A 104,219-nucleotide genomic window follows, 5' to 3' on the forward strand; every position below is an offset into this window, starting at 1 on the left:
TCAACATCATGAGGCCATGAAAAGCTGACGCCCATAATTTATATTCAACGTAGCGCAGGCCGTCACATCTCGAGGCTGCGCCGTTGATGCTACTATGAGGATGAGATCTTTTGAGGCAGTGCACGTTTTTGGTGAAGGTCACTCGGAAAATACCTAACCGTGAAAACGAGACGCGAGAGCCAAATGCCAAGTTGAAACGCAAAACTGCTACGACTGTGAGGAAGCAATACACAGCGTCACCGCCTCAGCAGGGTCCACTCGTGGGTGACGGTGATTGACTGGCGTAAGCGATCACGTGACCATAGCGACAACCAAGGGCGTCCTTCTGGGAAGTGGCGGTATGAGCTTCGAGACGTAAACCACTGCACCGAGATTTACCGGTCCAAAAACGTATTCCTCGTATGACAATCTTGTGAGGTCGATGGTAAAGCTTCGCACTGAAGCTTTTTCCCCGCTCTATTATTTCTTAAAAATAGAAAAAAACATTGTTATTACGATGATGATCAAACATCTGTCCCTCTTTCACTTTCTTGCTTAACACTAACCACAATACAAAACAAGAAACAGCAATGTAGTGATCTGTTTGTGTCTTTAAGTGTATTCATTATTTCCTCGTTCTTTAACCCTCGAACAACTGGTTGAAAACGGAATGTCTGAAACTATTGAAGGAATGAAATAGATGAATACTGACATCTGTCCGACTTCAGAACGAAATATGCCAATGAAGACAAAACAAGAAACTTGACGGCGAAAACTTACTGTTTATGTTCACTCGTTCTGTTTGTGTTTCAAGGAGAATCTAGTGTTTTAATTATTGAATGTCGAAGAGCCTCTCTTTTTACGAACGTTTGTTTTCTTTCTTAGATAGCGCAACTCAATTAATCAATGAGAAAAAAAAACTTGTTACTGAAGTCGTGTTGACAGTAAATGTTTTTGTTTCTTTTTTCTTTAAAATTAAAATGAAGGCACAAAAAACTCGAAAAAAAACAAGGGTAAAAAAAATTATGTTATTGTCCTTGTGTTTCTTTTTTTTTTTTTTTTTTTTGGTATGGGGGATCGATGGCCGATTGCGCTAGTCCCACAGCAGCTCGGAACACGGGGAGCGAAAGCTCGCGCTGCAAGACCCAGGGATCGCGGGTTCAATCCCCACCCCTGCCCGCTTCGTTTTGGATCAGCATCGTACCGGCATCTGGTGGTTTAACCAGTACTGCGTGATGCATGTTAAAGACCCCAGGTTAGGAGTGGTACAGCACTGGCTGAATGTGTCATCTACAGCGGGGACACCGAACGCCCACTATGGCTAACTTCCCGTTCTCTAAACGAACATGCTACACATTTTTTTTTAATGTGAAAGCTATTTCTTGGAGCGGAGCCAGTGGCGTCTATAACCGCAAAAAAAAAAGAGAAAGAAATGCCTATTATACTATTGGCTGAGCAAAACGGCTCCTAGATAGCCATTGGCGGCCACTTGACACAGCGCGCGCTCGGCCGCCGCTCTCGCGGCAGGCGTTGCCGGAGGGCTGCGGCCGCGCCACGAGAGCGTGCGCTCGGTCGCCGCTCTTGTGGCAGGCGTTGCCGGAGGAGTGTGTGTGTGTGTGGGGGGGGGGGGGGGGGGGGCTGCGGCCGCTTCACGATCACGCGCACTCGGCCGCCGCTCTTATGGAAGGCGTTGCCAGAGAGGGAGGCTGCGGCCGCTTCACGAGAGAGCGCGCTGGCCGCCGGCCTCAACCTCGGCAGTAGTGAAACGTGGCTAGGGTATTAGGAAGCTACGCTTAGGGTGCCGGCACTCCGTTTCCGGATCTGCTAGTGGGCGCCGCCATCTTACTGCTTAGTGCAGAACAGACGCAACTGTCAATTGTCACAATTCAAAAATGCGACTTCCTTAGCTTTAGATGCGGTATTAGGAAGCTCCGGTCATATCGTCTAGCATTGTTGCTAACTGTCTGAACATTTCTGGAGGACGAAAAAGCGTTTCCTGCGATATCAGATAAAGCATCAGATAACTGGCAACCATGATTTTAAGCACTAAGATGGCTGAAGTGTAGTTTCTATAAAGCGTAGCTTGTTTAGTGGCTCTACTCACAACTATATGTTTACTGACAAGAAAAGAAAGAAGAGGAAGGAATGATCCACCCAAGACACGGGCATCTACCACCAGCAACGTGAATGACAGTGGCTCGTTCATCCACGCTCGTGCGGGGCCTTCACTGTCTTGTGTAAAAATTCTCTTTCCTTCTTTATAGCGTCACTAATTCTACTCTATCAAACAAGGAAAGAGAATTCCTACACCGGACATTGAAGGCACCCTCACAAGCCTGGATGAAAGGGCGACTGTCATTCACGGGGCTGGTAATAGATGAACGTGTTCGGGGTGGATCATTCCTTCCTCTTCTTTATTTTCTTGTTAGTAAACCTATATAGTTGTGAGTAGCGCTCTTCTCTGCCCTGTTCTTCATCTCATCTCTGCTGTGTGCGCTAAATACCTCGACATGTTACCAATAAAGGTATGCGTCCCCGTATAACTTTTGCACAAATTAACGTGGAATTCTTCTCGCTCGAGTCGGTTGCACATATCGTGATAATCACGTAGAAGAATGTGCGAGATACATTGTCTGCATAGAATATATACGTAAGGTCGGCTCATCCCTGAGTGTGCTCAGGGCGGATCCGCGTTTTAATCGGGTTAAGTAGCGCTAGGTGGGATAATTGGACCTCTCGCCCGTGAAATTATAATTGCAACGCGGGTGAGCTCGGATAAGAGGCGACATTCCGCTCGCGCGTTCCTCTAGGGTGAGGATGGGTCAAAACATTAACGATGGCGGGATATAGAGTTGGCTGCACGGCGCATTTGTAAATGAAAACGTTGCGAGTTTTTAGACAGCCGGAAGATAGTCAGCCCCAGTGTGGGCGTTTGGTGTCTCACCTGCAGATGGAAAATTTAACCGTTGCAATACCACTGCTAGTCTTTAGCATGCATCAGGCAGTAGTGATACACGACCGCACGCCGCTGCTTATCCAGATCAAAATGGGCAGGGGTGGGGACTGAACCAATACCAAAGACAACGCCTACTCGCATGAAATCATCGTTTGTGGATCATCGACCCGGTTTAAGCGGCAAACATGCGTCGAATTTCGAACCTTCTGCCGCAACAACGACTTTTTTTACGGCGTCTTTCGACACCGAAAGAGTCGTCCGCAAAATATACATTCGATTCTGATCCGGCATAGGTAGTATAGAGTACGTGAGATCCCTTACTCGTGAAGAGTTGCGTGGACTTTGGCGAACCAGGCGCTGCGTTTACCTTCGAGCACGGTGTATGTCGCTACTACGTGTGCTTTTGACTTCCTTTGTTTGTGTTTTCCGTAAGTTGCGCACACGGGGATGGCATCTTACGCAATTCCTTTTGGCAGTGTCTTGGTGGTTTTAGAGCAGGGCCTAGAAACCGGGCTCCTAAAGTGTCGAATATCTGGCGCTGTATATTTCCTGCTATCTTTTTATCGTCTACACACGCAAGCCGCGTGTAGAAAAGGATAAATGTATGTTTGGTTTCAGACTGGATGTATCGCGATATACATGACAATGGCGACGAGGGGAACCAGCGGACAGGCGACTCCACGGCCAAACAAAACATGGATCTCGCCGAAAAAAAAAAAAAAAAAAAGTTTAGTTGATAAGAATGTTAGAGAACAAATCGAAAAATACAAAAATAGTGCAAGATATCTTCGAAGGGCCTGATAGGGAACAATGTGGACATTGATTTGTGAACACTAAAACAAAATTCAAAATGGCGTTTTTTTTTGTTTTTTTTTTATTTTAAAATGTTGCAAATTTAGTAATTTGCCTCCATCTGAGTTATTTTTCGGGAAATATAAGAGCTTTCAATTTGAATGAAAACCTGTTCGGTTATTGTACACATGCCTCCCAATACCATCGAATAATCTTAAGTTTCCGGAATTTTTAGGTGCATTTTAGGAAAGCTTCGAATTCGGACAGTTTTGCAATATGCGTCATGTTTCCGATCTTTTATTACGATATAACGACTCTTTGTAAACAATAAGGAATATCGTACTCGCTTAATTGTTATTGTATATGCAGTCACTGCACAAACAATATTAACCCCACAGCGACAATAGTTTATGTTTTATAGCTATCCAGAATGCCGACTTCGCGCAAGTCGCAAAACGCGCACGTGACCGACAGCAAGTTTGTAATTTTTATAACGGAATTTTTTTTCCGAAACGCGTTTTAGGTGCATAAACAGCAATATATATATATATTCCTTTGTAAAAATTAAAAATTTAAGCCAGACACGATTGTTCGATCTTTTCTGAAAACGTCCTCGACACAGGCTGTTGTCTAATTCAAGAAATGCATGCTTGGCCAGCCAACCCTTTTCACTTTTATGTGGTGTGCCAATTTTTGTGTACTCTGCGCTCCAGAACATACGCGTTAGGCACTGCCTGAAATTTTGCACCACCTTTTTTTTTTTTTTTTTTTGGGGGGGGGGGGGGGGGGGGGGGGGGGGCAACCCTCGAAGAAGACTTCGAAGCTCACGAGCGGATTCAACGAGAATGGGGATTCAACTGTAGTAAGGTGATTAAGGTGGACGAGTTGGTGATCTTTGTGAGCCAGAGCCTGTTTGCCGTATGTTCCTTCTTTTTGCCCTGTCTTTTCTGGGCTGCAAATCCCTTTCTTTTTTTCTTTTTTTTTTTTTTTCTTTTACTATGCATAAGGATATCGTTGTTGACGCATAGATCTGAACCTGTCTTGAACTTTTTTCGGTCCGAATTTCACTCCGCTGACAGGAACCTCCAAACTAGAGCGACAAATAAGCAAACAACCACCGCCAAAACTGTTCGTCCCCGTGTTTTTTTTTTTTTTTTTTTTTCACAACGTGCTGGCGGTGTTTATTGACACTTATTTTGTTAATAAAACTGCTTCTGAAACAGGACAAAGAGATGTGTGGTATCGACCGAGAGCTGTCCCGTGGGAGCTTTTCCCGTGGAAGAACAACATATTTTCTTTTTGTTCTGTCGTCGAATTCGCCACTCGTTTTCAGTCGGTACATTCTCTCTTCTTTACGACAACACCATCTATCACCTATACTTCGTTGCAGGATAATAGAAGCAGGACACGCTCTCCTCGCAACGCCTTCCACATTTTCCCACCTTAGCAGAGCAAACACTGGATAGGATAAACGACATAACAATTCCTGGAGATGGGGAACAAGGGGGACTTGTGCGTGCTGAAAAAAGTCCGCCGGGTTCCGGTATCGAACCAGGGACCTCTCCATTTCTAGTGGCGAGGTCGATTTCCGTTGTTTGGTCTGCTAAAATGGAAAGAGTGGAGTGTTTTGCTTTGCATGCCCACCTTTTCGTATCCTGCAATCGGGAATAAATAGCTATCGAAGATGTGTTGTAACATCCCCCTTTTCCCTTTTTCTTTTTTGCCTGGCGCGGAACAACAGGTTTGTATTGTTATCCTGAGATCACGGTGGATACTTCAACATCCAATCAAAAAAGGTAAACCATGTTGTTGTTGTTTTTTTTTTTTTTTTTTTTTTTTTTAGAGCGCAGCGCTCAGCCGCTTGTTTCCGGGTTGAGCGGCGTCGGCGTAACGTGACGTCAGGTGTGACGTCACGAGGGTAAAAATTTCCCGCTAAATTTGGCGAGAATTTTTTCCCATGAGGAAAGAAAGGCTCTAAGAGGGAACAATTTGCCGCTAAATTAATTTTCCCGCCACATTTGTCCGCTAAACTTGGCTGGAGATTTTCACGCTAAATTTAGCAGAAAACTTTGCCGCAAAATTCAGCGGGAAAATGTCACTCTCGTAACGTCTCACGTGACGTCACGTGAATGAATGTGACTTCACGTGAAATTTAGCGGAAAATGCTACCGCTAAATTTAACGGAAATGTTCCCGCTAAATCTAGCGGGGAAATTTTCGCTTAATTTAGCGGTAAATTTAGCGAAACTTTCCCGGTAAATGGGAGGGGAGCAAGAGAGGAGGGGCGGAGGGGCACACCCTCCCCTCCTCCTCAAGAGTTGATTGATTGATTGATTGATTGATTGGGGGTTTATGGCGCATCAGCATCTAAAGCTATATCGCGCCAAGCTTAGACTATTGCAATTCGGGTTTAAGAGGAAAGAGCTATAGTAGCGGAGTATATGATAAAACCATGAACATGAATGTGTATAAGTGTAAACAATATGATAATGAATCTAGGATAGAAAGTAAAATCACAGTCGGTGTAGAAGGCCGATATCTGTGAGGAAATTAAAAACACAACTGTATGGAATGAGCGGTTCGTCACCTAGTAGTAGGGCAAGGTGTAGTGGAATGTGTTCTTTATAAAGCAGTAAGAAGTGCTTATACCGGCATTGGTCATACATAGAGCATTCAACGAGTATGTGCATAATACTTAGAGGTAGGTAACAGTGCACACATTCAAGGGCATCCTCTCCGCTCAAGAGGTGTCCATGTGTGAGTCAAATATGACCGATTCGTAACCTACATAGTATGACTTCATAAAAGCGCTCCCGATGTCGGGCACTCTCCCACTTACTTAGAAAAGACTTGATTGCGTGTAGTTTGTTGCCGGTTTCGCTGTTCCACTGGAGCTGCCACTTTGCTTTGACGCAACGTCTCAGAGAGCTGTGGTAATCTTTGCAGGGTATTTGGTGTCTGTCAATTTCTCTATCATTAGCAGAGCTGGCTGCACAATTAGCTGTTTCATTTCCAGGAATGCCAACATGGATAGGAACCCAGCATAAGACTATGTCAAGATTTTTCTTTGCAGCCAGGATAATCTTGTGCTTTAACTCGGAAACCAGTGGGTTTTTTACACGGTTCATTGATGCGACTGCCCTCAGAGAGCTTAAAGAGTCGGTGTAGATTACAGCCTGAGAAAGGCGTTTTTGATTATGTAATCAACAGCCAGCAGCAAACCATAAAGCTCTGCTGTTAATATAGAGGCTTTTGAATTTATTATCTTCACCTGATATACCGATGGTCCCACCATAGCACAGCCCACTACAGAGTCTTTTTTTTTTGTCCCGTCTGTATAAAAACTGGCATACTCGTGGTATCCAGTCTGAAGCTCAAAGAAGTCCTGTGTTATGACCTCCTGTGGGATATCTTTTTTTGTTATACTTGGTCAATGTAAGGTCGCAATGTATGTGGCAGTTGTTCCATGGAGCTATATCTGGTGGGTATTGGACTAATTGAGGCTTTACAACCATCCCAACAGATTGTGCTGCAGTATCATTCCTCATAGAAATAGGGGGGACTATGGCAGGTTTGTTTTCAAATGTGCGTCGGAACTTGATGGTCTCAATATTATCTCGAACGGGGTGCTCCGCGACAGAGCGCACCCTGACAGAGTACATAAAACCCAGGGAAAACCTCCTATACTAAAGGGACAGTTCGTTTGCTTCCGCGTAAAGGCTAAGCACTGCGGAGGTACGAAATGCACCAGTAGCCAATCGCAGTCCTTGATGATGAATAGGATCTAACATCTTTAGAACTGATGCCCGAGCAGAGTTATAGACAATACAACCATAATCAAGCTGAGAGCAAATACGCAACAGACACAGTCGGTCAGAGCCCCATGATACATGTGACAAGACCTTAAGGATGTTCAGAGATTTAAGGCACTTTAGTTTTAAGCTCTTAATGTGTGGAACGAAAGTCAACTAAAAAAAAAAAACTTGTGTTCATTTTTTACAACAATAGGACGGTTCCTCAAGAGCACCACGTCGACAAGAAAAGCTGACAAAAGCTGTTTTTTCGGCAGAAAATTTAAAACCATTCGTATTGGCCCATCTGACCAAATTATTGACCGCAAGTTGAACGCGACGTTCACAAATTGAGGAATTACAGGATGAAACGGAAATCTGGAAATCATCAACATATAAAGAATATTGCACCGAAGGAGGAATTGCACGGCCAATGGAATTAAGTTTGACGATAAAAAGTGTGACACTCAGCACATCCCCCCGAGGGACTCCATTCTCCTGTAAAAACTCCTTAGAGAGAGTTTTTCCCAGCCTCACGCGGAAAGTACGGTGCTGCAGGTAGCTCTGTATAGCACTCAACATTCGGCCACGGAAACCAAGATCGAATAAATCTTGCAGTATGCCGTAACGCCAGACCGTGTCGTATGCCTTTTCCAAATCAAAGAAGACGGAAAGACACTGTTGCCTGTTGACAAACGCCTCACGTACGAAGGTCTCAAAGTGGACCGTGCTGAACGAAAGCCACACTAGAACTTATCAAGGCACTTGTTTCGTTCTAGAAAAAACATGAGTCTCTTGTTAATCATCCTTTCTAATGTCTTGGAAAGACAGCTAGTTAGGGCTATTGGTCTGTAGCTACATGCACAAGAGGGATCTTTGCCGGGCTTCAGCACTGGTACAACCACAGCGATCTTCCAGGAGGATGGAAAGCGGCCCTTTAGCCAAACTCTATTAAAAAGGTACAAAATTACCTCCATAGTGGATGGATGAAGATGTTCGAGCATTTTATAATGAATACCATATCTGGTCCAGGGACAGTTTGTTTGGAACAAAGAAGTGCCATTTGAAGTTCGTATAATGTAAATAGAGTATTATAGGGGATCTTCGCCAAGATGGCGAATGCGGAGGACGTGTGTGCCGACTGCTCCGGGAAAATCTTCGGCAGGCAGCAGTATCTCGAGTGCTGCGGCGACTGTGGCCAACGGTTTCATTGTAAATGTATCAACGTAAACGCGGAAGATTACGATGTGCTTATGGCAAGCGGACGGAGCAAATATAAATGCAAAACTTGCACTCGGCGGCGAATATCGATAAGCGACACGCCCCCTTCTACGAAAGAAGTTGGCGCCAAGGAACCAGCGGTAGCAGCGGTGGCTTACAACGCGGATACCGAGAACAAGCTTCTCGGCCTCTTGGAATTGCTGCTCGCAAGAGTAGACAAGCTGTCAGCGGTGGTGTCGTCTCAGGGGCAAGTGATTGCTGCGCTCCGAGATCAAAATGGAGAGCTACGAGCCAAGGCGAGCGAGACGTTGGACGCCGTGAATCAACTTCGTGCTGTGCTCGAAAATCCCCCCACCGTGACCCCACCTGAGAAACAACGGGCTACGTTCGCCGGCGCTCTGCAAAAATCGGCAGAACCGGGCAAGTTGGCCAGCACTGCGCAACGCACCGCGACGCAAGGAAGCGGTACGTTGACAGCTTTGAATACTACATCCCACAACAAGAAGGGCCGACAGAGCGACATCAACAATGCTACGACAGATGAAGCCAACGATGGATTCCAAGAGGTTAGACGGAAGAAGAGCACCATGAGAGCCGGCAAATGCAAGTCGTCGAGCATCTCAAGTGCTCGTCGCCCGCGGAAGTCTCTGTTTGTAACACGCCTTCACCCGGATACATCGTCTGAAAATGTTTGTGAACTGTTGGCGTCAGTTACTGAGGTCACCTGCTTTGTGTGCACCAGGCTGCGAAGTAAGTTTGACACTTATTCATCCTTCCACATTGCTGTAGACGATGACAAGTTGGACGTCATCAGCGACGCTGAACTGTGGCCTGAGGGTTGTCTATTCCGTCCGTTTTACGGTCCGCTAAAGGACAGCATGCGTTTTGACCAAACGAGCAACCAACCCAGGAACGGCGATGAATAATGCACGCAAACTATCTTTGTATTACCAGAATACACGTAGCATACGTGGAAAGGCTACGAAGTTCATGGAAAATTGTATCGCTTCTGAATATGATATATACTGTATAACTGAGACATGGTTGCGGGAGGATATTCCTAGTACCGAGTATTTTCCGTCCCAGTTTTCAGTCTATCGTGGGGACAGAGATTACGAAATGTGCAATCAAATTCACGGGGGCGGTGCTCTGATAGCAGTCCGAAGCAATTTAGAATCCTATCGCAGACCTGATATGGAAATTTACGAGGAATCAGTGTGGATCGAAATTAATCTTCACGGACAACAGAATATTCTTCTGGGGAATTACTATTTCCCTCCGCAATGCGACTTTTCCACCTTTAGTTCTTGTATTAATCACGCTTTGAGCATGATAGACTTCGCAAAATACCGTGTTTTTATTACGGGCGATTTTAACCTGCCTGGTGTGAATTGGGACACTGGTATCATAAACTCGTCCAACTCAGAGGTGCGAAGAAAAGCGAATGATTTATCTCAGCTCGTGAACTACTTGGAACTATACCAAAAAAATTTTCTTGTCAACTACAAAGGCAACGTGTTGGATTTGTTCCTTACAAATGATAACGAATGTATACTACAACAAGCTAGCGCCCCACTTGTCCCTGTTGACACCTGGCATGTCCCGTTTGAAGTAGATTTAAGTATAGCTGATAACCAAGGTACAGCATGTCCGCAAGCGACTGCTTTTTCTTATGTAAAGGGGAATTACCTGGAGCTTTACGAGTTTCTTGCGAACACAGATTGGTCAGTCATTAAATCAGGTAAAGATGACGTAGATAAACAAGTACTAATGCTTACAGACCTAGTGACATCAGCTATGAAGATGTTCATTCCGGCTTACGTACATGGTGTCACAGATCACTACCCTTTTTGGTTTTCCCACGAATTGAAACATACAATGAGGAAAAAGCTACGTTATCACAGACATTACAAGCTGACTAATAATCTGTTCTGGTACGAAAAGTTCAAGTCGGAGCGAGCTTTAGCGAAGCGTCTTTATCGTCGGGACCTCCGAAGCCACACTCAAAGTGTTGAATCAAGCCTAAAGCAAAATCCGCAAAGTCTTTGGAAGTATACCAGGAACTTCTCGAATAAAAAGAAAACGGCACAGAAGATAACACTATCTAACGGTTCGGAACATATCAGCAGTCCGAGCGACGTCTGTCAAGCGTTTGCAGATTTCTTTTCTGGTGTTTTTGATTCCACGGGAAATACGTCTCAAACTTGCACACTGCCAGACCAGGAAAACGCATACTTATCAATTCCCGAGCTCAGCATTGACGACGTTTTTGCGGCGATTCGGGCGTTACCACCTAAGAAATCGGCTGGAGCCGACGGAATTCCTTTGTTTATAGTGAAAGGGTGCGGTGACGTGTTAGCTCCGATTTTAACTTTTGTATTTAATCGGTCGTTGAAAGATAGGCTTTTTCCAACTGCATGGAAGTACTCTCTAGTTGTGCCAATATTCAAAGATGGGTCGGCACTAACTGTCACTAATTATCGTCCAATTTCACTGATCTGTTCGTTTGCCAAGGTGTTCGAAAAGGCCATGCATTGTCATATCATGCATTTTTTTTCCAGACGTTTAAACGTGCAACAACATGGTTTTATGCCAAATCGTTCTGTGGAAACAAACTTAATAGCGTTTACGGAATTTGTGGGTGCCAAACTAGGGTCGAAGCAGCAGGTGGACGCAATTTACTTTGATTTTAAAAAAGCATTTGACCTAGTGAGCCATTCACTGCTAGTTAAGAAACTTGCGTCCTATGGTATCTCCATACCACTTTGCGAATGGATTCAGAGCTATCTGCATGACAGATGGAATTCTGTTTCATACGGTGGTGCACAATCAACCGCGTACCTCTCCAGATCGGGAGTCCCGCAGGGTTCTAGCCTATCGCCTCTGCTTTTCAACATCTTCGTGAACGATATTTGCTCATGCATAAATCACTCGGAGATGTTACAATTTGCCGATGACGTTAAGCTTTTCCGAGCTATTGTGGACATTTCTGAGTGCAATAAGCTACAGCAAGATATTACAGCATTGGCAGACTGGTGCAAGGACAACAAGTTGGTTCTCAACCCTGCTAAAACAAAAGTCATATCTTTTTCGAGAAAACATTTCTTTAACACCTTTGACTACACTTTGAACAAGTGCTCGATTGAGCGCGTCTCAGTTGTACGTGATCTAGGAGTTTTCTTGGACAGCGAATTTAAATTCTCTGTTCATGTGGCATACTTGAGCAATACATGTTACCGTACTTTGGGCGCAATTACCAGAATGACTCGAAACTTTAGAGGATATTCTTGCTTTTTGCATTTGTACCGATCCCTCATCCTGTCTAAACTGGATTTCTCTAGCGTTGTTTGGAATCGTTTAAACCAGACAAACTCTAATGAACTTGAAAATGTACCGAAGAAGTTTGTTCGACTACTTTACGATCGTTATTTTAACAGGCGAATTTATTTCAGCCATGAGCGATTGTTGAAGATTTTAAACCTGCATTGCCTCTCCGAAAGGAGGCAGGCACGAGACTTTTTATTTTTACACAGATGTCTTCACGGTTTCATAGATTGCCCCAAGCTAACCTCATCCGTACTCATTGCTGTACCTGGCAGGTCTCTTCGCTCCCATCGTGTTTTCGGTTCCTCTGAACCAAAAAGCTTAAGACCCATTGAGCGTATTCAGTATAATTTTAACATGTCAAATGTCGCAAACACGCCCGAAGTAGACATCTTTTTGCGGGAAAGTTTTAGTTTGCGGTCTCTGCTAGTGCTTTTATAATGTGACGCCCTCTTGTATCAGTTTTTTTGGCAAACAGTGTTGTTTTCAACTTTATGCACTTTTCTCATTTACATTTATATTTCACGTTTTTGTTTGTTCAAATTATGAATGCGTTTGCGTGCATCTTTTTTATGCAAAACTGCATGTAGGTGTCAACGGTGCACCCTTATGTAGGCCTATGGGCTGTTTAGGGGCACCGGAAAAGTACAATAAATAAATAGGGTTCGTGCGTGCCACCTGATGTGATAACAGCTTTTTTTTTTCTGCATTGATCTCGTGTCGCTGGAACGTTTGGGTGTAATGTTCGGAACTGGAGACATACTCCAAGTGCTCACCGAGGATGTTGGCCTGTTCCTCGAGGCTTGCAGGACAAACTCCGTTCCGACTGAGAGCGGGACAGTGAATGCCCGGTAGGAGCCGTCAGTTTTATGTACGCGATCCCAGACTTCCTTTGCAGATACAGTGCTGGTAATTGAAGAAGCATATCGTCTAAAACTTTTTTTCTTAGCCTGCCTTCGGATCCACCTTGCCTGGGACCTTTTTAATTTAAATTCAATAAGATTGTGTGTTATAGGGTAGCGCCTAAATATACCCCACGCTCGATTTTGTTCTTTTTGGCCAAACGGCAATCTTTGTTCCACCAGGGCTTTGGTCTCCTGGGTAGATGCGAGGACGTCATGGGGATGGAGAGAATGGCAGCTTGTAAAATGTGCTGAGTGATATGTTCAGTGGCTCTATGGATATCGAGATCGTCGAGTGATGTGCATGCAAAAAGAGATGATTCTTTGAAAGTAGGACAGTTGGCATTTTCGAATTTCCAACGAGGAGAGCGTGTTGGGACTGTCATGGGAAGATGTTTACATTCTAAGATGATGGGAAAGTGGTCACTTCCGTGAAGATTCGGGATGACCTTCCATGAAAGCAATGGGAATAATGATGGGTGACAAATAGATAGGTTAATGGAAGTGAAAGTGTGAGTTACTAAGCTAAAATATGTAGATTCATTTGTGTTTAGCAGGCACAATCCCGCAGAAAGCAAAAAACGTTCAACAAGTGTCCTCTAGAATCCCGTCTGTCACTACCCCACAGGGAATTGTGTGCATTAAAATCTCATAAAAGTAAAAAAGGTGAAGGAAGTTGATTAACAAGGTCTTCTAGCTCCTCCATATGTGACTAATAATCGGGAGGTACATACAAAGAACAGACGGTAATTATTCGATCTAACATAATGCGTGTATCCACTACCTCCAGTGAAGTCTGCAGGGCTACAGAAGGAGCTAAAAGTTGCACAACCACCGCAACACCTCCAGCTGCGTGAGCTGCATGTGTACGGTACTATACAAAACACCTGAAAGTGTTTTAAAACATTAGTGTGGGTGGTTTTTAGGTGCGTTTCCTGTAAGCAACATGCAATGGGCCAGTGATCCTCTAAAAGATAGCTCACATCATCGTAGTTAGGCAGGAGGCCTGTACAGCTCCACTGAAGGAAGAAAGACATTTATCTTCAATAAAGGAAACGCCTCAATAAGTGTGTTATACAAAAATTATGAAATGGAGTTTATGTGTCTTTTGGTGCCACAATCCGTGGGATGGTTTTCTTTTTTGCAGTGTCCTTAGGCCGTCCTCCAGCCTCGCAGGAGGCCGATGAAACAGACCTTGATCTAGAGAGAGGAAGGTCCTCATCGGAGAGCGGGATGCTCACATCTATTTTCTCATCCAATGAGACCTTGGTTCCTTTGGGCGGCAGAGGTGAATCTGACCGCCCAGGCTTTGAAGAGCTGCCAGAGGCACGGGGAGGCATCCCCCGACCCCGGTCAGAAGGGCCAGCTGATGCGGGTGACGGCACGTCTGGCTCCTTGGAGGGTGTAGCACCCTCCTTATAGAGGGCACCACAACCTCATTGGAGCATGAAGGCGGTGGGTTGCCCACCGTCTTCGGACGTATGTAAGAGGACCCTTGTGGAGATGTCAGGTCTTCCGGTGAGGTCTGCGTCTCCACGGATGCCATAGACAGTGGGGGTCCCCTTCGCACTGCCTCGGCATATGAACCCCTTGCTTTGAAGGCAAGCTGTTCTCTAGCGTCTTGGTAGCTGAGATTGTGTTTGACCTTAAATGTAATTATCTCTTTTTCTTCCTTCCATTTCGGACATGTGCGTGAAAATGCGGGGTGTGGTCAACCACAGTTTATGCATTTATGGTTGTTTTCACATATATCAGTGACGTGGTCAGTGGCACTACATTTCGCACAAGTTTCTCGGCCGGGGCAGTTTCAGGAGCCATGCCCAAAACGAAAGGACGAACTCTGCAGTTTATATACCCTGCCTTCACGGTGGAAGGCAGAGAGTGGAGTTCAAAAGTCAGGACTAGGTGTCGGGTTGGTATCTCCTGTCCGTCTCGTCGTAGGGTGATTCGCCGCACGGCTACAACAGCACTCCGCGACGCAGCCCTTCAAGCATTTCCTCTTCAGTACACTGAAGGAGGTCATCCTTAGAGATGACGCCGCGGACAGTAATCAAAGTGCGGTGCGGGGTTACACAAACTTGGTGTTCGCCTAAGCTTGTCAACTTGAGTAATGCTGTGCTTTGAGTTTTATTTTCTACCTCAACGAGGAGGTCCCCAGCAAGTTTTTTTTGCCTTGTAATTCTTTCCAATCGTCTGCTCGAGGACTTAGAGACAAGGAAAGGTGACGTCTTTGCCAACGGAAAACTGTCGTTTCCAGCATGAAGTACAAGAAAACGTGAAAAGGTGTCGGGTTCGTTGGCTTTTGCAAAAGTAGGGGGAGCGAAGCGAACCCTTTTGGGGGGTCGCTCTGCTCGGGGTTTGGAAGAGAGGGGCACCATAAAAAGGCAAAGGGGGTTCGGAATCTGTGGCACGCCACCCACCACGGAGCCCAACGGGGGAATAGGTAACACCTCATAACAAATACGGCTTTGCTGGAAGCATTACTCTATTTGAGCTACCCAGAAACTATAACCAAGTGTGGATCTGGACGAGAGTATCTGTCACCACCCAAGGTTAGCCCTTGCCGCCAAAGGAGTTGAAAAGGAAAGAAGGGAAATGAGAAGAGTGAAAAGAAGAAGACAAAGGTGAAAGAAGGGAGGGGATAGTAGAAGGAGTGGCGACTAGACTGAATCATCCTGGCCGGGCCTTACCAGGACTACCGTATACGAGAAGCGGGGGCCGAAGTGGTGTATTGCCTCGCCCGGGGGGCCCCGAAGGGTCCAAACCTACCCCGGGCTCGACTCAACCACCAGGATGCCCTTTTCCCCAGACACGGGAAAGCCACGCACAGCCAGATGTGTGCGGTTGAACCCGCGTGGCTCGGGGTCCGTGGTGACGCCACTCACCAAACACCTGCTTTCACAGGTGCCCCCTGCGGGGTCCTCCTCAAGAGCTGCGCTCTAATTCGGTATTACAAAAAATTGTAAACGTCTTTCTTTTTTTTTTTTTTTCTTTTTTTGAGGGGGGCGGGGGAGGGAAGGTATGGTATAAATAAACTACGCATTGCAAAAAGCCGAAGCTTCGTGTAAATGTGCAGCTTGGTGCAGCTAGCAGGTGGCGATTGTATGCGGAAGTTTTTCTGTGTGTTTGTTTGCTCTACTTTTTTTTTTCTCTGGGGGTTTGGGGGGTGGCGGGGGGAACGTGATTTTACTTGGGTCAGAAGGTAAGAGACAGAAACCAAATGTCTCTATGTGAACCGACGTCCTAGATTTGTCAAACCTAAGAAAGGAAATTGTGGGCGCCCTGTAGCAGACAAGCTTTGTTTGTTTTCTTAGGCGCAAGCGCCTCTTCCCAACAACACGTGTAGTTCCTCGACGTAAGGCGGCGCTTATCGTGTTCGTGCTTCTTCGCGATTGGTTGTCCGGCGTTCTTGTTGGCGAACGCTGTAATCTCATTGGCTCTTGAGAAATAATGAGATGTGCGGGGCCCCGCACACGTTCTGTGTAACTATGAGACGATGTATTCGGCACGTCTGCGAGAACTGTATGTTCGTATGTAGTTCGCGGATCTATCAAATAGCGTTAAATATATATATATATATATATATATATATATATATATATATATATATATATATATATATATATATATACCTCTAAAATTCAGGCTGTTTATTTTTTTTTTTTTTTTAGTAGGAAAACTTATTTCGGCTTTTAAAGGGGTACGGGAACCAAATTCTAGAGCCCATCTCTTTGCTTGAACATAAAGAGGGTTAAAATAGGACTTCACCAATACCAATATTCCTTAGTATAACGCGAGAAAACGAATTTTAAACTGAATAAAACGATAACCAAAAACCACCTGGTGGATGTTTGTGAAGCTTCAATGGAATGTCGTGACGACAACATGCCCGTAAGAGCAGCGCCACAACGGGAAGTACGGTCACTCATAGGCATTACTTAGGCCTGAACGTAGTACCGAGGCGCTTTGGTGAAGAAAGCAACAGCAGAGTTGGCCACCGTTCGTTTAGTATCGGGTGGTCTTTCCGGCAACGCTTCTTTGGGGTGGTTTGGAGATTGTGTACGTGTGATGTAATATTCACGCTACTAAATGTCTGTTTAAACGGGCCCATATGCCCACCTTTCCTGATCACAAGCCGCCTTCGTCGACCGCAACTGATAACGAACTCGATCGCTAAGAAGTCAACACAGTATACCATCGTTGCTGAAAGGAGACGGCCCGTACGGCTCTGCAAAGCGGCGCGCATGTAAACAAATCCCTGCGGCGCTTTCTGGGGATGCGGGAGAGACCCAACGTCCAGGAAGATACGTTTGAAGTAAAAGAGTGTCACAAGATCCACGTAAATACCTGTTCGCACTGGGAGCAGAACCGCACTGGCATTGCGTTCTTGGTAACCGCTTCGGGAATGGTCTTTTACGACCGATTTTATGAACCGCTGGGCCTCCTCTAGACAATCGCAACTCGATGCTGACGAGACGCTCGGCAGAGAAAGATTGAACCGGCATTGAGTCACTCCCAAAAACTGCTCTAACTCGACATGTGTTGGCGTATCATGTCGAAATAAAATAGACATCTAAAAAAAGTGTACGTAACCAAGTTGCGAAGGCAATCCATATGGCGTTTATTTGAGCTCTATAACACACACACACAAAAAAAAGGAGATTGAATCGAGGAGAGTGCCCCCTCTCGACGGGATCGTTCGTCACCGCTGCATCTGAAAACAAGCTATGGTACGACGAGGGGAAAGGCTGGCCTTCTTACCCCAAAATTAGAGGTCAGAGTTCAAACTATTCATTCGAAGAGGGTCCACAGAGGTCGCGTGGGCGTATTCCATTCATCAAGCCAGCCGATCGTGTGCAGATGGTCTTGCCCCGGATCGTCGAAGTGTTTTGTTAAGCCTAGCGTCTTTGGTGGTCGTTTGGTCGGTGGGTCCTTGTCGTTGTAGCTTTTTCAGGTATCCGTGGTTCTAGCGTTTGTATCCGCCGCGGCGTTCAGTTTTAATTACTTTTATTTGTCTTCTTTTCTCTCGTTGGGACACGCACAGAGAGCACATAGAAATGCACGTTGGTCGTCGCGACGACGTAAGCGAGCGATGTTGCCGGCGATGTCAATTTGATCATAAAAGTGCGTAAAGCTCTGTAGCTGTCGTAGGCGTGGTCGTAGGATCTGATCGTGCGAAAAACTTGCGATAATTTCGCTTCGTGAATACGGCCCTTTTTTTAGGTTTTGCTGTAAGATCGTTTTGTGAATAAGCTCTGTTACCTGTTGCGGACGACGAAGACAAGACAGACGGGTCGTACAAATACGACTCTAGGCAGAATCGCTTCTCGGCCATCATGGCCTGGTGATGTAGCGGCGTGGCGGCATCTTCGTCCTCTTTAATGTCATCTACCCACCGCTCTCGTCGCGTTGGTCGGCGACCATTCACTCGAAGCCGCTCCACCGGCTCCCCAATATGCTACTACAGCCCTCGGGTACTTCGACTATGCGATATTGTAACACGCTGACGCCACCAAGTGGCAAGACTCGTAACTACGGTACGCTTGGCCCTCCGAGGCATGATGACGTCAAGACCGCGCCGCATCTCCCGAGATGCACCGCGCCCTTCGACGGCTGATTTCGAAGCGCTCGCCGAAATCCAGGCATTTAGAACGAAAAATACGGCCATCCGCTTGAAATATGACTATGCGATTATCAATTACATGTTTATCTGATTCCATTTGACTTATCTCTAGGTGTTTTCTGTATATTTTAAGTTTCGATTCAGTATCCCTTTAATGCAGTCAAGGTTCACCAATAGTCACCGTTTTTTACCGTCCGTTTTAAACGGATGGCTGAAACTTGCACCTATAGACCTTTTCTGCAAGTGCGCCGCCATCTTGAATTGACGTCACTTCCAGTATGGGCGAAAACATTGTTTTGCCTTTGCCACGCCAATAGAAGGCAATTAGGGTATAAGCGTAACCTTCACACTTTCTCGTTTTGTCTCCCCTTTATTTTTTTACTATTTGCAGGTTGAAACGTTTGATTATTTTTTCGTCGCCCATACCGGATACGCCTATTAGGTGGCTGGGAACGAGAGTACACAGAAAAGGTCTATATTTGAAAAGAAATTAAAAAAGAACACCAAAAACATTTTAGAAAAAAAAGTTCTCCGACAGCAAAAAAAAAAAAAATCTTTTTCGTAAAAAAAAAAACTTTTTTTTTTTTTTGTTGCTTTTCGCAAAGAGCGTTTCCAGGGCCGCCGCATAAATCTCCCTTTCTTGGAGAAAAGTTAAGGAGAAAGAGAAAAAATAACCGGGAGATATAATGAAGGTAGGGGGAAAAAAGGGGGCGAGCTGGTGAATAATATTCATAGAAAACCCGAGACAAAGAAATAAATAAAAAACAACAGACACAACAACGAAGTCTTAACCACAGAAGAACGCAGACGGTCAAAAGAGACGGATATGGCAACTGAGAAGAGCTCCGGGTATAAATTGAGGACGACTGGCTTCTACGGGGGTTTGCATAAGCTTTTCGGGTGTAAAAAAAAAAAAGTATAAATGAATTATTGATTCGAATGAATTTAAGTTGTTCCCAAAAATATCTTTAGGTCGTGTATTTTTCATCTCGAAATTTCAGGTGTAAAAGTCTCAGGAAAAAAATAATTAAACCTAAAAAGTTTTTTATTCTTCCCCAGGTAGGAAAACGGTTAAAGAAAAGCTTGTTGACGCTGCTAATCACAGGCTAGTCACAGCCTAATCACAGGCTAATCACACACGCTGGGATCTGCAGGATGTCTAAAAAAAGCTTTCACATTTCTGCTTTGCGTTGTACCATCTGTCGGTAGCAGCGTCAAAACACATACGTTGTTTGTTTTTTTTTACAATTTTTTTTTTCGGGAAATACACACAAAAAAAACTACTTTTAGGCTTAAAGTTTTTTCTGCCTACCTGCACTCGTGAAATATGAGTACGATCAGTGCATCATCCTAGAGACACCTTTGTAAAAAGTTTCATTGCGCGCAGTTCATTGGTTTATTTATACAAATTTTATCACCCCAAACTAGCGATGAATGGATGGATGTTACTGGCTTATACCTAGGGTACTGAGTTTTCGGTTTAAACCGATAAAAACCGATAAAAGTACGCCAGATCCATTTTCAAAAATTCGGCTTTTAACCGAAAAAGGTTAGTTTGCAGGTTCGGCGTTTTCAGTTTAAACCGGAAAAAGGTCAGTTTTTTAGGGCGGCGTCGAGGTGGGTGGGGAGGGGGAAAGAGAGAGAGGGCTTTGCAAGGTTCAACATTGTGTGACGTCTTCGTGATTGCCCCCTTCCAAGGTTCAACATGCAACAAAATAGGTCTTGGAATGGCCGTCGCGGGACATCTGTGTCGTTTCTGTGTTTGGTGGGAACAGCGAAATAAAAGACGTAGGACGAGGTCGACGAAACACACAGACAGGGCGCTGACTTACAACTGAAGGTTTATTGCTCTGCAAAAAGAGAAATAAACGCTGAAAGGAGGAAGGGGAAAGAACAAACAAATCAAACCAATAACATACGGCATCACCCACGCCCACGCGCCGTCACACGAACCCGCCACACTTTCTTACAAAATCTGCCTCGTCATTTGCAAAAGCAACAGAAGGAGCGCTCACACACTTGTCAGCTCCGATAGACGCCATAAAATACGCTTCGTCTATTACCCTCGCAGTCTTGTTTTTGTGACGAGACAAAATCTTTATATCACGAAATGACTGTCACCCAAAAAAAGTTTGAATGTCGGCTAGTATAAGGTTTTTTTTTGTTTTTTTTTTTTTTTTATTTCTTGCACTTCAGAGGACATCGAGGAAAGCTGCTAATACCTTTCTTAACACCCTCTTTCAAACTTCCCTGTAATTGAGAACATAAATGCAATGGATATTTTTTCCCCATTCCGCTGGTTCTTGTACGGTCATCACCTCAGACGGTCACGTCGTCAGAATGGGAAAGAAAAAGAAGCGCGCTGAAGATTACGCCACGAATTCCGCAATTTTGAGGTGTGTCCCGACGGAAGTAGTAGCGAAGACCACGTTATGTATATGTGCCGTTATTCTTTGAGGGATCACAATTATCACAGCTACAAGGATAATCTGATCCGGTGTCCGATGGTGTTTCTTTCATATTCACCGAAAAAAACGGTAACCTTTTTTTGAATGAATATATCCCGAAAAAAACCGAAACTTGAATTTTAAAATAAACATCGAAAAAAGTATGCCGAATTTCGAAAAACTAAAAACCGAAAACGTGGAACTCTACTTGTACCCTTTGTAGCGGGCGGTATCTTGCGCCACCTAGCCTAATTCTAAGAAAGACAAACATTTGATTCCTCCCGTCCTTCTAAGCCGATTTTCTCTCCCTAAAATTTTTGTTTGCTGAGACGCTGGTTCAGACTAGACTCTGGCAAACAGCCTCGGGTTCTGTGTGCTCTGCTGCCGGTTTCTCTCGCTATTTCCGGGAAGGAGTTCTTCCGCAATAGGACGCGAAAATGTCATTTGTCTCGTCCTATACTCGATCATATTATCCTCCCCTCTCGAAGCGCTGCTCTACTATACCCTATTTCTGGGCACAGCGCGAAACTATTAGCACGAACAAGCTGTCGCCGGTTTTTCCTGGCTTTCTCCTATGAGTGGGTTGATCGATTCCCCCCGATGACAGCAAGACAGAGATGTTAACCTTGATGTTTTTCACTGCCGACAAAAGTACGTACGTGATAAAAGTGTTGTGGAGAGTGCCTCATACTGGTCTTAGCAAACAGTTATAGCAAACAGTTAGTCTTAACATTCTTACGGGTTGTGCTTTCGCTGTGACTCGCGGTCAACCCCCTGTGGCAATGCAGTCGAGGCTGCGAGCGCACGTGCTTGCGCACTTTGAGCGCCCATTAAAGCTGCGTGCGTGCACCCTTCACTTGTTCTGATCAAAGCCACTGGATCCTGGGAAAGTAGAGCGCCAAGCTCCTCGTATGGTCGCCACGTTGGTCCATGAAATGAACAATTTCTCCTTGACCCCTCCGTTCTTGGTGAGTCGATCTACACTCGCTGGTGACGGGTAACTTTAAAGGAGACGTTTCTTGTATATACCGGGAGTTTGCTACCCACCCACCGGCTAAACAAGCAAACATCTTCACAACTTGGAGGCGCTGAAAAATAAGTTTACTGTTTTAAAATACGCGAGAAGAATAGTATAATAGTAAGAGATACGTGGAGATGGGCATGATTGATACGTTGATTGCACGCACAGTGCCAAAGACGCTTATACTGGGGAGAAACGCTTCTAGTACGATGATGCTCCATGGCGATCTTGGCGCGACTGGTTTAAAATGACCCTCTGGAAGCTTCGAAGATCTGAATAAACCAAGGTAGCGATTCCCATGGCAACGTAGACAGATTAGCCAATCACCTTGCGAGGTTTTGGTCGTCTGTATGTTAGTATATTTGTGTCCGGCTAGCAGGTAGGGAAGGCAATGGCGCTACTTTCCTAGGATCCAGCGACTTCAGTACTGATATGACCCAGAGAGTTGTCCGCGAGTAATACGCTCCTCCAACCTAACCTCTCCTAACCTTACAAAAGCTATAATCCACAGACCAAAGGAAATTAGAATTTCTCTCAGCAGCGCAGCTGCAGTGCTAGAGTCACTGTAGCCCGCCAAAGCGGACATTATCCAGTCATAAAATTAGACGATTGTTGTGCAAACAATGGTAAGGGCTGCGCAAACAATGCAGTGATGTGATTGGCCTAAGCCGTTTCGGAGCACCTTTCGGAGCTGCCAAAACAGTGTTTTGGAGCAGAAAAAGTGCACTTTGGAGCAGATATTCTTAGAAAAATAAAAATATTCGTTTCAAGTGCTGGACAAACGAAGGACACTTTTGTCGCCGCAGTAAACATATTATAGTCAAGTTAAACCACCTGGGAGTCTTTCAACATGTAACTGAAATGCCAATCACATGAAACATAATTCAATGCTTCAGTAAAATGGTACATATATATGTACCTGCTATAGGTAACTAAAAACCAAACTGCATCTATTAAAATTTATTTTAAAGTGACCATGCAGCTTAGTATTAAATATCGCAGCATTAGGTTGACTAGTTATATAATAAATAGAAGCAGTCTCTAACTGTGGATCCACGTTACCACTGCAGTGCAATGCGAAATTGTCACGCAAGCGGAGATAGCTCTTCGATCCGCTCCGCTCCGTCGCCAACTGGTTGCCAAAATTGTACACAAAATGTAACTGTCCAGCATACGACAAAAAACAGCCCAGCCGCACGTACTTGCCAGAGCGGCTGGCGAGGTATAAGCTAAACATACAAAAAAAAAGAGAACCTGAGCACATCGATGCAAGATATCACGAGCCAGGGTCAGAAAGTTCTTGGAGCACTTTGTGCAACGACTGAACTCGAGACAAACAAGCGCGCTGTGCGAGTTCAGCGTAACAGACGTTGCCTTCTTTGCTTTAGCTCACTTCTCTTCACCAACTCTCTCGCGGCAGATTTTTCATGTACCGGCGACCCCTCGAAAAAAAGCTTACCGAGAGAAACCCAGGCAAAACTTCGACACAGCAATCTTTGATCTAGAAGAATTTTTGTAGTAGCGCATTAAACAAGAATAAGAATGTTGGTGAAGATTAAGGCGGTCCTTACGTTTCAGTTTAGAAAGCGCCATATCTGCAGCGACGTGGCGACGGCAACACTCGACGTCGCGCGACCACGGCGACTGGCAGGCAGGTACCAAATGTAGTTTTCCCACGGCCATTGCTTTCAGGAGCAAGTGCTTCAGCTCACAAAGTAACTCCCGCCGCGCAAAAACGTGGTATCGTTTCACAGCATGATGACATGGCTGGTACCCACGCTGGTGTCGGAGCGTGCGCAGACACCCGCGTCTATCGTTGAAAAATTTTTGAAAAAACGCGAGACAATGAGAGGACGAGAGCGTGAAACGAGAGACGGCGGGAAAAACCATGCAAGACCGGATGAACGAGTGATGCAAGGTACCTTGTGTCGGGTGCCTGCTTGCGCCACCTAGCTCACGTGTGCTCATTACAGTACTCAGATTAGATACAGTTTTGAAAGGCGAGCAAAATTGGTTCTTTGGCGCAAGCTTGGCGCAGATTACCCATATTTCGGCAAAATGTATCAGGATGTAGCAGGGTTAGCCCCTTGGCGCAGTTTGGCGCAATTGGCGCAGCAATCACATCACTGAACAATGTCAAGGCTTCCACAATCCACTCAAATGCACATGCGAGTTCATTTAGAATGCAGCTTGTCGGTCGCTTGAATTGGAAATGTGATGAATAGCTCTCGTCTGGAGCTCAAGACTGACGTCATAAGCTATATCAGTGTGGGACACGCCAGTGCCAAACAACGATGCCGTTTATTTATACCTTTCCTGCAGGTTGAGTCTATTGCTGCGATCGGCATCTTACCCCTGTTTGAGACGTTTCCTCGATGCTGCATCGTGCGATCTGGATCACTTATGTTTAAGTACACGCGCTTTTTTTTCCTTTCCCATATCACTAGAAACTAGATATGAAATTGAAACTAGGTGCGGCGAAAGCGCCGAACAGCATATTTTTGTCTTTATCGTCCAAAGGTTGAAATGTTTGCCTCATTTTGAACGTTGAGAGAAATTTGCGGGTTTTCTGAAAAGCCCGTGTTGATTCTAATCAATTCCTCAAATTGTCGGCACTCTTTTAGATGCCGAGAAACATCAGCCCTGTTTCCAGTTTAGTAACCTAACCTAGACGGCAAACCGGAAACCGTCAAAAAAAAAAATAGTGAGGTTCGGTTTTCGAGTCGATTTCAAAAACTGTAGAGTCCCAACACCCCTCCGCAACCAATGATATCGAGGCATCGGCCAACAAGGACGAAAGACGAAGCAAGATGTGTGGTCGTAATGACAATAGCCTTATTTTAGCATATATTTTTGTAGCCTGAACCTTCTCGCGAACAAAGAAGCGCTAAACGCTAATGTCATCTTTGTAAAACCAAAAGCAGAACAAAACAACTATCTATATCGTGCGAGTTAGTTCCGTCGAGAATTTCGTCATTCAAGGACCATTGAAACGATATGCATATCATCATCAGCAACGCGGCATTTGTATGTTCACAATAACAAAAAAAAAGGTCCTTCCGGGATTACGAAAAGGTCACCACCAGTCCTGGACATCATCTCGCGACCGCGAAAGTGGTTCTTCTATACATAGCATGTCCGCACTGTTTGAAGGCGTACACATTGCCGCGCGCAGGGCCGAGCAAGCAACGCTCGGTCAAGGACTTCTTCGAAGGTTCACGTTTATTCTCACTCGGGACGTAACTTTTATCATTTCCTCCTGCTTTCTTCTTCTTGAAAGTGCCTGTTCATTCTCACCTCGAACGCGCGACGCTCGAACCTACTCAAAAGCGATTTTTTTCGAAATTCATAGACGCATATTAGATAAGGAGCTGCGCAGGACCTTGTATATAAGGTCAGTCTCGCTCTCGTTTGCACTTACGCCGCCAAATCGCCGCCCGCTTTTCTGCTGTCTCGACGCTCGACCTTTATTTCGTTTCGCGTGAGTTCGCCGATTAACCCTTTATTCCAAGTTCACTGTTCATCCTCTCATCGCCTTCAATCCGTGACGATATTTACGTCGACAGGACGTCTCCTAAACTCGAGAAGCCCTTAAAGCCACACTGTCACATCGCTCGTGCACCGTCACAAAAGACGCGGCGTTCGCTCCAGACATGACGACATGGCAACATGATTATCTGCGGACAGGCCTCGAAGCATGTTTTCTTCGTACGTATGCATGTTTCCAAAATGTCAGCAGACCGTTTTTGTGTGACCAACGTTACGGAACCGTCATACGAGGAACAAACGCGCTTCGGACAGCCTCCGCAGACTGTCTTTTGTATGACGCATTCGCAGTGCGAGCGCGGCTTTAAAAGAACAGGATAGATGCGGAGATGGTAGTCGGCACGTGTCGAAATAACGCAAAAACACTAAAGCCAGACGACTGACAAGTGAGCGACGTCTGGTCAGCGAAAAGAAGGATCGCAGCTTTCGCTGTGTCTCGCGTTGCCCCCGAGCCAGCTTGCGCAGCCAGACCCCCAGTACTGGCGTCGGTGGCAACAAGTCGCTTTTGGCACCGATGATGGCCATTAGGATGTCCGCCGCTGCGCTGGCACTCTTGATAGTGATACTATGCGTCGTCGTTCAAGGCCGGAATAAGCTCCCCGCACCGTCGTTTTTCCGTGAGTATATACTATAGATCGGATTACTGCGCGCGTGTCGAGCTCGGAATAGAATCATCGTGACATTTTGTAACACAATGTTTCTTTCATTTTTTTTTTTCCTTTTCAAAGAACAGGATAGATACGGAGATGGTAATCGGCGCGTGTCGAAATAACACAAAAACACTAAAGCCAGACGGCTGACAAGTGAGCGACGTCTGGTCAGCGAAAAGAAGGATCGCAGCTTTCGCTGTGTATCGCTCAATGCCAACGCTTAAAGTGCGTCTCTTGGTCGATCTCTTATATGGCTTTATCCATTTTGTTCTAAGCTCTTTCCTCGTATTGCTACCATGACCGCGTACTGTCTTCGTCGTATTCCACTGTACAAAGAAGGGCATTACGCCGAGAACAACAGCAAAGTACTATATTAGACTAGCCTCTTCGCTCTCGATTGCTATATATCATAGAGTAAAACCTCCCAAATACACCTCATGAACTTGGACAGCCTCACTGACCTTGTCCCAATGCATCGACGTTGTAAGCTCATGCGATAGTGTCAAAACACTCTTGTAACCGGGCGCCTTCAGGACAGTTTAATACCCCATTCACACAATCATAAAGATGCCTTTGTACTTCGTCTCACCTTACCATTGTTTAACGGCAAAGTCTGAGCAAGTGCGAGCGGCTAGCCTTGGCAAATTTTGTTGTATGGGCGTCTATAGACCGATGCGAGGCTGTGACGTCACGTCGATGTGGTGGCGCTACTGTCGGCACGGCGCATGCGCAGACCGTTCACCTCGCAAGCGAAAAGATGCTGACGTCACCAATTCATGTTTCTGACGTCACGCCAAGGCTGTAACTCTAGGAGCGGAAGTTCCCGCGCGCAGAAACCATATTCCGGTGAGGTGGAGCCTTTGCGCATGCGCGGCGCGCCGTGCCGACAGGAGCGCCACCGCACGGCGTGACGTCGGAGCCAGAATGTGGTGCAGCAAGTGGTTCTGATTGAGATATATAACTGAGGCGGAGCTCATTGCTAAATGTATTTGTGAATTTTATTGCAGCGCGGAACAAGACTGCTGTCGAAAAGTTCCACAGTAAGCCTAAGTCGTGCTTATACTGTCCTGCAGAAAACGCCCGCGTTTTTTTTTCGTTTTTTTTTTTTTTTTTTTTAATGTATATGTTGTCATAGAGCTTAACTAAAATCAATACTCCGCCTTTCCGCGCGGATAGCTTGCCTCCCCCAGATCTTGTAATCCTGCAGTCCTTTCCTCAGATCCAGGGTTTCGCCCAATAGGATCTAATCTTCACAAGCTTCCGCGCGCACTTGCATTTTGTTTGTAGAATGGTACTCGTCCCACACATAGTGCGTAAAATATGTAGTTTCACAGTCCCGAAATAAATGTTAGCTGCAAGAACACGGAAAGAAAGTGCCGAACAAGGCCAAATGCTACGCAGCCAAAAAACAAACGAAAAATAGCCACGTGCCAAGGTGATCGCATTCCGATTGAGTCTGGCGAAACACCGTCAATGGGATTTCGTTTTGTTTTTTTACCAGAGGAAAGAAAGGCTTGTCGCCATTAAAGAGGGAATCCGTTGCATCAAGCTGCTTAGGTCCCGCGTTAAAAAACCAATATAAAAAAGTTATGAAACAATGTTGTTTTCTTGTGTTTTTTTTTTTCAGTTTGTAAGGGTCTTTCGCATGGAACAGCAGAAGCATTGATGACATTGCCCGGAAGTTTGCACGCGCGAGACTGTGACATAGATGTCACAACATGCGACGTTCGTTTTACTGGGAGAACAAACACCACTCAACTTAAATTAGGGTGAGGAATATAAATTAATTAAAAATATCAAACCTTTATCGATACTGCCTGGGAAGGCACAACCGATTTAAAGCCAATTTTGCAGAAGTTCCGATCACAAAAACCAGCATTTCGCTAAGGATCGAAAATAAAACGGACGCGTTTCAGTTACAAATAAAAAGTCACGAACTTTTTTTTTTTTTTTTTTTTATGTGTATTGCTGCGCGCATGGCCGAGCAAGCAGTGCTTGTCTCGGAATTCTATAAGGATTCGCGTTCATTCTTACTGGGGGCGTAACTTTTATAATTTCGTCCCAGTTTCTTGTTCTCGAAAGTACCTGTTCATTCTCACCCCGAAATCTCCATACTCGAACCTTCTGACACGAGTCTTTGCGCTCAGATAACCGTCGTTCGTTAGCGCTGATGTCTCCTTCATAATATTTCACTATGAAAAATACTGTTTTTTTTTTTTTTTGTTTTTTTATTAAAGCTTGCAAAGGAACTTTTTTGATTTGAGACAAATGTATTTTCAAGAACAAGAAGTAATTTTCTCTAAATTACTGCCTGAAGGTAATTCATGGCATCATAAATTGCCAGCTCCAAAAGAAGTAATGCGTTACATTACTAATTACAACAAAAATAATTTAACTATTGTAATTTCACTATACTAATGTCATTACTCCCATCTCTGCTTCACACATGTTGATAGACAATGACTGAGTTGTTTACCGCTATTTGTGTTTCTTCCCATAAAAAGTATCAGTCGAAAGTCAGCGCTATTCCAGTGTCCTATATTTTTTTTTTTCGTCATTTGCGCGCTGCGTTCCATTTTTCGTAGAGTAGACAGTAGTTAGTTTTAGTATTGCGTGTCCGAGCGAACGCAAGCCCTGTGCGTTTGCGTTAGCGTCGCGTGTTACACACTGTGCGTGCGCGGAGCCCAAACTGCGATCTTAGACTGGCGCATGGCCACTTCGCGCATGCGCAGCGTGGAAAATGCAACGCTAGTACAAACAGGGGCGGATCCAAGGGGGCGGGGGGGGGGGGGGGGAAGCGACGGGAGCGGCCGCCCCCCCTCACCCCTTCTCGGAGGGCAATTTGACATGGGTAAACCCCGGGGCACAAGAAAGAATGGGAGAATAGCTCTTACCAATTTTTCCGCCCCCCCCCCCCCCAAAAAAAAAAAACAACAAAAAAACAAACGGGGTTCTGGATTTGCCCCTGAGTGCAAACGCACATCGCTTGCGTTTGCTCGTATACGCAATACTAAAACTCTAATAGCGTTGCTGGCTCTTACGTACGCAATACGCAATAGTATAGCGTACGCTAAAAACGACCCGCTCGGACCGATTTTAGTTGTGCGTCACGTTGCCGAGTGAACATCTCGCATGATCTTTTTGATTCAATTCGGCAGAGGCGTTGAAAATGAAAACGTTTCCAATCATTTTATTTCAAATTAAACCAAGCCGCAGCTGCTTGGTCAAGCACCATTTATCAATGCTATCGCGGGAACAAATTCATCAACTTCGGCGATTTCTTCAAAGGTCGTGCGTCCGTCGGCGATGGACTGCGCGAAGGGGCTTATAGCGTTGAGCAGATCGCAGCGTTCACGCATAGTGCGAGCGGCGCACATTTTCACGATGCACTCCTTCAGCTGCACGGTGATCTGATTCGACCGCGGTAGATCCCCGAAAGAATTACCGAGCTGAACGCCACGCAATTTCGCGTAACAGTGAACTCCGTGAACACCATTTCGCTCTTGGTGCTCCAGTCGAGGTAACCGCCATCTTGATTCTTGAAGCTGATGCTCTCGCTGGGCCCGCCGAAATCTCTCAAGAAATTCCCGCGAAGCTCGCTTACCCGCAACGCGAAATCCCCAGCGTTGCGTGGGTACGCTAGCCCTTCTATTGCGTTCTGCGCATTCGCACTAAACTGTTGGAAGTTTACCATGATTATTTTAACCCGAGACTGGGCAGGAGAAAATATTCTTTTACGCTTGGAGGGAAAGTAACAGGGACAGACGTCTCTGTGACGCTGTCTGTCCCTGCTACTTTTTTCTTCAACTGTAAAAAAAAAAAAAAAAAAAATGTCTTAATTTTGTTTGTTTTTGGTTAAAGTAATCACGCTAATCTCTATCCCTGCTTGTGAGCCATGCGGCGATGCAGCTAGCCTTGTGCAGCCGTCGCAGTGGATAGCCGTTTCGTAGTTTCGTTGTTTAGTTTCTAACGGTGTTACCGGTGTTGTGTTGACGTCTTGACAAAGTCATGCGTTACGTGCATAAGAACGTTCAGTCCTAGTTGGCAGTGGAGATGTCTTATTCAGCGTGTGTGTATGATATGGTGACATGTTTTCGAATTTCTTCCGTACTGCGAGTGTCTCTTCAATGAAATCTAATCTTAACTTGCCCGATCTTTCATTGCGTCGTAAAATATCTCGTCTTTGTCTCTTTCACAAGATTTATCATTTTTACTCTCCCCTCAGTGATTCTCTCTTTCTGCCACCATCGTATATTTCCTCCCGCAGCGACCACCAGTACAAGGTTGGCGTGCCAAGCAGCCGCACTAATTTACATTTCTACTCCTTCATCCCCCAAACTTGCGTCGACTGGAACCACCTCCCCGCCTCCATCGCCCTGATCACCGACACCGTCCGCTTCAAATCTGCCATCTGCAACCATTTTTTGTAACCCCTCTGTTGTGATTATGTTGACGTTTATTATTATCTTTTGTGTTTCTTTCGCCCACCCCTCTCTGTAATGCTTCGGCCTTGAGAGTAAATAAATGAAATGAAATGAAAGTCTCGCGGGACTGTTCCGCATTGAGGGCTTCTGTCCCGCGTCCAGCGACAAATTACAAAATCTTCAAAATGTCCCGCATTTCACATTTTCGTAAAATTCACTCTGCAACTCATGGTGCTGCCGAACAACGGGGCACGGGGAAGCGCGGAGGTCACTGGTAATCGTGTGAACAGCAATGGCACGCCATTTTTTATTCAAGCATTGCGGGAAGCGACCGTCTTTCTTGCAGGAGACCCGACACGCATGGGCCGTTGCCTCTCCGTTTGGTGGCAAACTATTGCAAGAAACATTGCTCGCCAAAAGCTTAAATATGAAATATTGTATTTATTTTCAAATTGCTGTTTCAATGCAAAAGGACTGCTGTAATTTTTTTGTGTGTGTGAAGATTTGCAACGGTTGAAAAAGAACATAATGTTAAAAGTTTGTGTAGGTCCATGTTGATAAAAGTAAGCGTTGACAGGAAAGAATAACCCGAAAAAGATTTACTGTTTCTTATTTCCATTTGACGCATTGAGTCTGATACAGTCGATTTTTACGTTTTCAAATTCGACACATTTAATAACATGTTTGGCATTAAAAAAAGATGCATCACTGGGAGTGGAAATTATTTGAGCTTAATTGCTGCGACACAATTAGCAGGTGTATAAACAGTACAGGATCATAAATGTGTTAACACAGCCTCGGTTCGTTGTGTGCGTGTTAATAAATTGACGAGCAAGGACGTCATGAAGGAGGTTATTTTTTGCTTGTTTTTGTCATTTTAATTTGCCTATAACTTTTAAAATAAAGCGAAATTCGAGAAAAGAAAAGTTTCATTAAGTTACTACGGTCAGTGCGCTCAGGTTCGGTGCAAATTAAAAACCAGCAAGCCAGCGGTCGGCAGACCACTGGCAAGGGAAGATAGCGTAGAGTTCTGGCTTTAATTTCGTTTTGGCATTTTTGTTTTGTTTTGTTTTCTTGGGGGGGGGGGGGGGGGGGGGGGGGGGGGGTTTGTATAACATGGTTTGAGGTAGATAGGCGCAATGCTTCGTCGTGGAAAACCCCGCAAAAGTGTGACGACCTAGTAATTTTGGTGAGTGCATGCGGCGGGTGCATCTATTCCGTTGTAGTGGTCACAGTGTCGAACCGGAACCGAACTGAAGCGAAAACCGGAACTGAACCGTTATTTTTAACCGAACCTGAACTGACCCGAACTGGAATTTTCTCCGCTATCTTAGAACTGAATTGGAAAAAGATATAACGGTAACTGGTTCAAAACGATTCACATTGTTTTTTTGTTTTTTAATGACACAAAATGAATATTTGAGAATAAAAAATTGGCAGAGCTTTGTATTTCCATCTACTGATCATATCGTCCTATACAGAATTGATATGAGAAATTGGGGGTTTTCGTGGCGCTTTTGTATTAACACTATGATTAATCATGTGTCACGTCATACTGTCAAATATTGTCACGTCACGTGGCCCCATAATCCAAGCAGTGGATTATGGGGCCACGTGACGCAGTGACTCACTCCGTCAAGTCGATTGAAATTGAGAACATCAGTAGATTCATAAGCGTTGTTGACATCGTGACGTCACATGACGTCACGACTTCGCATTGCGACGGTGATATTCCAGCAGTGTGGTTCTTTGTTCTCTTCTCTCCGTCGCTTTTCCTAACGTTCAGCTGGTATTCAAGTAAACACCGTGACGTGCTCGATTGTCATGAGCCCGAGTCGAGTGCTCGGGTTTATGACAATCAAACTCTGCAAAAATTCGGGTAATGGCTCGAGTTCAATTAAAGATGAAAACAGCCGATCTCCTCTAACAATGTCTGAAGCTCAGCTCATTCTCTATGCTTGGCCAACCACAGTGCATGACTATGATTAGCACCGACGGTATATAATTCACATCAGATCACGTGGCCGTTTGTTCTAATTGCGAGTTGAGGAGGGGAAGGCTGTTTATTTCCTTTATCTTTTTCTGCATCTGCCACAGCGCGAAGAGGAAAATTAATGGGTGTTTTTGCAAGTTATCAACGTCAGGGATTAGTTCTTAACGGCATTGCAAGTTATCAACGTCAGGGTTAGTTCTTAACGGCATTTACTGAAAATACTTTAAAAAAATGTTGCACGACCCATTTTACATGACACAGACTGACCGTCAGAAAGTGACCAATTAAGTAGCCATGTCGAAATACTAATTTGTTCTATTCAACGAAAAATCACCAATTAGCAACGGTGATGCTTATTTGCATATTGAATTGACTGTAATCTTGTCAAGATCAAACCTCAACAGCCAGGCTAGGACAGTTCAGGCCGTATAAGGAAATATAAACAAGGTACGCACTTGTTTAGGCCACGTTCGATCTGAGTATGAATGTGCGTATGGATTAGAGCGGGTCCATATCACAAGAGCGAATGACATTTTAGCGAACGGCGACATTTGAGCGAATGGTCGTTTTAGCGAATAACGGGGGCGCGCGTTAACCCATCCGTCGCGCTGCGCTTTACGCCGCTTCGCGGCGACAGTCTGCGGCAACTCATTACAAAAATATGAACTCACTTGGCCCACCCGAGAATGCCGCTTCGCGGCGTCCGACTATTCGCTAAAGTGTCATTCGATGAAACGTGGGCGTTCGCTAAAACGTCATTCGATCAAGTGAGTGCCTCCCGATTAGAGCGAACAATTTTGATCAATCTTCTGCATGATTTTTCGTCTGCATCGCGGTGCTGAGTGTAAACAATGTTGGTTAGGAAAACAAGCATTGAGATTGCCACTCTATTTCGTGACAAATCAAAAAATGGTTTTAGCTCAGTTGCGTCATCATATATATTGTGAAACGTATTTCGTAAATTATATTTTACAATATATGTGATGGCGAGGGCCCATTTCATGATTTTATCAAGCGCAGTTAATTCCTTTGTTCAAGTGCACAACTACGATTCAACTTTTAGTGCTGCGACGCAAAGCTGTACCAATGAAGGGTATTTAAAACGGTGTATCACGCTTCACGAACAAATGGACGCCGAGCCGTATAAATATAATGTTTTGTATATTAATCCAGATTTTCTTTTACTGTAATCTTTTTTTTTTTGGAATATAAAAATAAAAGTGGATGAACGACAAAAAAGAAACAATACAATTACTCATTTTACGGCAAAAATAGTGCCAATTTAAAAAAAAAAAAAATGCGGAAAATATAATATCAATTTAGCGGTTTAAACCGGTTGGAACTGTTATTTCTGCTCCCTGGAACTGAACTGGAACCGAACCCGAATCGAGCCGATTAAAAATTACGGTTCGACACTATGGTAGCGATGCGTGGGCTGTGATGCGTTCGTGTAGTTATAACGATGGATGTGGTTCACTCCACGAGTGGTATGAATGTGGTTCTTTCCACCAATGATATAGATGACCATACCCAAGGGCGGCGACATACTCTGACAGGCAGAGTACAGAAAAGGGTGAAAAAAATTGCGGTGGCTTACTTCGGCTATGCCAGGATATACGCAGCGTGAGCTTATACGCACAAAATGAGGTGCTATCAAGCGGCTCCGGGCCAGCGTCAGACTTGGCTACTGCGCAACGGAGGCGCACAGCTGGGCACGCGGCGGCGCCAGTGCATCTGCCGCGGCTATGACGTCACTCCTTTGGAATGCGCAGACCGGCGAGGCGCGCGCGGTGGCGGCGGCGGCTCCGGCGCGCCGTGTGACGTCAGTGCTCCTCGAGCATGCGTAGACCGGCGAGGCGCGCGCGGCGGTGGCGTCTCCGGCGCCGCGCCAGCTGTGCGCCGTGTGACGTCACTGCTCCTCGCGCTTGCGCAGCACGGAGCACAGCTCATTATGCGAGCCACGCGAAACTGCTCAATCTCGGCCAGTGTAGCTCACGCTACGAAAATTGCAGGAAGATCCATTGGTGGATTCTTAGGGAATCCGTTAGCATGACCCTTCGAGAAACGCCACGCACGTCTCTCTTTGAGAAAAGCTAACACTGACCACGTAATGAATCTAAAAAGATGCAGAGAAAAATAAAGGAAGCAAACGAGAAAGCCAGAACAGAAAAAAAGTAAAGGGGTCAGCGTTAACGATTCCCAAAGAGACATGTGTCACACTTCCCAAAGGTCATGCTAATGCATTCCCTAAGAATCCACCAATAGATCTTTTTTTTTTTTTTAGTGTTTATTTTTAAAGGTTTGAAGCGCAAACGACAAAAGAGCTCGGGTTTACGGTCGTCTTTCGGTTGCGGCCGTTAAGGAGCACGCACTTTCATTATGCCTATGTTAGCAGCGAACAGAAGTTTATTTTGCACGACAGTAAAATGCTGTTTAGCAAGTGCCCCAAGCAGGAAAACAACTAGTGTTTCTTTGCTGTGGCCATGCTAGATACGCGCTGAAAAATTTATATTTTCTGGCATTTATTTTTGCTTTTTAAATTTAGGTGTCGTCGCCCATCCCACTCTTTTTACAAATTTCACGTGGCGGGAGGGTGGGCGTTGAGTGGAGATATTACTAGGGCTGGGCAATTATCGATTGGCCTACCGGTTAATCAATTAATGCTTTAATCGTGATCAATTTTAACCGGTTAATCGGTGTCGTTTTGACAAACCAAAAAGAAAAATACTTTCACGACGCAAACATGGACGAGTACACATATACGAAGGGCAAACTTGGGTGACATTTTAACCTCAACTGTAAGTGCGATATATGTAGCTCCATGAAAGTGCAGGTTTCACGTGTCCAGACCACGTTGCTCCAGTGTCCGTTTAGCACAGCTAGAACTATTGTGAACGATCAAAGGAGACTGTTCTTGCAGGAGATTATCAATGAACCTCTTTGCTTCATCCAGCTGAAGTAATAATCTGCACGTAACTTGGAACATATTCCTACCCTCCCCCCCCCCCCCCCCAAATATCTAATCTTGACTTTAAAATTATGCATTAAAATGAACGAAACTGATTAACCGATTAATTGATCTATTAAAGGGTTGTGATTAACTGGTTTAAAAATTTTAATTAATGCCCAGCCCTAGAGATTACGGTATGTTGTTTTTTATGTATTAGCCCACTCCACTCTGGGCCTTTTAGCCCCGAGAAAATATATAAATAAAAAATAGTGTATCACACATAATGCATAGATATGAAGTCGTCGACTGGTACTCTTGCTTTTTTGCTGCGGGCAAGCACGATGCGTGCTATGCTACGGTACGAAGTACCGTGGAAAAAAAACTAAAAAAACACCTGCTTGTGAGGAGTGGGGGATCACCAAAGCTTCAGTTTCAATCAGTGATAACTGCGAACCATACACTTTACACATTCCTGAACGCACCGGAAAGTGTCAAGGAAACAACCCAATAGGCTATAACATCTATAACAACCCAATAGGCTATAACAAAGAAGGTTCTAGGACACCAAAAGTTAAACAGGCATAACTTACTAGGTGCACCAATGCTGAGCACCGTTTATTGAACTCTCTCAAACAGGTGAACAAAATGCTTTATAGAATGTAAGAAAATATATAGCTCTTGTAATAACACTCCTGGTGACCAAAATAGTTGCGCTTCAACTTCACCCAATGCTCGTCACTCACTCGATCAGCTCGTTGAGGCACACCCCGTTGGCAAACAAAGACACCTTCGGTGGGTGGCACGAGCCGTCTACCACTTCAACCGACACTTTGGCACCAGTCAGCTCTTCCGCATACTCTTTCCCCACCGACTTCACGCCGTGTAGAAGGACGCAGTTCGCAAACGAAGATGTGTTCTGAAACCTCTCCGGCAGGGCTCTGACGTCCGCCCGTACAACATTCTCGGTGTTCCCAAAGTCCACAAAATGAACCTTCAAGGACGCGTTGGAGTCGTCCGAAAGGCCAACCAGGGTGGCACGGTACCAGAGTCCGTCTGCTGCGTACCGCGCACAAAGGACGTCTCCGACCGATAGTGCAGACGGCGATATTGCCGGTGCTCTCGCAACGCTGGCGTCCAGTTCTTTCGTGAGAGTCGCGAGTGAAGAGGCTGTGCTCAACTGCTGGAGGTAGAAACGTCCGTTGGCAGTCGAGACGTGGGTGATAGTTGCCGGACTGCGGCCTGGTGGGAGTGGACGTTCTTCGAACGCTTTCTTTGAGGTCTTTGAGGGCTCCTGTTTAGACGAGACAAGTTGAATAAAGTCGGCGATTGGTGCATTTTTTTTTTTCCCGCAAGTTTCAATTTCTAAGTCCTAAAAAGAGCAAAAGGTGGGTGCACAAAGTAAAGGGCAACGACAACTTATACTCCGTTTCACGATAACCTGGCGAATGGTGGAGGCTACGGCCCCTGTGACCCAATAAGGCGTCGGAGCGAGGCACGTGCCACAACGTCACAGGAGCGTGCGTGTCACTGTGCCAAATGCGAGACCCGGAGAAACCGGCTCTCGTCTGCTGGTGAAGTGTTGTCTGCTGCGAAACCAACCAACTTCGGATGAACGTCCACCGCCGCAACATTGTCATCCACTAGAATGGCGAGCTCCTTACAAACAGTTCATGAGACAACCTCAATTTACCCGTAAATCTGTGGCGGCTGCTAATGTTAGGGCCCAGCCTCCACAGTTCACCAAGTAATTGTGAAACAGAGTACAGATAAATGTAAATCATGAAAGTCTCCACATGGCTTTCTGTCGTTTATGCCCATCCAATACATCATAAGGCATTTTGTTTTCTGGCCTATCTCAAATGCTCAAAAGCTGCTTTCACTTTGAAAGTATGAAGAAACACAAGATGGGTGCTTCGTAAACAGACAGTGGATCATGTAGATTGGCCAAAACACGGCAACAGATCTGTACTAGTGATGCAGTAACAAAATCGACTTAAACTTTTAATCGGGAAAAACAACTCCGGTCCAGTTTTTGCAACTCAACTAGAATAATCGGTACATTCACTTGCCTCAACAACAAAAGCTTTTACAGGTGAAATGAAGACGAAATGTGTTGTGTGAGCCTTGCGTATAAAAGTGTTTCAAGGTGTTTTAAAAATGATGTCCACGTTCAAACGACTCCAGACTCTCAGTTTGTCCTATCGTTACGTAAGCATTTTACTGTATTACTTCCCAACTTAAAAGCAACACAATAACATCCAGACATTTTTTTCTACAAATAAAAAAAGAGGTCTGCGTGCTACATTAGAACATTGTTATACTAAGGTCGTTGTTTCCAGCCATAATCTTCACTTTATCAGTATCTACACCATATCATTCTCCCAAATGTCCGAATCAGCATCACACAAGTAGTCACGCGCAAATAAGGGATTTTGAGTTTGAAGTGAATGCTTAAACAAAAACCCATCTGAACTTGTGTAGGTTGTTCCCATGCTTCCCCTTGTCCATTCATAAGCTAATTTTAATAGACTATTATGTATATGGACCGACAGCTGAGAAAGTTGAATGCCCTGAAACGGCAAGTACATAACGAATTTGACATAAAATTAAACCCATAGAGATGCCCAGCTACACTCTAATTGAGTGGATTTACAAATCTCGCTATATGCAAATATTACTTTCCTAAAACTCCAGTTTGAAAAAAAAAAGCAAATAAAAAGAATCATGAATGCAGGCTCTCAGGGCGTTTCTGTCTAACATGTCTTGTGTGCGTATACAGCCTGCGCTTAGCCTGCCTCAACGGGCGACTTGTCCCTCAACTATAGATGAGCAATTTAGCCAGTGCAGTACAACCGTTAGCCTGCTGTCTTTTAACGTGCACCATGCAGTAGTGGCACACCACCGCACGCCGGTACGATGCTCATCCAGGTAGAAACGGGCGAGGATGGGGATTGAAGACAGGATCCCTGGGTTCTGCGGCATAACATACACTGTTGCCTAATAGCAACAGTTTAATTTTGAACATTTTACGCCAATGCAGATATCATCATTCACAAAGTTTCGCTTCAATTTTTGATACACCAGGCGTGCCCCATACTGTCCGGAAGTGTGCGTTTCTCCCGAGTACGCAGTTGCGATATTCATGCTTTTTCTAACCGTCGATCGCGCCGTCTACTCCGTTGAGTACGCTTCTTACCGAGCACCGGTGCACTGCAGAGAAGCAACACCCGTGGAAACAAGCTCCGCGGGTGTTGCTTCTCCACGGCGCACCGACGCTCGGTAAGAGGCGCGGCCAAAGGGGCAAGCCTTTCCGTGATGAAAACTGTAAAAAATATGAGTATCGTAGTTCATCTTGAAGCGAATATCAAATAGTGTAATATTCAAAACTAATATTCAAAATTTCGAATATCTTCACAACACTAATCACAGCCATACATTAACTGCCACATCAGTCCTTGTATATAGAGAAGTGAGGTGCTCACCAAACTTGTACAAAACACGCGAGCAGAGTCTCGTCCTATGGACATGCTATCCCCAAGGCAGCCAAAGAACCGCTCCATGTTGCAGCGCTCAGTAGAACAGCCCAGGCAGGGGGGCCGCACGCTCGGTGCCTAAATTGCAGGCAAACGGGGACAGCGCCAACCCCCCACCCACTACAATGCATAGGTGGCTGCCGAAAATGCGCCGTCTACGGTCCAGCTGCAATTTCGAAAACGAGCGAGCAGCCACCCTACGCTCTGGCTGTTCAACTACTACGTCGCGAAGCGGTTCTTTGGCTGTTGCCAGGATAAAATGCAGTCGGCGTGTTCCGTACAAGCTCGGCGAGCCCCATGCACGAACACAAGTAGAGTTCCTCGCCTTAGCCCCAGCCGTCGCAGAGAGGAGGTCCCCAATGCAGGAGCCGTCCTTGCGCACCAGCTGCACCAGGGGCACTTCTCCGTCAGACCCAACCTCTACGGCGGCAAAGGGCCTTTCGGTCAGGACCTCTTCCAGGCGGGGGTGGGCAAGGTCCACCCCTCGTGGCACCACGGCCACCGCAAACACCGGCCACTCGGCGAAACGAGGTGGCAGAGGTCGCAGGGACGCTGCCGGCACCGTCTCGCTGTTGCCGTAGTCGACGAACGACACCGCGTAGGCGCCTTCCTCGGACCGCTCGCTCAGGACCTGCGTGCCCGTGAAAACATAAGCGTGAACCAAATGGCTGGAGAATGACTGGAACGACGATGGGAGCTTAATTAAAATCCTTTCGTCACAATTCGGATCGCTATGCAGCAAGGCGCCTGTCTTTATGGTGGAGTCTGCGCTAGCAAACAGACAAATAGGGCAAAGAAATTGCAGCGTCTCATTTGCGAGCGCTCGTGCGAGTCACTTTGACGGCACTGCAGAAACAGTGCTGTGCTAGACGATGTAGCGGAGCAAATCGTTGCTGAAATCACTGCGCAGATTGCCACTGAAATGCAACAGCAGTTTGCACCGGCTTGTACTGCGGTGGCATTCCTTTATTAGACTACTTAGGAACTGCTGTGAAAATACTAGGAAAATTTTTCGTCGACACACACAGTCTTTTATCACATTTAACGCCAATTCGCATAGTTTTCTGATCTAACCACATACTTTCCGCGGACAAGCCTGCCGCGACCAAACCAACGACTTTGGTTGTAGCGATACTGCACTTCCAAACACTTGACTCTTACTATAGGGATACAAACATATGTATTTAGACACAACATCCTTGGTAACTGTTTGGTCATTCAGAAGCTAACGTACTGTATCACATATGTTGGGCGGATCACCCTCCGCATGCATAATTAAAGTAGGTCAATAACGGATGCATGCCGCCCACTTTGTTGGTTACAAACTGTCCAATGGACATGAAAGTGCTTAGGGTTCACTCATACATTCTATCACATTTAAAAAGTTGATGAGCAGCATAGGGGATATTCGTGCATGTTCACGGACGCAATGAGCGTGGCAAGCTGCAGTACGCGAACGCAACAGACCTGTCCCCTGTACCACGTCTTGTCGCCGCTGTATAGAGCGCACACATAGTCTCCCACAGAGAGTGGGTCGGGCGTGTGGTGGGGGGTCCTCTGCACCCAGGAGTTGAGCTCCGCCATCATGGCCTGCAGGTCGCGCTGCAGGTCGCACCGCTGAAGGTAGAGCAGCTTCTCCGTCTTCCAGGTGGGAATCATGGGACGCTTGGTCGGTGGAATCTTGCATTGGTGCAAGCAGAGCACCCTGGCTTCCGAGCGGGGGGAAACCGACGAGGCAACGACGAGTTTTTTCGTCTGTGGAGATACAGAGAGAGAAATGGGGGGGGGCACAAGGTGAAGCCATCTGTGACGTGGTGAGACCGATCGGCCTTCTGTTAAATTACCCGAGCGCCAAGAAGTGTGCAAGAGTGTGGTTACACGTGTGGCATGTGCTGGCATCCGCAGCAGTAACCGTTCAAAAGCAAAACCCAGTAACAAATGGCAGTATGCATGCGTTCATCGACACCTGATTTCAGTTATTTAGTATAGATCTTTCATACAGATAGGGCAAGCACGTGTAGTGCTTATGCCTACATTCCCAACGATCTCCTGGCTGCTTGGGTAATTTGCAAAAAGGTGTATTCACGGTCATCCAATCCACCATTTTAAAAATATCTGGTGCTACATGGCAGAAAAACTGGATTCAAGGATTCCCAGGATGAAACAATGAGTGCCATTAAAAAGGAGAGGAAAAAAAATCATGAGCCATTCCACCCTATGAAGGTGGATGACCAGCGTTTAGCACACGACACGGACTTGACACAGAATTTTAAACAAAGGTGTATTGTGACGAAAGATACGCACACACATTTCTTGTAATATTTCGCATGGACGACCATTGCCACCCCGAGGAGCTGGAGGAAACTAGACATGCGCGACGGGACCGCCACCCCGGGAGAGCGAAAGGAAAGAACTAGGCATGCAAGCGCTTAGAACGACGACAAAGAGAGGGCGGTGCGAACGTAGACATGGCCGTCGCGGGTCGCACGGTGGCAAATTTTTGAGAAACCTTTATTATCTACCTGAGAGTTGTGGGGATCCGTCCGGCTACCCCACCCTGGAGTCTTGTCTTTCCCGCATTTCCCTCGCCCCTTCGCCTGTTCTTCCCGCGCCCTGCCAGGGCCGAACAGCCCATTTCCTGCTCACCCGGATCCTTGGACGGGGGAGAGTCACCATACGGCGCATCATCCCCCCTCGGGGATCGTCCGGGGACTGTGGTAGGGGCGTGCGTGTACACGTGAACGGGTCGTGGTGGGCGCGTGATCGGTGGGGGGCGAGGATATAAAAAGGGAAGCGGGACAAGGGGAGTCCCTTCTTAACCTGCGGACCGGACAGCGTGTGTGACGACGACAACGACCGGACGCTCACCACCGACGCACGAGTTGAAGTAAACTGTTCTAAAAAACGCACACTGTGTGAGTGACTTCTTGGGGAGTGAGCGAGGCACATCCCGATTGGGCGTCAATTAGGTAGCGATCCACAGAGCCTACTCGTACCTGCCAACCTGCGGACTTTCAAACTGGTAAAACTCCCGCGGCCGTGGGGGGGGTTTGGTTGTAAGAGGCAGGCACTTATCCCTGGTGCTTACGCGAAACGATGTGCAGCTTAATGTCAGCCTTGCCACCGTGCGAAACGCTTACATCACACGTGCACTTGCGACAGAATCCAAACATCTCTCCCTTCTTGGACGGCACGAAGCACAGGAATTCCAATGTGTAGGTTTTCAGGAGCACCTGAAAGTACCTCTTTCAAAGTTTGGAGTTCGCCATTGCACCGCGAAGCAACCGCGACTAGGGAAATGCTATGATTATATGTGCACCAAACACAGACACCGCTCTGCTTGCCATGAAACTGGCCGAAACAGCGAGGCCCGACATGCCAAACCAACATGCACCACTGAACAGATGAACTTTGGGCTTTGGATTGGTTTTGGATTTGTGGCCACTGGATAGACGAACAGTAAAAACCACGACCCTGCCGTGGACGGTACCTATCGCCCTCTTGTGGCGGTGCAGGGTACCGCCAACAGCGGTTTTACGAAAAGAATGTAAAAAAAATTACAAAAAAAAGATTCTTTTTTTTTCGTAAAATTTGAAGCAAGATTCATAAAATCGTAAAATTAGTCCCAATTCATACATTTTACGAAAAAATCGGTAGAGTTGACAGGTATGGTCTGCTGATCATGAAAATAGTGCCTATTGATAACTAATCTAGAATAGACCTTTTGCTAAACTACCCAAGCATCAAGGAGAATGCAGGCAATGGTGTTCCACACAGCGCACATGCCAGTGTCTTCAGCACTAACTGTTCTATAGCAAAAGCCTAAAACAAATGGCATTTTGCACACGCGTTTTTCAAACGCTTTATTTTGGTTATTTACTTAGAATCCTTTATATGAAAAAGGCGTGCGCGTGCGGCAGTACAAGTGTAGCTTTTGTTGATGCACATGAAAAATCCACGGAACCCTAGCCATAAACAGCTTCGCTGTAAAAAGTACCTATAAACAAACTTGGGGGCAAAAGATAGAACAGGCACAAAAGAGACATCGGAGGAGCTTTAATGTAGCCCACTGCAGATCAATGGAGCCAGCAAGGTCTAGACTCTACGATCTAGGGAATGCCCAAGCTCACTTGAGCAAGTACTTACGCATTTTCATACTAGTACCTCCTGAACTGGCAATTTCTGAAAATAGTGGACTGTGACTGCATTTGCGCGATTGTCTGACAAGTTTATCAGCGAATCATTCGTCACATAAATAGTTAGTAACTAATTTTGCGTGTACGACTAATTATCCAATCTTTCCATTTATGAGTTGATTGATCAGTTTCTCGATGCCTAAATTTCCCAAAGGCTGTTAATGTGACTGCAACAAATATTTGCATAAGGGAGCATGGCCTGTGGCACCAATGTAAAGACACAATGAGTGAAAACAAAATTATCCTGTTTGCAGTTGATTCACAAGAAAGATAAAAACTAGAGGTGTGTGGATACCGGTTCGAATCAAGCAGTGCACTGTCATCCCTAGCTTTAACACTGTCAAGAGCACCGGTTGTCGTGGCTTTTTCCTTCACTGTGAAGGTTACGAATGATGCAGTGTTATTCGGTTCGAACGGCAATTTGCACATCCTTAACAAAAACCAAGATGCGAAGCAATGTTCGACATTTCTCTGCAAGCCTTGCATTGCGTACCACAAAAGTGCTCGAATCTAGCTCTCACCCATCTATCATGTGGCAGCTTTAGCCCCATCTGAGGCATAATTATAAAAATAGCTTAGAAGGTACAGAACACTCACAGGAGCAACTTCCACAGCCAACTTGGCATCCGTCTTTGTCACACGCTTGACCGCCGGATCGGCTCCTTCCGACTTGCCAGCCATGGATCCAGCCGAAGTTGGGGATCCGACCCGAGCCGCAGTCCCAACTGCAGCCGCAGCCAGTCCGCAGTCCCAAGGAGACAGTGTTGCGGATCCGAGCAACCTTCGACCGTCATCGCAGACCAGCTTTCCACAAAGCACGCCGCCGCCAGCAGACGACTCAACCACAAAGGTCAGGGAAGAACCTAAGGAAGGACCGGTACAATCTCCGACTTCGAGACGTGCAGACATCGCTGCCACCTTGAGGTGTTTCTCGTCGAGAGGAACCACGCTGGTGTTGAGTTCGTCGTTTCCGTAGTCTATGTACCGGACCCAGCGGCACGCTGGGTTGGTGCTTGTCACGTGAGCACGGTACCAACGCCCGTCTTCTAGCGACTTGGATGCCACGTAGTCCCCACTGGCGAACCTGCAGTTGTTAACACATGCAACACATACGCCGTTCGTTTTACAGCAGAGCGATACCCTGCCCACCCAAAACTAACCCACATAACCAATTATTTGCAGTGTCCCTATAGCATTACCATTATTAAATGTCTGCTTGTTCTTCATACAGAGATCTCTCGTATTATTTTATTTTTACCAATGGTGCATTTATGTTTAGTGTGTTCTCAAACTGGCTGAGTAAAACAAAGTGGCAATGTCACCGTACCATGCACCGGGTCAACCCCAAGGGGAAAAGCTGCAAGTTTTTTCAAAAAATAAATTTTGAGTCGATAGCCAGCGCTTGGTCTTGTTAATATTGCCCATCATCTATCCATTCGTAAAAAGATAGGCAAAACAGCTGACCGTCGACAATTCAGTTGATAGTCAGCGCATGGTGACGCCTATATTTCCATTCTCTGACTTTAGCTTCATGCCTTATTACGTACGACACGGTTACTTTTTCGTATAACAGTGTTTCAGCGTTTGGTGGCCGTTTCCAGCACTGCCCCTGCAACACACGACGTGCCAGACGTACGCACTGCAAACTAGACTCACGTGTACGAGGAACCCCGGGCCATCTTGGGACACTGTTCGTTCAGCTCCTGTTCAAGACTTGCAAGCTCCAGCGCTCCCTCTGGGTGCATGACCAACACCCACACCTCGTTGTTCCTCGACACCATCACCTGCAACGTCAACTCCTCGCCAGGCTTGACAAGTTCTAGGATCGAAGAAACGCGAAACCGTCGGTTCGACTGTGGCTTCGGCTGTGGATCGGGCTGCGGCTGCTGCTTCGACTTAGCCTGCGGATTCAGTACGGCTTGTAGCCGCACGGGATCCAGTCCCCTGGTGCGCGGAGCTACCGCCGGAGAAATGGTGCTCTCTGCCAAGCCTTTGGACACCAGGATCCCCGCAAAATCTTGTCCACCTAAGAGGACAAACGACGACGACAATTTTACATTAATTGCTTCATTAAAGAACGCCAAGGAAGGGGTGGTGGCGGTAACCACAGCCAAGAAAGGGCATGAACCGTCTCCACAGTTTATTCCCATTGTCTGATTGCATCGGCGTTTCTGCTCAGCGTAACAAACGTCACTTAGCCGTGTCGGGGGGGGGGGGGAATACTACGGACCTGCATTTCTCAGGGCATCTGCTCCAAGTTTCAGAAATCTAGGCCCCCAATGGAAAGCACGATAGTCACAGACAAGGTGACGACGGCAGGGAGGAGCTCCAGCTGTCGCACCCCCAATGCAAGCTTCCTATGTTCGACAACGCTTCAGCGTCTTGCGCACCTCGCGTGCGCAAGCGTAGTCGAAACAGAATGAGGAACGCCCCGACGTCCTCATTCAGTCAGCGACTGTGCGCCGAGGAGCTGAGGAAGATTAGGAGACGAGAGTACACGGGGACGTCGGAACGCCGAGCTCTGGTTGGCACGATTAGTGAGTAGACCTAAAGCTACCTGCCTTTGCCTCCGCTGCACTCGGCGAACGCGTTCGAATGCGAGAGCCAAACGCCAGACGCCACCGTTTTGCGTTCAAACACGTTCAATGAGTGCAGTGGAGCATGGGCAGCTAGTTTTGGGTCTACCCCCTAATCATTCGAACCAGAGCTCGGCATTCCGACGCCGCCACATGCTCTCGTCTCCTGCTCTTTCTCAGTTTCTCGGCGCATAAAACGTGGGACATCAGTCAAAAGGTATTGTGAACCAATGCGTACATACCAATTTCAATCACAGTGAAAAAAAAAAAAAAAAGCATGGGGCAACCAAATTATTTAGAGACTATCACATACCATATTAACCCGCAAAATGAACGGTCATCAATATTAGGACTCTTTTTTTTTTTCCCGCGCATAATGACTTGTATTTTCCATTTTTGGCTCCGCAAACCTCAAACTGCATCCAACTCGGCTAGCCACTGAGCCAATTTTCTTTTGGTGCCGAGCGGTCAAGCCAAGTTGGGCCAAGCCAAGCATGGCAGTGCATGCACGCGTAACGGCTGCAACTTGCGGAAGTGGTCGACGGTAAAACCGAGCGGTGCGCGCACTAACAAAATTGCACAGTCCCGAGAGAGATGTGTCCTCCATCGGATGCATTGATGTCAACAAACACGGCGTCGTCTGCGGTCCGCTTTCAGACAGTAAAATCATGTAAGTGGTTAGGCCTAGCAATGGTCACGTCACTCTCCGTGCTGAGCGAGTTTCATAGGGCACTTTCTCTTCAACAAAGAGAATGCTGAAGGTGCCCTAAAACATGCCTGCAACTTATAGAGCACGGTTACTGCAGCACACCCACGACCAGCTGTGGATGCACCTTCGTCGGTGAAGACATGCCACGGTACCCTGCCGTGTCAGATCGGCACTTGAAACGTGATTTGTGCAAAGTTTGTAAGTGCACAAAACTTTAACCCGCATAACGTATGCACCTTTCAAGTATGCATCAATTTTTCGGGAAAGAAAGTCTGTTCATTATTCGAGTAAATACGCTACAATAAAATTGCCACAGTTTACCACGGGTGCAACTAGAACCGCAAGTTCCTTTTCAGTGCCAGACCACGAAGACCACCACAGTGCCGTAATATGGTCACCTACCATTTCTGCGAAGCTCCACCTTGTGAACGCCGTCACTGAGCTCAACTGCCTTGGCCAGCAGACGACCCGTAAGCATCGTTGCAAGCTCCAAAATTGCACCGTCACTCCAGGTGCCACCTCCACTGGCCGGAGGCTTGAGACCGTGCAGCCCGCACCGAACTGCCTGCTCCGCCAGAAGCGTACACCCCGCGGGGAGTGGACGGGTGTTTGACGCCGTCACAGTGGCGCTGTTACCGTAGTCTACAAAGTACACCGTAAAGTACACCGTGCACTGGGCACTGTGACAAGCAGTCACGCGTGCACGGTACCACTGGTTGTCTTCTGGAAACAGCGCAGCGCAGACTGCGCCCTCGTTGAGATCTTGGTCGGCGTCGCCGGTGCCACAGCGTTTCTGGAGCTCGGCTTGGAGGTGTTCTAAAGCGGTTTGCGAGGAAGTTTGCTGGAGGAAGAGTTCTAGTGGGTTTGTGGCGTGGCTGACGATAACCTGCGTAAATGTGAATGACGAAAGCAGTCTCGACAGATTGACCACATGCCACATAACAAATTTACACAGAATAGATTTAGGGGCCGGGACGTCCAAAAAAAATGTGACGCGGTGCCATGAGAAACTGCTACCTGTCGCATTTAGCAGACAGTGTTCACATGGTGTCACGTGGGTCGCGTGACCCATGTGGCGCCAACCATGTGACTTTGTCAAGTAACGTGACGTCAAGTCGTGTGACGCCACGGTTCCAGGTCGCGGCGTCCCGTGACGCTGTTTCACATGACACTCTAATGTCAGGGCGTCGCGCGACTTGACCTCGTCTGAGGCACCTAAGTTGGGCACGCGAATTTTGCGTCCACATCAGTGCAGCTAAAAATTCTTTGCACATTCTTTGCCACCCAGTTTTGTTGGTAGGATCGGACGCGTTCTTTTTTACTTTTCTAACTCGTCTGCAAAACAAACACTCCTTGTTCGTCAAGCATCGAAAAGGCATCAGTTTGCGTTGATGTGCACTGCATTTTGCTGACAGAAAAATGCATTCACGGGGTCCAAGTTCTTTCTTCTTCATTACAGCTGACTGGGCAGACCCAGCTCTTTTAAAGAAATATGAGGAAAGTAACAAAATAATTTTGATAAAAAGAAAACCGTAGACAGAGTTCCTAGAAACCTTGCCCACTGTTTTCTGTATTTTCATTAATGTCAGCTAGCATATGTCGTGATGTTTTGGTCACCCCTTTCCTCCCTTCTTATATAAGGTCCACTGTGAGCAAAAACAAACTAGGGGTAAGCAAATATTCAAAACTTTGAATACTTTGCGAATAATGCTTGCTATTCAATTCAATTCAATTCGACTCGCTACACACTTTCGCTGTTTGAAGTATTTGAGTTCTTCAAGTACTTTGAAAATTATGAATTATGCGGAACTCGCTGATTAGTGTTAACTCGCGGTCGAGTTCCGTTTTGTTTTTGTACTGCACAGTATGGTTTCGAGCTTGGCAAACCCAAAAAAGCCACCCTATGTACTTTTTTTCTTTATTGTATGAAGCACTGGAAAGTTATTTGCATGCGGTAGTGCGATCTGTCCTTTGCTTGCCACGATGTCTGGATTATGGAGTTGGCAAAGTGGTCGTGGCGCTAACATTGCGATAGATCTGATGAAGATCTATGACTTGCAACGGCACGTGCATCGTCGTAACACAAAACCGACGGACCACACTCGCTTCAGTCCTCCCTACAGTCACTACACTAGCCAAGGTGCTATGGATTCGGATATGGATTTACGGCTGACCTCGGCTACCGGCAATACCTGGTTCGTGTTATTTTCTGCTTGATTTTCCGATTCATCAGTTTGCCAGTATTTCTTTTGTTAATTATTTCTACCTGTTTTCACTGGTAAGTGAGACATGCTCTTTTCAGAAATAAACAGCGCGAAGGTCAAGTACACCTGACGGAATAAGTGCTTGTTTCTTCAGTGTGCACTTGACCTTTGCACTATTTATTTCTGAAATGCATATCCAATTAGCCCACCTTAATGTTTGAGACTAGCTCCCTCTGCCAAAAAAACAATGAATTCTTAATTTATTGCTTTTTTTTGGCACTCTCTACCGGCAGAACTACTGCACACGGAAAGAGATCGTGCAAAGTCAGTGCGGCTGTGCGATGCGATCGCACCATCTCCAACTCTGCTGTGGCCTGCCGACCCACCTCAGCTTGTGTACAGTGGCCCAAGTTTTTAATAATATCACGCGAGCGTCGACCGCCGGGCTGGCCAGCGCCGTGCCGTGGAGCGCTGCAGCGATACGTGAGAGATTAAGCGTGTGCGCGCAAAGATCTTTCCGGTGCAAGCGTTGTCTGCTAGGCTATTCCGTTTACCGCACACAACCCCTGCTCCTTATTTGCTGGGAGAGCTAACTGCCTTTAAAAAGATCTGAACAGCGCTTGCTTATCACTCGCTTTTTTTTTTTCAGGCACACAAATTAGCAATTGGCTGCAAATTCAAACACGAAACAACACAACCAGACCGCAGAGTAAAGCTATCGTCATTGCGGCACTGTTTATGCCGCTCAAGACGAGTACCACGCCAGCGCTTGCTCTTCAGACATTTTGCTCCACCGACAAGCAGAGAGAGAGGGGGAAGTGGGCTTAGGATAAACAATTAAATCAATCAGCACCTTGCGCTCCTTTGCTACGAGCAGAGGCTGTGTGCGGTCAGCGGAATAGCCTTGCAGATGACGCTTGCACCGGAAAGAGCTTTGTGCGCACGCGCCTAATCTCTCCCGTATCGCTGCACCCCTCCGTGGCACGGCACTGACCGGCCCGGCACTGACCGGCCCAGCGGTCAACGCTCGCTTGATATTATTAAAAACTGGGGCCAGTGTACTTCTCTTTTTTTTTGTCCACGTGGTTGCGTTCACCCGCGTAAAAAGAGACTGCAGAAAGTCGCTGCAACTGCGCAACGCAATCTTCAACTTTGTATTGTGGCTTGCCGACCCGCCGCCACTTGCATACTTTCATTTACGTTTTGTAGCTTCACTCCTTGAATGGCGTTTATCTGACTGATATTTTATTTTGTCTGTTTTTTATCAGTCACATGTGTGACATTTTTCTTATTGCAATAAAAGTAACCTTTTCATAAATGTTTGTTCAAAAAAAAAAAAGTTCCAGTTGTGTTTTGATTGAGCATTCTTGTTTAATTCACATCAAATAGAAAAAATTGCTGTCAAAAATGTTCCTACAACTACTATTCATATTTGAAAATATTCTATTTGATTTTATTCATAACCTTTATTATTCAATTTTATTTCTTTCGAAAGATTTTGATATTTGCACACCTCGAAAGAAAACAATAGATGAAATTAAAATGAAATGAAACAATGCACTAACCTCTACTTGTTCTCCGAGTGGCAAGGTGGCTGGTTCCAGGTGCACCGGTTTTGACGCTTCTGGCTCAGTGGTTGGCTGCAATGCCAAGCAACTTATTAAGTGCGCAATAAAGCTTTGTTTGCAGCACTTTTACGAAATTCGCACTCGGGAAGGTAGGAAATATTTTTTTTAGTCTAAAGACACACAAATCTGATGTGGAAAGGTGAACGATTTCTGCCTACTAGTTTCATGTTGGATACATAAGTGCTACAGAAATGTGCAGGGAAGCATAGCATTGCTCAATGTAACGCCTCATATTTCAGTTTATATTTTTTTACACCTACTACGGGACGAAATGTAGCAATTTCCAAGGTTTGAATGTACTGCCCAGTTAACTAATGCTTGGTTCAACTTTTTGATGCATTAGTTCTGCAAAACGATCAGACTCAAGCCAGAGCTGATTCAGCATTTGGACAAGTACCGGACTAATGTTATCTGGTGAGTATTAAGGTTATAGAGATCGAAGTCTGGTCTAAATGTATTACTCCAGTGCATCATCCGTGTCAGAAATAAAAAGCACCTTGATTTTAACACATTCTTACCGACACCCATCCCATCAAAACCAAGACAGTGATGACAGACAAACCCACTCAAATGACTGGCTACCTGCAATAACTCAAGTAAGTCCTTTTCCACAATAATAAACAAAGCCAGCAACGACTCTTTAAGCGTGACCTACAATTCCCAAATGCATGCCGTGAAAGGATGACCCACAAAACTGGCATGTCCTCCGATAGCAAACAACAACTGCCAATTCCCGTAGCTAAGGCATTGGACAACCGTAACTTTCATTTCTAGAAACCGTAACACGAGCTCACTTTGATTCCGGTGCTTGTCTCAAACCCTGGTGACGCATCTGCTCCGACCCTCGCTTGCGTCTGGTCACTTGGATGTGAACGCGACACCAGGATCCCGTCACTCGCTTCGGCCACCGTCAGCTGCTGTGAAGAACTGCGTCGAGCGCGAGACACGAGAATGAACCGCAGGTACTACCCTAGCCGACAAGCTGCGCACCGATTGGTCGGGGATACCGTTTGTTTTAAGGGGTGGGTGGCACTTTGAATAGTCATATATTGCAAAAAAGATTAATTCTGCAAAACCCTGTCATGCGCCCATGCGTCCAAACCCATCAACCAAGTGTCAACGTCCAAGCCAGTTGAGATGTGTATAGATATCCGTTTTGATAGATGTCCTGTCCAAGTGAGAGTAATGATAAACTAAATATTTTATTTTTTATTTTTTTAATTATTATTAGTGTCATTTTTTATACCTTAGGGTTTGAGGCACTGCCTAGCGGGAATGTCCAGAATGTTATCTTTGTGTGTCGGCAATAAACTTATTAGTTTTGTATTGAAAAGGTTTACCTAGCGATGTCATTCGTTTTGCTCATAATTTCTTTGTGGTAATGTAATTAAAAATATCAGAGAAAGGAAAACAAAGGATCTCGTGTAATTAAGTTGAGTTACAAATGGAATATCTGGACATATCTAGGCTACGGTACATTTCCATATTTTCAGATGCCTTAACAGGAATGAAATTAGCATCAACGGCTAAAGAGAACTTTTGACAACACAGCCATATCTGCTTTGTTGCAGTCGAGGAGAAGGCTTATTTGAATGTAGCCACGTCTTTAACAAGCTCTAGGTACAATGTAGATATATCTATAACCTAATAGCATACTTGGGGTCAACAACGGAAAAGAGACATGCTTTTACTCATTTCACTTCAGGCAATTGTGCATTCAGGTTTTCATTAAACCAGCATATTTTCTGTGCTCTGGGGATCGTAAGAACTTTGCGCTGTGGATTTTATTAATTCTATTAAATGAAGACGTGCCTCAGATGTTCACTACTCCTCAAGGACTACATATGACAGCACATTTCCAGACTTACTCTATCATGCACATTTGCAGAAGAGCTGCTTTGTTCAATGGTGGAAACTACCTTCCACAAACGAGAATAAAGTTATCAGTCGGCAATATGTTTGCATGATTAATCCTTCGCACTTGTTTTCTAGTTGTAAAGTCGCCAAGAAGCATGTTGTTTAGAGCATTCCGAGTTTGGTGTATTCCTTTCACTAGGCTAATAAATAAAAAAAAGAGTATGGGGAGAGAGAGAGGGGGAGGGGGGAAGGCACCCAGTGGCAAAGTACCAGTCAAGAAATGTTTATAAAAGTGGTGATAACCAGTTACACCGTTACAAAAGTAAAAAATCTGTGATCAAGATCCAGCTACCGTAAAATACTGGGCAAGTGCCCACTCGAGATTTAGAGATAATCGCAAAAAAATGGGGGATGGGCACTTGTCCGGTCATCAATTTTACATTTAAATGTACGGTGCATATTTTTTTCAGATCTTACAACATTCGGGAATGGGCGCTTAGTGCGGCATGGGCGGATGCGTGGTATTCTACGGTATATAGATACGTAGGCACGCAGAAATTGTCGGAGGCCATTTACAGGCACTGCGAAACGAAGTTCGGAAAACTGTGCGTTAACTCTGTTCATTAATTTCTGGCTGTATTGAAACAGAGAAATTAAAAACCATGCTAAATTTGCATGTTGCAATTTCAATTTTAAAAAATTAGACAGATTGGAGAGCGCGACATCTGTCAACGCCGCTTTCCGAGTCAAACGCACAGGGGCACAAGACAAACCGACGGATATCTTGCCATGGCACGAACCGTTCCCACGGTTGGCGCCTACCCACTGGGTTGTCTTCATTCGTGGATGAGGAGGGTGAGTGGCAAAGGCGAAAAGCCAGGTGCATAGTCAAGGAACGGGTAGTAGATTTTGGTTTTCCTTCAAACTAGGGTGGCGCCCCTGGTCTTTTATCTCTTAAACTCTCGGCGATGACAGAAAGCTTACAACATGTTTACTTGCATGTCTAAATAACAAGAGTAGTGTAACCTACCAGAAAATACCGCGGAAGCGGCCCACTTCGTTCAAGCGCCCACTATTAACATTTCTCGGAATTTTGCAAATTATATCTTAAAGGGACCATGAAACGATTTTGAAATGTAATTTCATCCACCACACGTCGTAAAAGGTATGAAAAGAAAATCAAAACCCAGAAATAGAGAACCAAAAAAATGTTTTCGCCATAGAACTTTTAAAAGAAAAGCACACTCTTTTGTATTTCCTTTCCTTCGAAAGCTCTCCGCCTTTTCACTGCGATGCATCCCCAGTGCCAAAGCACGTCAGCCAGACCCACGTCGCCTATTGGGTAAGAGCCTACCTCACCAGTGCTGCGAGCATAAACAATAAATAGCCGGCGAATGTTTCTTAAAAGTTTTGTTAAAGTATATTTTGATTCACGTTTTGTAGCGTAATTAGAGATGCGACAAAAATTGATGAATTTTATAATGCTCGGTGCTATGCGCCATTTATCGTGTAGTAAACGAAGCAAAAGATCAGGCTGCGCCTGCGCTGTCAACCCATGAGCGTCATCTGCTGAAGAGAGCTCGGCCGCGCGCGTTGTATGCCGTGTGCGTCGTGGTTCCTGCTCTCTGCTGAGAAGCATGTCGTCGGTGGTGATCATTGACGTGGTCGGCGTGGTGAAAGCTCATTGTTCCGCGTAGAGCACTATCCCTGACCAAATTCTCATCGTGTATCGCAATGATAACCCAGTACATTCTAGAAGGAAAGATCCATCTACTTGTGAGGTAATGTTGTGGCAACACCTTCAAGACAGCAGAAACGCTCGTGCCATCGTGTTTTTTACTTCGACTACAGCGGTTCTTTCTTAGCATTTGTGTCCTCAAACATCGCCCAGATTTCTTACTTTGAGCGTTCCATACGTGTTCTCAAGTTCAAGGTACTACTGGTGCGTCCTGTATTTAAAAGCGTGTATGAAGGATGTGAATTTTGTTGCGTTTTCATCACCCCAGTGATTAGTGTTAGCATTCCTGAACTCGGGCAACGTCTATGATAATGAAATCAATTTCTACATCGCTATATCGCTGCTAAGATTACATCGTCTTTTGCAATCGTAGAAAAGGCATGTGGCGAGATTTGTACTATCAGTAAAGTCATCTTTTAAAGTCGTGATCGTCCAAGACAGCGTACTGCATCTTTTTCTTTTTTTTCATCCACACTGCCCTGCGAACCTATCCTAACAAAATAAAAGTTAATAAAACTGGAGCCGATAGAAAACTCTGTGTTTTTTCTGCTACACCAGCAAGTGGCAGTGCGTCCCCTCCTTTTAAAAAAAATGCGGAAACCGCTGACGGCGGCGGAGAAGCAGCTGTCGTGCTGACGACCTGCAGCGCATCTTGCAATGGTTGCACAAGTGTGTACGTGCGGCGCAGAGCAGTTGTTCCGGTCGCTCCGGTCAGTTGTTAACGTACTCGTTGCAAGTGCCCGAGTTACAGTTTGTGCAGTCCGGAGCTTATAAGAAGCGGCTGCAGTTTCACCGCTTGCCACTCGAGGAACCACGTCGAAGCACTTGGTGCAGGCTCATCGGTTTGGGGGACCCCAGGTGTAAGGTCATCACTGTATGCTCGGATCATTCCATACATTGGAGTCGCCACTCCCTGTCGTACGATTCCGACGAGGAACTGGAGTCTCTGTCGTAAGACTCGCCGCACTTTCCAACAGGCATACCGGCGTATGAGACCAGTCCCATGCTGTCGCTGTAGCGCAACATATCTAATTGAATTTCGCTCAGCTGCGATGTGTCCATGGCTATTGTGGTGATGAGAGGCGCCGATTCAAAAATATGTCGGTGGCATCGGCGCCGTCAGCGCAGTAAAACCCTGTTGTAAAACCTACGGGCACACCGCCAGCTCGCCGCTAATCCTCCCATTCTCCTACTGCCCGGCGCCATAGTATGTCATGACCCTTAAAATTACGCCGAGGCTTGTTTTGCGGCGAGTTGGAGAGGAAGAAAACTCTTCTTCTCCAAGCTAAAGTTGAGGCTTGGGCAAGTTGGTACATACTTCGGAATTAAAAACAGCGCGAAAAGACGAGGACCAGACAAAGAGGTGACATGGACCTCCAACTTAATAAACCGAAACGAAAACGGATGCCTATTCGGCGCTCAGTGAGCATTGAAGGTTTATTGAAAAAGTTATTTGGCAAAAGTAAAAGGGTCATTTCATGGTCCCTTTAAGCATCCGATTTGACCGGCAAGTGCCCATGTCTAGATTAACTCAGTCTTCAGTCAAAGCTGGATGAGCACTCCCCCGGTATTTTTCAGTAGCTTGAAATAGAGCATGGCTTGCAAACCCACTATAATGTACAGCAGCATGCAGTATGAAATGTCATTCCACGGTTCCTATCCAACTGGAGATTCGAAAGTAGCCCGTTTTTGCTTCGCAATTATACTGTGGAACCACGGTGCATTGAAATACCACTTGAACAAACTATCCAGATGAACAAACCTGTGTAAAAATTTTGTGGTAAAACCCTATTGTGTCCAAAGCCATTCAGTTGAGTCATGTAAGCAAACTTTTTCTTGGGGTCCCTCGAAGTTTGTTAAGTGGTACTTCATTGTTTTAAGATGAAATGCCCCGCATTCACCCTTACTTGTACAACAAAAATAAATAATTAAATAAATTATGGTAATAAATTTGGAACGCTTTTAAGGCTGTTTCATGGCCCATTGACTCTCTTTCTCAGCAAATAGACAACTACCCCGTGGTGAAAACCTCATCTAGCAATATCTCGACAACCCACATCTGCAAACGACTTTATTTTCGAAGGGCTCAATATTTCATGAATTTTGCAAAGTGTGGGATCCATGGAATATTTTGCGACTGGGAGTGGTCTACCATTTACACATTACCGTGGGGCGATACGTTCACCAACTATTCGCAATGTTTTGCAGGTCGCAAAACTTCCCAAAAACATCTCCACGGAAATTTGTTTACACAGCACATTGCACAAGAAGGAATGTATTATACTTTTGACAGTAAGAGGCCCTTTAATCGTGCTTCAGTGTCATGCGAAAATCACAGGCCTCGCCATCGAGCGCACCTCTGCTGGTGGCAGACGTCTTCGTGCGATGGCCAGTCCTTCGTCTGGCACTTTCGGGAGCAGTACGGCATCTTGCATCTAGCGCAGTGGAGGTCGGCTGCATGGAAAAACATTTATCAGAGATCTGCTCCATGTTCGTGGTCGACAAACTTTCGATTTGACCGACTGATTAAATGGTTCGTGAGTTGATCAATAGTCTAATCGACCGAGCAATCTGACATCTCGTCAATTAACTAGCCGCTCAATCACCTAGTTCACTCATCAACCGGCCCGGAAACCAACTCGCCAAAGCGTAATCAGAGAGATCCTGGCTCCACTCGAGCCGGTAATTGATTGATTGGCTAGTTAGTCATGACTGAAAGTTGACCAAGTGGCAACACGGACCAAGAAAGTATGTTAAGGATCGTACTTTAAGAAACAAGGGTCTTTAAAACGAACTCCGGGTGGTCTAGCTAGCTGCACTTCAAATGAAAGGGTCCTTCATTTAGATAGATGCTTGTGTGGGAACACACAAGCAATGAGACATTAAAATTAATATAATAGCAACCACCAAAAAAGAGTATATCTAGCCATTGCATGGTCAATGAATTTATCTGTCATAATAAGGATGTGCACTTTCCGGTTTTAACCGAAAAACATAGGTAATTAAGCATCCGGCGATGACGAAAATGCAAAATCAGATAAAACCGAGAAAAGAAAACGGTGGTTGAATATTTCGCCTTAATTAAAAAAAAAAGAACATGTTGGTTACGAAAATAATTTCTAGAGAAGGGAAACAAGAGGGACAAAGGACAAGCACAAAACTCCAAACAAACGCGACCAAACAAATACCAGGCGGATTTTTTCGGTCGCGCACCTAGCTGTATTTGGAGATTTGTGTTTGTCCTTTGTCCCCCTTGTTCCCCTTCTCCAGGGATTACTTTCGTCATTCTTGTCCAGCTCGCTTGCACCTTTGCATTCAATTGCATTATAAACGTTGGTTGTTCCATGTTTTTGCCTTAGCAATGGCTAGGGCAAAAACCTGCCACTCTACAGTATTACGCAGATTCTGTTCATCCCTTATAAAGTTTCGATAATGAAAACTGAATGAAGAAACAAAATAAAGCTGTGCGTCTTTGTGGTGATGCCGAGACTAAAGTTAATGCTGTGGCTGCAAAAAAAAAAAAAAAAACACCTTCAACATTTGGCGTGCTTACTGAGCTCCTTCAAGATAATGAACTTCAATTATTCTCGCTGTGGCAGCATTTATTCACGTTGACTAAGGGTGTACAAAGCCTCCTTTGATTTTCACTTTTTATTAAAACTTTTTTTCTTAGAAATACGGTGGCAACAAGTTTGGCACAAAAATAAGTGAAATGGCTATTTCTTGCTGCTTCTGACTTGCATTTTGACTACATATATCAACTGTCGAACGGCAACACTGTCTTTTTTAACCGATAATCACCGTTTTTAGCCTTGTGGCAAGCCGACTAACTGAAATGTACCGGTGTTTAAAAATGAAATATACACCAAAAAACATCTGCCAATCTTTCTCATTAATAAAGACAGGAAAATACACACCCTGGTAATAAACTTATCCACATCAGTCAATGCACAATAAACTAATTAGCCAACCCATTAATGAAAATGAATTAATCCATACATTTACAAATTAAATCAGTCACTCCGACAACCTTAAAGGGACAATGAAGACGATTTTATTTAATTTTTTAAAATGGTGTTTTTATGCTTCTTGGGAGCATAGCATGCTGCCCAATTTTTTGTAGACATTTGTGACGTGCATTTCTGTGCCTACGAAAGAAGTAAAGACACCGAAACTGAACAATCTCCATTTTCGTTTCTGGGCCTCCGAAAACGGAGGTGATGTAGGGAGTGACATCAAGCGTGAATAGTCGGTGTCGGTAGTATTTAGGAGATCGAGACTCTGGTTACCGCGGTGGGTTATAGCAGCGCGGTGGTGCGGTCGTTTCGTCGAATCTGTCAACATAGAAGGCAATGCCGCTCTCGCGAGCAAGCTCGAGCTTCCGTTCAGTAACCCAACACAAACGTAACGGGAGTATGTGTGTGGCGGCCTCGAGCCGGTAACGAGCGGCCCGCATGCCGAAGTGCCCATAGTTGCTCGTTGGTCGTTTCGCGTTCAGCATAGCAAAGAAAAAAAACAATTATGCTGCTTCATTTACGGTTTAGTAATCATTTCCAGTTCGATTTATACTTTTCATGGTTATTCAAGCGGAACTTAGAACAGTATTTCTAAAAATCGCGAACCAAAATGTGATCGAGGGCACGTCTCTCGTTTCGACCAATCGCCGACGCGTCTCTAGTGACGTCGCGCTTCTTGGCCCCGCATCGGTCACGTGAGCTCCGCTTCTCCTGGCTTCTTCCGCAACTTTGGGGTGTCGCCCCAATCGAGCCCGGTATGATTATTACCGCGACTGTTTAATTGATTTGCACGGCACACAAGCGTCGGTTTCGGCTGAAATTTGGGCAACGTGGCCCGAGACGTGCCTGGAACCCAGTTCAATCACCAAAAAGATGTCCGAAATTGCCTTCATTGTCCGTTTAACAAGATATAAGTAATAGTGTAGGGCATATCAGAACACATCGTAGAAGTCACCAGAAAAGCAAAAGAGGTTGTTTTGTGTGATCACTCAATTGATCTGTTGTCAATCAATCAATTATTCATAAATAATTGACCAAGCAATTTTTAACTGACCAACCAAAAATTAATAAACCATTTAAAAGATAAGACCTCTAAAACTTCGAACCTAGCCAAAGCCCCAATTGATATGTTGCCAATAAATCAATTAATCATAAATAAATTGACAAAACAAATTGTTTAATTGGCCAATCAACAAATCAATGAACCAACCAAGTTAGCAGGCCTCTCAAAACCCAATCAAAGCCTCAACTGTCTGCTTTCAATCAATCAATTAATCGCAACATAACCGACCAATCAACAAACCAAGTAAATTATTGAACACCACAAAACTTCACACCCAACTGAAGCCTCAACCGATCTGTTGGCAATCAATTGGTTCATGTCTAAACAAACTAACCAAGCGACTGTAAAGAATTGTTCTAATTGACCAATTACAAATCAACGAACCAATCGGGGCAGTCACGGAAACCGATCTGCTGCCAACCTAATCGATCGACGAGTTTGTCGTAGAGCCATACTGACCTGGAGCCTTGCAGAAGAGGCACCTGCCCTTTCCTTCCCGCTTCTGGAAGAAGCGAGTTACCTTGCCATCGCCGTTGCCTCGAATCACCAGCACTTCGTCCTCCAGCGTCGCGTCGCTGCTGCTGCCACCAGGGAACTCGCACGTCGTCTTGAAGGAGTCACCCGACGACGAGGACGAGGAGCTGGCGGAGCCGCTCCGACGCCGTCGCGATCCCAACCCCAGCTCCGTTTTCGCATCCTTGAGCTAAGCAAGGAAGACCGGGAGTTTAGGGTTCACGGCGATACTTCGGCACCTAGAAACAGAAATGGCGCCACGCAGTACGCCCGTCTAGGCGTCTGCGAGAACAAAACCTGTCCTTTTATCTTGATGTGGCAGAGAAGGGGCTCCACCTTTAAATGCATCCAAATGTTTGCCAAAGTTAAAACAGTTACAATAAATTGTGTATATTTGTATGTTCGACGTTCGAGGATTGGGCATACTGCCCATAAGCGAATATGCATGCTAGGCTGAATCAACTCGATAGAGATAGGCATGTGGCAAAACTTCACTTGCATTAAAACATAAATTATTTTTATTTTTAACGCGAAAGCATGAATTGTCCCATGGAGCGAAGCCAGCGTTGTCATGACCCCGAAAAACAGCACCTAAATTTTGTCTGTAGCAACGAAAAACGGCAGCTAAATTCTTATTGGGCAACGCATCGTAGTTCCAAGGAATGCCGCCCCACAGAGAAGCCCTCTTCCTGGCGCGGGGGCCCGCACAATAATAAAAGTGCAAGCGTGGCGCGCATGCGGCCGCACCCCCCCCTCTCAGGTCCCGTGTCAAGCGTGGCTGGAGATGGGGGGTGGGGAAAGGAAGCGGGAAATTCCCCCTCCTCTCCCCGTGCACCACTGTATCACGTGTTCTACGCTCTGCTTTCAGTCATGTCGTGTCGCCCAACCGGCCTCTGCGGAGGACAGCGAACCGCACTGCTTGTAGAAATGCTTTTGCATTCCTACATGTAAGCAGTCTTAAGTGTCCTCCTGTAACTTCTACACCTAGTGTTAGCTACCCCATGGCAGACACTGCACAGAAACAGTAAATAACTAGGAATGTGAACTTCGACTACGAAGCAATGACGAAAGTCCTTCGATGGACGAGACATCTTAACAAAATCCTCAACTCTAAAGAATGTCTAGAAATGACCGGATGCCGCCAGCGCCCAATCGTTTCACTATTAACAGTCAGATTTGTTGGCATGTTCAGCCAACACACAAACAGTCACATCTCCCAACAATGTTTTCTTGAATGTCAAACGTGCTTGCAAGCTGTAATGCTGCGCACAAACATACATTCAGACCACAAGCATTCTTTCAATGTGCACAGAGTCTTACGTCTTCGAGGGTGAATTCGCCGGATGCTGGAAGACTTTTCCCAGCAGCAGGGGCTGGGACCACTCCTCCGTCGGTCGACGGCTGGCAGGGGGCTGTCACCACTTCAGACTTGGCACGTTCCGCTTCCACCTTACGACGGATCTCGTCCAACTCTTCCTAAACATTTTTTTTTTAAGCAACATAAGGTTGGATAGTAAATGATGGCACTACACGCGGTACACCACAATAATAACAATTACCGCAGCTGGAATTGTCTTTTATATGCATCAGTAATTTTTTAGTATGACCATGACAGGCAAGGTACAAAAAGTTGTCGGTTCTCCTAATACAGTGTGATCCACTTTTTAACGATAATAAGAAAACCCGAAAATTCGATCGTTACAATTGATCGTCGTGTCTGGACTAGAAACTACAACAAAATACTGCAGAAGCGCCCACTTCGTTGAAGCACCCACTAGTATTAACGATTCCCAAAAATTGGGAATTCTGCAAACCATATGTTACGCACCCGATCCTACCGTTTCTAGTCCAGAAACTCTAGGAACTGATCGCAATGAGCAATACGTTGTTATGTGGTATCGCTGCGACTGGATTCCACTGCAATTCCTGCTCAGTCAGTGGTGCTTCCACCAGCATATCAAAGACCATGGGTTCTCATGCTGAGTTCCTAAAAACCGGCTAGGTTCCCCAGTGTACCTTCCTGGGTTCCCCAAGTTTCCAAATTTCCCCAACCCCCCATTCCCCTAAGCCCAGTGTTTTGTCAGATTAAGAGCCACTTTAGTGGAATACTTATCGATGCATTCAGGACTATGTGCCAAACACCCCTTAGATGTGCATTATTGTTTGCAACAGAGGTCTCAAGCACGCGGCGCTCAACTCGCTGGGACACAGCCATTAATAGTAGTTACATATTTTCTATTATTTCGGCTCGAAAAAGAGCACTGCTTATAAGAAGTGTTCACATATCATACAATATTCTGTTTCCTTTTGGAATGAGTATTGCGTCCTCTAAATATTTGCTTCTCAGCCCTTTCTCGTATAAATCAACCAGAACAATGCCACTGTACTAAGCTACAAGCACAAACTCTTGCTCGGTGGGTACAACATCCGAAGATAAAGCGATGTGGTCAGGCTCCTGGCCGTCAGAAAATACCTTTTACTCATAATGCTGCTACAAAAATTGTTAGGCAAGTAAAAACTGCCGTATGAGGCGATATTTGTTTCCATGACAGGCAAGCCTAGTAAATTGTGTGACAGGGCAATGACAATGTGACTGCTTTTGTTCCATTAAAAACAGCCAGCATGTTGGTGTTTTAAATCTCGTCACATCAGTTCAGGGCCCAAACTAGATATATATGCAAATCAAAGCAAAAGATGTCACTAGCTAAACGGCAAACTTACACAAAGAAGAGAGCACAAGATCCCTTCGCTAGAAAATCCCAGAGGTGTCGCTGGGAGAGCTGGCTGCTTTCCAACACAAAACGACATTGCGTTTTTTTGTTTTAAAATACTAAAATATTGCCTCCCTTACTCCCCACTTCTGGCTGGCCCTTGACTTTTCCAAGGGTGACCTATCTGGCCCTCACACCACAATGAGTTTGAGACCCCTGGTTTACAAGGCCTGCAGACGTACGACCGCTTTACTACAACACTGCTGAGATTAGGAGGGCTGCCTTTATTTCCATTCGAGGCTGAAAGCCATACTTTGAGATTAAGAAGTCTGGGAATCCGTAAAGACAATGGGCATACCTTCAGCCTAGCCTCCATCTTGGAACGGTCGGAGGCAGCCATGGTTGCCAGGCTGACCTTCAAGAAGAAAGGCGGCCGGTCGTGCAGTCGCTGGATCGCGTGCAGGGCCTCTTCGGTCGTGCCATAATCAACAAACCTGCAGGCGAAACACGATTTTTGAAGAAACAAATGTGTTCCTGGGCAAGATGGTAAAAAGGAAACAAAATGAATGTTCGCCGGAGTAGGAAGTGAAATCAGATAATCAAGATGAACTTGGTCTCAAGATAAACTCAAAGTTACACCTCTTGCTGCAGAGCAGTCTTTAGAATTCCAATCGGAAGCAAATCAGCCAGCTGAGTTGCCGGCTGCTTGCCGGCGACCATTTCTGGAAGCCTCACCTCCTCTGGAGTCTTCGTCGAGGGTGGTCACAAAACCTCGCTTTGGTTGTGTGGTCAAGCCGCACCGCGACGGCTGAACTCGTTAAAGGGACACTGACAGGGTATTCCCGTTTGCCAAGTTTTTTATTTGCACACGACACATGAGAGCCCAACTACCCAAAACACAATTTGCGGCTCGAAATTCGTTTTGTTTCCGCCCGAAAACCGCCGATCGAGAACTGGCCGGTTGGGGTCGCGGTCACTCTCTTCTCCGTGTTCATGTGCCATTTTCTATGGTTTAGACACAACCAGCAAAAATAATCCAAGTCGTGGATCGTCGAAGGCACACACTCAATACTAAAAATAGACAAAAATATGATACCCATTTTTTTGTGGCTTCTAAAAAGCTGCTAATACGGTGACTGAAAAAAAAAAAAAAAAGTTGCACAGTTACAAGATTTCCAATAACTCTCTTTCTCTCTCTTTCTCCCTCCCTCCCTCCCTCCCTCCCTCCCTCCCTCCCCCCCCCCCCCCCCCCCCCCCCCCCCTTCTATATTTCTTTTTCCTCCCCAGTCCGGTTTCGGTTTCGAGCAATTGCATATTTTGATTTTATTGAAAATATATGTGATGTAGCAAAATATTGATTAAGTAGGTCTTCAAAAACCGCAACAACTAACCTGGCAAAAGAAAAATTGGGAGGTGTCATGTTTTTCTAAGTAGGCTTTTTCTCTACTTGAGCAGTAACTATTTGCAAGAGGAGATGCAGGAGTTGCAACCCTAATGTTGTTTTATTGTTTTTCTAAGCAACAAAACAATGACAGACCTCTTTTTATTTTCTTTTTCTTTTCATGAGAGTGTTTGAGGTGAAAGCAAAATACTATGCAAACTTGCACCAGCATCTTTTTGCTGTGCTCTATAACATGAAACAGAGCGCAGGGCGATAGCATTGGGGAGAAATGTCATGGACCAATACGTACGCAATTGTCTTATCCGGATACTCGGGCTTTGGATGAAGCTTGGAAACAGACAGGACTTTGCCGCAGTTCGAGAAAAGGTTCCGCACTCCGACCTGGCAGCAAACGGACAGTTATTACTCGCAGGAAAAAGGCAGGCTTCAGCCTCGATGCAAGTCTTGGTATAAATGACACAAGATGGGGTGCAAGCTGCCACAACAGGTAAAACAGCGTCACATACCTCCGTCAAGTCGACGGGAACGTTCTTGATGCAGAGAGTCCTAGTCTTCTGTTTGACCTTCCCATCTCTGCAACCGCCAACGGAAAAGAAACAATAATCAGAAGGGTTGTGCAGAAAACAAGCTACAGCTTACTCTGGCAACCACTGCAAAATAGTGAACATGCCCCCATGAGCAATCACCCCCTCTTTCTGAAATGTTTAAAAAAATAGGCAACAAACATATCAAATGCTCATTTTGCCCCCACTCAGACCCAAAAAGCAAATAGCCAAGTTTTTCACTTATCTTCAAATTTTGCGTAGGCACTAGGTCTGTTTTATGGCACGTGGATATTCAACCTTAAGAATATTAAATAAAACAAGATGTACACTTGTACCACACTTTAGGTTGCAAAGGTTTGCCATAGAAAAGTCTGGTAGATGAAGTTAGTTGCAAAAAGACGTAAGGCGGTGTCACTGCTCCCAGATTTCTTAAGGTTGGATTAAGGCTCCGCAACACTGTTGACGTCGCCAAATGTATCTAGATGAAGAGGGTATTTGTTCCCGGGGAAAATTGCCCATACGCGACGAAGACCTAACAGCCCACTTCCTTATAACTCACAAGAATAAAACGCCTGCTAAGCAGGTTGAACATTGATTTAGCCGTTCTCATCTAGCCCAGTCGGTTGATAAGCCGACTGGAACTTCTGAAGTGATGCAACGAATACCACTATAAACATACTGTGTTCCTGTTAATTTCTGCAGTATAGGGTGTTTTCATTGACGTAATTTCGTCCACCATTTTGCTCTTGTGAGCTGTCTGGCGTGTGCCAAACTCAAGCATTCCAAGGATCTACATGACCCCTCAAATGCGTAGAGCACAGAAGCTTGTCTTACCACCCTGACATCTCCTTAACCGATTGCGACGTAATCCTTCCAATTCATAAATTTTCTTTGAACAAACAAACCAACAACAAAATAGCGGATTGACGTCATGCACAAACACCCTATACCACCAAAGTAGATCTGGAAACACAAGCACAGAACAGAAGTTTGGCATAGAGCTACAGATGTTTCAGGGATTTGTCCCCATTCCCAAGAGAATCGAGGAATGAAGACCCACGTAGCAAATGAAGGCAAGCCGCCAAGGGGCAGATTGACACCAGGGCCTTCATTGTAGCAGTTGAATGAAGGGGAGTTAAACTCTTCGCTCAACGGGTCCCACAAATCCAGATCTTGCGACATTGCGCTCGCCTGAAATGATAGGAAAACCAGGTAGAACAGAGTTTGATTAGAACATTTAGATGCGCATGTTTCATTATCACCGATAGCTTCAGTATGTCAGCAAGGCATTTATTTGACTTGTCTTTCTTGTGCTATATTGTCAAGTGTAGCGCAGGCTCCACAGTGCTGCATCCCCGCACTGCTGCGAGACAAAGTGATTTCGACACACCTGTCGTTCGTTCGCACGCGCGCATCCCTCGCAAAGGAGATTTCAAACTTGCTTCAAACGAAGACATCGGTTCGCGCAAGGAGCTTTGACAGCGATAAAGCGCTGCGGACGCAACGCGAGCTTGGATAAAAAAAAGTTGACGCCGAGTACAGGCGCGTGAACGTAAAGTTGTCAATATATATAATTAAAAAAAAAAAAAAAAAAAAAAAAGGCGTGCGTTTGGAGAACTTTATGATCTCTAGGGAAACTTAGAAAACATCGCAATCACTTTCGGGCTTTCGGTTATGTCCCGCAGACCCCGAGTTATGTGCATCCACAACGTAAGGTTGGTTCGGACATGATGCCACCCTTGCAGCAGTCACAACACTATTACTTTCAGAAGTTTTCAGTGCTTCCGTAAAATTTCTGAAAACCAAACTTACCGATCTTGCCGCACGCGACACGCCAATCACGTGTCTTGTACTCTGCTTGTGTGTTTGTTTGCGCGCTTTCGCACGATTCTTTGCGCTTTTCTGCCGCTAAGCTTGGCTTGGCTGCTTGATTCGGCCGCATGGCGGATTGGCCAGATTGGCCACCAAAACCCAAAATAACCAACGTGCTCGCCGCTAGGTAGCACAAGCTACCACTCATACTCTAAAGCGCGCAACGAGGTAGGTGCAGGTGCAGTCACAGTCATATAGGTCATATACCAGACGGCCATCCTGCATGGTTATTTTTTTTTTTTTTTTTTCGTTCCGCTAGCGTTGCAGAGCCCGGCGACAGCGTGCTAAAGGCACGTTTTCTACTCGTTCGTCGTCATTCGCCGAAGACGTTCTTGAAGATCCTGTGTGAGCCGTGATACTTGCCGTTGAGAACGCGTGGAAATTTTTACTAAAGGGCAGTGCCGCCGGAACAAGGCACAGCTCATCGAAAGCAAGTTTCGCCGGTCTCACGGCGTGTTCAAAGCTTTTTTGACACGCCGAAGTGCTGTGTCTCTGTGCCTTCGCACGCTTGGATATTGATCAAGAATCGACGCCGTGACGCCACCGGACGGCCATCTTGCTCGTAGACGATTTGCGGGTTTGCTAGCGTTGCAGGGGCTGGCGGCAGCGTGCTGTAGACAAGTTTTCTATTCGTAACCGCTAATTCTTGCCGTTGTGAACACGTAGAAAATTTTACAAAAGCGCAGTGCCGCAGAAAAAAGGCCCAAGTCGCGATGCGCGATCAAGGGGTGTCCAAATAGGACACTACAAAACGCACGACTCCGACAAATCGTGAAAATTGAAGCGGACGCGCCCGCTTCGCACCTGCTTCAATTTCACGATTTGTCGGAGTCGTGCGTTTTGTAGTGTCCTGTTTGGACACCCCTTCAGCAATCTTCCAGAACTCGAAGCGCCCCATCGGATGCATAGGGAGTATTCACTGGCGGCCGTGTCCGTGTGCGCTGCTGCTGAGCGCGTGCTGACGGCGAGCTTCGGCAGTCCTTTTGGAGCGTGCATTTAGCACCATCAAGATTGCCGGTCTTAGCAGGCCATTAATGTGAGCTCGTTCTGAGCATGCGCTCTAAATATCGCCCTCAAATATGGCGTCCAGTGAATACCTCCTATTCCCATTGTAATGAGTAGGGTGCCTACATGTCTGTTTGTCTCAGGGTGAAGACATTCATTGTTGCCCTGAATGTGCCAGCGCGTGACGCTCTCGCGCACTTGGTGCATGACTTGGGCGGTAAAATGGCGTCTATGCATTCGCCAAAGCTACGCGCTCGAGCTGAGTGACACCTTATTGCGCGCACTTTAAAATGCATAAAAAAACGATTGGGTGGAAAGATGGCCGAGATGTCACCACTCAAGCAAAAGCGCGCGTGTGTATGAAGGCACTCTAGTAATGAGCGGCATCTTGCGCCACCTAGTCTAGCATTTCTTCGTCCACCTTTTCTTTAAATTTGTATAAGTTTTGTTATAACACTACCCCCCTCCCCCTTCCCCACTTTTAAAGTGATTCCATTGCTTATTTTTATCTGTATTTTTAATACCCTCCCTAGATCTTTTCCATCAATCTTCCCAATCTCCTCTTACCGCAATTCTTTCCCTTTCCATTCGCCCATTTCCTGAGGGGGATGCTCAGTGTTATCAGACGCATCTAGCGGTCATACTCTCGACAATAGTGGTTCGGTGTGCGCTGACAAGAGTTGAAAAGTGGAGGCATCAAGGAGGATAGAAGGGTAGGAGAGGGCATGAAGCCAGCCGCATAGCCTCCACAAGCCATGCTTCCTCGATGCCTCGCCTCTTCCTCATTTTCCTCCTCACTTACCAGGCCAACGTGACCATATCACGTAACCGTAGCTAGACGAAGGCTAGCTACGGGGGTACTAGAATTCACCACCAGTCTAGCCTTCGCTCTGATAAAAGCTAGAGGACGGAGCGCTCGCAACCCTGCAAGGAGACCTAAGGTCAACCATCCATCTTACACGCAACATGTCACGCGCACCAATCGCCAGAGAAATCTACGGTCACGTTGGCCACAACATCGTTTAAACCTTTTATGACTAGGCCTCACCAATATTGCAACGTGCCCCCTCCTAGTACTTCTAACCTCCTTGGGAGGCATACATGAAACGGTGATGCACGGCGATTGTTAGGTGCAGAAGACGCCGAATTGCCTCCTGTTAAAAGAAAGCAGATGCTTCTTGAAAGGTTGGATGCTGCACAAAGGACGTGGAATTGAAAATCCAGGTGTATGAGGAGCAGCTTGAGGACGGCATTGATGAATATACAAGATTCCTTCGGGTGCCTCAGACGACATGCGCAACAGCGCAAGCCACAAGTTAAGCGATCCCGATGCAACCACCGGTATCTCGCCGAGCAAAATCTGTAAAGTTGCCAGACACGCAAACAAAATACTGCCAATTGCAAAAGATCCCAAGCTAAGGTGGGGAGTGTTTGTGCAGCCTGAGCGAAAGCACCCCCATACCCCTGGGATGTCTCCGTCGGCGTGGCTCCATGCGAGAGCGACGTGGTCACCCTGTGAGGCACATTTCGGGCAGCAAAGGGAGGGATTTCTCTCCCGCGTGAATGCCCCTTGCGATTGCTAGAGCACGCACATCTCTCCCTGTAAAGCATCCCCCTTGTGGATACCCCTCTAGCGGACAGACCCCGCAGGCAGAAATTTCTCGTTTTTGATTTTAAAATTGTTATTCGGGCAACTTTGTTTCAGGGGAAATTTGATAACCTTCACGCATGTTTTCTGGCCACCTCTACGAAATCTTGGCTCTATGCCGGGCACAAGTTTGTCTGCTACTTTTGCAGGGGTTGTGGTGACGTCAGAACGCCGAGCTACGATTGGCCCCGATGGAAGGATTGTGGGTAGACCTCAAGGCAGCTTACTTTGAGGTCTTCCCACTATTCTTCAATCAGAGCCAATCCGAGCTTGGCGTTCTGACGTCACCATAACCCTTGTGAAAGTAGCAGACAAACTTGTGCCCCGCATACATTCAGAAACCGATCTATGCAGTCCCTTCAAACTGCCTCAAAACAGAAAATGATACCTTTGTGACTCGTGTTGTAGACCCTCCTCTAACGTGCGTGCCACCTACTAGCTGCAGTGCCAATTATTTGAGTCGTGTTTAGACACGATAGCCGCGTCCTGATTCGGCAGGGCCTCCTCTCAGCTCGCATTGAAAACGAGTGCTGCTTGAGCATTAGGTGAGGGCTTGTTCCAGTCATGTTTTTTTTGTGCCCATAGATGGATGTTAATGGCTATACCTTTGTAACGGGTGGTAGCTTGCGCCACCTAGCCCAAGTCGCCCAAGCAATGGCGACCGTCAATGTTGCCTAATGAGGTTCTGAAAAAAGCCTATTAGAGGGCATGGTTCTCCTTAAAGCCACTTGGAGGGCACCGTAAAGCTCTTCCTGCCGAGTCTAGCAGGCACAAGATATGAGAAAGAGTGCCCGAGCTTTATTACGTTCCAATACAAACCTTTGGTTGCATAATCAAGACATTTCTTGAAGAGAGTGATTACATCGAAGACTGGCCTCTGATTGATTCATGCGAACACCTGTTTCAGTAAACGGCGTTGCATCGAGCTTCTTTTAATGGGAACTAAAGTTCAGAAGCCCCGTAACTAGGGCTTGAATGCTCAAGCCCAGAGACAAACCTACCAATATTTTCCTGAAACGCAACATTTCAGTTATCTCCACAATATATCACCGCATTCGATAGCAGCCATGAAACTACAAAAGAACAATACTATATCAATGTTATTCGTGACAGAAATGAGCAGGAACTAGTGGTTTTTGTATGTCGTGGACGTCACCATGACATACTTGTTGCAGCCAACGGAATGTTGTTTTCCAGGCTTCCGAGAGAGTCGATACAATTATTTTAGAGAAATAACACGGTGCCAGGCATATTTTCCAAAAACACAATGGTCCTTCTTTTTTTTTTTTTTCGTCTTAAGCCAAAATATACAGCTAAAAACAGCAACGAACAGGTGCACTTGGAGTTTGTACTCTATGCTTTTTCTTACGCTTTTACTACAACTACTGTATTGCTTCGCCAGTGACGGTTTTAAGCATTGGTTGTTTTGTGTGTCCTTGCCGAACCACACAGAGGCGGTACAAGTGTCCTAGGGATGGCACTAACTCTTCCATGAAAATAGACTATTTGTATCTTACCAAAATCCATTTGGAGCTTTGCAAATAACACTCGTTAAGATAAACCATTCTTGAGCACAAATTCAATCCTCGCGGTCAAAACACACTTATGTCGGGACCTAGCAGACTAGCTGTCTAGAGCTAATGCTAAAACATTAGCAACAACAGTTTTAAACCACAATATTTGATCGATCGGCTGTGGGACTTAAAGAGCATGCAACAATATCATCACAATATTCATCACATTTGAAATGACTACAGTTTCCAGGTGTGTATGGTGATGGAACAAACATTTTCACAAATGATTACGAAAAAAAAAAAAAAGCTTTGATATAAAAAGATGCATTAATTTAAAACCAAAGCCTTTAGCGAGGTCATTGGATGAAATGATTAAAAGCCTAAATTAAAAATGAACAACACACAATTCTCTAGACTGAGAAGAGAATGCTTCCTCCATCCACACAAGCAACACCCATGGAATAGATGACCTCAAGGTCAGAAAGACACACTGAAACCTCAGCAAAAGTACCTTTCCCTTGCAGGGGGGTCTCCTGCCAACTTTCACGGCACTTTTCAGTTGCCGTCACTGCTGCTTGACAAAGGAGAGTGTTTTTTTTTGTTCCCTCGTTCATGGCAAGTGAAGCGAAGAATGCACAAGCACCAGGCAGCACCACCCATGAGCGGTCACAAGTCCACTCGGCAGTGCAGTGAAACACACTGAGCTTCCAGAATGCAGTCACTCTTGACACAAAATCACAGGGTTGGGAACGGCCTTGCAACTTGTCCACGGGAAATCGAATGCCTCTCTGCGAGAATCTCTTCTGTCACCACCACATCCTATATCTGTCAGACATTACAAGTACCACGTAACACAGGCACCATGTGCTGCACTCCATGTGCTGCAGAGCCGACGAGGTCTGCAAGTGCTAGATGCTGCTAGTACCATGCGCTCGGTGTACCTTCTTGCTGTTCTGCTTGAGGTGGCTTTGGTACAATGAAAGAATGATTAACAAGACACTAACTTTGAGTGTTCCTTATTAAAACTGCACCTTTCGATCCACTGTAATCCAGTGCAGATCTCTACAGACTTTAAAAATAACTTAAGGTAAGTTTGTTTCAGAGATGACGGTTCAAGGTGGCCTTACAAAAGAGACAAAAATCGGCATGTAGCATGCTGGCAACTATCATATCTGCTCAGAAAGTAAAAGAAAACTTCCAAGGGCAAGGTAGGTCAGGGCCTATTTGATTGGAAATGGTGCGCAACAGAAGCTTTTGGTCTATTCAGTTCAAAAACCAAGGGTAACACAAGACTGCAGCATAGCCATCCTGAACTAGCGTCATAAAGCCTATTTGGAAAGGACGTCCTGCACCCTTGGCTCCATCTAGCTGTCCCACCGAAGGATGAAGTTGCCAACAACGTGACGAGATCACAAGGTCATAGCACGAAGACACTGTCACCAAGGGATGCTCGCAGCTGGTCCAGTGATACATATCTGTCTGCCATCTGCTCAAATCAGAAAGCGTTACCGAGACTAGGTCACGCTAAAATTATGGCACATGACCGAGAAAGTTTTGGGAACAGACAATAGGTCTCCATCCCCGATACTATCGAGCTGCCAAGGCAGCAACAAAGTCATGCCAAGGTCGAATAATTTAAACAATGTACTCAGCGTAACCGGCACACACTTTGTGTTTACCTACCACATCATCGAGCTGTCACACTCACAGCAAAGAAACAAACATCTGCTAAAGGGTCAGAACAACCGGCGCTCGTCTGCCCGTCTTGCGATACATTGCTTCCAAGAAGACATACCTTGAGAATAATATAATGAACCTTTGTGCAAGCGAAAAGTACCACAGGTACCCAGTCTGCCAAGTAACAGGCACAAAAGGCACCGACTACTAAAGCGGTATCTTGGTATTTTCACCGGCTCGTACCGAAAGCCAACTGTCAAAGTCGACAGTGCAAGGTTCCAGAAGGTACCGAAAGACACAGGGCCTCTGAAACCCTAAAGTAGTATCATACCGAGTACTGCAAGTGCCAGGTTCACCGTTCCTTCCCGACGCTCTTCTTCGCGACGTCCACGACGCGACGAAACCACGACCGGGGCCACGACTGCGGCGAGTCACGGCGTGCCGCTCGCCGTCCACCCGAGCACGTCGCGCAACCACCGCGCGTGGCGTGCAACCAGTGCATCCTGCCACTCGCCGCACCCCTTTGCACTGGCGAGGAAGGCCTCCTCGTCCCTGGGAGTCCAGTGGCTGCTGGCAGAGTTGCGGGCCCTCTTGGCCTGGGTCTCGCCCACCCCGTTGCTGGAGGGCAGCGGGTGCAGGTGCCAGAGGCAGAACCTGCGGTGGGCCCAGATGGCCTCGTGGCCCGGGTGCAGGAGGCAGAGCTCCTCGCAGAGGGACAGCTCCCGGGACAGCAGGGGCACGCTGCCCACGCGCCGCAACAGGTACTGCCGGTAGTGGAAGCCGCTGCAGTCCGACACGTGGCTGCGGACCCAGTCTCGCGTCTGCTGCATCTCCGACTCCAGCATCTACGGTGAGGACGGGGAGGGTGAGCCGATGGGCGCGTCTGCTACCTCGGCGCGGCAGCAATGATCCGAGGCGGCAATGCCAACGGCTACGGTGTAAAGCCCCTCTATGCCGAGAAGTAGTGATGACTAAACAAGAGAGGTTCTCGCTATTTTTTTAGGGACATTGAGCCCTCCTCGCTCTTCTCTTTTTCCCGTTTCTACTTTCGACACACACTTTATTAAGGAGGTTCCTACAAACTAGAAGATTCTTGCCAATTTTTACTGAGGTTCTCCGGTACCTTTTGAAAGGGAGTTTCGTAATACTTGGCTCTCTTAAAGGGGAATTTGATCTCGAAATTTCAAATTTTCAGTAAAAGAAAAGAGAAAAGAAGCTATATTTATGTTTATTTATTTTCAAAGAAGGACTTCAGAACGTTAATGTTGAAAACATTAAAGAAAAAATTTATCTCATGAAAAATTATTTTCGGTATGCCGGCAGCTCTTCTGAGCAGCAGGGAGCAAAAATTTTACTTTGAAAGCGGTAGCCTTACGGAGCCGACCAACTTCAGGAGCCGTGTAGGCACGAGATGTGTAGGTCGGTCAGTCCATAACCACTAATCAATCTCGAAAAAAAACTGCAACCGGTGCCAGGGATCCAACCCCGGTCGCTGGCGTGAAAGTCAATTGCACTGCTGACTGAGCTAAGTGCCCAGCAGGCAGGAACGACAGGAGCAGAACCAGATGGTGTGTGGAAGCGAGAGGAGCGGAGAGGTGCGAAAAGGGCAAGAAAGATAGGAGCAGAAACAGGTGCCATAGAAAGAGCACGCAACGTGGAGTGGAAAGGTCCGGAAAGTGCACTCTCCCTCTTTGGCAACCCAGAAAATTTAGCGCAAGGGCTTTGTATCCGGGGTGGCACTGAAGAAAAGCGCGTGCAGCGTCACAAAGAGACAGTGGTGTGATGTAATCTGTTTCCATACAAAATCCTGCCCTAGCCACCACCTTAACTAGGAGCACCACCCACCCCAGGCACTGAAAGCCTAGCTAAGGGTCATCCTGCCCGAGACACCATCTAAACTAGGAACACTCCCCCCCCCCCTATAAAACAACCGCATTTAAACGCGTTTAGCAGAACAACGAAACATGCAGTCAATTTTTTATTTAGGGCTGCTGTGTGCTCGTTTAACATAGCAAGAACATCCAACCTTCATTGGAAGTGCCATTTACTATAGATTTAGCCTGTAGCAGCTTACCAAGTTTAAAAGGATAAATGGCCAGAACAATTGCATAAATCCAAACAGAAAAAATGCAAACAATGTGGTATGAGCAATCTTACTGGTTGAAACCGAAAACGGGAGTAACAATTGGTCCGGCCCGGTGACGTAACATTGTGTTATCTTGAGCAGTGCTTTATTGACAGTATATACCACTTCAAATCAGACTGCTAGTTTACCGCTCTTCTTTAGTATCCGTTGTCTCTTAGTTCTCAGCAGTTTATCTGTCGAGGAATGCCTGCTGCTACCAAAGTTAGCTCACTCACAAATGACACACTCTGGAAGCGAATGCCAGGCAGACAAAGACAGGCAGACGGGTATTCAGAAAATGAGATTTGTATGGGTAGCTCAAGAAACGGCTGGAGTACCCCTTTAACCCTTTCCCTACCATGGAAGAGCCGGGTTCGTCGACACCGTTTGTACCGCTCCTCTGAAAACAAGCTGGGCTCGTCCATGCTGAATAAAACGCATCTCCCTTATCAAGGACAAACTGAACTAGTCGACGTGTGTTTAGTGTTGCGTGCCTTCAAAAGATGGCACAAAAAATGCAGAACATTTCTAAATATGGCCGAAAACCGTTACGACACTGGTAACAAAGGCTTTAAAAATGGCGGCATCCACTTCTGGAAGCAATGTCCCTCGTCACAAATGTGCAACAAAAATGCAGGAAAAACGAAGATGTTACGACGTCTTTCAATGGACAGTGATAGTGAGGACACTGAGCTGTTTGACTTTAGCTCTGGCGACTCGGTTTCTGATAAAGACATTGTGTCGGCATGTAGTCATTGGACGAAGTAGAGAAACCTTCTCTAGCACCTCTGCGTTTTTGCACTTCAGCGCTGCGCCAGGCAGTGAACGTCGACGTGGCAGGTTACGCAGGTTGTTTACGCTACTACATTTCTACGTTCACGCTATCCTCTCGAGATCGGTTATAACGAAGTCAACGGGAATCGGAAATCACTTCGCTATATCCGCTATCTCGTTATAACGAAGTGCAAAAGGGAACGGGAAATCAAGATTGCTTCGCTGTAGCCGCTATTTCGTTCTAACCAGTCTCGACAGTATATACATGTTTACGCTACTATAACTATAAAATTCGATCTATTTGGATCTTTTTTTTTTTTTTTTCAAAATTATTACGGTAGGAAAAGGGTTAAAGCAAATATGGAAAGTAAAGTGACTGGATTATACCTTTACTTAGCCGAAAGCATGCAACATAATTGAACAGAAAACATGTTCACATAATATTTCCACCTATGAAACCTTGATGTTGTTAAGGTTACTTTTAGCCAACTATTTCCAAGTGATCCCCGACAGGCTCAAAAATAGTTGCATGCATCCTTCTGAAGGCTGTTGCCGAGAAACCAAAGCCTCACGCTAAGCGGACACACTGGTACGGACCCTGGCAGGCCTGGCCAAGGAGTGTGGGTGTAGGCACTCTCACCAGGGGATTCCCGTGAACGAAGCGGTCCATGAGCCAGATGCGGTACGTCCAGGCATAGTAGTTGCAGCGATACCTGTCGGCCGCCTGGAGGCACACCTTCAGCTCTTCCTGCAGGATCACGTTGGCACGGTCGCTCGAGAACCCCCGCAGGTTGTGCTCCATCAGCCACCGTCTGTCCAAACCAACCGAGCGGATTTCAATTCAGAATCTTTGGACCCATTTCTTTGGCAAGGGGGACCCAACGCGCCGTGGGCCCCTTCAAAAAGGGGCTGATGCACCATTGGCCCTTCTTGAAGGCACTGTAGGAATCGGTTTCCAAGCAGATTGGGATGCAATTTGGCATGCAGGTGCCCTGCTAAGTGCTGCATTCTTCCTAAATAAATAATAATAAAAAAAAATGTTTAAGTTTCTTGTAGGAAATGTTTGAATCCAACAAATGACATAGTAGGCCACTGTGGTGTTTCTCTTGGAAAAATGAAGAAAATGTCAGGTTTTCATTCCTTTTCGCTCCAGCTGTTTTTCTCACATAAAAAACACCGCAGGCCTATGACACATTCGAGGGTTTTGCGAAAATAAAACTTAGCTGGACATTCATCTATAAAAAAAAGATTTATTTAAAAACAAAAATTTTCAGACTTGGGTGCTTTTGTATTTTTATACTTTCGAGTAGTTAGTGGGCACCTCTATGGTTAATTGTAGCGGAACACGTCGAGAAAACGGTTATGCTCAAGGTGTGCCTTCATGGGGCCAATGTGCCACCGGGTCCACGCTGTGGCCCACGGTGGCACAGCTTCAAGACCGGCGGGACCGGGGAAATGTGCCAGACGATAGGAGAGCTTGTTTAGTGTGGTCACGCGCACATGGCACGTTTCACAGCATCAAACAAACACAGCGAACCACCTTTAAATGACTCCTCAAAATCATGCTCACACGCTATGCCCCATAAATTACCAGAAAGGTGCGATTAGGTAACGAGTTTGTTTCGCGGGAAGGCCTAAAGAAATCCTCGCATCGACAAAAAGTTACATAAAAATGTCATTACGGATCATTACGCATGTAAGCCACTACACAGTGAAAAGAAAGGCTGCGACCCATTAGGATGTCCAATTGATCTGGCTCCCATTCTTCATAGCAACAATCCCACAGTCCGTTTTTTTGTTTCGCAACGACGTGAAAAAGGCTTAATTCCACATTGGCTTGTACGAAACCTTGGCTCTTTGTATAAACCTTTTCCTTCCGATATCTTAGCAAGAGCAAATGCACCAGCTAGCCACGCCCTTTTTGTAAATCCCATTATTACTGCATTCAAACGAAATTCCTGCCATTTACTATTTGAAGTGGGTTCGACGCATCTGGCCCATGCCAAGGAAGAGGAGCGGGTGGGCCAGTGGCACCTGCAGGCCGAGCGAAGGCTCACCGGTGCGAGAACACTTCGGAGCATTTGGGCTTCCTGGTCAGGACCAGCTGGGAGAACTGGAGCTCTTCCTGAAAGCTGGTCTGCTTGCACAGGAACAGCTCTTTCCTGCAGTGGCAGCAGATGGGGGGAACAGTGCACAAAACCTTAGTAAATTATGGTTACTTCGGAGCTCAACAGACACCTCGGGGATAAGAAAGAACAGTCAAACTGATTCAACTCCTGCGTTGTGGACATGCAGATCGGCCCAAGAAAACAAACAATAAACGAGACGATTGTTTAAGCGCTATTATAAGGGGTGTTTGGTCCGTTCAGAAAACAGCCAATGAGGTTTGATCCTTCAACACGTCGATGCAATGCTGACATAAAAAGTCAATAACTCAGTGGACCCCGATGACAATTACGGTTCTGTATTTCTGAATGATTAAAAAAATACCGATAAACGGCTGCCTCGGAACATTGAAGTCCTCAGAGTTGGAGCCTCGCAAGAGCAACCGATGTTTCTCTGTTTGAAGTATCTTCGAACCAACTTTTTTTTATGCATTAAGTACAATGAGACGTCGAAAGTCAGAATCAAATTGGTTTCAGGTAAACGCGTTCGTAAATCGGGGGTGATGTGCAAATGAGAGAATCCATTTTTCCAAACAAGTCCTTGGACAAGCTTAGAGCCAAGTGGACTGCAGGAAGAGGATCGCAACCGCAGCCAACTCTGCAGGACTGGCAAAAATTTTAATTGTTTCAGTTTCTTCGTTGTAAGGATCGAGCGCAAAAGACCTAAGACGCAAAACTAAAGGCGACTCACGGTGTGGCGCCACATTTGATCGAATTTTGCCGTACGGTAGGAAAGTCAATCGGAGCACACTCGTCATACCGCAAGTCATGGGTTAGTTAGGGCTTTGTCCGGGTAGTAATGCCGCCTCACCTTACGTTCCATGCCAACTGCACGTCGGGATTAACGAGGATCACCAGCCTGGACCAGCCAAGGATGGATTCCTTCTCTGCAAGAAAAAGGAGTCGCCGGGTAACATTCATTCCTTGCCCAGAACACTAAACAACCGAAAGAAGAGATTAAACACTTGGAGTTACTTCATGATCGCGCAGCGAATGGCGGATAGCATCCCCGGCTCATATATCCATCGTTTGTTTTAAGCGCGGTTATAACTTTGTGAAAAGGGCGATTATGCGAGGCCTATTGGCACAGTCATGGCAGTTTTAAACGAGGTCCACAACACCAAACTTAGAAATGTAATTTTTTTTTTCTCGATATTATGTATATGATTATAACGAAAGAGAGGGAGGGAACATGGAGAATTGTCGGAGCCCCGAAGCTTGTGCAGCTTGGTGCGTACATTCGTGAGCACAGGCATGTTTGACAACATTCCAGCTAGAGTTTCCTGTTTTCGGGTTTATTTCGATTCAGATACACCCGGCGTTCTCCAATGTTCATTCTATACTCGTTCTCACCTCAAGAACCGTAGTAAAAAAAGTATGGCTTCTCGCAGAGCATTACTAATTTCCCTCTTTATGCTGAGAATTGAGATATATGTAGGTACATTTTAGATTACATATATGCTACCTTACCAAGACGTACACGTTTCAAATGCCAAAAGCATTGCTTCTGCCTCCAACAACCACATCTTGTAAGAACTACTTTGCACGCCGTATGAACATTAAGCCAAACTTCATTTTTTTCTTGAAATGAAAATGGGCGTAAGTGCCGACAAAAAAACGGACGTTTACAGGAATTTGTAGGAAAGAAAACGGGACGCGTCCGTCGGATTCCATCAGGGAAGATGCGCATGAGCGATATCATCTCCGTACCGATAAGAGAAGAAAAGGAGAAGAAAGACTTGGGTTGGGGGGGGGACTGTAATCTTGACAAATGCAAAGCTGCCAATAAAGGTTTTCTTCCCACCGAGCTAGTGCCTTTCTTCTTCGAGGAGAGCACCAATTCGGGGCTTTTCGGATTTCCCATATTTTGATGAAACAGGATGGGGGGTTCCTTTTCGGGATTTATCAACAGGGTTGCCGGAATCATTCCTCGCAACGGGAAATGGGAAAGGGATTTCCCTCTTGTTCTCCACCAATTCTTTACCAGAAATACGCCAAAGTTCTAAAGGGTAGGACTGCGCCCGCCCCCATTTCCACCCCTGTCCGGATGCCAGTTTGGCGGTACGTACCGACAACGTGAAGCCCCAGTCGCGACTAGGGTTCTGTGTTTTCGGGTTTATTTTCCTTGAAATTCGGGAGGATGAGCTCCCATCGGGTTTTTTTAGGTTTCCTCAGATTTGTATAAAAGCAGCTCAAACGTTTACCGGTGCACACCACAAACGCCCAGTCCCTTTAGTAGGGCAAGGCAGGAGGGGCTCACCATGGCGCACAATGTTGTTGCGTGCCTCGACGAGCCGGGAGTAGGCGTAGCCATACACGTGGGGCACGCACCAGGAGCCCAGGGCCAGGTGGCCGTCCACGCACACCACGGGGCTCCGGTTGCACGACGAGTTGCTCACCGGAACCACGTCAAACTCCTTGCTGCACGGGGGAGCGGGAACTTCCGTTTGCCCTCCGATTCCGTCCGGTGCGAGGGAGCGGCGTCGACGGGGGACCTAGTTCCGTCTGTCCGCCACGGGTGCCGGCAACGAGGCTGCCGAGGACTACCGCTTCGCACTTGCCGTTCTCAACAAGGTACGTGGCAACTCGAGTGCGCCGACGGAAAGGTGTGGCCACAAAAATAGACGTCGTGTAAAGACGGCGGACAAACTTGCATGCAGTGTCGGCGGCTTTCTTTGTTGGAATTTCGATACCAACATAATAATTTATTGATAAGGTATAGGGCTTCCGGAGACTTGAAATATTCGTCTAATTTCCTGAAATACGTAAAAAAAAAACGCATACACTGTTGTACCCGAGGAAAAAACCGGTACTCTGGTGCCAGGCTCAAAAACCAAGAAACGCGAGTTTTTTTTCTTCGTTATTTTCAATTTATCTTACCATGACCTGCACTTACTAAACTATTTCCCTCCCAGACCAGGAGATAGAATCCCCTTAAAGGACACATGCAAAGGAAAAAAACATTTTTTTTAGACAGCTTAGATGGAAAAAGGATGTCAAAGAACGATTTTACAACGAAGAAAAAAAATTTTTAGAGCTATATTTACGGCGCTATACGAATTTGTAGTTGGCGCTCGTGGGAGCCGCCGCTGGTCACGTGGTAGGGTCGCGCGCCGCCGCGCTGCGTCGCCGCCGCACGCTGAGCGTTGTGCGAACGCCGCTTCAACGCGTTTCTCCACGCCGCCGTCGCCGCCGCCGCACAAGTTCGTCTGCTTCGGGGCGCCGCCGCCGTCGTCTGGCCGGCGCACAGGTCTATCACGTCTGCTTGCGCTTTTTCAGGAGTTTCCTTTGGGCTTTAAAAGATACTTATTCATCTTAGTTTTTTGTTATACTTCAAACAAAGATGAATAAGTTACTTTTAGAGGCCATAGGAAGCTTCCGAAAGAACGCAAGCACCACGTGATAAATAAAGACCAGTCACGTGATAAATACAGACCACTTTTCCGCGGTGCCCGCGGGCGCCAACTACAAATTCGTTTTGCGCCGTAAATATAGCTCTAAAAATTTTTTTTCTTCGTTGTAAAATCGTTTTATGGCGTCCTTTTTCCATCTAAGCCGTTTAAAAAAAATGTTTTTTTCCTTTGCATGTGTCCTTTAATAAAATCGTTAGGCACAGGTACAGATGTCCCACTTTACATGGATAGCAGATTGGTTACGGATAAGACGAGCTATGAATGCCAGTTGGATGCAATCAACGAAGTATGCACAATCGATGGGGACGTTTCGGATTCGCAGGGTAGTGGTGGCTCGAGCCAAAACTATCCCGCAGCAACGGCCGTATTTCACATCCCGCCCAGCCGCCGAAACACGACTCGCCGCTTCAAAGGCTTTATTTGGCTCGGTTATTGCCTCAGAACAAGTTGCAACACAGAAAAAGGTTCTGCTGCTCACCTTGAGTGATCCTTCTGTTTCCGATTATTTATTTCGGGCACCGGATCGGTTCGTGTAATGCTTCCGCTAACAGCTGTAAGCTCAGCATCAATGTTAGACTCGTAAAACTTAACCCCTAGCCCTACCAATAAGGAGCGTCACTCTTACCACCCCTTAGGAACCATAAAGCCCGACCACGAGCGTGACTCGTGTTTTGGTTATGGCGCTCATTTAGCCATAGCTTTTTCTACACTCACAAAGCCTGGCAGTTCAACGACAGTGCCATAGAGTGCCCGGTCGCAGATTTGGAGTGCAAAGATCTGGTAGCACAGGGCATTTCTCGGGGAGCCTGTAGTCAGCGCACAGCTTTTGCGGTGGCGAGGACCCGAAACATGGTTTTCAAACCTGACGGGAAAAGAAGCGGTAGCACGCAGAACGCGAGGAGCATGAGCAGACATTCCATCGCTCGGGACAAGTGTGTTTCAACGTCTCGCCGCAGTGGGGCACCTGTTACTACATGCCTCTCCTCTCATCCATTGTCTGCCGCTCTACCTTTTCACTTTCAGCAGCCGCAGTTTAGCGCGGCGGCCGCAGTTTAGCGCACTCTCTGGCGGATGGCAAAACCACCCCGTTGCTCCATTTACCTTGGGGTTTTTGCTCGTCTGTTTTGCTCTTTGACAAAGAGAAAACGCTCCATTCAGCCAAGGGAAAAAAAAAAAAAAAAAGTCGCTTGTAAGCGTTTGCCTTAAAACAATGTGGCTTTCGCGCGTAGGTTTGCTTTAGCCGATGAAGAGATACGAAATCTTTCTTTTGGAAGTGAATAATGCTCAGGCATATGCGACGAAGAATCCTTCGGCCTTTCCGATTTTTCGGAATTGGACGATACGTTGATGGGCAGTGAGAGAAGCGCCGAAAGCAATGCGAATTCTGCAAGTGTTCAGTCAACTTCGGCGTCTGCACGTCAGTGGCACTCGGACCAGAAGTCCTGATTTAGAGTGAAATGCCACACCTGGAAGTCGAGGGAAATGTTCGTCTTATTTTGATGCAAATTGTCCGTTTAAAATAAAATTTCGCTGTGTATTTCTTGGAGAAAAAATGTGTAGGCAAGGGGTTCAACGTACGAGATATCCTCAGGGGCGCTTCGTTCAAACACGGCTCTAGAACGCGGCACTCACACGAGGGGTTCTTTCTTGAAGACGTTGCCCAGATCTTGCAAGATCCGTTCCGCCAAGGACTCGCTCTCCATCTTCCCAGCACCTCGTCCCAATGACCACCTGCGACGTTAAGATCGCAACAACGCTGAACACATTCCATCCCAGACATCAAACAGGGATTGGAGGTCGACAAGTGTGAAAGGAGTCGCAAAGGTATGCGTTGCTCTTTACCAAACCACCAAACTCTTCTTTTATATTATTATTATTTTAGAACAGAAGGGCAGGCAACATTCTCAGCAGCGTGACAACACGATGACCACGAAGTGAGGGGCATACACGAAGCGAACATGATCGTCGAGACGGGAACACTCGCAACTCGTTGCAACACTGCACCTCCATTCCGTGCCAAAACCGGCCGGCCTGGGAACGTCTCGACGCAGACCCGGGATAATAAAATGTTGTCGAAATTTGTACGCACCTATTGTCGTGTTACTGGCGTTACCCAATCGACGGGTTCAAGGAGCATATGACACCGCTCACATCACCGGAATCTCCGGGGAGCCGACGGGGAGAAAAGACCGTCTACCGGCATGGGGAAACCTTTCCCATCTAGCTTGTGTGATCTCCACGAATTCTTGCCTTCCTATCACCGATTAGATCAACATTTAATCTACTGAAAGTCAAAACGTAAGCTCGCAGTTGCAACAGATTGCTGCGGCAGTATTTGGTTTGTTGCGTTTTTCGGTTTTTAGCTTTCCTTTTACGCCAGCGACATCTTGCACTACGAAAGGAAAGTAGAAAGTAGGCTGCCCTTTTTCACCACCAGGAGCAGCACGAGCACTGTCTATCTTTGGCTAGAGAAATCGACCAGGGTTACCAGATTGGGCTATTAATAGCCAAATTGGGCTACTTCTTTTTTTATTTGGCGTCAAAATGTGGCGGTTGGCTATGTGGCTATTTTTGGGCTATTTCAAATCATGGCGGAGAAAAATAATTCAACATGACAAACATTGAGACTGCGGGCAAAATAAGGGGACACGAAGACACAGAGGTCTCTATTATTTATTTTTCTTGTGCTTGCTTTAGGGTAGAGAGATAAAAGACACTTTAGGATGGACACAAATCAACAGTCCATTTTTTACGGATTCCTGCTTTCAAGGTTTTCTGTGAAGATGCGTAGGCATGACGTCAGGACCACGGCTTTGACCTAGATTCAGTTCTAATGGCATCGCTTCTGTATTCATTGTCGCTTATCTTATGCCTCCAAGTTCACACAAAGAAGGACCTTGCCCCTGCATCCTCCTCCCTGACCTTTCTTTTCATCACCCTACCATTTCCTAGGAAAGAGGTGGATTGGGAGGCTACATCTAGGTCAAAGCCGTGCAAGGGCAACTCTTCGATATTGATGAAACGAGTAATCATGCCGAATTACGCATCACCCGAATGCGCGGACTGGGAAACGAATGTGCTTCATGTACGTGCATGTGGCTCCGGAAGTGTTTTTCTGAATACTCCTGAACAGTCCTCGCTTTGCGAGAAGGACAGAATCGCGCTCTTGGAAGTATGTCGGAGGTTTGTGATTGCGTGTATCAAAAGTGTGATGAAACGCCTCCCTGCGAACATGCAGCTTCTCAACGATTTGTTGTTTCTCAAGCATGGCAGCATCACACAGTTTTCTTTTGACAGTTTTTACAAAGCGTTTTCGCCTTTTATACAGACTTCGGTGATCTCGGCCATGGAGTCCGAGTACAGGCTTCTCCAGACGAATATCAGAGATCTGTCTGATGATTGTTTAGAGCTATTTTGGAAAAATGTAAGGGAGGCAAGAAACAGCTCCGGGGCAGCCATGTTCCCGTTCTCTCTGCGCTTGGCACCGCGCTTTTGAGACTACCCATGTCAAATGCCGCCGTTGAGAGGGTGCTTAGTTAGGTGTCCCTCACGAAGTCGGACCTCAGAAACAGATTGTCCCATTCGACCCTGGAAAGCATCCTGTTTGTGAAGTTCGCATTCCTTGGGAAGAAAGAGTGCTGCAAGGACTTCAAGCCCACAGAAGAATTTTTTGTGCGCTTCAACTCGTAACTGATGTATGAGGTCAGCCAGCCCTGCACGAGCGATTGTTAACTCTATGTGACTGTACAAACGTGTGTCAATACTTAAAAATGCCGATACTTTTTTGTGTGTGTTTTTCCAATAAAATGTTTCATATACATTTCAAGATGTTGCTGTTCTTGGAAGCTTCATCTACACAATATATGCAGAGGCAGTTCCGGCTCCAGTTCCTACTTGCGAGAGCATAATTTTGAATTTTGTGGACCCTGACACTCAGCTGGATTTTGGCTACTTTTTGGCTATACAATTTTTTTGCATTTGGCTACTTTTGGGCTACACCGTTTAGCATTTTGGCGGTTTGAGCTAAACCTACCTGGCAACCCTGAAATCGACACGAGCTGAGCTCTTCCGGAGCTCGCGCTTGTAGCTTTGGCTGCGTCTGGACCGAAGCTGAAACGAAGTATAGATAGCGCGAGCCGCCGCCCGAATAAACGGCTTCAGCCCAGTTCATTTGTCCATCCGTTGTGTGTTTGTTTTTCAGCGGCGATTCCTGCATGTGCGAAGTGCGCGTTTACAGCGAAAGATTGGTTCGTATCAACTTTCTCATTTCCCTCAAGTGTCTGAGCGCAACTAGCAACGATAATTGAAGTACTTGTTAACGTGGCGAGTCGCGTAAAGCAGGCACAAACGGCGCTCCGAGTCCACTCGGTGAAACGTGTGGAGAAATCCGAGCGTCTTGCGCGAACATTCGATCACCCATCGTCAAACCTTCATCGTCCAGCAAAAGAGGAATTTATTTAAACCGCACGCTCCTCCATTATTTTTCTAAAAGCGCTCATAAAGTGCCACCGACGAAAAGAGACTTGTCATCGAGTGTTTGCGCTAATATTGTCGCAGGCTGTATGTAGATATGCGTTGTATGCAACAACATCTCAAAAAACGCAGCAAAAAAAAAGGCTCGACACTTTCGCGATGTATACCACCTTTATGTGTTGTCCCAAGGTGACCGAAATTAAACCTCAGTCCTCCGCTGGGGCGTGCAAGATGCCCTTCCTTTATTTGCCTTCGTTGGCTTGCCACATAAAACCCCTAGTGTAATTTATGTGATGAATTCAGACACTATACCCATTATACCCATTTTTGTGTCACTCGTGCCCAGAAACTATACTATACCCAGAAACTTTACACATTACTCGCGTTTTCCTTAAAATCAACCACCATTCTTTTTCTTTTTTTTTTTTCAGCGGCCATGTCATTCTCTTGGAATGCCTACCAGCAGCGGCAGCCGATCCCCGGGCAAAGCTTGCTCAACCCGCTGAACGCTCCCCCTCCGAACACGGCCCAGTGTTACCAGCAATGGTCCCCGAACTTGCAGATGCAGTACCCACCTTTCAACTGCACCGTCCCACCACCTTTCCCACAGCAACCTTTGTATGCACCTCCAACCAACTACCAAGCGCCATCGCCGCAGTTACCGACGACTCCACAGCCGCCGTTTGCGTACAACCCGAGTGCGCAACAGATGCCTTCTCAGCCTTGGCACCCGAGACCGCCGATGGAACCCTGGGTCAAGAATCGGCGGGACACCGAGCCGCCACCTCCGGATTTAAATGTGGCTCGAGTCAAGTCGGAGCCAAAGGGGGATGCACTGCTAAGTGAATTACCCGAGTGGTTGCGAGCGAAAGTCTGCGCTTACGACGCACAGAAGCGAGTTCAGAAGATCAAAACTGAATCGGCCCCGACTTCCTCTGTAAGGACTGCATCTCTATGGTTGCCGTCACCACGAGTTCAGTGGGAACACGATCCATCCTTGGATCCTGTAGCACACACTCTAGGGGTAGTCGACAACACCACCAGATCTTAGTAACTGTCCCGCATAATAATAATAATAATAATTTATTTATCCACTTACCCTAAGGGCCCTTTCGGGCATTATTACATAGGGGGGAATTCATACAAAGAAAAGACACGTTGACAATAGTGACGGACAAAACGCACAAAAAAAGAAGCCGCAACACACAGAAAAGTAGTTAATGTATTCTTACAGAATTCAATTGATGCTTTCCAATGGTAATATCATACAGATTCAATAAAAAAGAGAAAACGTCCCACTACATACTACATGTCCCTGGCTTAGCTATGACGAGGAACAAAAATGACTACGCTTTTTGGGAGATAAAGGGAATTGGGAAATTTAAGAAAGTCTGATAATCCTGTGTCGCCGCAATGTTACACAGTAAGGCGTTCCATTCAGATACAACAAGGTTAAGAGGAAGGTATTTGTATAGGTTAGTGTGTGCAAATATTGGGGTTACTTTGTTGGGGTGGTCTAGGCGCGGTAATGATATCTTTATTCGAGTCGGCACCACAGAAAGGCCATTGACCCGTACCCGAGGTCCGTGGTGCCTCACCAGAGAGGTTAACAGGCGAGACCTAGCAGAACTAAATCCCATGGGCCCTAGCTAAGACTATGCAACTGAGAAAAGCAGTTTGCTTATTTAATTGAACCCTCTAGAGCTGGTGCAGTTAACTGCGAGCGTGACTACACTTTAGCAGTCATAGCACATGCACCGCCCCTTTTGGAAGGTGTTACACCGCTCTTTCTATGCTTGTTTCAGCCGTCCGACACATTAAAAGAAGCCGTCCTGGCGTTGGAGGTGCTGAAAGGACTTCAGTCGGCTGCCGAGAGCTCTGTACGAGACGGGAGCGAAGAGCAATGGACGGAACTGATGCATCGGGTCAAAGTGTGCAAGGTCAGCTCGGGAATCGGTTCTGACAATCCATACCTCCCGTTGTTTCGTTATACACCGAGATGTACGAGATGGGTTTAAACTTGCTGCCTCCGCTTTTGTCGCAACCTGCCGTCTTGTCTCGTAGGCCAAACTAAGGACCTACTGTGAAGAGCTGTCCAAGGACGAGGTTCTGGCCAATCTTCGTGTTCGGAGCGAGCGGCGGCGGAAGAAGAGGGTTAGTTGCGGCTGTTCTGAGTCCCTCCCACGTCTTGGTGGGCGACCAAAGTGCCGGGTTGACGTTTCTTGAATGCAGGAGCGACTTAGAAGGCTGCGGCAAGAGCGCAAGGATGAGGCGGAAGACCGCGCCAAACGTGCGGCTCTTACCGAGGCACGGATCAACGCGCATCGTCAACGGATCCTCGACAAGGTCAACCAGGAACGGCAGGTCCGTTGCAACCCAGCACCTCCGCGTTCTATTGTGCCGTTCACTGGCGTTGACGCGGTGTACGGTTTTCGTCACACGTGCACTTGCAGGAAGAGAACATGAAGGAAGAGGCAGACTCCATCCTGAGCGAGATCCGATTCAAGATCAACCGCACACGAGAGTACCTGGAGAAGATCCGTGCGATGGAACAGCTGCGCGCGGCTCGGAAGCTCTCCTATCAGCAGAAGGGTACTTTCGGAAAAATGTTCTCAAGTTCTTTCCTTAAACCGGGGTTGGTCTTGAAGATGTGTGGCAGATTTCTTTCTACTCAGATTGACGTTTCTGACTTTCCTTTTCTGTGCATATTTATTCTTAAAAGGGCACTGACACGTCAAAATATTCTAATTTTTTATTATTATCCGAAATGATTGAAAACGATGCCTGGACATTACCCTCAAAATTCGAAATTTGGGAATTCAGTATTTGTGAAGGAAAAAAACAATTTCCAAATGTCAAATTTGAAGTTCCCATGCGATCCGCGCCAGTGCAGTGACGTCAAATATTCAGCCGTCCTGCGAGTCAAGCTTCTCCGACGCCTTTAGAGTATTGTGTTTGAAGTATCGTGTTCGAAGTTCTTTTAGTGCCCTTTCAGCGACCTCAAATTTTTTTAAACTGTGTGAGGTCGAAGAGAACGCGCAGTGGACTTTTATGAATGACGGCCACATTGCGCTGGTTCTGCGTGAAAGGCTGCCCCGGCGGAGTCACAACCGAAACTGCGATACACAGACACCAAACCCAGCTGTTTTGACCGTTTGACAATTTTTTTTTCGTCAAACGAAACAGGAACAAGTATTCTAGAATAAAATATTGTACTTCGAGCTATTTTTTTTTTTGGTTTGGGCAAGCGCAATTTTTTACATACTTTTTATGTCAACTTAAGGTAGTAAGAAAGGCGCGACAGTGCAGAGTTGAATCCCATATTTTGATGTACTCGGATGCTTCGCAGGTCCTGAGGCAAGCTACGGTTGGCGGGTTGTCTCGAGCCTGTCTATTGCAGTCTTATTGAAAGCTCCTATTGGCCCGCAGCCTAGTCTGCCTGTCCCGAAAAGAAAAAGCTTTTGTGGCTCGTGAAATCTTGAAACGTGCTCGTATGCCTCGCAAGACCCTCACGTTCGCTTATCCTCGACTCAAAAATGCCCCACGTAACTGGCAACCTCGTATTCAGAGTCTCCAATTTTTTGCAGGTCTTTACGTGGCACCAGAAGCAGATGCCACCTTCGAGACTGAGACGGCATCAGTGCGCTCCCTCCTGGAAGGGGAGCTGTCCAACTACCTGAAAGAAGAAACTGCGCTCAAGGTCATGCTCGAGACCGAACAGAAGGAGCAGTACGAGACCAAGAAACTGGCCGTCAGGCAGGCGGCAGTCATCGAGAACCTCTTTGGCAATGCCGGTACGTCTGCCCGCTGGATCCAGCTTTCTACGCCGCAATCACCCGGTGGGGCGGGTTAAGCCGCCGCCAGCCACCCAAACTGACAATCTTCGCAGTTAGACGTTAGGGAAGTGCATCGTGCGTATGCTACTACAACCAATGAGCAGAACAATTTTTCTCAGTCTCGTAGAGGTCTTGTAGCACTATCGCTGCCAACGTTCGACGTTTCACACTGCAAGTGCGTTGTTCGCAGAGCCGCATCCTGCTCTTTTCAGGACTGGCGTCTTGCATAGTCACGAGTGCATCTATGTGCCTTTTTTTCAGCTGTGGAGCCGGCGCTGTATCCCTGTTGGCAGCTCTACACCTCAGCATCTGAGAACCTCGAGTCGCTTGTGAGGGTCAGGTGAGAAAAGCGTGGAAAGTAGACTGCACTCTGGTCAGCCCCATGCCGACGGTGGACGCCACCAGTTGTGCGGTCTATCTTCCGCCATGGGCAGAGAGCGGAGTCAGGTGACGAGAGGGAGGCAGTTGATTGCGCGCAGCTCCCACTGCACTGTCAGCCTAGGGGTGAATGGACCATACTAGTTGTGCATCGATTCTTTGGCCCGGTAGTGTCAACTTTTCTTCTTACTGACGTCGCCGAAAAAACCCGGTTCACTCCTTACCTGGTTTGGCACGTGCAGCTTGTCAAGCTAGATAAGGTCTAATATCAAAGTTTTTAAAACTTCTTCATGCACAAAAAACTTCTATGTGCACTCTCAGACTTTTCGGTCTCGGTAAACCGTCGACTACGAGTGACATCCGAGCTTATTCTGAGGTCAAGTGTTTCGTAAAGTTTGCTAGCGTTCGTGCCGGAAGGAATAGTGGGGACATGTTTGGCTCGATGTGTGGTTCAGCTTTCACTGAAATTGCACCGAAACCGGAGTTTCTAAAGAGTAAACACGGAGGAAGGAGCTCCCCCAGGTTGCTTGGGAGTGTTTTCTGGGACCCAGAGTTGCCGGAACCAAGGGGTTGCAAGCTTTCTTCCCAGAAGCAAACGAGGCCTTAGAGAGGGCTGCCACTCAAGCTGTTGCCTCCAGTGTTTACAACTCAAAAACCCGCTAAAGGAATCCCGACGGACCGCTAAATTCGAGGTGCAGGCCAAGAATGACCGTTTTAACGCCACGTTTTGATGCTTGCCCCCGTGATATCCCAATGTGGTTGGGAGCGTTACTCTCCCGACAGCAATTTTGGCGAGAGGAAGTAAAAATAACGACCCTGTGACTAACTTACCATAGAAATTAAGCCATTTACGATTGACAAGTGTAAACCGGAGAACATTTTAGACCACCAGAAAGCTCGCTAACGTGGCTAGAAAACCTCTAAAAATTCCTCCAACCACAAAATGTCAATTTTGTCCGCTAGACAAGAGGGAAAACCGCTAAATTTGGCGGGAAGACTGCCAGTTTGGCAACACTGCTTGCCTCTGCCATTGACGGTTGCCCACTGCAGGGACTCGTGGGACCGGTACCTGGTGCCGCCGGATCACCCGGGGGGCTCTTCCGTGCCCCTCCAGTGGATACAGCCGGAGGCGCCGTCTTCCCACCTCTGGGCACAGTTCTGCACGTCCCTCGCTTAGGAGCGTGCACCCCTGGCAAATAAAGCCCCGCTCCCCAAGCGTGCTCGTTTTTTGGAGCACACTGTCGGAAGTGGCTTTGATGACCATGCGGGCAAGCTGGTGCCGTCCCCCTTTTTGTTCTTCGTGTTTTCAAGATGGTGGGTTTCTTTGACTGCTGAACGCTGCTTTGCAGCCGTGTTCCAGCATGATGGACCAAGAATCTACCGCATTGTAGGGTCCATTTTTTTTGTTGTTTCTGTGTAGATGAACGAGTAGAAAATATTTAGAGAATAAGAAAAAAATATAATGTAGGTGCAAGTTTTAGCCACTTGACTTCTGCTGGCTGTTGAGTAATTACTGAATATACTAGTGATGGGCCGAACTTTTTGCCGAATCGAAAATTCGGCATTATGTACCGGCTTTGTCGAATCGAAGATTCGGCGAAGCCGAATTTTCGCTGAACTTCTCTAAGATGATATTCTACAAGATAATTGTATGGGTGTCTTTTCTGTGCGTTTACGGGTAATTTTAAAATGACTTTTTGACCAGAGGTCAGCGTCTTAGGTCACCCTCGCTCACCCTCAGCCCCTTGGGTACCCATAGCTTTGACTTCACTGCCTGCGAGGAATGCACGTTCAACGTCCATTCCACTTAACCAGAATCGCAGTTGTTGGAAGACGATAAATAAAAGGTAGTTCTGAGCATGCACTGTCCAACAATATGGCATCCCGTGAATACCCCCTATACCTCGGTACTCTCAGTGACTCTGACGTGGATGTCGAATGTCCCACATGTGATGTGAGGCATGTTGCAGCAAACCTAATAAAAGGGGGAAGCTACTCCATCGTGTTAGATATTGAAGCGCAATGCCGCGATCTGCTGGAACATCCCGAAAGCTCAATTGCTTTAGTTAATAAAAAGGTGTCGCTCGACGTCGGAGACATTGCATTAAGCAAGGTGCTATAACGTTTTGCCTCTGACGGAGGACAACGTCGGCATCACCTGGAACACAGACGGGGTGTCATTGTTTGAATTCCTCAAAATTCAGCTTGTGGCCACTGCAACTGCAAATTAACGACCTGCCACTAAAAGAGCTACTCAACTCGACTTTGCTAGGGGGGCTGTGGTTCGGTAGGCAAAAGCCAAACATGAACTGTTTTCTGCAGTCTTTTGTGCGTGAAATGGACAGGCTTTCATCGGTAAGGTTCACGTGGACCGATCCCAGTGGAAGCTCCCGGCGCACCCGAGTCTTCCCTGGGTCTGCTCTGTCGACACCGTTGCTAGGTGTGCGATAATGAACATGGCACAGTTCAATGGGGCCTACGGGTGTGTCTGGTGTTAGCATAAGGGGGAGTTGGTGTCGAAGGGAAACGGTCACAGCCGCGGGTTTCCTACGGAAATGAAAGGGACTCAAAGGACACAACAGTCCTATGGAGATAAAAGAGCAAGGCGAGCAGAATACAAGGAGACACCCTCCTGTGGAATAAAGGGACAGTCAATTCTCTTGCTTTTGGAATTTTTTTTCACTTTCCTGGCGAGTTCGTAGTGGACTATATGCATGTGGTGTACTCCGGATTTGTCAAATAGACAACATGCATGTAGTTTGACTCTACATCTGCATGTAGCTTCAGTCTGAAAAACAAGATTTGAGCCGTAGACCAGAGATTGTTGAGCCTGCAGGCGACGTATGAAATGTCGAGGCTACCACAATCGTTTCTTTATGGAAGATGCTGGAAGTCATTGGAGTGTCAAAATTAGTTTATTTTCCCCAGTTGTACTAAGAGGTATTTCACCCGCAGTCTACTTTAAGAACTGGATCAAGTTAGTCCATGTCATGCACTTCCTGCTGATGGAATCAATCCTGTTAGACTAGCTTGAAAAGGTGAGCAAACAAATGACCTTTTTCCTAAAAGAGTATGGGACGCTCTACGGGAAGCAGCACCTAACATACAAAGCGCATTTGCTTCTGCACCTTGTCAATTTTGTGAGAGATTGGGGCCACATGAATGGGCGCATTGTACAGTTTTTGAACGGTAAGGCAGTTTGCCTAGTGGCAGATTGTAGACAAGTTCTTAATTATGTCGGCTCCGCCAAAGCTCTGCAATAGTGGCTTCTTTTTTATGCAGCCTTCTGTCAAGAGCCTCATGACCTGCTTGAACAAAACATATTCGCTACTGAAATTTTCTGCGTCGTCATTTGGCTGTGTTTTTCATGGAAAGGGTCAAGTGTTGACTCAAGGCCCGTGTTTCACTGGGGTAACGGTAAATGGTGTGACGTTTTGCAACGAAAGGCATGACAAGTCTCGCCGCCCCGACTTTTATATGGAAGCAGTTAGTGTTAATGAGAAAACGTGTCTTTGGCCGCATTGTACTGATTCAATAAACAGGTGTGAACATTTTTCCTGCAAGTGTGAAAACATTGTATTCTTTGATATTTAGGAATTGAAAGTGAAATCAGTTTCCCTTGTTGATTGAAGTCATAATGTGGATTTCCAGGAGTTTGTTTCTGTCGAATTGGCTCAGCATATTGTTCAAGTTAATTCAGTGTCTTTAAAGAAGTGTCTTGCACTGAGAGTCGAGGAAAACTTGTTCTTGTGCATTGTAAAACAAAGCTACATGTTTGGGACTGTATGAGTGGTGTCTTTTCCTTCCTCAATGGATAACTTATATTGCCAAGCAGAGCACTCGAACATTATTACACCTGCGGATGTGCGTCAGCTATTTTTGAGTTATGTCTGTTATTCTCCAGGTCATGCACAGTCTTGTATACTTTTCCAGAGCAGCAAGCACTAAGTAATCTGACGTTTCAGCCGTAAGGCTTGAATGAAGTATTAATGTACTGACGCTTGTTTTCATTTTACTTGTAAAATTAACTGTAAAACTTAAAGGGACACTCAAAAAAAGTTTTCTGAACAGCTTGAATACAATTTTCGTAGCACAAAATGAATTTTATCCTAAAAAGAAAATTAATTGGAGGATCATAAACGGCACAAGACTCGTTTGTCAGGTCCTCATGATGCAGCTGATAAGTGCATTATGAGTGACATTTGAGGAAAAGAATGAGTCCCACGCCATTGGGGTGAAAAACGGGGGAGGGGGGGGGGGGGGGGGGAGTTTCATTTTGAAGAATGTAAATTGTATTGAGGTGCTTTTAAAATCGTTTGTTTCTTTGCAGTGTTCCTTTAAATTTAAAATTATAAAATGGATTGTTTAAGCCGGCTTTTTTTTTTATCATCTAGGTAGTTTGTATGTTGTTTGTGTATTTAAATAAATTATTTTGGAGTATTTAATATTGATATATTTTTCATAAAAGTTTGTGTAAATAAAAATGGTTTACTGAATTTCTTTATTACAAAATAAATATTTGATAATAAAAAAACTGGCAGCTGTATTTCTATGTCTATTGATCAGTGTTGCGGAGTTGCCACTCCGGAGTTGGAATGATTCCGGAATCATTCCGCATTTTCGCGACCCCGGAATGTAATGGAAATGGGATGGGCGGCAACGTTGACGAGAATGGAATGGGAATGGAATTAGATGCCTTTTGCCCGGAACGAAATGGGAATGGAATAAGCCAAGTTCTCTTTCTTTTTTTTCTTTTTTTAGAGCGCAGCTTTTAGGCGCCTGTTTCCGGCTTGAGCGGCTTCGATGTCGGCGTAACCGCGAGCCCCTCCCCCCCCCCCCCCCCCCCCCCTTCGCCAAGGTCCTCGGGTACCTTCGGTGACCTCGGGGAGGGGGGGGGGGGGTCACGTGACCCCCCCCTTAGTACCCTTCCCTCCTCCTCCTCAAGTGCTGCGCTCTAATTCGGCGTTACAGGGAATTGTAAACGGCTTTCACTTTTTTTTTTATGTTTTGCTGATTCGAGCCAGTCAGCGAGTCAGTTGCTCACTGCTAGCCCACGTCAAAGCAAAGAGCGAGTCAGTTGCTCGAGCGGGTAACAGCTAGCCCGCGCCAAAGCAAAGAGCAGGGGGGGGGGGGGGGGGGGGGGGGGGCTTGCCGTGGCGCGTTTCACAGACACGCAGGCGACGGGCTTCACTGGTGTCACACGAGAGCGAAACAAGAAACCAAGCACCAAACATAGGAAACGAAGGGAGCGGCAAAGAAAGAAACCGCCATGCGCAGCTCCTCCGTCCTTCTTGTCTTGCTTTTTTTTTTTTTTTTTTTTGCGACGGCATGGAGGATGTACGCGCGCGCACACAGACAGATCTGGGAGCGGGAGGCGGCTCATAACTAGCAGAGCTCTGATAACTCGTTGACTCGCGTGCCGCTGAAACATGATCAGGATCAGTTATTGTTTTCTTATAGTTCGAGGAGCGTTGTTTAGCAGGTAGCCAACCCGCTGCCTTCCACGTTCATTCGCACGCACTCCTCTGAAGTGCGAAATCTGGGTTTGCTTCGGCATTAGATTCACTTCTCTCTTCTCCGCTTGCGCATTGCTCCGACGCGTTTTTAGAGAGCTCTTTTTCCGGCTTGAGCGGCGTCGCCGTCGGCGTAACCGCGCGGTGCATTATGGGACGCGTGACGTCATCGGCATTCGCATCGTCATCGTCCCTGATGACATCGTCAGTGACGTCACTGATGACGTATCGGCATCCGCATCGTCCTTGATGACGTCATCACTGAAGTGATTGATGACGTCATCGGCATCCGCATCGTCACTGATGACGTGATGGGCATCGTCACTGATGACGTCATTAGTTACGTCACTGATGACGTCGTCATCGTCACGTGACCCCCGTGAGGTCACGTGATCCTCGTGAGACGACGGCGACGCCACTCGGAGGGAGGAGTAGCAGACAGGATGAGGAGGTGAGAAAGAGGGAGGAAGGATATACCTTCCCCCCAGTACCCTCCCCTCCTCCTCCTCCTCAGAGCTGGGCTCTAATCCGGCGTTACAGGGAGTTGTAAACGGCTTTGTTTTAATATACTGCACTTTTACATGTAAGTCTGCCTTTTACTTGGTCTTGGTCCATACTGTGTTGTAAAGAATCTTCTGCTCCGCATCTGGGGCACCGCCCCAAAAACGACTTTTTTTGCAAATGCAATCTTTTCAGGAAGCGGGTGCGAAGAAAGTCCGAAGACTCCCAAGAAGTCTGCTCAAGTCCACTGGACAAACTCATGACCACAGCTAGCGCCCTAATTGTGTGTTGTCCTTTTCGTTTTATTTAATCGCTCGTTGGGGCTCCTCGCTAAAGGGGGGGGGGGGGGGGGGGGGGGGGGGGGGGGGGCAGGCAACGTCACCCACAGATCCATTCTTCTCATCAAAATAAAAGAGGTGGCTCGAGGCGCAGCACGCGCACGCGCCTCGGAGAGCTCGTGCAAGAGAATGCTCTGAAGCCGCCATCACAGACAGACACGTCGTTCCGTTGTCTCGTTCAATGTCCTCACTTTAAATAACGTGGTAGGGCCTCGCGGCCCCCACACGCGTTTTCGTGGTCTCTGTCGCGGTTCGGCAGAAGCCACGAAGGAACGACCAACACGAAGCTCTGTGCACAGCCAAAAAACCTTCGTTTATTCTTTTTCAATCCTTTTATATCTGTCTGTCCAGGCAGCATGACGCAGCGATACGCTGGCGCGTAGCCAGCGATATAAGATATCGCTTTATCTCTTTTTTTTCTTTTTCACAAAAGCAAAACAGAACTTTTAATCAGAACTCAGATTGTACAAAAGAAAACGAAACAATAAAAACAAGAATCGCTGCTACATACACTACGCATTTATATAATTGCTCCAGCAATTATATACAAACATTGACGATAACACCACGTGTAGAACCTTTCCTTGCCTTCCAAATTAAGCAAACTTTGTGTTTTTATCATGTACGAGTACTGAGAAATAAATTATGAAACAGAGAAGGATTTCACTTTTCGTTCAAATCAACACGCTGTATTATATATATATATATATATATATATATATATATATATATATATATTATTTATTTATTTCCTTTTTTTGCGTCGCGTTTTTTTTTTACACCTTTTACTTAGCCAGAATACATTCCATTAGAGGTATATGCATTTTTGATTTAAAGAGGTTTTGAGTTTTGGGTTTTGAGTTTGAGACGAAAGTTGAGGAGCCTTTCTTGGAACTCCTCAACTTTCGTTTCACGTCCAACCGGCCCGTCGAACCTTCTCACCGTGTGTGTATATATATATATATATATGTGTGTGTGAAACTGAAACGTATTTCGTAAAGTATATTTCACGATATATATGGCGAAAGAGGTGCCCATTTCATAACTTTATGCCCTGTAATTATTTGCTTGGTACAAGAGCACAACTACAATTCAACTGTTCATACTGCGACGCAAAGTTCTACCAGTCACGGGTATTTTAGGGGACAATTCGTTACAACATTTCGATTCATGTAAAATATATGTGACAGCTAAACAAATGGGTGTTGAGTCGTACAAACATGGCTTTCTTTTTTGTTAATGCAATGCTAACATTACTGATACGCTGAATTTAAATAACACAATTTATTATTTTTTGTACCTGAAAATAAAAGTGGATTGTATGAACGATAAAATTGCTATATATAGTTATTCGTTTCACGGCGGAAAAATAGTGCCTATTGCCCAAAACAACGCGAAAAATATGTTCTCAATTTAGCGGTTCAAATCGGTTCGTAATAGGGAGTTTTAGAATAGCGCACGCTAAAGCTTTGCGTACGCAAAGAATAGCGTCGTCGCCACTGCGCATGCTCCGAACGCAAACCAGGTTTTGCGCTTTGCGTGCGCAATTTTAGCGTGCACTATTTCTCGGAAATAGCGTGCGTACGCAAAGAGCCTTTGCGCTTTTCCAAGAAGGATTCATGATGAGAAGTTGGCTAAAGCCAAGACGAGCAGAGTTAAGCAAAAATGGCGGCTTCCAGGATTATATCGGCGGCTGCTTTGGCGGCAACGTGAGTGCGACGTCGGCGGCATCCTCGCGACTGCGATTTTCAATACGAGACGAAATTGTACTCGGTTTGGCAACGATCACCGGCAACATGATGCTTGCGACGCGCGAACACTTCTCGGCGAAGGTACGATGTGCGAAGGTCAGTACACGAGACCTCTCTTGCCGAGACGACGCAAGCGGACACGACCGGTCAACCGCTCGCGTCGCATTCTCGTGTTTAAACGAACCTAAAGTGGTACTCTGGACCAGAAAGCTTGTTTCTTTCTAAAGTTACAGCATTTCGTGAGTGAAATAAAAATTGTGACTGTATCTTGGTGGCGTCGCAAGCGCGAGATGCTTGGGCTTTTGCGTCGCGACGGAGTAACGCTATTCTAAAACTCTCTTGCGTCGCGGGCGCTAATACAAGCGCTAAATTTAGCGCTAGCGTGCGCTAAAATTGCGCACGTTATTCTAAAACTCCCTAATATTACGAACCGTTATTTTTGCCCCCCACAACAGAATCTTGCACGCGTTACTGAAAGAAAGAGTAATTAAATACAATTACTTTATTGAAAAATGTAATTGGTTACACTAATCAATTACTGCATCACAAAAGGAATTGAAAAATTACCAGAAAGTAATTGATTACTTTTCACGTTACTTTTTTTTTAATTTTTTTATTAAGAAATCAAAAATGCATACATATGTTAAAAGTGACTACATTTTGTTTCTTTTTGTCATTCACACCTTGGTAAGCTTCAACAGTCAAAACGTTGCTGAGCGCGTCGACATTCTAAACCTTCGGGTATCTTGGTATATATATTTTTAGTTCCTTAGGTGTCAGATATGTGTCCAACGTTGCTCCAACATAGACCAGTGACGCACGGTCTATGTTGACTCAACTCAGCCATTTCAGCCCTTTCGGAAACATATAATCGACTGCTTGTACTGGATCGCAGAAAAATAATAACCGAATTACAGCGAACGTTACCGCAAAAATAAAGTGAATGAAGCGTTAAAAGGTGACAATAAAATATAATTGACTACAACTATTCAGTTACAATTGTAGTTCGTTACGTAATACAAGTCGGCGACCGCAAGTGAACCCCAACTAAACCAAAAGTCGTAAAACCCAATCCCAAACCGAACAAAAAAAAAAAAAAAAATTCGGTTTGACAGTCTGGTTTTATCACAGCATCGCCCATCACCCCGATCGAGTGCCGACTCACACTGCGGGCTTGTGGAAGCGTGTATCACCGACGACGAGAACGCCTACCATGGGCTGCGCGTTGGCTGCGCTTGTGCGTCCCAAAGGTGCTCAACTCGAATATATCGCAGTGATTCTGCATCGCGGGGTGCGCTGGATATCAAATATAGGACCCGAGGGACACGCTGCAGGTGTTTCCGCAACCAGATTGTGATTGTACACCAACGGTCGTCGTCGCAGGAAAAGAATTCCAAGGCCAGCCATCCGCCGCCGATGAGGAAGTGCCACCTGGAAAGGGCCGCGCGTGCCCCCTCCTTCTCCGAGTTCGCGGCGCATGACTCAACTTGTGTCAGAACGAGCTGATACGCGTAAAATTCGCGAAACGCGCATTAGGAGTCACCATGAGCCTTCTGGGAGTCACCAGCGAACGGGAGGTGACTCTTCTAACCTGGTGATTCAAGAAACGAGCAGAAGACATGCATGGGCGAGAGCCTTTTAGGGGTTCAGTTATCTTTTTTGTTTTACTTTTTGAAAGGGTTGTAAATGACGGCGACGAAGAAATTCCTAATGCGTACCATTCTTAATATGTACGGATTAGGAAAAATTAGCGAAAAATCCGCCCTCGTCAAACATTTGAGGCCTTACTCGGCTGTTGTTAGCTCTGAAGGACCGTATACACTTAGCTAATGTTTTTTTAGGGGGTGGCAGCGCCGCGTAAACTCAACTCCTAATTACAGTAACATATGGTCCAGCTCGATTAACTTTGTAAAAAAAAAACACAAGGTTACGGGGTTTTTACTTGTGTCCGTACATCAAGAATGTTTGTGTTGTTATTGTACGTTTATTTCCGAACATTTCTATTCGCAGAAGTAAATTAACCAAACGTTAATACATTTCAGAGAGCGAAACGATCGGTATATCCGCAGACCGAATATGGCGCAATTTTATGTCGCATTTTGAAATATTTTGCGAGAACCAAATGGGGTGAACGCACAAACTGTATACGCTATTTTAATTTGTCGTTTTATTGTCGGTGGTTGACAGTTTTTATAATCCTTTAATCTTCGGAAACTCCTAGACAAATGCAGCGCTCAGGTCTTCTACTTCTTTCGTTTTTGGCAATTTTTATGAAAGGCTCCAGACGGCAGAAATGCACTATAGGTCGCAGGACCGTCTTTCAACAGGCGGATTAATTCCAAATACACGGTAGTCACTTTTTTGTTCGATAATTTAGGTTGTTTACAGTTCTATAAATTGTCTACACCAAAACATGTTGTCAGCTCGTCACAGGTGCCCGAGGTGTGCGCCAGATGCAGATAAACTATCAGCCCACATGTTCCAAAGCACACACTGCGTCTTATCGCTTATATTCTGAACCAGATGAGAAAAAAAATAATAATAAACGACAGGTTTTAGAGATTTCTTACGAAGTATAAGATTATAATAAAAAAAATGTATATGGATTTTAGAAGGGAAAAACAACTGAACTCACATTTCACGATTGGATTGTTTATCGATTTTCGTAAAGCCTATGATTCTAACAAACGTGGCATATTTCTTTTAAAGCTTAATGCATATGGTATACAGGGAACTGCACATATACTTATCACGAACTATCTTACATCCCGCAGGGAATACAGAGTGTATAACAACACAAAATCACCTTCAGGTTTTATAAAATATGTCGTTCCGCAAGACTCAACACTGAGACTTTTGTTCTTTTTTTTTTAAATTTATAGTAATGACATACCTAACATTCCATTTACCGGTTTTATATGCGGACGATACAAATGCGTTCTTTTCGGGAGCCAAGCTTAACGAGTTAGAATTTTCAACGAATAAATATTTACCTGCATTCTCATTCCGGCTGACAGCAAACGGCTTGTCTCTAAATAAGAAAAAAAAGAACCTATATGATTTTTTTCTTAGTAAATCGGGTCATTACAAAGAACATCGAACTAACACCTGAAAACTCTGAACTTGAGCATGTAATAACCACAAATTCGTTCGAGTGTGGTTTAACGAGCACATGAACTTGACGCACCATATGTGAACGCGAGTCGAAATCTCTATAGATGAATAGACTTGCTTTGCTATGTAATACATATATTACCCGCTAAAGTATCAACTTAATTACGCTCTAATATATTCCAAGTTATATAACTGCTTTTTTGTCTGGGGTCAGATTACGAAAACAAATGTAACGCACACCCATATCTACAAAAAAAAACAAAAAAAAACATCTGTTTTCTTAATAACTAATTATGATTAGACATCCACATATTTCCCGTTTTCGAACAATATAAAATAAAGCGCTTTCACCAAGTATGCACATACAAACTTCCAATCTGAATTTCTCAGGAGTTTAAACTTCCGACACCAACTCATTCGGCTTGATCATCATTATATATCACACGCCATGACAAGTGTATACACACTTCCTGAAACCAGAACAAATATGCCCAAACAAACATTAGCATATCGGATACCAAACTATTTTAGCACTTGCAGCTACATTCACACACTCATCGTAAGTATAGGGCTTTCAGCAAGGCAAATGCAAACATATATTTTAAAAGAATTAAAAAGCTTCGATAAAAGAAAATGGAGATCGGCATAAAAATAAATGAAAAGTGAACTTATCTTTTACACTATTGTTATGCTAGTGCAATGCTGCTTTTCGTGGTTTTTTTTTATTTTTTATTTTGTTTTTTTGCAAAAACTTGTTTGTTCGTTTTAACATGCATACTGTACTTGATCGGAGCGTTTCTTTTTTTTTATTTTCCTGTTTTATAGCGGGGCTTTGTTGGACCATCGGGTATTTCGCCTTGATGCTGGAGACAATATATATTGCCTAAACAAACTTTAATTTAAAAAAAATGCTTCTGTACTCGTTTTCACCTAAAAAAAAGGGCGTTTTGCGCATTGTTCATACGCTGCGCAAAGTAGTTCTTTCAAGATTTGGTTGTCGGAGGAAGGAGCGACACTTTTTGGCATTTGAAACGTAAAAGTCTTGATAAGATAGCATATATCTAATCTAAAACGCACCTACGTATACCTTAATTGTCCACATAAAAAGGGAATAGTAGTAATGCTCCGCGAAAAGACGGGCTTTTTCTACTGCGGTTCTTGAGGCGAAAACGAGTATATAGTGGATGACTTTTCGCCGAAAAAGTAACGATAGACAACATGTGCCATCATGAAACTCGGCGAGCAACGTTAGATACGAAACTTTGGATCTGCCTTGATGTTTGGAACATTTGTAAGTTACCTCCTCCGATCGAAAATTCCCGAAATTTTAATTACGCCAGGTGTCGTTGTCGCTAAGGTCGCTGGATCCTGGGAAAGTAGCGCCATTGCCTTCCCTACCTGCTAGCCAGACACAAATGGATACTAACATACAGACGACCAAAACCTCGCAAGGCGATTGGCTAATCTGTCTGTACGTTGCCATGGAAATCGCCATTTGGTCCATTCAAATCTTCGAAGCTTCCAGAGGGTCGTTCTAAACCAGTCGCGCCAAGATCACCATGGATTATCATTGTACTGGAAGCGTTCCTCGCCAATATAAGCGTCTTTGGCACTGTGTATGCAATCAGCTTATCAATCATGCCCATCTCCGCGGATCTCTTACTATTATACGATTCTTTTTCCGTATTTTAAATCAGTAAACTTATTTTTAAGTACCTCCAAGCACCGACACAGCATGGTGTTGGTACGAAGATGTTCGCTTGTTTCGCCGGTGTGCGGATAGCAAAATCCCAGTATATACAAGAAACGTTTCCTTTAAAGTTACCCGTCACCAGCGAATGTAGATCGGCTCACCAAGAACGGAGGGGTCAAGGAGAAATCGCTCATTCCGTACGTATCAAGGTGGCGACCATACGGGGAGCTTGGCGCTATACTTTCCCGGGATGCAGTGACTTCAGTTGTCGCGACGTAGTGTCCCCAAGAGCGTCATCTCATAAAACAAATTAAAAGAAATATATAAGGAGGATTATGAAGCTTGCAAGCGTTTATGCCATCGTTGATTCCAGATATCCCAATACAATAATAATAGTTATAAAAAAACTGTACGAGGAGCTTTGTTCTCGGATACCCAGACAGAAATGGCATCACTATGAGACACGTCACGAACGCACCTTTTTGCGTGGGAAAAAAGAAAGACTCGTCAGCGCCTTTTTTTTCTTCTTTTTTTTTTTTCTGATTAGCGCCCGGAAAAACGAAGCTCCGTGCCTCGTGCCCAATGCGTCACGGCACATTGGGCATCGAAGGAGGCGTTGCTTTCGCACTCCTTACGTAGCAACAGAGTGTAGCGCGTTGTTGACGCAGAATGAGTTTGGGGCTATAGAAGTCCCCAAAACGTGTAACACGTAATTTCCTCGCCAAGATAAGTGGGAAAAAGTTGAAACGGTGTATATTAATTATACACCTATTCAATTTCTCCGCTAAATTTAGCGGAGAAACGCTCCCCGTTAAATTAGGGGCTTTTCCAATAACTTATAAGACAAAGAAGACGAGGGAACAGCCTGCGCTAAAACACGACACCCATTCTACCGACTCGTGGCACTTCTTTTTAAAGTTGGGCGGGGGGTATAATTTTCATGCAAGAACACATAGCAAACCTTGTATATACGAGTACGGAGGTGGTCTCCCGCTAAAACTCTTTCCGTGTACCGCACCAGCGTGTGTACAAAAATAAATAAAATAAAATAAAGATGCGGCATTTGATGTGGCACGTCGCAACCGCGGGGAAGCGCAGCAAAGCGGCGCTCCCAAACTCCTTATACAGCAGCGGCCCTTTTTAGACAACGCGTGTACGCACATCACGCGGCAAATAGCTATATAGCATCGCGCACCACCAACTCGGCACAGGTTTCCTCGTATTTTTAGCCGCCCCCTGGTGCACGACGACTCCCTTCGAAACGTTCGGGGCTTCTTCGTCGCGGCACTGCACGTCGGCTGGGCCGCACCACTTCGAATCAGGAACCGTCGGAGACTTCTGGACTCCAGGGCCCATATACGTGTGCGATCTGCTGCAGGCCGGCCACTGCGATCGCTTGGCTTTTTTTCCTCGTGCGATTACGTCACTATGACGTTTCGATGACGCGTCTGGTTCCCTTCGGCGGTCGATAGGCCCTTTTCCGAAATCGTTAAATGAAGCATAGATTATGCGCAGCCTCCATTAGTGGGTCTCATCACTTCCGGCGTGAAGCACGCGTGATTGGTTCCGAGTTTGCGCCGAACACTCAGCCCGAATGCTGACGAATGCGTTCGTGTCCAATGCTTGCTCACAACAGTTCATGACCAGCTAATGGCGGCCGCCGAAAAAAAAAAGGGGGTCCATTGGCTGCAATATGATTTCAGCCCCATTACTCCCGAGACTTTATGACCGCCTTCTGTTCCGCTTCTCGAGAGCAAGATTGAACGAAGGATCCACTGATAAGAGATATTCGTGTTCATGTTGGTCTACAAAAAGGAAGGCAGTGGATAGAAAAAAAAAAACTATACCCCATTGATTTTTTTTTTAGGGAGGGGGGGGGGGGGGTGTCACCAACACGCACAAACAAGCGGGTGCTCGCCCACACCGGGACTGCGCAGAGACCATACAAAGTGTGAAGCGTCTGCGCAGTGCCGACCGCAGCGCAGACGCTTATGGTGTCACCGCAAGGCAGTGACGCCATAAAGTTCAGTTGGAGTTTTTCATTCAAACAGACTTTCAGCTTTCTGCAACGCGTTCCGTCTGAAACTCGCGCGATCAATTGCTATAAGCACGACCAAGAA

The 104,219-nt window shown here is 46.0% G+C and overlaps 4 protein-coding genes across 4 annotated transcripts; 1 reads left to right on the top strand and 3 right to left on the bottom strand.

Moving 5' to 3' along the window:
• Positions 1–36,189: 36,189 nt before the first annotated feature.
• LOC121834995 (tudor domain-containing protein 1-like) lies at positions 36,190–50,470 on the bottom strand. Its single transcript, XM_042288821.1, has 7 exons — positions 50,402–50,470; positions 47,035–47,518; positions 45,004–45,373; positions 43,945–44,431; positions 40,619–40,906; positions 39,477–39,782; positions 36,190–36,909 (listed from the first exon to the last, which is right to left on the bottom strand). Exons 2-7 carry the CDS (start codon positions 47,108–47,110, stop codon positions 36,358–36,360), a joined length of 2,079 nt encoding a protein of 692 aa, XP_042144755.1. The 5' UTR covers positions 47,111–47,518; positions 50,402–50,470; the 3' UTR covers positions 36,190–36,357.
• Positions 50,471–51,234: 764 nt separating this feature from the next.
• LOC8035976 lies at positions 51,235–66,263 on the bottom strand. The gene is made up of 9 exons (XM_002401150.5): positions 66,122–66,263; positions 65,370–65,500; positions 64,271–64,337; positions 64,054–64,145; positions 62,721–62,856; positions 60,972–61,127; positions 59,598–59,841; positions 56,417–56,513; positions 51,235–51,391 (listed from the first exon to the last, which is right to left on the bottom strand). Exons 2-9 carry the CDS (start codon positions 65,489–65,491, stop codon positions 51,235–51,237), a joined length of 1,071 nt encoding a protein of 356 aa, XP_002401194.5. The 5' UTR covers positions 65,492–65,500; positions 66,122–66,263.
• Positions 66,264–69,952: 3,689 nt separating this feature from the next.
• LOC8035973 (protein prenyltransferase alpha subunit repeat-containing protein 1) lies at positions 69,953–82,955 on the bottom strand. The gene is made up of 7 exons (XM_029994507.4): positions 82,592–82,955; positions 82,135–82,233; positions 79,350–79,510; positions 77,901–77,976; positions 76,982–77,086; positions 75,565–75,736; positions 69,953–72,870 (listed from the first exon to the last, which is right to left on the bottom strand). Exons 2-7 carry the CDS (start codon positions 82,203–82,205, stop codon positions 72,457–72,459), a joined length of 999 nt encoding a protein of 332 aa, XP_029850367.1. The 5' UTR covers positions 82,206–82,233; positions 82,592–82,955; the 3' UTR covers positions 69,953–72,456.
• Positions 82,956–84,707: 1,752 nt separating this feature from the next.
• LOC8035974 (programmed cell death protein 7) lies at positions 84,708–90,447 on the top strand. Its single transcript, XM_029994508.4, has 9 exons — positions 84,708–84,749; positions 85,407–85,912; positions 86,781–86,915; positions 87,040–87,129; positions 87,208–87,339; positions 87,429–87,567; positions 88,563–88,769; positions 89,073–89,151; positions 90,240–90,447. The coding sequence occupies exons 2-9, from the start codon at positions 85,412–85,414 to the stop codon at positions 90,364–90,366; spliced, it is 1,410 nt and encodes a 469-aa protein (XP_029850368.2). The 5' UTR covers positions 84,708–84,749; positions 85,407–85,411; the 3' UTR covers positions 90,367–90,447.
• The last annotated feature ends 13,772 nt before the right edge of the window (positions 90,448–104,219 follow it).

Source organism: Ixodes scapularis, unplaced genomic scaffold, assembly GCF_016920785.2.
Source record: "Ixodes scapularis isolate PalLabHiFi unplaced genomic scaffold, ASM1692078v2 PGA_scaffold11__112_contigs__length_91849675, whole genome shotgun sequence".
Lineage (NCBI taxonomy): Eukaryota > Metazoa > Arthropoda > Arachnida > Ixodida > Ixodidae > Ixodes > Ixodes scapularis.

Excerpts from the sequence above, each read along its gene's own strand:
- LOC121834995 (XM_042288821.1), bottom strand. The coding sequence starts at position 47,110 with ATGCTTACGGGTCGTCTGCTGGCCAAGGCAGTTGAGCTCAGTGACGGC. Across the intron at positions 45,374-47,034 it reads GGTGGAGCTTCGCAGAAATG|GTGGACAAGATTTTGCGGGG; the intron begins GTAGGTGACCAT and ends TTGTCCTCTTAG. Across the intron at positions 36,910-39,476 it reads CTGCGACGGCTGGGGCTAAG|GAGCCCTCAAAGACCTCAAA; the intron begins GCGAGGAACTCT and ends TCGTCTAAACAG.
- LOC8035976 (XM_002401150.5), bottom strand. The coding sequence starts at position 65,491 with ATGTCGCAAGATCTGGATTTGTGGGACCCGTTGAGCGAAGAGTTTAAC. Across the intron at positions 64,146-64,270 it reads TTCCCGTCGACTTGACGGAG|GTCGGAGTGCGGAACCTTTT; the intron begins GTATGTGACGCT and ends GTTTGCTGCCAG. Across the intron at positions 51,392-56,416 it reads GACGTCTGCCACCAGCAGAG|TTCTTCACAGCAGCTGACGG; the intron begins GTGCGCTCGATG and ends CGCTCGACGCAG.
- LOC8035973 (XM_029994507.4), bottom strand. The coding sequence starts at position 82,205 with ATGGAGAGCGAGTCCTTGGCGGAACGGATCTTGCAAGATCTGGGCAAC. Across the intron at positions 79,511-82,134 it reads TTCAAGAAAGAACCCCTCGT|CAAGGAGTTTGACGTGGTTC; the intron begins GTGAGTGCCGCG and ends TCCCCCGTGCAG. Across the intron at positions 72,871-75,564 it reads TCGTTCACGGGAATCCCCTG|ATGCTGGAGTCGGAGATGCA; the intron begins GTGAGAGTGCCT and ends TCCTCACCGTAG.
- LOC8035974 (XM_029994508.4), top strand. The coding sequence starts at position 85,412 with ATGTCATTCTCTTGGAATGCCTACCAGCAGCGGCAGCCGATCCCCGGG. Across the intron at positions 87,130-87,207 it reads AGCGGCGGCGGAAGAAGAGG|GAGCGACTTAGAAGGCTGCG; the intron begins GTTAGTTGCGGC and ends TCTTGAATGCAG. Across the intron at positions 89,152-90,239 it reads GAGTCGCTTGTGAGGGTCAG|GGACTCGTGGGACCGGTACC; the intron begins GTGAGAAAAGCG and ends TGCCCACTGCAG.